At 45.7% G+C, this 129,171-nt stretch overlaps 2 protein-coding genes across 2 annotated transcripts in view; one reads left to right on the top strand and one right to left on the bottom strand.

Annotated features, from left to right (window-relative positions):
• The window catches only part of LOC148505874 (extracellular calcium-sensing receptor-like), a 49,414-nt gene extending 45,834 nt beyond the window's left edge, over positions 1-3,580 (bottom strand). Inside the window, exon 1 of the mRNA XM_088447595.1 lies at positions 3,335-3,580. Coding sequence (XP_088303721.1) covers positions 3,335-3,553 — 219 coding nt within the window. The 5' untranslated portion in view covers positions 3,554-3,580. The remainder of the gene's footprint in view (positions 1-3,334) is intronic.
• A 36,634-nt stretch (positions 3,581-40,214) lies between these two features.
• Positions 40,215-128,651, top strand: LOC148505873 (uncharacterized). Its single transcript, XM_088447628.1, has 4 exons — positions 40,215-40,339; positions 72,148-72,963; positions 98,375-98,383; positions 128,011-128,651. Exons 2-4 carry the CDS (start codon positions 72,327-72,329, stop codon positions 128,649-128,651), a joined length of 1,287 nt encoding a protein of 428 aa, XP_088303754.1. The 5' UTR covers positions 40,215-40,339; positions 72,148-72,326.
• Positions 128,652-129,171: the final 520 nt, after the last annotated feature.

The raw sequence follows: 129,171 nt of genomic DNA, 5'->3' as shown, positions 1-129,171 counted from the left end.
GTTAAGTTGTTAAGAGGATACCAAAAAATATTTAGATTTTTGTTCATCCTGCTGCTGTCTTTAATGAATGAAACTGAAGCTCGTTTTGCATGCCCCTTGCCCATCCCTCTCACCACCCTTCTCCAAATTTCAGCATCTTGTTCACAGTGACAATTTGAAGCTTTTAAGAGGGGGCTGCTTGCTTTCCTTTCAGATACTCTATATCCAATGCACCACCTAAACTGGATGGTTTGAGCATTTGGTCTATAGCAGTGATTCCCAACCACGGTCCTCAAGGCACACTAACAGTCCTGGTTTTAGTGATATCCATGTTTCAACACAGGTGGTTAAATCAAAATAATTGAAGTACTAATTGAGTCACCTGTGCTCAAGTGTGGCTATCCTTAATACATGGAATGTTAGTGTGCCTTGAGGACTGTTGCTGGGAACCCCTGGTCTATAGGTAGAGGGCCTAATTCAAAGTTGGACACTATACCAATGTTTTGCAGTTGAGTTATTATCAGCGTCTGCCCGTGAATCTGTGTCGTATGGCGCATGCTTCAGGGTGCATTATCGTAGTCGCTCGCAGTGTCTATTTACTTGCAGTGTGATTGACAATAAGGGTAAATTCACTAAGATCCATGTTTGTCCCGATTTGCATTTTCGGGTGATAATATCACTTTTTTGCAAATCGGGAGTTTACTATCACTAAAGTCAGATGATTTCTTCATTTTTTCAGGTTGAAATGGGGTGGTTTAATGCCGCAAATTCGTCCGTTTTGAACAATAGAAATTATATCACCATCGGCCCAAATCGGAAGTACTTTTCACTTTTTTAATAAAAATCAGCAATTTACCATTATTCATTTTGCTAAAGTCGCCCGTTTTACACTCAAATCAGGGACTCAATAGAAGTTTTAAATGCACCACTTCCTGAGCTGCGAGTTGTCATTCAACATACACAAATCACTGTGATTCGTGTATGTTTGTGAATGGCAGGTGTGTTCTAAGGGTTAATTAAAGAAAAAAATTATGTGACCCCCCAAAAAAGGCTAACCAGCCCAAGACTTGACAGACTGTCCTGGTACCTAAAGTTATGGGGAACAAAACGTGTATGGTTCCACCATAAATTAGGTACCAGTACCAGGCTGCAGGGGCAGTCCTGGTTTTAATTATAGGTGGAAAACAATTGCGTAGGTGTCCCTCTATAATTAAAACCAGCACTGGAACCCTTTCTAGTGGGGGGCTGATGCCACAGCCAAGAGAGCCCTTTCACTGGGCCCCCAGCCACAGCAGCAGTCCTGAAAGCTAGTCAGCCCAGGCCAGGGATCCCTGGGTAGTTGGGGACTTCCCAATGAAGGGGTTCCCCTCTCCAGGGCACCCCTGGTCTAGGCTGATAGCCCGGGGCTATCCCCACCACTCTAGGGTGGTGGGTGATGGGTTGATAGTGTATGTAGTGTGTTAACAACATTGTCTTTACAGTGGAACTACAGGTACCAGCAAGCCTCCCCCACATGCTGTTACTTGGAGAACCACAAGTACTAGCATGTGGGGCACTAAGGGCCTGCTGGTACCTGTATTTCACCTGTAAAGAAATGTGTAATAAAAACACACAACACACACACCATGAAAGTACAGGTTTATTTCATACATACTGTGATAGAAGCACTGGAGAAGTCTGGGATGGTATATATGTGTGTCCCAGATTCCTATCATATGTGTTTTAAAAACCCCAAGAAAAGTCTGTTATGCCAAACAGACCAGAAGTGTCGGCTTTTGGTAAAAGCTGGATAATGGGTCCTAGGGGTGTGGATGTGAGAAGAGAAGGGAGGGCTCCATCCACAGGCCATTCCAGGTGTTGGGCCTTTCAGTCTGAGAGCAGGCTGATTAGTAGTTGCAAAAACAAAAACAAAATAAAAAAAAAATGGCAGCTGCTCAATCAATCTGGTAGTACTTTTTTCAGGTGCATGAAAGGGAGGGGTCATACCAAGTAGAAAAGGGAGGGGGGTTTAACCCCCTATTGTTCCTCAGCACACTGAATTATACTAGCAACAATATATGAAAACTTAATGGTAATAGAATTTCAGAGATATTGGTTGCATGCATTTGCAAATACATGGGAAGCTGCTTGGCCTCGTCATGGCTTCTCTGTCACTAGCAGTCCCTAACACTAAAAGGTTCACGTCTGGGGCACAGAGCACCCCAAAACTACATCCAGCCCAGACCCCCCCCAGGGCATCACACGAAAAATGGAAAAAGAGTGGCAGGGCAGTGTAAAGTATAGATGTGTGCAAGTAATTATTAAGTGCTGAAAGAGTTAAAATATATGTGAAAAATTACATGAATAATAAACAAACATAAAAGGTGATGTGAAAAGTAACTATGTGTATTAAGTGGTGATGCCTTGAGGAGGCCCTGCCAGAACAGCCTCAGGGGCCCTACGCCCAAACGCTCACCCCAAATGTAATGTATGCCAATTAAAGCCTCATAATAAAGGCACATATATATTTTGCCAAATGTAAGGCCTCATGATAAAGGCACATACATAAATGCATCTGAATTGAGAGCCAGCTTACCGGGGAGTCACCCCTGGGAACTCCAACTAGCACTACTAGAACCAACATTCCCTGCTAATGCTGGCTCATTCATGCATCTCATAACCACAAACAAAAAAATGGCAGCTGGAGTGGAGTGTTGCATGTAAGTAATTATTGGACGCTACAAGCAAACTAATATTTAATATAGAAGGTTTGTTTTCCAATATTTAATTCAACCACTATTGCTGACATCTATGGACAACTTAAAAGTGCTTTCTAATTACTTACAGTATCATTCTGTTACAATACACTTTATACACTTTATGTGGAGGCTGGTGACGCGATTCACGCTGAAGCGTGTCATTTTGGCCCGCCCACTGCTTCACAATGCTGGTAATATCGCCATTGTGTAGCGGGGGCGGGGCCAACATGTCTTGCCCCACCCACAAATGCTGGATAAGCTTTCCTGGCCATGCCCCCCTGCTAAAAGTGTAGTTGTCGCTCATATCAATCAATCATATTCTACTAATTATCATCTAGAAAGTGCTAGATAAATGATAAGTAGAATCTGATTGGTTGCTATAGGCAACATCTCCACTTCTAAAAAACCGCACTAGTAACTATAGCCCCTGGTGTCTCTGCTAAAGTTCTCCTGGATTACAGGTACATGCCATAGACATTCATGAGTAACCAAAGCCAAACGCTCCCTTCCCCCTTTCTAGTATTTCTCATTACTTGTTATAGCGTTATTTGGCATTTATTTATAATAGTTGGGAGCATTTATTTGTTATTAAGTACATGTTGTTCAAAACTTCTTACCTGTGGGAATCTAAAACCCCCCAAAACATGAGCCAAGATTATTGAGTTTGCTGAAAGGATGGATCCAATAACTGCAGTGAAAGTTTGTCTAGAATTACAATCATTGTTGTAGGTGATTGGAGTGAACTCATTTAGGAATTGTAGTGCTCCTTGCAATTCATAATGTGGTACGTTACACGTGTCAAACATCTGGAACCCTAGTGTTAAATTTGAGAGCATACTGGCATCCCTGTTGATCTCTTCAATGCTGAACATTATGATGTGAATAAATTGATAGTAGTCCAAACTGAACCTTTAGGATTGATAAAAGATGATATGAAATACTGTACATTTTGCTTTGTGTTTTAATTTAATATATATCACATTAAACTGTTTGAAACAATACTTTTGCTTACAGAAATAAACATAGTGCTCAAAGATAATATAACTTTTGGGGTATACAGTAAACTGTGGCTATTCAACTGCTCAACCTGTGTGTGGGATCTCCTCCAGCTGGTGTGTGGGAACTCCGCCAGCAGGTGTGTGGAAACACCTCCAGTAGATGTTTGCGAGCTCCTCCAGCAGCTGTGTGGGAGCTTCTCCAGCAGGTGTGTAGGAGCTCCTCCAGCAAGTGTGTGGGAGCTCCTCCAGCAGGTGTGTAGGAGCTCCTCCAGCAGGTGTGTGTGAGCTTCTCCAGCAGGTGTGTGGGAGCAACTCCAGCAGGTGTGTGGGAGCTTCTCCAGCAGGTGTGTAGGAGCTCCTCCAGCAGGTGTGTGGGAGCTACTCCAGCAGGTGTGTGGGAGCACCTCCAGCAGGTGCGTGGGAGCTCCTTCAGCAGGTGTGTGGAAGCAACAATAAGTGTCTCACCTGAAAGTCCAACCTAACTTTCAACGAAAACCTCCCAATTAATTAAAGTGGCAAATTATTGGCAGTCATTTATTATCATTCAGTACTCAATGGCAGCCCTAACTAAAGTTTTTTTTCTGCTATAAGGAAATGTCTTAAGAGTGATAGAGCCCCTTATGCACCCCTCAAACAATAGGAATAGCTAATGCAGCCTATTGTACTTGAGCAGTTCATGGAAATGGTTATTTGGATGATGCATGACTTTTAAAACAAGAGGATATATCTAACCCTCTAGACCAGGCATGTCAAACTCAAAATCCTGGGCCGAATATTAGGGTCTAACAGTGTGTGGGCTGCAAGAAAAGAAAAAGTAATATAATAATGCTCCTGATCCCCCTCAATAGTATGCTCCAGACCCCATCCATACATGACATAATATAATAATATGCTCCAGACACCACCCTCAATAATATGCTCCAGACCCCATCCCAACATGACATAATATAATAATATGCTGCAGACACCCCCTCAATAATATACTCCAGTCCAGAACCCATCTCCACATGACATAATATAATAATATACTCCAGTCCAGAACCCATCTCCACATGACATAATATAATAATATGCTCCAGTCCAGAACCCATCTCCACATGACATAATATAATAAAATGCTCCAGTCCAGAACCCATCTCCACATGACATAATATAATAATATGCTCCAGTCCAGAACCCATCTCCACATGCCATAATATAATAATATGCTCCAGATACCCCCCGCAATAATATGCTCCAGACCCCATCCTCACATTACATATTAATATAATATACTTCAGACCCCCCCTTGTAATAATACGCTCCACAAACACCAGCCCCACTCCCCCAGTAATGATATGCTCCAGAACCCCTCTCCACAAAATTATATACATGCTCACCTCCCCACACACATGTGCACTGAACAAGTCTGTGCCCCCCCCATGTCTAGGCCTCACCATTCCCCAGCCCCTGACTACCAGCCTCAATATTCCTTAGACCATCTCTAAGCTTCACCATTCCCCAGATTCACCTGCCATGTCGGCAGCACCAACCCCCCCCCCTGCCTTTACACTAGTCAGGCAGAGAGATTTATTAAAGTGTAAATTTACTTACTGTAACACTACTGTAATACAGTCAGAATTGGTGGTATGGCGCTGGCTCCAGTTCTTGACTTCTATCTGTGTAGGGCTGCAGGCTGCTACTGTGTGTGCAGGGAAGGCTGCAGACAGGCTGGAGAAAGGCCCCCGGATGAGATGGAGGCGGAACCATCAGTGGTGACTGATGGCTCCGCAAAGGCTTATGGGAGGAGCTTCTGCGGGTGGGCATGCGCAGCAGCTCCCCTGTCAGCCATGTTTATTTTAACTAGTAACACTAGGCCAGCTGAGCAGAGTAAATAAGTGGGTGGGGAACCAGGCTGGGCCATTTAACAATTGTAGTTGGGCTCACACTGTTGGGCCACACAAAGTGTTTATTTGGGCCACATGCATGAATTATAAAAGCAACAGCAAATCGGCTGTCAGAAAAGAAAACTTCAAGATCACATTGTCACAGAAGGGGTCACTGGCGCAACTACCATAGGTGCAGGGGGTGCGGCTGCTATGGTGCCAAGCTGCCTCTGGTGCCACGCCCTTCCCCTGAACATGTGGTAATGGATAGTTCCCCTTCACTTCCATAAATATACCCCTCTGTCATCATCAGGAGTAAGCCGATCATGTGATCAGACCATGTGACTATCTCGCATTACAGCCAAACTCCCTGACTCCTGCTGTAGCTGCAAGTAGCATGGTATATTGTTTCTGGGCTAAGGGCCTGATTCAGAGATGTACGTGAACCCGATGGTTAGTGCACATCTCTGATGGTGGGAGGACTGCGCATGTGCAGGAGGTTTCCGGGAGGGACGTGGCCAGAGTCTGCAGACTTCCTGGACTTTCAAGCTGCCAGTACCTGGCCAGGCTTCGGGAAGCTTTAGCTGGCCTATAGATCATCACGAACAATCGCAACCCCCCATGATCACAATTGTTCCGATAGTGACCCCAGTGCAGCCTCCTGGTAGGTAACCCACAGCTTTAGCAACCGACCAGGATGATGGTCACGATGGTCAAGACCATCGCGACCATCGGGGCTTGAGACGAGACCCTAAGGTTGGGTCTCGGCAACTGCAAGCCCCAGGGAGCTTCCTCCTCTGATCGAGCAGGAAGCTCCCCACTGACATCACTGCTGATGTCAGTGTGGCCGCCCACAAAACGGCAGGCATTCCTTAAGGACTGCCTCCATTTGTGAAACCACCCCCCCGCCCCGCCTACAAAACAGGGCGAGATGTCGATCAACATCGACAGCCGGCCCTTTTGTAGTGAGCTCCAGAGCGAGAGAAATTCTCTCTCGCTCCAGGGCTTGCGCACGCGCAGTGCGGCCGCTGTGCGTGTGCAGGGCATAAACATCGACCCGGTTGCGAGCGCTCAGCGCTTGTGACCGGGTCTGAATGAGGACCAATGTTCCTAATGAATGTATCAATACATGGTTGTATTATTTCAACCTCATTAAGAAAATATGCCGTTTATTGGATTTGCTAGAGATGTATTAAATATCAAATAGACAGTGTAGCACAACTGTCGTTATAAACAAGGAAATGAAGATTGATCTTTTACCTCCTACTTCCCACGGAGGGGACGACCGGAATGGAGAATTGTGAGCGTCTCTTGTTCCTAAATAGCTGTCTGTCAATATACACATTATTCTTGTATCCAGTTAAGGGGATGAGCAACAGATATGTTAGAGATGTTTAGAGGGCTCTGAGATAATTGTGTATAGATATATAGATTCTCAGATACATGCTAGTCCTTACCATTTTCGTATCTAGTTTAGTTATAGTAATTTTATATTTAGTTAGCTATAATAATTATATACCATAGTATTGTCATTTGTAGTTAGTATCAATTTTTATATGTTTGGTTTTGTCTTGTCTAAATAAGCCATCCTTCTTAGAAAAATATTATTAAAAATTCTCATAAATATTAAATATTATTTTTTAGTTATACCTATTAGATATTTTTTCTATATGCATATGTATCAATGCACCTATCAAATATGTCTAGAACTGCGATAGAATTAGATCTATTGAATTTTCACCGTATCTGATCGGGTGATTATTATTTATTTATAAACAGTTCTTTTTTGTGACATGCTAATTGCTATCTGTGCATGCTATTTATTTATTAAAATCGTAACAGTTATTTAAAACCTTTTTATATTTGTATATGTGCCTACATTTAAATTGTATATGTCTGCTCCGTGGTACACCCTAAACTCAGTGCTGCTATCTGATTCAAAGCCACACAGGTGTTTTACATTGCAATCATCTGTCTACGTATTTAAGGAGGATTTACCTCCAGCTGCCACATCCCTCTGAAAAAATACCAAATACGGAGGTTGAGCGTCCCGTTACCCGCACCTGTCAGCACACTCCCCGCCATCAGACGGAGACTGGGAGCGGAGACTTTGGCTACTTTCCAGCTAAACATTCTCCTGCAGGAGACAGCTATTTAGGAACAAGAGACGCTCACAGTTCTCCATTCTGGTCGTCCCCTCCATGGGAAGTAGGAGGTAAAAGATCAATCCTCTTTTCCTTGTTTATACCGACAGCTGTGCTACACTGTCTATTTGATATTTAATACATCTTTGGCAAATCCAATGAACGGCATATTTCCTTAATGAGGTTGAAATAATACAACCATGTATTGATACATTCATTTGGAACATTGGCCCTCATTCAGAGCCGTTCGCTATTTGCGGTCGTTCGTTTAAAAACAAGGGGTGGCTATTCAAATGATCCGTACGCACATTGCAGTCTGTTCACACCTCTAAGTCTGAACGAACGAGCAAAACATACGCTCGTTTATTTGTTAAAAATGCCTCCTGGCCGCACGCATCCTACGTCATGTCCGCTATTTATTAGATTAATCGAGTACATCGACCAGCGTATGAACTGCTCGCTATTCTTGTGGTTGGTGTTTGCTACCACAAATTTGCGAGCAGTTCTGGCTCTAAAATAACCCAGTGACGTGGTCAATGACGCTGCTGTTTTAAATATACACACCCATAAAACGCCCGTTTTGACCTTTAAGCACGCCTGCGTTCGGATCTCCACTCCCCATTTTCAAGCACCTTCCCCTGTTACCACCCACATACGCCTCATTCTGTCACTCAAAATAGCAGGCACTCGCTATATAGCGTACAAACGATTTTCGGCCGCACTGACTGGTTCGCGCATGCGTACTAAAAAGCGTACGCATGCGCAGATGTGCAAACATCGCTCGGAACGAGCGTACTGCCGCTAACGAGCGGCTCTGAATGAGGGCCATTGTGTCTAAAACGGAGCTACCTACATTTTTAATATCAACAAATGTTTTTTATTTTTTCACACTGTGGATCTATATATTCATATTAACATTTTTAGATTAAAGATCCCAATGCAACTTGTGCAAAGGAACTTTCAGAAATTAAAGGATTTCTCTTATTAATTCCCTTCTGTTGTGGAAACTCAATTTACATTATATGTTTTATAAATATTTTATATATTATCTGTGTATAATATGTTTTTGATGATTATGTTTATTTTTATTTATGGTGTATGTCTATATGCTTTTTAGGACCACAAGGGTCAGGACAACATGTTAAATAAATATTGTTTATTTATCTTCAAATGTTTGGGGCACATTTCAAATTATTTATACATATACGCTTCTACTACGCTGTCTATATATCTTTTAATTTAATGCATCCTCGGTAGCAGTGCTGGGATCACTGAAATGCAGCACGGAGGTGTGTGACACCTCCTTCGGCATTTGCTTTTTAAATGGATGGAGTTGCACAGTGTGCGACTCTGCATTTCCGTCCATCTCTGAATCAGGTCCTTAGTGTTCAGGTTGCTTGTGCTTGATGGATACACAACCCCCGTAGAGTAAGGTAAGAAACTGTGTGTCATGTGGCAAAGCAGGCTTCTGACAGAGGAGCAGATCATGGAGATGCCAGGGCAGTGGAAGCAGACTGCTTGTGGAGGCAAATCAGGGAAATGATGGTGGGCAATTGGGCACACCGAGGGAGCATGTGGGCAAATAGGCTACTTGGGTGGGCAGTGGTAAGAAAAATATATATATATATGAGTTCAGCGCATACTTTGTATCTATATTGTTAATAATAATGAATGATTCAAATTGTATATATGTATATATGTCAATTTATTCACAATATAAATAATTTCAATCTATAAAAACAACTTTGTAGAATTTAAAACCCCATGCAACCTAATACTGGTATTATAACAATACAACACGAACATATATAAGTGAATTTTATTCCAGTCCAAATCCAAAATAGATCAGAGCATCGGTGGAACACGTTATACGTTTTACTTCCCCTTTCTCTATATGGATTGGTGTCTCTTAATTTAAATGTCCAACATATATATAAATGACAAAGGTAAAATGCCGTATGCAGCCTTGAATAAGGTGATCTTCTGTTGTAAAAGTGCAACGTGCAGTGGGAGGTTATCAGTCTCTGTTCTAACTGAACAACTGGTCCCCCTAGTCCATTTTCTCTCCCGTTCAGGGCTGGTATATATGTGCGGTGCAAAAGTGCAATGTGCTGGAATTGCACTAACCTGTGTGATGCAAGTCCCTCGTGACTGCCGCGGATGGTTAGCCGGTTCTCTCTCGTCAGCTTGGGGTTCCGAATGGCTATGTGTCTGCCGGCAGACTGTTCTGTATGGCCGTGATGGTATAGCACAATCTCCAATGGGATTCCAATCGGTGGAATCTGTAATCTACGCATTTCGCCTGGCGTGGCTTCCTCAGGATAAACAGATGGTTGATTGGCTAGCCTGGTTCCCTTCTTACAGTGCTGTGGAGTTTCTCACAATTGCCCTCTTGATGCCAAAATGGTGTATTTATTTCCGCCCTTAGTTAGTCTTTAGAGAGGTTTTGTATTTTCTATTTAGGAGTTCACCAATAGTCCACTAGTATTACACATATGCACAATACATAAAACAAGTAAAATATAATAAAACTAGTTTAAAAAAAGTATATTAATCATTTCTTACCTTATTTCAAATTAAAATTATTTTAAAAGGAACAGGGGGGATATATTACTGAATACCTAAGGTTTAGGAATACATACTGTATAATTGAAACAAAGATAAAAGCATATGATTTAAAGCATATGTATCGGAAATATTTTTTGAATAAAAAGAAGAGAGATATTGGAAAGTGTTATATGTTTCTACTTATTACCAGACATAGTTCTTAGGGGATGGGAAAAAGGGGTATTCAAAATTAATCTTAAAAACGGAGCAAGTTCTAGGTCTATATTTAATCCTTTGGGATTAAGAGTACCTAATTCAAAAATATTTTTTGTTTCCTCTTTAGTGAGGATATCTTCATATTCCCACCTCTCCATGGTACCTTTATTTTCTTTAATCCTATGAAACATAATTTATTTGGATCACTATCATGTTTTTCCATAAAATGTGCTCATTGACTTCCCTCAGAATTATGCTTCTATTTGCCTGTGGAAATTGGGTAACCAGACAGGGTTTTAGACAGAAAATACATGATGAACATCACCTTCGAGCATTACTGATGCTCAAATCCAATGGTTGGTAAATACTGGACTTTTTGACAGTAATATGATGGCAATGTCTACCGGAATACAATAGACAGCAAAATTGATTCTTAGGAATTATCCCAAGGTCTCAATTACAGTTAGGTAAAACGAACAGCAAAGGTTATAAATCCGCCTTTGGCTAGACAATGTCTCAATGCTAGTGGTGCACATGCTGCAATGGTGTTTTTGCAGGGCTGGCTCTTGGGTTGTTCGACCAGTGCTGTTGAACAGGGGCGCACCCCTGCCCAACATCCCAATTTCAGCAGGACAGCACTGTCCCACTGTTCCACCCATTGGCCAAAGAGTCCTGCCGGTGGTCTGCTCAGGAGGTTGGGAACCCCCATTAGTTGCAGGGGTGCCGGTCCCCGTAGCAGCTGAATGGATGCAGCATGCATGTGTGCGGCATCCATTCAGTGCTGGGAGAATCCTAGCTAGTGATGAAGTGCTGGGCATGCCCCCAGTCTGACGTTACAAGGGAGGCGTGCCATGTGGCCACACACCCAAATAACGTCACATAATGGGCATGGTCTATGGTAATTAGGCCATGCCCCATCTTCATTCGCGTGCGGCTTTGCCACGTGCGACTTCAGAGTGCAAGGCATCTTTCTGTCACAGGGCACGTCTACCCCTGGAGCCGGCCCTGTGTTTTTGGATGCAGCACAAATGCTCTCTGCCATTACTGTACAACAGAACTCAATTACTTAACTACAATTTAGAGTTGAACTAGGATGCACCCCATGCCCATAATGCCTGCAAGTTTTTCTATTTGCCCTTCAGCAGCATAACATGATTTTGCCTATAGCTTTCTAAAGGGATTTACTCTTAGCTATAACTTAGGTTCTATAATTACATCAGTAATATTTACTTACATTGTACACAAGGTCTTTGGTGGTCTCACATTAAATGCAAGTTTTTGGTAAATTTTGTCAGCATGAAGGCCTAATAATACTCCGATCATGATATCTCCAGGCTGTTTTATGCCCTGTAGTACTGTCAGAGGGGGAAGTCCACATCTCTGATCCATGGAAGAGACTAAAATGATGCAAAAGATGAAATTCAGACCCACAGTGTAAGTACGGTCCATGATGTATGAATCAGTCTGTATATCATCTGTAAGCAGAAAATACAAATCGTTATTATTATTATTATTATTATTATTATTATTATTATTATCATCTTTTATATATTAAGTGCCATAAAATTCCACAAAGCTGTATACAGCACAAAGTACCAGGGACTACAAACAATGTTGTTCTGAGAGGTGTATCTGGTCAGAAAGAGGGAGGCCAAGAGGATGATCAGATGTGCAGAGGCACAGGCTGAAGAGAAAATGGCCCAGTCAGTAAGTAAAGGGGCCAAAACTTTTTTAAGTATGTAAATTAAAGAAGAAAATCAAATTATGGAATAATAAGAAAGAAGACAGACAGTGCAAGTCTTTTGGAGGGAGACAAGACCATAGCAGATCATTTTAATGGTTATTTTTGCTCGGTATTCACTACAGAAGGAGAGGGAAAAGGGCTACAGTTAAGTTGCAAGGATGAACATGAGGTAGATAAAGGTATACTTACAGAGGAAAAGGTCCTAACAGAACTGACAAAACTGAAAGTGGATAAATCAATGGGGCCAGATGGGATACACCCAATGATACCAAAAGAGCTTAAAGGGGTCCTGATAACAACCAGTCTCTAGCTATAGGAGTAATTCCAGAGGACTGGAAAAACAAACTTTGTCCTTCTGCACAAAAATGGAAGCATGGAAAAGGCAATTAACTACCAACCAGTGAGCCTTACATCAGTAGTAGGGAAAGCAATGGAATCACTATCAAAAGAAAGACTTGTAGAACATCTCAAATACAACAATTTACAGGATCCCAAAATGCATCAGTTTACTAGGGAGAGATTATGTCAAACCTATCTTATTGATTTTTTTGACTGAGTGACTAAAGTAATAGACTGGGGGGGATAGATATAGCTTATCTAGACTTTAGTAAGGCTTTTGTCACTGTACCACATCACAGACTGATGAATAAACTTGAAAACTTGGGACTGGATTCGAAGATAGTTAAATGGATAAGAACTTGGTTGCAGAATAGAGAAAAGAGAGTTGTAGTAAATTGAGTGAAGTCTCCGGAGGGAATTGTGACAAGTGGAGTACCTCAGGGATCTGTACTTGGACCAGTGCTTTTTAATATCTTTGTTGGTGACATTGCAAATGGAATAAAAGGGAATCTATGTCTTTTTGCAAATGACACAACAATAGGCAACAGGGAAAATATACCTGGAAAGATAAAACAAATTATACAGGATCTAGTTAGACTAGAGGAATGGTCAAGAATGTGGCAACTACAGTTTAATGCTAAAAATGCTAAATTATGCAGTTGGTCTTCAAGAACCCAAAAGCTAAATATAGTATTGACGGTACTCTAATGGAAACTACAGAGGATGAAGGGATCTGGTAGTCACTTTTTCCGGTGAGCTAAAGGCAGGTAAGCAGTGTAACAAAGCAATGAGAAAGGCAAGTCAGATGCTTGGTTGCATAAGGAAGTTAATCAGTAGCAGAAAGAAAGAAGTGATAATACCACTGTATAGGTCCTTGGTATGTCCTCATATAGAATACTGTGCTCAGTTCTGGAGGCCATATCTCCAGAAGGATATAAATACATTAGAGACTGTACAAAAAAGGGCAAATAAAATGGTGCAAGGTCTACACCACAAAACGTACCAGGATAGACTAAGAAATCTCAATATGTATAATCTGGAACAGATAAAGTAAAGGGGAGACATGATAGAAACTTTCATATATATCATGGGCTTTAACAAAGAGCAGAAGGGAGACATTCTTCAAAAGAAGAAAAGTACTAAAACACGAGGATCTGTACTGACACTGGAGGGAGGTAGGTTCAAAGGAAATTTCAGGAAAAATTTCTTCACAGAAAGTGTAGTAGATATGTGGAATAGTCTCTCATTAGAGGTAATAGAGGCTAAGACAGTAGAAAAATATAAACATGCTTGGGATAGGCATAAGAATATCCTTACAAAGAACTGAGGATTACATGGGTTGAGGTTACCTAAAGGTAAAACAGGGCCGACGAGATGGGCCAAGTGGTTCTTGTCTGCCGTCAAATTCTATATTTCAAATATTAATTAGGAGTCAAACTATTTCTCTCAGATATTTCCTGTTATTTGGTGCAGTAGCCAACCCAGTAATGGAGAGGGTGTAGGAGTGAGGTGTTGTGAAAGTGATGAGTATAGATGAGGGTGTATGATGGATGTATAGTGACAGTGATGTGTATAGATGAGGGTGTATGATGGATGTATAGTGACAGTGATGTGTATAGACGAGGGTGTATGATGGAGGTGTAGTGACAGTGATGTGTATAGATGTTGTGTATGATGGAGATGTAGTGACAGTGATGTGTATAGATGAGGGTGTATGATGGAGGTGTAGTGACAGTGATGTGTATAGATGAGGATGTATGATGGAGGTGTAGTGACAGTGATGTGTATAGATGAGGATGTATGATGGAGGTGTAGTGACAGTGATGTGTATAGATGAGGGTGTATGATGGAGGTGTAGTGACACTGATGTGTATAGATGAAGGTGTATGATGGAGGTGTAGTGACAGTGATGTGTATAGATGAGGGTGTAGGATGGAGGTGTAGTGACAGTGATGTGTATAGATGAGGGTGTAGGATGGAGGTGTAGTGACAATGATGTGTATAGATGAGGGTGTAGGATGGAGGTGTAGTGACAGTGATGTGTATAGATGAGGGTGTAGGAAGGAGGTGTAGTGACAGTGATGTGTATAGATGAGGGTGTATGATGGAGGTGTAGTGATAGTAATGGGTATAGATGAGGTGTATGATCCAGGTGTAGTGACAGTGATATGTATAGATGAGGGTGTATGATGGAGGTGTAGTGACAGTGATGTGTATAGATGAGGGTGTATGATGGAGGTGTGGTGACAGTGATGTGTATAGATGAGGGTGTATGATGGAGGTGTAGTGACAGTGATGTGTATAGATGAGGTGTATGATGGAGGTATAGTGACAGTGATGTGTATAGATGAGGGTGTATGATGGAGGTGTAGTGACAGTGATGTGTATAGATGAGGTGTATGATGGAGGTGTATTGACAGTGATGTGTATAGATGAGGGTGTATGATGGAGGTGTAGTGACAGTGATGTGTATAGATGAGGGTTTATGATGGAGGTGTAGTGACAGTGATGTGTATAGATGAGGTTGTATGATAGAGGTGTAGTGACAGTGATGTGTATAGATGAGGGTGTATGATGGAGATGTAGTGACAGTGATGTGTATAGATGAGGTGTATGATGGAGATGTAGTGACAGTAATGTGTATAGATGTGGGTGTATGATGGAGGTGTAGTGACAGTGATGTGTATAGATGAGGGTATATGATGGAGGTGTAGTGACAGTGATATGTATAGATGAGGGTGTATGATGTAGGTGTAGTGACAGTGATGTGTATAAATGAGGGTGTATGATGGAGGTGTAGTGACAGTGATGTGTATAGATGAGGGTGTATGATGGAGATGTAGTGACAGTTATGTGTATAGATGAGGGTGTATGATGGAGGTGTAGTGACAGTGATATGTATAGATGAGGGTGTATGATGGAGGTATAGTGACAGTGATGTGTATAGATGAGTGTGTATGATGGAGGTGTAGTGACAGTGATGTGTATAGATGAGGGTGTATGATGGAGATGTATAGACAGTAGGTGAAGGTGTATGATGGAGGTGTAGTGACAGTAGATAATGTGTGTACTGTATGTGAGACTGTGTGATGAAGGTACATTGATCACTGTTATGACATTACTATATGTAAGTTAGTTATAATAATATTATAATAGATTACTTATACTTACATTGGACAAGTCTCTCTATTTCTCCCTCACTGCTATCACCCAGCTTTATAGAGATAACTATAATTATATGTAATGACCTGAATTAATACGTAAATGGCTGTGTTCATTCTATTTATAGTAATATTCCCTTTTCGCAATGAGTTATGTTTATTTCATTCTCAAAGGCCAATTTGCAGATGTGATCTGTGGTCATTATAGTTCAGGGAAAAAAAATTCACACATAATTACGCAGATGTGATTTCCATGTGGTGGGTAGTGAGAATACGTATCCTGATAAACACGGCTCTGTAACTGACTTATTACAATTATAACTATCAGAAATTCTAAAAAAAAAAATATTATATAACAATAAGTGAAAAGTAAGAAAGTACCTTATCAGCAGAAGGAAATTAATTATTATTAATGTTACGATGAGTCATGTAATGTTTCACAGTATAAAAGTGGGAAAGCTGGAATCTCTGTACCTGTATGGGAAGTGGGACCCCCGCAGCCTCTCCTGCTCCTGGCTGACTCAGCATTTCCTCTTCACTGTGGCCGCTGCTACTGACCCCTCCCCCACTGCTGCTACTTCTCCCTCTCCCTTGGCTGTTTTCTTCTTGGCCCAGCCTCTCCCCGCCGGCTTGTGGTTGCCGGACTGGCTGCTGCTCACAGTGTCACCCAGAGAGAGGGGCCCAGGTTCTCGGAGGCAGCTGTATTTTGAATTTGGTGCCAGCCGCGAGTTATTCGGAGATCGCAGACCGACAGCCAATCAGGAGCCGCCGCTGTGTCCTCTCCTGATAGGCTGCTGGTCTGAGAGCTACCATTGGCTCGCAGTCAGCACCACTTTCGAAACTCCCCCAGTGCTTAACCAGTGTCCACTTCACTGTCAGATGGGCCCCCTTTCTGTCAGGGCCAGGGATTCTAGTCCCGGAAGTCCCCCCCTGATGGCGGCCCTGTCTGTATGATTTCTCGACATTCATAAAAGTGGAGGAAATCTCCAATGCTGACTTTCTCTATTTCAAATTAATCATCTCAACCTACAATACTTCCCTCTCCCACTCTAAACAGTCATATATCCCAACTATTACCTCCTCCTAGTCATTCAACCCCTGTCATCTCTTCCCTCCTCTGCCTCCCTCCTCCTCACTTTCTGCCCTTGACTTTGCCATTCACATCACATCTAATATTGAATACATGTCACAGACTTGAGGGTAAGATCTGAGTTAGGACCCATGGACTGGCCTGATAAGAATAGGAAATCAGGTGAGCATATCAAATGATTACTCATAGATCGGGGATGGATACCAACATGGAAAATACCCCATGGTCATCAGGGAGGTTGGTGACTACCGGAACCCCCTCTCAGCTAGTACCTGTAACTATTTTAGAGGAACCCAACCAAAGCTATGACACTCAGGACTGTTCAGGTAGAACTAATAGTTTAGAACTCAGGAACTAGGCAGGAGCCAACTCTTATAGCCATTGGCCCACCTGGAATCCACTGACAGTGGTAAAACTCGACTACCAGTGCTGGGTGCCTGGAGCCTAAACTCTCAGAGAGGGATGCATATCCAGTACTCAACCTCCAGAACCCAGAGTCAGCCACACCACTGGAAACACAGCACAAACCACGACTAACCTCTCAGTGAGAGGACCGTGAGGACATCAACCATCATCGATGGTCACACCAATGATTTGATGAGCAGAGAGTCACAGAGGCAATCTTGGAGCAGTCAAGACCAGAATAGAACTGGAGATGAAGTGGAACTCTCAAAGCTGCAACACAGGCTGAAGTATCTAATACAGGATCAGTTGACTTGAACCCACAAAAGAGCAGGCGAGTTGTTAACAAAAAATTAGCTTGAAATCACAAATGGAAACACACTGAAGACTTGGAACTTGGAAGCACTATTATAGTCAATGTTAGTAAATGGATAGTTCAGACTACTCCAGGAATATGTTTCAATAAATGTAAAATTAAGGCACAATAGCCAAGACCAATTGCACTAATCAGCTGAGAGTAAAAACAAGCAGCTCCCATACGATAATCTGGATCATTATCCATTCAAAACTACTAATTAGTAAATATATTGTGCCAGGACTGGGGACTCTGGACTTCTCTGGAGAGATCTATATACCTGTTCTCTGATAGCTCGGAAGGTTTAGAGTACAGAGGGATGTATGTAACACTTCCTCATAGATGTAAAAGGTAATGGATGTTAAGCGGCATAACAGAACTGGAAGGAAAGGCGCACTGGGATAAGACACTGGGACTTGTACTGGATCGTATAAACTGGGAATGGACTGTAACTGGAATGTAACACACACTGGAACCAGAGTGGGACTGGACTACAGCACAACTGGAGCCATAATGGGACCGGACTATAGCATAACTGGAACCGGAGTGTAATCAGACTTTAGCACAACTGGAGCTGGAGTGGATTGGACGCACAACTGTAGCTGGAGTGGAATAACCACTGGAGTAGTCCAGTGAACCATAGACAACTAGCCTGAGAGCTGGAGCCTTGGATGTCTAACAGCGATGAAGCTCAGGCACTGAATGCTGCCAGTGAAAGGTATTTATACCCTGCTTCTCAACATAGCGGTGCCCAGTGTCCAGAGCAGATGGGAACGCCGCCAGTGCTTTGGGCTCCTGAGACCACCACCACACTGGAAGCCTATCAACAGCACACTCTGAGAGCATCCAGGCCTTGACCACAACCAGGACAGAGCAGCACGACCCCAAGAGTAAGGGCGATTCCTGACATATTGTTTTTAATACAAAAATGTAACACTTAAAAGTACTGTATCAAGCAAAAAATTATTTCATTACATATCATTGCAATTAATAATGTACACAAGCATTAATAAAAACACAAACATTCATACAAAATATTATGCTGCTCAGGTATATTACCTTAAGGCCACAATTAAGTGATAATAAAATCGTCCCACATATAGCAATGTTACTAGTATGACCAGCATAAGATAAGATTCATCCTATGATTTCCCTTGAACTCCCCGAAGCTCCATTGCCCTGCCATACGTTTCAGTGCATAGTTCACACACATTTTACATACGATCTGTTGTACAATACTCTTCCCTATATGACGGATCGTGCCTCAAATAAAAACATGCGATCATGCGATTGGGTGGCCTTAAATTTAAATAGAGGGATGGGCTTCACTGGGGGTATAAATAGCAGCAGCCATTTTAGCTCTGCACACTTCTGTTTGCTCTGTGATTAATGAGGTTTGGTTTTTACCCTGCTGAACTCTCTACATTGCTAGCTACTGTGCATTGCTTTGTACTGCCTAGCTTTACAAAGTGCTTTTTTCCTGCTCTATTTCCTGTGGTCTATCCTGCTTTTTTGTGGTGATGGAACCCAGCCGTTATAGAGCTCTGCTGTCCCATGCTGTGGTCAAGCTGTTGCAGCCAGTTCCAGTGCAGGAAAGTAATGATGTACTCAAAAAAGGTGCAGATGTACAGATGAATCAGTATAATCCTTGCATCTACATGCCATAAGGCACGAGACGCTCTATGTATCAAAGACGCTTCGACAAGAGTAGCGTACCCTAGTTTTTTTTTAAATTTTGCTTCGTAAATGCATTGCAGAATCAAAAAAAAAATACTCAGTGTACCAGAGATGCTATGATGCTAATTGAACAACGCAATAATTAGTTTTACACGTATAAAGTCACCGATTAAGCGCCACTCAACTTGGCATGAGGAAAGCTGCAGCTTTTTCTATTGGAACCACTTTTGCACAGATTCAGACACAGATGTACCAATGCGGCAAATCACAGTGGGCTGCGTACACTATCAATGCATTTTTGTAGCTTCCAGTAGTTTTATTTATGTGAATAAGATGCACATTTTAAGCGAAAAGCCACTCGGCACGCCCAAATCCCTGGTGGGGCTATTTGGTGCAAATGAAGTCACAGCATAAAGAGAACACATCAGTACATCACATAGGAGATATCTATCAACATAAAACTTATCATCCAATCCTAAAGGCTGTAAACCTGAGAGAATTGTGATGAACAGGCATCAATCTTCTCCACCTATGGCCTTTGACTAAATACAGGCAACTGGTAAGAAACCCTACATAATACTCAAGGCAGCATTAACAGAAATCTAATCTGGGTACTATCCAATACTTCCTTAAATTGTAGGAACTTCCTTTATACAGAAGACATGAATAAAAGGTACAAAATACTTATCATCTCTTGAAGGCCAGGATAACACATTTGTTGGTAAATTGGGATATGCAATGTTGATTTAACCTTTGCGTTTTTAATTCTGTTCCAAAATCTTGAATTTTTGCTGTAATTCGAAACGTAATGCAGATAAAGTAATTTGGTTTTTATTTTTGGATTAGGGAGAGAAAGTTACCTTAGGGGTCCAAATTTTGTGGTGATCCTTTAATAAAGACCCATGATCCTTCAAATAAACTGAATAAAAAAGCTGTGATTAGTAAATAGTTTAATTAATTGAAAAATCAATATTTTGGAAACTAACAGACAGTCGAGATATTTGGCAGAACTAGTTTTTTTAACATCCTCTCGTTATTTTTATTTTTTTTAAATCTGAGATTGGTGGTGTACATTTTTTTTTTTGGGGTGATCTGATATGGAATGACCCCAGGTTATATCTGCAGGCATGTACTTGTTATTTTGTCATCTAGGTCTAGTGTGGTCAATAAAAGATTATCGTGTTACATTTTAATGTTTTTTTGTTTTATTGTACTATTTCTCTTTATTGACACCTTATTGAGCTCTTATAATAAAAACAGGTTAACGAAGTGCCATATTGTTTAATATTTTTCATATAAGTTTTCACTGTGAGGACAGGGAAGAGCTGAGAACTGATCCAAGTATGGCCATCCTATTTGGAAAAAAGAATTACCGATTGGTGTACCTGTCTATTACAACAGGATTATGAATGACATAAATCAGCATCCAATCTCTCCACAATGCACATTTGCTGTCATTTCATATGTGCAAAGATAATGGGAGTTGTGTGATGGGGTGGGCGAGTACGGCTGAAGACAACACTTAGCTGTCCCTGGAGTCGACAAGGGACATCCTGTCATATGTGGGCCAGGACGCTGGCGCTCGTCAGGCAGTGAGGTTGCGGGATTTTACAGCATGGTGGAAGTTGAATCTGGTGAGTGATAGTGAAGTGTAAAGTATAGATATGTAAAGATAAATCAATAAGTGTTAATTTAAAGAGAGAGTTAAAATTACATAAATAATAGACAAACAAATATAAAAGTGATGAAAAAATATCTATGTGAATTAAGTGGTGATGCCCTGAAAAAGGCCCAGCCAGAGCAACTCCGGGGGCCCCACGCCCAAACGCTCACCCCAAAATAATTGTTGCTACCTAATAGTAGCACCCACTCTGGGTCATGTAATTACAAATTAATGTACTGCATGATAACAGCGCATGTATAAGCCGAGAGCTGACTCACCTAGGAGGTACCCCAGAAACCTTCAAATGGCACTAAACGAACCAGCACATCCTCCCAATGTTGGCTTCCTTCATGCCTCACCGAACTGCAAACAAAAAGTATGGTGGTCGCTCACATCAGCTTAATGACTTTGCACTGGTGCTTGTAAAGGGCGGGGATTACACTGAACTACAGAAAAAAAGGGATTTGCCCTCCAGCACACTGCAGCAATATCAGCAAAAATACTTGAATCCTGCATAATAATAGAAATTCAGAGGTATTAGTTACATAAATTTGCAAATATATGAATAAGCGCCAGGCCAATAATTTTCATGCGAATCCTTTTTTTTTCTGCTGATTGCTTGAGGGTCCGAAGACTAGTTTAACTTTAGCTCCTCCCCTCTACAACCCATGGTCCTCAGTACAACTTCAAAAGTAGCCCTAAACCAAGGGTGAATCACGTAGTAAAACTTACATATCAACCGTAACACAATCACGAACAAAGAACTGAGCGTAAGGGTGGGAACGCTGTGTCCCCCAGATGGATGGAAAAAAGGATTTAATGGTAAGTACAAAACTCCAATTTTCTCCTTCATCCGATCTGGGGGACACTGGACCATGGGGACATTCAAAATCCGCCACTAGGGAAGGGTACGCTCAGAAAAAGCTGAACGTAAGACTTTCCGACCAAAATTAGCATTCTTTAGATGCGAGCTCCGGAAAGCAAGAAAAAACATGGTGAACCTGCTAAGGAACATTCAACCTAACCGTCACTAGGCAAATGTCTTCTATTAAAAGGCCACAGCTCGCATAGAGGGAGCCTTACAGAATTGGAAAAAAAAAATCAGAATCCAGGCAGCATAATCTTGAATGATGGAAATCCTGATACATGCAGAAAACTATTCTAACTCTTCCCCTAGCCCTCCTTTACCGCAGCCTAACCCTCCCCTCTTGAATCCTGTTCCCCCCACAGCCTAACCCTTAACGTTCCGCAGCCTAACAGTAACCGTCTCCCCCCTAAGCCTAACCCTCCCCTCCTGCATCCTATTTCACCTAGCAGCCTAACCCTAACTGTTCCACAGCACAATTCCAACCCTCCTCTCTTACAGCCTAACCCTCCCCTCTTGTATCCTGTCCCCCCCACAGCCTAACCCTTAACATTACGCAGCCTAACACTATCCATCTCCCCCCGCAGCCTAACGCTCCCCTCCTGCAGCCTAACCCACCTCCTAGTGCCTAACCCTAAAGCTCAACGTTGGGATCACAGCCTTTGGGTTTTTTGGAGCTGGAATTCTGACCGCCGGCATTATGTGCACCAGGTTGCTGACTACATCCCAATTTTTCCCTACTTTTTACTTTATTTTCACTTTGGTTTCCAATCTACCTACTGTTAGATTCCACTCTCTATTAGGTAATAGCGCTCACAGCCATATTGCCTCTCCTCTTTTTAATATTTTGGAATGGAAATGATTCATATATCAGAGCCACGCACTATTGAAGCAGTTGCTACCACATGTTTTGACGCAGTACAACCACCTCTTTATGCTAATGCAAGGGCTGATGTCATTCATACAGTAAATGCCCACCAGCTGTGGTGCTAATCCGCCACTGTGTGTGTAGCAAAAAATCAGATTTTGCATCCATGGGCATAACTGCACATGATTGCATCAGCAAATCCATAACTTTCCCTTGTAAATGTCAATATATATGTGTCTCTCTGTAGGAAGATGTATCTGTATAATGTCATGCTAAAGTCTAATGTGAGGTGTCAAAACCCTTAGTTTTTAGTTCTTTGAAGCTGGGATGATTGTTAGAATGGCTTTCCTTCCTATAGCATCATAAACCTTGGTCAACTGCTAATATCTGTGGTTGTGGGTATTGAACACAAAGTACAGGGTCTGTTCATAGGGGGACCAGATCTATAGACTGTAGTCAGGATGTGCAGCTGGGCATCAAAAGAAACTTACTTTGACCTGTATAAGTGGTATCAGTTTGCTGTCCCACAACTTCAAACAAATTGGGTGAGCCAATCATTCACTCTCTGTGGGGAGGGTTAGTATCCCCCCAAAGGGGGATGAGGGGGAAATAGCTGGGCACATAGGGATAATATACAGGCTCACTGGTCAGAAGAGGTGATTCTCTGCTTGAGGCTGTTGACAAGACACAGGCCACCTGAATTCGTCATTGGAAAGGCTTCATCCCAAAGTGTTCAATCCGTTGCGATCTGAATGGTCTGTTTTCTCCCATTTTATTATTTTCTTTGGTGTACTCGAAATTATGATTAACTGTGTTTGTGACTTTATGTAACATCCTTATATCCTTTGTAATTTGTATACATAAGCTTTGAAGATATTTCTTGAATTAAACTAAACTAATTTTAGTTCTTGGAAACTATGTTTTTATGACCCAAACGCCTCATGTTTGGCATGTTACCTATGTTTAAATATTGATAATTTGTGTGTACAGGGGAGAGCAGAAGCTTGCCTTACGCTTAGCATTAAATTGGTCTCCTGCTGGTGGCAGATACCGGAGCTAATAACTACACGCGCTGAGGTACGGATGGAAGATCATGGCGGCGACTATCAGATTGTCGTATATGGGAAGAGAATTCACGGTGGTCCGCGACAGTGTGTATTAAGATGCACCAACACTCGCACCATCAAACATTGCACCAGCCCCATGGAGGTGCTGTTTAGCCATCTGAATATGGCCACCTAGTGCTGCTGCTGACCATGACACGCCCAAGTCTTTTTACCCCGTTACCTCACACAAATGCCTAATAAATCCCCAGCTCTTGTATCCAAATTCATTCTGTGGCTCCCAGCGGTAACCATTGGTATGTATGCACAGATGGATCACATCAGCCACTTGCGTGCGGCATAGACATTACCTCATACTCAGACCCATTACATGCATGGAAATGTATACAGTGATTACCCATATTTGGAGCTGTACAGTGTGCCCACCCCTCATCCATACACTCATGTTGATACCATCATCAATTTCTGTGCTGACTTTCACCAGTCTATACTTGGAACAAACTTTACATCTGCAGGCATATTTACTCATGTCCAAATCTCCATAGCCCACCTTTGTGTTGGCATACTGGCAATGAACTTTACTTCCAGTTGCCTGTAGAGATGCAACTGAAATTTGTATGACTCTGCTTCGCCCATACTTACTTATACTTTGTTCAAGAGCAAGAACGGGAACTCTCAATTAGGGGGGGTTACGCATGCAGTTCCGCTGTGAAAATATGTTGATGATTGCAATGCTGTCGCAGCCCAGCTTAAGGACGCCCACTTCTCCATATACACATCTGTAAGTCTGCAAAACTATCGGTAACATAGGCCCCACAAGCACAATTACAACAGGTCTGACCTTACTCAGAACTAAGCCTGTCACACGCTGTGAGTACTCACACTGTGTATGCCATGGCAGTGGGTAATTTATGTACGCCGCTGTAAAGGCATTCAAATGCACTGACATGCCTTCATTTCACCGACCATCCCCCCATCAACACCCCCCAAATGCTCACTTCCTATCAATTACTCAGCGATGGGTTTGCATGGTCACTGTGACCGCAATGATGCCTTCATGCATGCACACTGCGATGCATACACATGCGCATAATGCAACAATCGCAGTTGCGATACACAATTGAAAGATACATATTAATTCCTAAAAGTTATATGTGTTAATTAATCATTTAATTATTTGCTGATCCCCATATTCCCTTCTTTTAATTGACACTTGACCCTATACTTGTAATAAGATCGCAATGAACCATCAATTGTACCTACTTTACCATACACAGCTATCTTAAGGACCGCATGTAGATAGATTCAAAGATCATTCAATATCACCTAAGCCATTACTATCTTATATCAAGTTTATCCTAAGTCCTCCAATAAAACTTTGACTTTGTGTGTTACCCATTTACTTTCTGAAATGCTTGTTTGGAAACCAACTCATGTCTACAATAAATGCAACTATTGTTTGCAGTTATTGGGTTTTTCTTCCTATATCTGGAACACCAGGCTACTACTGCATGCAAGGGTATTTCTTCCACAATCATCAACGCTGCTGTCACAGGTTTTTTCTTGCATTTTTCAAATAAGCAACTAATTATTCTATACATGGCGAACAGAGCAATTCCTGCCAAAAGTACCTCACCTACAAGTTCTTTTATTCCCATGAACCAACCTCCTATTCCTTTAAACCAATTAGCCAAGAGAACCATTACGTATTGAACCATAGTTGCTGTGTATTCCTTAGCAAACTGCTGTTCTATCGCTTCCTCAATTTCATATGTCTGATTTATTTAATTACAGCAGGCCTCTTTTACTATCATGCACATCCCTCCTTCTTGGGCTGTCAGATAGTCTAACACTAATCTATGTGCCAGTATTTCCTTGCTAATCTTTTGAAGTTCCCTAAGCATCAGTCTCAAATTTGCAATGTATAAATTGGTGATATTATCGATAAGATTAGCCATATCCATTATATAATGCCTTCTTTATACAAAACCTATTGACCCATGGCAATGTAATTAAATCTTGATTGCCCTTACTTACGGGCTGAACTTCTCTTCTTATGATGGGATGTTCCTTGAAGTCCCATTGTTTCAAGTGTGTGGAGTGTAATTGTTCTATGTAATAGGTAGAAGGCAATAAGTAGCACAATGTACAATTTCCAAATCCTCCATACAGTATCCATTTATATGCATTCCTTCTGCACAGATAATATATGTTGTCAGGAAGAATAGAAGGGAATCCTACCATGGTTTGAGTCAGGAAGTAGAGAAAGGGTGTTACCATTGTTATATTTGAAGTTATTCTGGTGTGACTTCCTTCACAAGTGGATCTATTCAAATAATCAGGTAGCTCACCTTGCACCCATGCTCCTATCAATGGAATACATCCATTGACACAGCTATGTAATGCCAGGAGAGATCTGGAGGTATCAGGTGAATCAAAATAAGTTGGGTACTTTAATCTATCAGCTAGGTCCCTAAGTCTGAATATAGCCTCTTTACATTGAACCTGGCCAAGAGACCTTCTTACCGGCTTCACTACAGAACCATCCCCTAATTTCATCTCATTCTTTTACCTATGCATTTCTTGCAGGTACGGGATAAGGGGTACTGAAAAACAAAAACTCATATTCTTCCCTAACAGACTAGCCAATAGGGGTACAGGTTTAGTTACATATTTTGCTCTTTTGACTGACTTTAAGGAGAATAAATTGACAGTTATAACTTCCTCTAGTGTCAGGGTACTGCCACCCAGTTCATGGTCTTTAAGCGGTGAATGTGTGCATATCCAACAGTTAGTTATATTGAATTGCTGTGCTGCTGTGTACTACATCTGGATAGATAAATTGGACCACGGTTCATTCAGTGTTTTATGGTATTCCCTAACATCTCTGTTGAGACTACACATGGTTTGGAACCATGTATTTATCATTATCACAATCATAAGCTCTAACAGCCATATAAAAGGATTCATTTTGCTGGTTCGAGTTTGACTGTGAGTTTCTTGCAATGAGATGCATGTATCCACATAGCCCATCCTCTAAGTTTCACTGAAGTTGGTGTGGTCAACAGAGCCTGAAATGGGCCTTCGAACCTTGGTTCCAAAGGTTTTCTTACATGCCTCTTCATATATACCCAATCTCCTGGTATAAGAGAGTGTGAACCTGGAATTGTCTGGGTCTGGAAGAGAGAAGAAAACTAGAGAATGGGTGTTAGCTACTTGTTTACATAAAGTGGCGACATATTTGGTTAAGTCTGCATGATTATGCTATATGCTAAAGCTGCTGTGGAAAGTAACACCCTGTCCTGGGTGTACTGTGAAACAATATTTCATATGGTATCAGTTTACGTTTCTTACTGGGTGTTGTCCTAACTTAATACAATGCCACTGGTAGACAGTCAACCCCTGTTTTGCCTGTTTCAACCATCATTTTCTGAATTTTTAGGTTTAGGGTGTCATTAAGTCTCTCAACATGCCCATTCGCCTGTGGTCTGTAGGGGGTAAAGAGGCAAAGCAGGAAGCGATATAGTGGCACGTTAAGGGACGTGTGATCCTCTATCTGATTCAATGGTTTCTGGTATCCCATACCTACAGATCACTTACCTGATTAATTTATCTGCTGTCATTGTGGTGGTAGCCTTGGCAACAGGGAAAACCTCCGCCCAATTACTGAATAGGTCAGTACAAACGAGGGCTTACTCCTATGTCCCTACCCTGGGTAACTGTATGTAGTCAATCTGCAGTCTCTGAATTGGGTACAATGGCCTGGGTGTATGTTTCTGTGGTGTCTTAACTGTCTGTCCTGGATTGTGTTTTCCACACACCAAGCAGGCAGCCACAAAAGTGGTAGCTGCAGCATTAAAGCCTGGTGCTAACCAATGCTGGGAGACTGTGTTTGCCATAGCCTTCTTCGAGTTATGCACTGGTCCATGTGCCAAGTGAGTCATAAGGGGATATAAGACCCTGGGGAGGCACCACCTGTCTCCTTTCCTAAATATATTTTCCTCACAGGTGGCTCCCTGTTTTTTCCAGCCCTTTCTTTCACCTGCTAGTGCTTGCTCCTGAAACTGTATCAGGGTCTGTATACTGTATGTGTTTGTTCTTTTTTTGTACTGTCTGCTTGTTAAGGATAAAGGTACCTCAATTACACAGTCCAGCAACAGCCTTGACGGCTGGACAACTTGGCTTGCTGCGGCCGTGTAGTAGCCTTGAGGGCTGGTTTTTCTTGGCTGGTAGTGGCCTGTGGGCCGTAGAGTAGGATGCGGCCTTTGGGCCATGAAGCAACCTTGAGGGCTGGTAACTCTTTGCTAGAAGCAGCCTATGGGCCGTAGAGCAAAATGCGGCCTTTGGGCCCTCAAGTAGCCTTGAGGACTGGTAACTCTTGGCTAGAAGCGGCCTATGATCCGTAGAGCAAGATGTGGCCTTTCGGCCGTGAAGCAGCCCTGAGGGATGGTAATCGTTGGGATGTGACTTATGCTGCCAAGTTGACACAAGTGGTGGTACACAGGATTGCATACTTAGGACGCTGGAGTGCGGCCGATGCCGCTGGGTTGACACAAGTGGCAGTACACAAGATTGCTTACTCTGGAATGCGGCCTGTGCCACCAGGTTGACACAAGTGGTGGTACAAAAGATTGCGTACCCTGGATGATGGAGTGCCACCTGTGCCGCCTGGTTGACATAAGTGATTGTACACAAGATTGCATACTCTGGACGCTGGAGTGCGGCCTGTATAGCTGGGTTGACACAAGGGGCAGTACACAGGATTGTGTACTCTGGACTGTGGCCTGTGCCGCCGGGTTGACATAAGCAGCTAGACACCAGGTAGCGCACTCTGGGCTCAGGAGCATGATACGTGCCATCTGGATAACACATAAACAGCAGGAGGTAGGTATGCGGACCGTGCCGCCTGGATAACACAAATGGAAGGATAATAAAAGAAACATAGAATTTGACAGCAGATAAGAACCACTTGGCCCATCTAGTCTGCCCCATTTTTAAACATATTGTTACCTCAACCCTTTTTGATCCTTACTTCTTCTGAAGGATATCCTTATGTCTATCCCATGAATGTTGAAATTGCTTTACTGTGTTAGCCTCTACCACCTCTGATGGGAGGCTATTCCACTTGTCCACTACCCCCTCTGTAAAGTAATTTTCTCCCACATTTCCCCTGAACCTACCACCCTCCAGTCTCAGAACATGTCCTCTTGTTCTAATACTTCTCTTTCTTTGAAGAATGTCTCCTTCCTGTACTTTGTTAAAACCCTTTATATATTTGAACCTTTCTATCATGTCCCCCATTTCTCTTCTCTGCAAAGCTGACAGAAGCACTAGGTACTTGACTGCATAAACAGGAGACTAAGCCAGAACCGGAACCACGAAACAACGCTATCACCGGCATCGGAGCAGACTTCGCACCCAAAGGAAATAGTCACAGGATCCCATCCGGATCAAACCTGGGATGATTGACAGCTGCTGGGGAGGAGTTCAGTGAATGATCGCCCGGCATTTGCTTCACCCTGCATTTGCAGTGCAGTGGCTTGTGACACTGCTGTGTCAGTTTTTATACCATATATGGCTGGTACTTCCGTAAGGGCCGCTTGCTTAGCTGCAGCATTAGCTTTGGTATTTCCCCTGGCTTCAGCCATTTTTTTTCCTGTATGAGCTTGTACCTTGATTATTGCCACTCTAGTGGGAAGCTGCAATGATTTAATGAGGCCAGCATGTTTGATGGGCTTGCCAGCGGACCCAATGGAATCCCAGATAGGTGCAAAATCGTGGCTTACTCCCTAGGCGTACCTGGAGTCAGTGTATATGTTTGCTATTTGATGTTCAGCCATTATACATGCCTCAGTGAGTGCCCTCAACTTTGCTTCCTGTGCGGAAAAAGGTGGGAGTGGTTTCTGAATCAGTACCTCTTCCAGAGTGGTGACAGCATACCCTGTCCTTGGGGACCCATTGTGGTAACACCTGGTGCCATCAACAAATAGCTTCCAATCTGGGTTTTTGCACAGGCACATCAGTAACATTATCATGCTCCTGCATTTCAGATTTCATTAATTCCAAACAGTTGCGTTAAGAAAAAATTTGTGTGAGTGTATCTTCATCCTGCTCTATATTACACTCATCTGAATCTGTCTCAAAATTATCATCAGATATGTTTGCACTCCCCCCTTTTGAAACATGCGCTGGAAGCAACGTAGCAGTATTTACAATGTACATATTTTTATGCTTATTTTGGCAGGGCTCAGAAGAACCACTTCATATTTAGTTAGTCTTGCTGCTGATAAGTGTTTAGTTCTGACCTTATTCAAAATGTCTGTAACAGAATGTGGAACCTGTACTATTAAATGGTGATCCAGAACTAAATCTGCAGCTTTATCTTTCAGAAGATTATGCTATCTAGCTGCAAGGAATAATATGCAAAGGGTCTATGTTTACCTCCATGTTCTTGCACTAATATTCCTTATGCATGTCCCTCGTTTTCATGGCAGAACAGCACAAAAAGTCTGTAATACCTTGGTAAACCCAAAGCCAGAGCTTAGGATATCACAGTTTTGATATTTTGGAAAGCCTGTTTCTGTTGTACAGTGAGGCTAACCTTATTGTATTTTGACTCTGTCAGAGCATCATATAATTGCTGCATTAGCCAAGATGCATTAGGTATCCATTCTCTGCAGTACCCCACTAATCCCAAAAATGCTCTTAGCTGTCAAGTAGGTGGGTGGGTTCTGGTACCTTTTGTATAGCATAGCAGATATCCTGTCTTCCTTAAGGTGTCTAGTACCTTCTGAGATGCAATGACCCAAAAAGGTTTTTGCAGCCTGTTACTTGTCCTTAGACACTCTGCAATTTTGCTCACATAGGAAATTCAGCAAAGACACTGTCTTTGCACATAGAAGCAAATAATCTACATACTGCAATAACTGAGTGGATAGTTGTTGAGGCCTTCACCCTTGCAGCACTAGAGACATTGCTTCTGAGAACTCTAAAGGAGACGTGGCCCCTCCTTGCAGAAGTCTGGTCCAACAATACTGTTTACCCATACCAGTAAATGCCAAGTATAACAGACATTCTGGTGTTCATGGTACTGAAAAGAAAGCATTAGCCAGGTCAATTGTGCCAGTGGGTGGTATTTGATTTATCAAGGTATGTGAATTAGGGACAATAGGAAAATCTACCACCAGTTTTTTATTTACCTCCCTCAGGTTCTGTACCATACAATATTCTTGGGTGCCACCAGGGGGCGCTATTTTATTTTTACCAGGGAACAATGGAGTGCCCAACGGGGGCCTGCATTCCCTTATTAACCCTGTGGGCAAATAAGCAGCTATCTGTTGCTGGATAGCCTGTTTTTTAGTGAGGGGATACTGATTTATCTTAACAGGGATCGTACCTGGTTTAAGATGCAATGTGGAAAGCTGCACATTTAGTAATCCCATATCTGTCTTTCTCTTTGACCATAATTTGGCTGGGATTACTGACAACCATTTGTGAACTGTATTTTGTAGCAAATTGCTGCTTCAATCTGGTTTTTCAAAGTTTGGCGTTTTACCTTTTAAAATAACATTACTGTCCCTATAATCGTGGCCTGTAAAACATTCAAAATATCTGCATCAAGCAGATTAACAGGACAAGATGTGGAGGCCAAAAATTCCACTGGGACCTTAATTTCTTCTGACCCTACTGTTACCTTCACTGGTTTGCTAATATATAAAGGTACACTATGGGCCTGATTCAGAGCGGACACTCTGACTAGAGCACTTGCTCTGAATCAGGGCCATCCTAGTTAAAATTGGAGCGGCCTCCTGGCCGCTCGCATAGCTGTGGGTGACCACCCACAGCTATGCGAGCGGCCAAAAAGATTGTCGCAATGGTCAAGACCATCGCGACCATCTGGCTTGCAACGAGACCCATGTTGTAGGGTCTCATGGCCGCAAGCCCGGAGTGATTTTGGCTCTATCAGAGCCAAAAACACTCCCACTGACATCACTAGTGATGTCAGTGGGGCCGGACCCAGACGGTAGGCGTTCCCATGGGAACGCCTCCGTCTGGGCAGCCACGCCACCGGCATGCCCACCAAAGGGGGCGTGCTGTCACTCACCATCGACACCACGTCCCCCTTGGTGCGAGACCCCGAGCGACGGCTTCCCCATTGCTCGCCGAGTCTCGCGCATGCGCACGATGGAGCAGCCTCCATCGTGCGCATGCGCATTTGGGTAACATCGACCCGCTTGCGAGCGTACAGTGCTCGCGAGCGGGTCTGAATGAGACCCTATGTCCGGTAAGTCCTGTACCTGGGATGGTTTGTTTTGTTAAATATCCTTTAGGGACTTCAGCGGCCCTCAAAACGGCTCTACTGGCGCCAGTGTTGACAATAATCAATTTGTTCTCCTTCTGGCAGAGTTAAAGTTACTACCTGGGGTATTTATAGTATTCAATGGAGGGCATGACACTGTATGGCCTGTTTCCTATGCAGTATACACCTGGGCATTGTCTGATTCTGCTGGCCTGTTATCAAGCCACTGTTTATACTTCTGACAATCCCTTTTCATGCGTCCTGCTTTCTGACAAAAGAAACACAAACCTTTGTTTTTTATGTCTTCTGTGCTAACTTTTTTTGTTTACCCTTGGCTGATTATTGGGTCTGTAACCCCTTCCTGTACTATGTGTACTGTAACCCTCTGTGGATGATTTTTAGCTTTACTTTTCCTTTCTTCATTGTGATCTTCAATTGCTCTTAAGCATCAAGCACTGCTGAAAATGCCATGGTACCCGCTTTAGGCCTTTTCTGATACAAATCTACTCTGAGATTTTTCTAACAATTCCCCTAAAAAGGAGGTCAACATCTATTGGTGCATTTCATTGTCGTCCTCAAGCCACCTGCCTAGGTGTGATTGGTGGGTTTGATCATAATACTCCTTAACTATTTGTCCTTCTCTTTGTCTTGTTTCTGGTACAGCAGTCATACATTATTGCTGCATCTGACACCATACTCTTACTCTGTTAACAAAAAGTTGTCCTGGATTTGTTTTATCTGCCTCCCGAGGGAGAGCTGCTTCTTCAGGTTCATGGACTGGTAAAGCTGTCATTTCACCCTAACTACCTGTACCTATAGTCATTCTACAGATTTCCACCAAGTCTACCCAAACCGCTCCCCATACACTTACTAATCTCTCCATAAATCTGTGGTAAGCCATGGGATTCTTTCTAGGGTCGGCAGCCTTAGTGACAATATCATCCAGTTCCCTAGAAGTCCAGGGCTTATTGGACCTGTGTTCTCAATACCCTTTGCTCATCTGCATTGTCAGGGTGTGGTTTAAGGACCCTCTGGACAGTGATTGGAAAAATCTCTGCTGATTCTGTGTGGTAGGGAATGGTTCTGTATCTTGTGCAAAATAAACTGCTGGTTCTCTAAAATATGAACAGTTACACGGTTCAGTGGCCCTCTTGCTTGCAACTTTTTTACATACCCTATGCCTATGTGATACCCTGATTTCCACAAAGGATATTAAAGGACTTGCCAAACTGTTCCAAGGGATTGACCCTATTCTTCTTGTAAGAATAGGGTCAGTAGTGTAATGGGTGTACTGTATGGAATTCTGGATGTCATTCGAGGGGGATCTAAATCACATGGTTCCCCTCCTTCTGGAACTTGATTGTGACAATTTGGGCAGATATTATAGGCAGGTGGTATTAAGAATTGACAAACTGAGCATTTCCTACCTGCCCTGGATGTTGCTTTCATTATTTTTAATATTGGATACAATGGTCTTTGTTGTGGAGCTGAGGATCTGATTCAGACCCGCTCGCAAGCGCTATGCGCTCGCAAGCGGGTTGATGGTGGGGCACTGCGCACACGTGCATGCGCAAGCCCCGTAGCGAAAGAAATTCACTTGTAATATTTAGGGAATGATTGCATTAAAACCTCTACTTGGAACTGGAATCTTTATCCTGGGACAAGCTATTGGTGCAGATTCTGAACAAACATTCCTAGGAATCTTCCCACAAATTATCTTCCAATCTTGGTCCAGAAGTGTCTGTAAGTTGCTCTTTTGATATGATTCTCAAAGGAATGTGCGGTAGTTATATGTTATGTCTAGTGGAACTGCTTATGGCAATGAGCCTTGAACATATAAATGAAATTTGTTATAATAATATTGCGCTATTAATTATATTTGAGGCAATACTGCCCCCTATTGTTAATATTTGTATTAATATTATGACCATATAAGGTATATAGTATCCAGTGTTTGTTAGGAGCCCTATAATTTGGTGTGAAATGCGCAAGTCTGGAGCCTTTAACTCCCGTCTCCCAGACTGACTGTAGAAAGGGCTGGGTCCGGTGGACCTATCCGGCCTATTGTGATAGGGCGAGGCTCCGAGTGTGATTTGTGCTGTATTGGACCATTGTCGGAATGAGAAAAGTAAGCTAAGTATCAATAAATCATTTTAATTAATTATTTAACTTAAACTGTGTGTGTATTGTGTCATTTATATCACTCTATTGCTGTCTTCCTGAACCTTCCGTTTCCACCGGAAACACAATCGCATAGCGTTCTTGAAGCATAGCAATGTCCAATCACAAGCATTTGAGAATCGTAATATAGTTCAAATAAGTTCACAATATTTTTGCAACTTATATTTTGTAAGTTTTGTTTTCCACATCTCGTAAAAACTTGTGGTGAGATATTTCTTCTGCTCAACTAATGGGCTTTGAACATCCATCTTGCGGTTTCCACACCTGTACATATGCTTGATAATAATCTCATTTTCTTGTAAAATGCGCTAGCAAGTAGCTTCAATTTAGTAACCTGTTTAGCTCGCTTTCCTGTCAGCTTGCGGTTTTAGTAACTCGTGTCTGAATATCACATATGAAATATTTTCATTTAAAGGAAAATACACAATTGAAAGATACATATTATTTCCAAAAAGTTATACGTGTTAATTAATAATTTGATTAGTTGCTGACCCCCATACTCCTCATAGTTTAGTAAAATTTTATAACACATCTGAATTAAATAACAGCAATAAAATGCTCATAAAATTTGTAGAGGTACTGGGAATCAAACAATTTGTTACTTCTTACTGAATGTGATATTTTATGGCTTTAATTTTGTGTTTTTTAAATTATATATATATTATTGACTGAACACCTGAGTCATCTATTATTAATTGACCATTTTTTGGGAAGAACTTGCTTAGCCAAGTTACCTTTGTTTAGTAATAGTGTGGGGTTATCTTGTGTCTTGCCTAACTCTGGTTCCACTGATCTGACGGCACCATATTCGTTCCGTGAATAAGACTGTTTAACTCACCATGTGATTACAGGTCCCACGGTTTTGCTATGAAGGAGCCTACCTGCCTAAAACAACTGGGGCATCACCCGAGTCACCAAGGACCCAGAGTAGCCACCGTAGGGACCTCCCCTCCCGCAGTTTGATTCATCTGTCAGCAGGCTAAACCTGGTCAAAAAAGAAAAAATATTGTGAGGCTACAAAGGTGCACTCCAGGGCCTTTGGGAAATAAATACCCTTTGATTGAGGATTTTAAAATATAACCTTTATTAAATGTTCAATTACGATCACATGCAATTGTTAAAATATAGATAACAAAGAAAGTGCTGAAAGAGTAGAAAGTGTGTATTAATATAAGGATTAAAAATCCATTCTTCTGAGACACAGTAGAATCAGGAATAGGAATGATTTCACAAAGAACAAAGTATTCAACTGGAATCATAGAAAACCTAGACAGGAGAAAATGGATTCTTTCAATTACACCACTTCAGAAATTGAATCATCTGAAGGAGAAAACAATAAACCAATAGGAAATAGACAGTGGAACAAGCATTTTTTAGGGTCATGTAACACTATAGTAGATGGACCCAGCAGAAAACAAGAAGGGGGTGTAAAAAAACCTAAGAAAAAGGGACAAAAGGGAATGGGAGGATCAAACAAAGAGGAAATACAAGACATACAGAAAATAATAGAAGAAAACAAATTACAAATAATGAATCTATCAGATAAAATTTTGAATGAGACCCAGACGGAGATCCTGTCAAAAGGGCTTATATTTTCCCCATCAAGGGAGATCAATAGATTTGAAGTCGAGAAAGACAATTATTTATAAGAAAACTTTTATTAAAACATTTTTTCTGCAATAAACACAAAGATGAAGAGGTTACCCTTGATCTTGACCTACAAAACCTGAGTGAACAAGAACTGGAAGCCTTACAAGCCCTCAAAGAAATAGAAGAAGAGTCCAATAACTCAGCCACTATGAATAGCAGAGTATCCAAAAAACTAAAGAATAAATCCAAATTCATGCCATCTCCTAACATATGCCCACAAATACAGGTTTACCAGAACCTGGTATCAAAAGATCTAGATAAGATCTTTATCAATAAGAAACATCACAAAAAAACTAAGAACATGAGTATAGAAGAATAAAAAGCTTTAAAAGAAATAGAAAGTTGGGAAGAAATTATAATGAAACCATCAGACAAAGGGGAAAATGTTGTCTTCTGGCCCAGAGAAGATTATCTAAAGAGGTTCAGAGACAACTTAAAGACAAAGAATGTTGTAAGTACCTCTTTTCAAAACCCACTTCGAATGATCAAGAACCTTTTCAAAAGATTATTAAGAAAGCTTTGGAAAGAAACATCATCAGTAAGCATGAATATGACTTCTTATGGGTGGAGAATCCAAAAATTCCCACTCTTTGTTAGTAATCAGTGAGTTAGGTAGCACCATTCCCATCATAGTGGTCCTAAAACAAATCATGGAATACATACCAAGCTTTAAATATAATATAATCAAAAGTATTACGAGTAAAGAAGACAATAATAAATCTGAAAATTCAAGGAAATCTGTGCGGGACTCCCACAAATCTTATAAATACAGCAGGCTAAACCTCTCCATACCCTAGCTCACCTTTATTGTCACTCAGTTATAGTCTGGCCTCTGCGGTGGACGACTTTCTGTTGCCCCATATAATAGTGTACATAGAGCAGCCAGGGACAAGATGAAAGCTGGGGCACTCCATAATACACAGATAGCTCTCCTAAATTGGCTCTAGATCTCAATCCTGTATTTAGGCCTTCATCCCGGCAGCAGCCGCTGAGGAATTGTGTGACTGGCTGCCATGTTGGCAATGCAGGTGCTGTCCCTACTCTGGGGTAAATGTAGTGCCCGAAGCATTCTCTCCTTTATATTCTGCATTACATCTCCCTTATTACAATGGCCATAGACATAGTGGTTTTTCTCAGTGGACCCTACAAACCTCCAATCTGACTGAAATAACCATTAAGATACTATGCTATTACAACTTTGTCTGCTACTAAGTATAGGGAAATGCACTTTTGGATATACTACAAGGGAGGCCGGTCTCCCTCTTTAGCGTTCCATGCAAGCCTCTTCCATACTTCACTATCGGCCTGATTCAGCAGTTCACTGCTGATCGCCGATTCCCACTTATAGGAAATCTGCGTGTGCGCAGGACTAGGGAGGCCAAACCCTGGCCTTTTTTTCAAACCCAGAATTCGTTATGGAAAAAGACTCAATCCCGGGATACCCTGGATTGGCCTGGTTTTAAAAATAAAATGTCACCTGCCCAGCCCCCACAGTGAGTTACCGGCAGGGTTTTCAGTTTGGGCGGGGCATTCAACAGCGGCATGGTCTGTGTCCTGTAGAGCGATGGGTAGGCGGTCCAGTCGGCGTCGGGCTGTGCATCGTGTCCTTTGTCCTCACGTCACGCTATGCAGTGCCTGCTGGGGTAAGGGGGAGCTAGGCAGCATCTGAGCACTCTGCAGGAGGTGCTCTGCGCTGCCGGCATAAAAAAAAAAAGATGCTGGGATCGGGATTGGAGGCTTCCAATCCCGGCCATTTTTAGGCCAACATCCTGCAATCCCATGATTGGCCTCCCTACGCAGGGCTCATTCTGCGAGTGTGCAGAATAGGTCCTATGTAGTCGCACGCAGACACATGAATGCCTCTGCTTGATTGACAGGCAGAGGCATTTAAGGGGCGGTTCCCCTGGACCTGTAGAAAACGTTGTGGTCACGTCCAGCACTGCTGCTGCTGTGTGTTGAGCAGCACGCTATGGGCTGCACTGCAGTAAGGAGGCCTCTTTCTCCTCTGACTGAGCAGAGTCGGCCGAGACTCCACCCCTCTGCCTCCATTAAGCCCCGCCCATTTCCCCTCACTCTACCCGGTGTTTAGCCTGGCCCTTCCCTAGTCTCCACCCACCACCCAGTCCTCTTCTCTCCCCCCCTAGTCCCCTGTCTGTGTAAGGGCAGCCTGTCTCTCCCCTCCTCCGGAGCTCTGCAGTGAGAGTCTGCTGAGAACAGGATCTGGCTTTTTTATTTGTTAGACATTACAGACTATGCGCAAAAATCTGCTTTATTCACACACATAAAAAGGCCAGGCTGTTATCGTTGCCCGAACTGCGTCACCTGTGGCTACCTGCAAACAGGGGATTATTTCAAATTTCCTCATACTGGGAAGAAATAGAACATACGGCAGGTTCTCAATTGTTCTTCCAGGGACGTAATATACAGCATCATATGCCCATGTGGCAAATATTATGTGGGAATGACATCGTGCAAATTTAAGGAACGCATGGCCCTACATAGGTCCGCAATTAGAATGACACTTGCCAGCAAGGAAATAGACCAACCAGTGGGCAGATAATGAATCATACCCTAATATCTCGTAAATATATGATCATAGATCAAATACTGCCAAGACCGCATGGAGGAGATGCCAGCAAAGATTTACTCACGTTGGAAGCTAACTGGATCATGCGATTGGACACTTTACAGCCAAAGGGACTTCATGAAAAAAATAATTGGGGTGCATTATGAAGCAATGATCAGAATAAGGGGACTGCTATGTCATTGCCAGTAGATATGCATTAGATCGCTTTTCTTTGTACATCTTCTTTTAAGTATGCATATTGTCATTTTGGGACAACAGGTGGATAGTTAGCTGTATTCTGCACAGCATCAACCCTTGTCTTGTTCTTTTTCCCTATTTGTTTAGTGTGACCCACATCCCAGCATTTCAGGACTGTTGATACATCAGTTCAGTCATTTACGATTGGATATTTCACTGGGTGTTGCTGTGTTTTATCTAGTGCAGTGTCGGAGCGGGAGGCAGCGTCTGACGTTGTCATGGCAACAATCGGGCGTCTGTAGCTGACGTCATCACTGGGCGCACTCAGGAAGACGGACGTGCGCCGCCGGGCTTCGTCGCTGACACGCTTAGCAAGAGGGGATAAAAGGTAAGCTTACTTGTACGTACACACTTACTGACATGTTATTATACTGAGGACAGGGCTCTGTGTAGCCCAGAAACGTCGATTTACATGATATAAGTTTTCTTACAAAATCCTGGAGTGCCTAGTAGGTTTGTACTTTAGTGAATTACCTTAATGGAATATATATTTATATATATATATATATAGATAATACATCTGCCTACCTCCCAACATTTAAAAATAGGTAGGAGGGACAGGGCGCATGCCTCCGGGCGTTGCTCGTGAAAACGGGGCAGAGCCCCGCGGCTTCTCCCGTTTTCGTCACTTTGGGGGTGTGATAAGCACTCTACGAGATGCTGGGCAGCCCCCAGGCAGTCCGTACCCAAGAGAACAGATGCCGTGCCCGATGGAATACAGCGGTACGTGCTCTCCCCAACTTCCCCTCACTGCGTGACACTGCGGCCCACGGGTGGGACAGCGGGACAGTCACAGAAAAACGGGATTGTCCCGCTGGAAACAGGACAGTTGGGAGGTATGCCTCTGTATTAGGGCCCCCCATGTCTGAAGTGCCCCAGGCCCCCCATAGCCTTAATCCGACTCTGGGCGGTGCAGCAGCAGCTCCCCATACGTGTCTATACGGCCCCTCCACACCCAGCCCCTATAGTGCCCAGCCCAGGATCATGCTGACTGCTAATGGGAGGAGGCCACGCTGCACAGTGTCCCCAGACCATGTAACAGGGGTGTAAGGGCCATTACAGAGCCGGACACCGGGATCCGCCGCCATTACAGCTGTGCAGTCACATGACCTGGTGACGTCAGTGGGAGGATGGGACCCGGGGCTGCGGCGGGAAATCCGTGCACCCGAGTGAAGAGGGAACAGCATCCACGTGCCTTGTCACCGTCCTCTACTCCATGTTCCCACCCAGTCTCCTCCTACCCCTCCTTATCTCCGCCCAGTTCCTTCTATACACCCCTCGTGTCTCCGCCCACACTCCCTCTGTCCTCTCAGTGACCCCGCCCCCTCTCTTGCATTTCTCTTCGTGTCCCCGCCCACTCTCTCATTCCTCTCTGTGTCCCCGCCCCCTCACCCTCATTCCACTCCGTGTCCCCGCCCCCTCTCTCTCATTCCTCTCCGTGTCCCCGCCCCCTCTCTCTCATTCCTCCCCGTGTCTCCGCCCTCTCTCTCTCTTTCCTCTCCGTGTCCCCGCCCACGTCTCCTCCTCTGGGTGATGACCCCTATGAATGACCCGGGCAGCAGTGCGCGGCAGGGACACAGCAGATGAGGGAGCAGCACAGGACGGTGTAGGAGCGGGAGAAGTAGGAGAGACGCGGTGACCTCAGGTGTCCGGCAGCAGCAGGGAGTGAGGTGAGTGAGGGTCTGGTAGGGAAGAATGTGTACTCGGCAGGGTCCAGGGAGTGAGGTGAGTCAGTGTCCACCAGTGGGGGAGGGGGTGAGTGTCCAGCTGAGAGTGTCTGGTAAGTGAGTTTCCGGCTGGGAGTGAGGTGAGTGAGTGTCTGGCAGGGAGTGAGGCGAGTGAGTGTCTGGCAGGGAGTGAGGTGGGTGAGTGTCTGGCAGGGAGTAAGGTGAGTGTCTGGCAGGGAGTGAGGTGAGTGGGTGTCTGGCAGGGAGTGAGGTGAGTGGGTGTCTGGCAGGGAGTGAGGTGGGTGAGTGTCTGGCAGGGAGTGAGGTGGGTGTCTGGCTGGGAGTAAGGTGGGTGAGTGTCTGGCAGGGAGTGAGGTGAGTGGGTGTCTGGCAGGGAGTGAGGTGAGTGGGTGTCTGGCAGGGAGTGAGGTGAGTGGGTGTCTGGCAGGGAGTGAGGTGAGTGTCTGGTTGGAAGTAAGGTGGGTGAGTGTCTGGCAGGGAGTGGGGTGAGGTGGGTGGGTGTCTGGCAGGGAGTGAGGTGGGTGTCTGGCAGGGAGTGAGGTGGGTGTCTGGCAGGGAGTGAGGGGAGTGAGTGTCTGGCGGGGAGTGAGATGGGTGTCTGGCGGGGAGTGGGGTGAGGGGAGTGTCTGGCAGGGAGTGAGGGGAGTGTCTGGCAGGGAGTGAGGTGGGTGTCTGGGGGTGGGGTGAGGTGGGTGTCTGGCAGGGGGTGGGGTGAGGTGGGTGTCTGGCAGGGGGTGGGGTGATGTGGGTGTCTGGCAGGGGGTGGGGTGAGGTGGGTGTCTGGCAGGGAGTGAGGTGGGTGTCTGGCAGGGAGTGAGGGGAGTGTCTGGCAGGGAGTAAGGGGAGGGGAGTGTCTGGCAGGGAGTGAGGTGGGTGTCTGGCAGGGAGTGAGGTGAGTGTCTGGTGGGGAGTGAGGTGGAGCAAGTGTCTGGCAGGGAGTGAGGTGAGTGTCTGACTGGGAGTGAGGTCAGTGGGTGTGTGGCAGGGAGTGAGAGGAGTGAGTATCCAGCTTGGGAGTAAGTGTCTGGTAGTGAGTGAGGTGAGTTGGAACTATCTCCAGGTAGCGTTATTACCACAAGGTTTCTTCCTGTATTTTTTTACAATACAGAATTAGTAAATCAGGGCAGAATGTGATCTACTTACTTAAAAGTAATAATTAGGGCTTGGAGGAGAATTTAGAAAATTCTCTTACAATTGCACGTTAAAAGAAAAACACCCATTTTTTTCACAATATTTTAGTAAAAATATGAATAAACATGCCCGCATATCCGTTATGTTACTGCCACCAGGATGCCTCTGCTACATGCATTAGAGACCATCACATCTATCACTGTTCCTGTCTAGCATACCTCTGTCCCCGTGTGACTGAGGAGGATGATGGTCTGACCGTTCCGCAGCAACAGAAGAGCCGCCGGAGATCTACGTTCTGAGGGCAGCCTGCGTGGATGCTGGACGGCTGACTGCCATACTCTGGATGCTGCATCATCGCACTAATTACACCGTCCATAATCTTCTGAGGTCTTAACCTGACCCTGGAAAGCTTGAAGCTGTAACTTGAACTCTGGGAGAATGTATGTCTCCACTAATTTGCCCCCCCCCTCTTGTCATTACTGTACCCTTACATCCTGTCATCAATAGCTTTCACTCCATGTCCTGTAGTCTCTCCTCTGCATCCCCCCATGTCCTGTAGTCTCTCCTCTGCATCCCCCCATGTCCTGTAGTCTCTCCTCTGCATCCCCCCATGTCCTGTAGTCTCTCCTCTGCATCCCCCCATGTCCTGTAGTCTCTCCTCTGCATCCCCCCATGTCCTGTAGTCTCTCCTCTGCATCCCCCCATGTCCTGTAGTCTCTCCTCTGCATCCCCCCAGGTCCTGTAGTCTCTCCTCTGCATCCCCCCAGGTCCTGTAGTCTCTCCTCTGCATCCCCCCAGGTCCTGTAGTCTCTCCTCTGCATCCCCCCATGTCCTGTAGTCTCTCCTCTGCATCCCCCCATGTCTTGTCATTGCTCCTCTGCACCTTCAACTTCTCACACATCACAATTATACACACTAGAACCCCTCACATCCCTTCCCCTGCACAAGGGGTTGGGAACCTTTATTCTGCTGAGGGACATATTTAGTGTTCCCTCTAGCTCCGGCGGCAGGCAGGGCGCCGGAGCCAGAGAGGGCAATGCAGTGCGTGCGCCGAAGGGGGGGCGTGGTCAAGAAAAGGGGCGTGTCTATAAGACGCATCCCCTTTTCGTCATACTTGAGGGCCTGCCCGGCGCTTACGGACATGCCGGGCAGCCCCCAAGCGCTGCAGAAAGGAAGAATAGATGCCGGGCGCATGCGCCCGGCGTCTATTCTCCGGCGGTGACCGGGTCACCGCATGTTTCTCCACCTGCAGGACACTGCATCCCGCGGGAGAGAACGGCTCCCGCAGGCTGTGAGGGCAGGGCGCTTTTTGCCCTCCTCCTGGAGGGCAGGGTGCTATTTGCCCTCCAGAAGGAGGGCAGGGCGCCGCGCCCCGCTAAAACAGCCTAGCGGGAAGGCTACATATTGCTATATAGAACATTATTTGCGGGCCTGGTGCAGGCTACGCCCGCTCAGCGTGAAGGGCAGCAGCGTGACCGTCTGAAGCGTCCTTAGGCCAATTTCACACATGTCAATTTTGGCCAGCCAGGCAAGAACTGGGCTGTAGCCGTCCGGCTTTTTTCAGGCACTCAGTGCCTTTCATAAGCAGCGGCTTTTTTATGTGAGGTTTTTTATTTTCCTTTTAGGCATGCGCAGTAGAAGCCTCGGCTGCACAAGCTCGGCCGGCAGAAGCCAGTGTGTGTGACGGTAAACATTGTTTCCATCATACTACTGGCGTGCAGGGAAGGCATGGCACCGACCTGCACAGTAGATATTTCCGGCTGATGGACGGTGACCGTGCCGTAGCCATGCTGTGTGAAAGGACCCGCTGATTCCCTGCATGTACTAGTTTTCACACCCGGCTAAAAACCGGCATGTGTGAAATTGGTCTAAGGATGCTCCAGGCATCACTGCTGCATAGATTCTGGCTGCAGGGTGCCGATCGAGGCACCCTGCTAGCTGGATGATGCTTGCCGAAAAAAAGCTGAGGGCCAGACCAAATGATTCTAAGGCCCCTGGGCAGGAGGTTCCCCATCCATCCCCTATACACACATCATACAGATCATCACTATTATACACACAGTGCCCCTCACTTCCCTTCACCTATATACACACATCATACAGATCGTCACTATTATACACACAGTGCCCCTCACTTCCCTTCCCCTATATACACACATCATACAGAACATCACTATTATACACACAGTGCCCCTCACTTCCCTTCACCTATACACACATCATACAGATCATCACTATTATACGCACAGTGCCCCTCACTTTCCGTATACACACACCATACAGAACATCACTATTATACACACAGTGCCCCTCACTTCCCTTCCCCTACACACACATCATACAGATCATCACTATTATACACACACTGCCCCTCACTTCCCTTCCCCTATATACACACACATCATACAGAACATCACTATTATACACACAGTGCCCCTCACTTCCCCTATACACACATCATACAGATCATCACTATTATACACACAGTGCCCCTCACTTCCCTTCCCCTATATACACACATCATACAGATCATCACTATTATACACACCGTGCCCCTCACTTCCCTTCCTCTATATACACACACATCATACAGAACATCACTATTATACACACAGTGCCCCTCACTTCCCCTATACACACATCATCACTATTATACACACAGTGCCCCACACTTCCCTTCCCCTATATACACACATCATACAGATCATCACTATTATACACACACTGCCCCTCACTTCCCTTCCCCTATATACACACATCATACAGAACATCACTATTATACTCACACTGCCCCTCACTTCCCTTCCCCTATATACACACATCATACAGATCATCACTATTATACACACAGTGCCCCTCACTTCCCTTCCCCTATATACACACATCATACAGATCACTATTATACACACAGTGCCCCTCACTTCCCTTCCCCTATATACACACATCATACAGAACATCACTGTTATACACACAGTGCCCCTCACTTCCCCTATACACACATTATACAGAACATCACTGTTATACACACACTGCCCCTCACTTCCCTTCCCCTATATACAGGTCATCACTATTATACACACACTGCCTCTCACTTCCCTTCCCCTATATACAGGTCATCACTATTGTACAGTGCCGCTTACTTCCCTTTCCCTACACACACATCATACAGATCATCACTATTATACACACAGTGCCCCTCACTTCCCTTCCCCTATACACACATCATACAGATCATCACTATTATACACACAGTGCCCCTAACTTCCCTTCCCCTATATACACATCATACAGATCATCACTATGATACACACAGTGCCCCTCACTTCCCTTCCCCTATATACACATCATACAGAACATCACTATTATACACACCATGCCCCTCACTTCCCTTCCCCTACACACACATCATTCAGATCATCACTATTATACACAGTGCCCCTCACTTCCCTTCCCCTATTTACACACATCATACAGAACATCACTATTATACACACTGTGCCCCTCACTTCCCTTCCCCTATATACACACATCATACAGAACATCACTATTATACACACAGTGCCCCTCACGTCCCTTCCCCTATATACACACATCATACAGAACATCACTATTATACACACAGTGCCCCTCACTTCCCTTCCTCTATATACACACACATCATACAGAACATCACTATTATACACTCAGTGCCCCTCACTTCCCCTATACACACATCATACAGATCATCACTATTATACACACAGTGCCCCTCACTTCCCTTCCCCTATATACACATCATACAGATCTTCACTATTATACACACAGTGCCCCTCACTTCCCTTCCCCTATATACACATCATACATATCATCACTATTATACACACAGTGCCCCTCACTTCCCTTTCCTCTACACACACATCATACAGAACATCACTATTATACACACAGTGCCCCTCACGTCCCTTCCCCTATATACACACATCATACAGAACATCACTATTATACACACAGTGCCCCTCACTTCCCTTCCTCTATATACACACACATCATACAGAACATCACTATTATACACTCAGTGCCCCTCACTTCCCCTATACACACATCATACAGATCATCACTATTATACACACAGTGCCCCTCACTTCCCTTCCCCTATATACACATCATACATATCATCACTATTATACACACAGTGCCCCTCACTTCCCTTTCCTCTACACACACATCATACAGATCATCACTATTATACACTCACTGCCCCTCACTTCCCTTCCCCTACACACACATCATACAGATCACTATTATACACACAGTGCCCCTCACTTCCCTTCCCCTATATACACACATCATACAGAACATCACTATTATACACACAGTGCCCCTCACTTCCCTTCCCCTATATACACATCACACAGATCATCACTATTATACACACCTTGCCCCTCACTTCCCTTCCCCTATATACACACATCATACAGAACATCACTATTGTATATTATCATCTTCAGATGTTATAAACTACTGTAATCCTATGGAGACTGCGAATGCAGGAGATCGCTCTCTCGCAGCCCTCATCCTGCTCCAGAAGCTGACACTGTGCACTTGCACAGCGTCGTCTACCCCCGGCGAAGGCTTTCACTACAATATGCCGGGCATATAACTCGCAGGGACAACGGATACCACATCCGCTGTCCCTATATGTTCATCTTTGTACATAGCAGGGATATTTTCATTAATATTCACAGCAATATGGATGGTTAATCATGGCTGTTTTGGTTTTATTAGTACATAGACCCCTATAAGCCCTTCCAAGTGAATATTAAAGGACAGTAATGTTTAGCCACCTATATACTTTTCTTAACATGTACATTTTAATTTTTTTTTAGTGTGAAAACCCAAACTTAAAAGTGCATATTATTATATGCAAGGGTGTTTGTAGTGCAACATGGCATTATTATTTTCTACTTCGGGGTCCACAAGGAGACCTTGGGGTGTAGTTATGGTAGTCATCCGTGCACCACGCGGTTACATTTTTTCCTCCCAGGATGCATCAGGTCCTCTCCTATACCCCGGGCCAGAGGCCGAGACACCGGCACAGATCTGGGGATCTCGGCGGGCCTCTGGGGTCTTAGCAGGGTCCCTGGACAGCGGCCGGCTGCTACGGGGACTCTGGTAAGCAGCGGTTCACCGCTGGATGCAGTCTTTTTTTTTTTTTTTTACCCCAGGGCTGGGGACTCCCTTGGGATGACAGCATTGGAGCCAGGCACGGAGTCCTGCGCTTCCACTAAACCGCCAGTGATGTAGGCTGACAATGTGAGGGGAGACACAGTAGGAGCCCAGCATCCTGGGGGTTAAATGCTGGCATGAGGAGGCAGCCTCTCCTGTTCATCAGCTGGCTCCTCCCCGCTGCACAGTGCGCCTTTCCACTGCGGTCAGGCTGGCAATGTCAGGTCTCCTCCTCCGGATCCGCCCCCACAGAGGTTTCTGGCAGTCATTTTATCTGGCAGAGTCTCAGATCACAACAGGCATTGTGTAGCCCGGGTCCCCTTACATACCTCTCCTCCAAGGGTCAGCGTATGTAGCACTGTATCCTCACAGACGCCCAGTCTATGTATGGCCATCACGGGACATTTGGCAGCAACCCCTGTGCCACAACAAGTGGTTTTGCCATCCCAGGTCTTACCTCAGCAAGTTACTCCCATTCCGGTGCCTGCGGAACCCCCATGGGTTAGTACCTTGTCTACTATGGTACAAAGCCTCCAAGCTATGCTAAAGGGGGATTCACCCCTTAGGCTAAAAGGCATTTACCATCATCTTAGTCAACTCCATATAATGATGATGATATGACGGAAGACGGGGAGATTCCAGAAATCTTGGACTCAGACCCCTTTTCTCGAGAGTTGGAGCCTAAGTCTAAGATATATATTCCTGGCCTGATACGAGAGGTCCGTTCGGCATTGGTAATTGAGGATGTATATTCCCCGCTCCTAAGTCTAGACATGCCTATTTCAAGGAGATAAAGATTACAGCTGCATTATTTCCTTTAGATGATCAATTGATTGACCATTTGGAGGTGGCCTGGAAAACACCTGGTAAGCATTACCACCCTCAAAGATGCCTGGCTTCTGCCTATCCATTTGCTGAGGATTACCTTTCCAAATGGGAAACCTCTCCTGTAGTGGATTCTCATGTGAAGCACTTGGTTAAATGTGCAACTCTACCTATGCCATCTATGTCTTCTTTAAAGGATGCTACGGATAGGAAGGTGGAGATTTGTTTAAAGCCCATGTATTCTTTTTCAGGGGCAGCTTCCAGAACAGCCACGGCTATATGCTGGGTGGCTAGAGCTATGGAATGCTGGGTGGACTTTTTGGAGGGGTCCTTATCGGCTGATGAGCAGGTTACCTTGGTGGGCTCTTGGAGAGCGGATGCAGACTCTAAGAAGGGTTTGGAGTGTACCCTATAATGGTCAAGTACTGCTTGGACCTGACTTGGACAAAATTGTTGATACCTTGGCAGCAGCTAAGTCTGTGTGGCTGCCTTCTGCACCTGCTCCCTCTGGGTCTCGTACCTCGTCCTTTTGGGCTTATCTTCCCCAAAGTAAGCCAAAAGGTCAGTCCTTTCCTAGGCCGTCAGCCGTTGAAAAGACTGCCAATCCCAAAAATCAGGCCTGGAGTACAAGACGTCTGACGACAATTCTGACAAAATCAGCCTGACTGGATGCCCACCCCCCAAAGGGTGGGATGCTGACTTCAATTCGCCCAGTGCTGGTGCCAGACCACCACGGACACTTGGGTAAGAAAAGTGGTCTCATGGGTACGCCCTCTCGTTTCGCAGAAGACCTCCCCATCATTTTTTCTGCACAGGCCCACTGGTTGACAAGGCCTTACAAATCCAGAAAGCAGTACAGGCCTTACTTCAACAAGGGGTCATTGTACCTGTCCCGTTGCTCCAGAGGGGGAACGGGTAATTATTCTAATCTTTCTGGTTCAAAAACCAAATGCTTAGGACTCGCCCTTGGTTCCTTCCTAAGGTGGTGTCTAGTTTCCACATTAATGAGGAAATTCTAGTACCGGCCTTTGACTCTCCACACCTTTCAGCAGGTGAGGCTTCATTGGATGTGGTACGTGTCCTCAGGGATTTAAGTAGACCGTACAAGTTCCCTTCGGAAATCGGACTCCTTGTTTGTCCTGTATGGATATCACAAGAAGGGATGGCCTGCCAATAAACTTTGGGCAGTGGATTCTCCTTTCTGCATAGGAGCGTCCCCACCCTTAAAGGGACTGCTTTGGGACATACCCAAGGTATCCTGTGGATACCCTATGGACCCTGAAGTAGAAAATAAGAGATGGTACGAACTTACCCTTGTTATCTATATTTCTACGAAGTCCATAGGGTTCCACAGGACTCCCTCCCTGTCGCACCTGTGCTTTTGGATGGGCTTTGTTCTGGTCACTGGTTTTCCATCTTCTTCTGTGTGAGAATGTGTTCCAGACTTTCTCTCTCGTTTTCTCCTCCGGCCTATGGCTTATTAAGTAACTGAATGTGCCTTGAGGTGGGGTATAGGAGAGGAGCCCCGTTGCATCCTGGGAGCTGAAATTTAACTGGTGCCCAATGACTACCGCTATTGCCTATAACCCAAGGTATCCTGTGGAACCCTATTGACAAAGAAATAGAGATAAGAAGGGTAAGTTCTTACCATATCTCATTTTATCCTTAGCTGTTCTGTGTCAAACACGAGAGTCTATAGACCAAGGCTGTGTCAGTAAATTCCTGTTTATCTGAAGATATTGTGCATGATGTACTTAATAAATAGATACAATTTTGGCCAACATTATTGGTCCCTTTAATTTTCTCTACTAGTAACATTGGATAAGACATTTTAAAATACTACCATTTTGGGAAACTTCTACTTCAGGGTCCATAGGCTCCAAAGGGAGACCTTGGGGGAATAGTTGATGATGGAGACATCCAGACACCACACAGCTAAATTTTCTCCAAGGATGCACTGGGTCTCCTTCCTATACCCCGCCCATGGGCCAGAGGCACCTCAGTTTCGTTGGGTGCCCATCCGGAATCTGGTCACTGATACGCGGTGGGGCTGTTCCAGCCCCGGAAGATATTTTTGTTTTAAAGAAGCTCTTCATTTTCTTCTGAGCGGACAGTCCAGAGGACGTCCGCACTGCCGAGATGGTACTGATCCAGGGATTGCAGCGGGAACACAGAGTTTGTACTAGCCATACCCCGTGGCACTACTAGGACTGCAGCCAGGCTCACTGGGAGGCAGGTAAGTTGAATTTTTTTTTTTTACTGCAGTCCTTTCCCCTCCAATCTCGGGACGGAGTGGGGGATGACTACATTGGAGCCAGGCCTGGAAACCTGCGCTTCCACTTGACTATTCTGCGGGCATTTGCTGGAAGCGCGGTACAATAAGACTGCACTTCCAGCGTCCTGAGGGTTAATCGTCCACCAGGTGAGAGTCTTCCCTGTTTACAGTGGGCTCCTCCCCACTGCACAGTGCACCTTTCCACTGTGGTCTGGCGGGGCTGAGGCAGCTCTCCTCCGGAACGCCCCCTCTGAGGTCTCTGGTGGCCATTTTATCTAGAAGTCACACATCTTCAAGGTGGTGCGGAGCTTGGGTCCCCCCTACATACCTCTTCCAACTGTGGTCAGCGTATGTAGCACTAGAGCCTACCAGACACTAAGGGCCTGATTAAGACCCGGTCGCAAGCGCAGAATGCTCACAACCGGGTCGATGGTGGCCCACAACGCATGCGCACGACGGAGCCGGCTCCGTCGTGCGCAATGCGCGAGACCCGGCTAGCGACGGGCACTCCGTCGCTCCGGATCTCGCACCAAAGGGAGCGAGCTGTCGATGTTGAGTGACAGCTCGCCCCCTTTGGTGGGTCGGGCCGGGGGTTGGCTGCCCAAACGGAGGCGTTCCCATGAGAACGCCTGCCATTTGGGGGCAGCCCCACTGACATAACAAGTGATGTCAGAGGAGAGCTTCCGGCTCTGTTAGAGCCGAAAGCTCTCTGGGGCTTGCGATGAATGAGACCCTACCACAAGGGTCTCGTCGCAAGCCCGATGGTCGCGATGGTCTTGACCATCGCGACCATCATCATGGCAGCTTGCTATAGCCATGGGTGGTCACTGATTCAGAGCGGGCGACACTGAATCAGGCCCTAAGTCAGGTGGGTTTTTTCTGCATTGTATGTGACTTTATGCTAGAGCTGTCTGTCTGAATTTCTTTTACATTTATGTCTGCCATATTCCTTTACCTGTGTTTTTTCTCACTGATCCCTTACAGACAAGTGTTGTCGGTCTGAATTCAACCTCAGTTTATTCTCTCTTGTGTGGTGGATCACCTACAGTGTGCATTCTATCCTATACATTATGGGGGTCATTCAGACCCGGTTGCAAGCGCTGAGCGCTCGCAACCGGGTCGATTTTCTTCCCCACTGGGCATGCACACGTCTGAGCCGACTCCGACGTGCGCATGAGCGAGACCCGGCTAGCAACGGGCGCTCCGTCGCTATGAGTCTCGCACCAAAGGGGGCGAGCTGTCGATGGTGAGTCACAGCTCGCCCCGTTTGGGAGGTGGGCAGGGGGCGTGGCAGGCCAAACGGAGGCGTTCCCGATGGAATGCTTGCTGTTTGGGGTCGGCCCCACTGACATCAGCAATGATATCAGTGGGGAGCTTCCTGCTCTATCAGAGCAGGAAGCTCCCTGGGGCTTGCGGTTGACGAGACCCAACCTTAGGGTCTCATCGCAAGCCCCGATGGTTGCGATGGTCTGGACCATCACCCTGGTTGATCGCAAGAGCTGTGGGTGGTAATCCACAGCCTAGCGATCGAACAGGAGATGACACTTAAAGTAAGCAGCCGCCCTCATTCAGAGCGATCGCTTGCAGCAAGCGATCGACTCTGAATGATGTCCTATGTCTGGTAGTGAGGATGATGTGCAAAACTTGGCTCCTGACCTGCTGTCATGCAAAAAATGTGCTGAAGGGTTAGGTGTGGGTGACACTGTACGTGAGGGTTTATGTGGTATGCTCCTGCAGGTCCCTCTGTCTCACCCACCTCACATGAGCCCTCTTGGGCTTGCTTGGCTCAAGCATTATTGGCCATTGCGGGACTATTGGCAGTACCCCCTGTGTTTCCCCTGATGGGGTTCCCACAGCAGCCGGTTGTGCCCTCTCAGGCCTACCTCAGCAGGCTGCATCCATACAGAATGCTCCTGAACCTTCATGGGTGGATACTTTCCCTACAAGGGTGCAGGACCTGAGGAATATGCTGCAAAGTGACACGTTCCGGAGACCGACTAAAAGACCATTGTTGCCATCTCAGTCTTCACAATATGATGACATGATGTCTGATGACTGGGAGCTTACAGATGAATCTGACTCCGAGCCCTCTGCACGAGAGGTGGAGCCCAAGTCAAAAATATATATTTGGGGTCTGATATAGGCAGTCTGTGCAGCCTTGGTCATAGAGGAGGATGAACCTCCAGCTCCCAAGTCAAAACATGTCTGTTTCAAGGACATAAAGGTGGCCGCTGCCATGTTTCCTTTATCTGATCAGCTGGTAGACCACCTGGAAGTGGCATGGAAATCACCTGGAAAGCATTATTAGCATCAAAAACTATTAGCTTATGCATATCCTTTTGCTGAGGACTATATTACCAAATGGGAAACTTCCCCAGCGGTGGATTCTCATGTGACGGGCTTGGTTAAAAGTACGACTCTACCTATGCCATCCATGTCGTCCTTAAAGGATACTACGGACAGGAAGGTGGAGTTTTGTTTGAAGTCCATATATTCTCTTTCAGTGGCAGCTTCTAGGCCGGCCAGGGCTATCTGCTATGGCCGGCCAGGGTAGCTAGGGCTATGGAGTTCTGGCCAAACTCTCTTGTCTTTGGATGCTACCAGTAAGCAAATTAATCTAGGGGGCAACCTCTGAGATTCAGCTACATATATTAACGAGGCTGCTTTGGATGTCATCCTCTTGACTTCCAGGATTTTGGCTGTTGCGATTGCAGCTCGCCGCTCCCTGTGGCTACGCTCTTGGAGAGCGGATGCAGACTCAAAGAAAGGTTTAGAGTGTGCCTTATAACTGTAAGGTTTTGTTTGGTCCTGACTTGTATAAGATTGTGGATATGTTGGCTACAACAGCTAAGACTGCGTGTCTGCCTTCTGCTCCTGCTCCCTCTGGATCTCGGACCTTGTCCTTTTTGGACCTATCTGGCCCAATGTAAGTCAAAAGGTCAGTCCTTTCCTTGGCCATCAGTCCCCAAGAAGACTGCCAAGCCCAAGAAGCAAGCTTGGAGTGTGAGACATCTGGCTGCTAAGCCTGACGACAAACCCTCAGCTTGACTGGACGGGCCTCCCCTTGGGGATCCAAGGGTGGGAGGCCACCTTCTTCAATTTTCCCAGTGCTGGTGTCAGACCACTACAGACACCTGGGTAAGAGAAATGGTCTGTAACGGATACACCCTCTCCTTCTGCAGAAGACCTCCCCATCAGTTATTCTGCATAGGCCTTCAGTCAAACAAGAACAAGGCCTTAGAAATACAGATGACAGTACAATCCTTTCTTCAAGCAGGGGTCATCATCCCGGTCCCATTACCCCATAGGGGAATGGGTTGTTATTCCAATCTTTCTGGTTCAAAAACCGAACGGATCCCATCGGCCTGTCCTCTTACTCAAGTCCCTGAACAAATTCCTCAGGGTACCTTGGTTCACAATGAAAACCCTATGCTCAATTATACGGGCTAGAACCTAGGGATTTTATGGTGTCACTGGATATTCATGATGCATATCTGCATTTCTACTTCAGGGTCCATAGGGGGTCCACAGGGTTGACCTTGGGGTATAGCTGGATATGGATCCACGGGCACCATGCAGTTAAAGCTTTGCTGCTCCCAGGATGCACTTGGGTCCGTCCTCTATACCCCGAGCCACAGGCAGCTGTTTTTAGTTGGTGCCCGGCCGGAGTCGGGTCACCCTGGTGCAGTGGGGCTGCATAAGCAGCCCCTAAGCTTTATTTTAATTTTTTTCAAAGAAGAAAAGAGCTTATTTATTTTTAGTTCTTCAGAGCGGCAGCATCAGACTGTTCATCTGGACGTCCACGCTGCCGCTCCAACAGCCCCGCTGGTGCTGCGACACCAGTACTGATCTGGGGATCGCAGCGGGACCCCAGAGTCGGTACTAGCGTGGCTCCGGGACCTCCCACAGACTGCTGCCGGACACATGGAGCCAGGTAAGCCGCGTGCGGCGCTTAGCGCTGCACGCGGGGGAAGTATATGCAGTCTTCAGCCTCCCTCCTCTGTGGCATACCCCGCTGGACCACCAGGGTGTAAAACCGGCGGGGAACCGGTGTCCCTGGGGTTTCATTACTAGCAGGGGAGGCAGCCTTCCCTGCTTGAGCGGCTCCTCCCCTCAGACCAGCGCGCCTTCTATCATGCGTGCTGGTGTCGCTGGGCTGTTCTCACTCAGCCACTCCTCCTCAGAGCTCTCCGGCGGCCATCTTCCCAGGCAGCAACGCAGAGCTCCCAGGCGGCTTCCAGTGGACCGGTCCCCCAGCGTACCTCTCCCCTATTCAGGACAGTGTTCGCAGCGCTATAGCCCTACCAGACACTGAATCTGGGAGGTTGATTGTAGCTGAAGGTGCGGTGATTATATCTTCCTGCATGGTATGTGACTATTGCTAGTGCTGCTGTCTGTGCTTATTTCTACTTACTGTCAGCTTTTTACCTATCCCTTTCCTTCTACGGCCCGCAGGTGCGTGGGGGAGGGGTGTTCTTTCTGTGTACCTCACTTATATAGATCTACGTATTTGTGAGGTCCGTCACATACTGCGGTGTGCTACTCAGTACCATATTGTGTTCTGTTTGTGTTGCATACTTGGGAGTGCGCAGGTGTTATACGCCTTGCCTCATTTCGGTGATACATTTTTATTGCAAAAAGTTTTGTGTCATGTCTGATGAGGAGAATGAGCGCTCCGAGGCTCCTGTGTTTTCCTGCCGACGCTGTTCGGCAGGGGTTGACGGGGCGGATTTGTCTCAGGACGGTCTGTGCAGGCGATGCCAGCTGGTACCTGGTCCCTCTAAACCCCCGGTGGCACAGGATCCTCCGTGGGCGATGTTTACGCAAGTGCTGGCGTCGATCGCGGACCAGCTTGCGGTCCCTTCTAGGGCGTTGCCCCAGCCTACCATCCCCCATTCCCCGGGTGTGACGCGTCTGGTGCAGTCTCCTCCCGGGTCTCAGACTGTGGGTCCTTATGCGGGATTGCCTGTATTCGTGCAATCTCCCACGATGCCGCAGCAGTCGATGGTACCTTTTCAGGGGTATCCTCAAATGGTACCCCCTCCCTGGGTGGATGTCCTCTCCAGCTCTGTTCAGAGCCTGGCGGCTTCATCGGCCTTTCAATCTATGTTGCACAGTGATTTGCCCCCAAGGGCGTCCAAGCGACCCATTCCGGCTTCATTGGCGGCACAGTTCACGGACACAGACGTGTCTTCGGATGACGGGGAGATCCATGAAGACTCTGACTCGGATGCCGGGGCCCAGGGGGTGGAGGCTAAGTTCTCCATTAATGTGCCGGCATTGGGTAGGGCGGTGCGGGCCATCCTTCATATAGAGGAGGATGCGCCGGCTCCCAGGTCGAAGTACCCTAATTTTAAAAAGGCCAAAGTAGCTTCGACGGTTTTTCCCCTGTCCGACCAGTTAACAGATCATATGGCAGGGGCCTGGCAGTTGCCCAGCAAGAGATTCCAACCGCAGAAACGGTTGGCTTCAAACTATCCTTTTCCTGAGGCTCATTGCAGGAAGTGGGAAACTCCGCCTGCGGTGGATTCCCACGCTACCCGCTTAATTAAAAGCGCTACGCTGCCTTTGCCGTCGATCTCCTCCCTGAAAGATCCCACGGACAGGAAAGTGGAGACTTGTTTAAAGTCTATCTACTCTCTCTCGGGGGTGGTGGCCCGTCCGTCCATGGCCATCTCTTGGGTGGCTAAGGCCATCGAGAGCTGGACCAACGCTTTGGAGGATACCTTTCCGGAGGATGCTTCAGAGATCCAGAGAGTGTTGATAGGACAAATGAGGGATGCGGCTTCCTACATTGGGGAAGCATAGTTGGATGCAAGCCTGCTGACCTCTCGGGTGTCGGCTGCAGCTGTGTCGGTGCATCGGTCCTTGTGGCTGAGGTCTTGGAGAGCAGACGCAGACTCCAAAAAGGGCCTACTGGCCTTACCTTTTAATGGAGAGTTGCTTTTTGGTCCAGACTTGGATAAAATAGTGGATACTCTGGCTAAGTCTAAATCAGCCTTCCTCCCTTCGGCTTCTGCACCTACCAAGCTACGGAGCTCTGCCTTTCGGGTTCAGGGGAAGGCCAAAGGTCAGTCCTTCCCGAGGCAGTCGGCGATCAAGGCCGCTTCTAAGCCCAAGAAGCGGGCCTGGTGTGCCAGGCGCCCTTCTTCCAAGCAGGAAGGTAAACCTTCTGCCTGATGGGACGGGCCTCCCTCTGGGGGACCCCAGAGTGGGAGGCCGACTTCAATTTGCCCAGTGCTGGCACAATGCCACCACGGATGCCTGGGTTCGAGAAGTGGTCTCCCAGGGGTATGCCCTGTCTTTTCGGCACAGAACGCCCCACCAGTTTTTCTGCACGAGTCCTTTTCAGGACAATACCAAGACTTTACAGATTCAGGAAGCTATAGAGTCTGCTGAAAGCAGGGGTCATTGTCCCCGTTCCTCAATTACAACGAGCGATGGGGTACTATTCTTCTCTGTTTCTGGAGCAGAAACCCAATGGTTCTCATCGCCCTATCCTCAACTTGAAGTCTCTGAACAAATTCCTCAGGGTTCCCAAGTTCAGGATGGAAACGTTGCTTTCCATCATTCTGGGGATTACATGGTGTCCCTGGATATCCAGGACGCCTACCTCCATGTTCCGATAGCACCTTCATACCAGCGGTATCTGAGGTATGCTATCCTTCAACATCATTTTCAGTTCCGGATGCTACCCTTTGGCATCTCCACGGCACAGAGGGTATTCACGAAGATTATGGCGGTCATGGCCGTACATCTTAGGAACCAGAATGTACGGCTGCTGCTGTATCTGGATGACCTCCTGTTGCTGGCGAGCTCCCCGGAGGTACTGCTTCAGCATCTCCACCTGACGATCGCTTGCCTGCAAGCGCACGGGTGGCTGATAAATTGGAAAAAGTCCTCCCTGATTCCATCACAGCGGATGGTTCATTTGGGAGCCCTGCTGGATTCTCGTCAGCAACAGATCTTCCTGACTCCGGAGAAGGTCTCCCTACAGCTGCGGATACACAGTTGCCTGAGCAGTTGCCGCCTGTCGGTCCATTCGGCTATGAGAGTTCTGGGGTCCATGGTGTCGACATTTGACATGGTGGAATTTGCCCAGTTCCATTCCTGGCCCCTGCAGCGGCTGATTCTATCGGAATGGAACGGGTTACCTCACCGGATCCGCTCTCAGATGCTGGTGTTGTCCCCGGAGGTTCGGCAGTCTTTGGCTTGGTGGCTTCAGACAGTTCATCTGGTCGAGGGATGCCCCTTTTGGATCCCGGACTGGGTCCTGCTCATGACGGATGCCAGTCTCCGGGGTTGGGGGGCAGTGACCGGCTCATTATCGCTTCAGGGTCGTTGGTCCGCGGAAGAAGCACTACTCCCCATCAACATCCTGGAACTGCGGGCAGTATACAGGGCCCTGCAGTCGTCCGGCCCCGTTCTTCACGGAAGGGCAGTTCAGGTGCAGTCCGACAATGCTGCCATGGTGGCGTAGATCAACCACCAAGGAGGAACTCGCAGTCGGGCAGCGATGTCGGAGGTGTCTCGCATTCTTGCTTGGGCGGAGTGTCACATTCCAGTGATCTCGGCAGTCTTCATTCCCGGAGTCCTCAATTGGGAGGCGGACTTCCTCAGCCATCACGACGTGCATCCCGGGGAATGGTCGCTTCACCCAGAGGTGTTTCAGCTACTCGTGGACAGGTGGGGGCTGCCGGAGCTGGACTTGATGGCCTCCCGTCACAATCACAAGTTTCCCATTTGCGGGTCAAGGACAAGAGACGCAGGCGCCTGTCTGGTAAATGCGCTGTCGGTGAAATGGATGTTTCACCTGGCATATCTGTTTTCTCCAATATCCCTACTTCCTCGGGTTCCACTGAAATTCAAGCAGGACAGCGGCACGCTGGTAGCTCCGGCGTGGCCCAGACATCCTTGGTACTCCGATCTGAGGAGCCTCTCCATCGACGCTCAATACCTTCTTCCTCAGCATTGGGACCTGTTGTCTCAAGAGCCCTGCCTTTTCCCGGATCTGGGTCAGCTGTCTTTGACGGTGTGGCTCTTGAGACAGCCGTCTTGAGGTCTCGGGGTTTCTCCAGTTCGGTCATTGGTACCATGCTTAGGGCACGCAAGCCTGCTTCCGCACGGACTTACCACAGGGTGTGGCACACTTTCAGTGGTGTGAATCCAGAAGCTATGATCCTCAGGTGTTCCAGGTTTCCAGAATCTTGGAGTTCCTTCAATCAGGTTTGGACCTCTGCTTACGCCTGGCCTCTCTGAAGGTTCATGTGTCTGCTTTGTCCGTGTGGTTTCAACGACGGATTGCTACACTGCCAGATGTTCACACCTTTTTCCTGGGTGTTCTCAGGATCCAGCCTCCCTTCGTGCCTCCGGTGGCTCCTTGGGACTTGGCGGTGGTGCTACGGGTCTTGCAGGGTCCTCCTTTTGAGCCTCTTGAGTCGATGGACCTCATGTGGCTGACGTTTAAGACCGTTTTTCTCCTGGCAATTGCTTCTGCCAGGAAGGTGTCAGAATTGGGGGCGCTTTCCTGTCGCCCTCCGTTTCTGATTTTTCACCAGGACAGCGGTGCTCCGCACTCGTCCTAAGTTTTTGCCCAAAGTGGTCTCAAAGTTACACATTAATCAGGAACTTGTTGTGCCAGCTTTTCTGTCACCTGATCTTTCAGCTGGTGAGGCTTCCTTAGATGTAGTACGGGCACTTAGAATCTATGTGGACCGGACTGATTCGGTTAGGAAGTCTGATTCATTGTCCTCTTCGGTTTTCACAACAGGGGTTGGCCTGCCAACAAACAAACGTTAGCCCGTTGGCTTCGTTCCATTATTTGTGAGGCTTATGCACAGGAGGGTTTACCTGTGCAAGCCTCTGTTAAGGCTCATTCCACTCGTTCTGTGGTTCCCTCTTTGGCTGCTAGACGTGGCGCCTCTGCTGTTCAGCTGTGTAAGATGGCCACTTGGTCTTCAATTCAAACATTTTTGAGGTTCTATGCGTTTGACACCTTCGCCTCTCAGGATGCATCCTTCGGGCGCAGGGTGCTCCTTTCAGCACAGGTGCGTCCCCGCCCTTAGTTGAACTGCTATGGGACATCACCAAGGTCAACCCTGTGGACCCCCTATGGACCCTGAAGTAGAAAACAAGAGATATGGTAAGAACTTACCTTTGTTATCTGTTTCTACGAAGTCCATAGGGTCCACAGGGCACCTGCCCTGATGCACCTGGCTTCTTATGGGCTGTGTGGCTGGTCACCGGTTTTCCGTCTCCCATTTTTGTGAGTATGGTTTCTTGTGTGTTCAAGTCTTCCTTTCTGTTTAGTCTCCTCCTCCGGCCTTGGCTGCTTACCAACTGAGGTGCCTGTGGCTCGGGGGCGGGGTATAGAGGAGGACGGACCCAAGTGCATCCTGGGAGCAGCAAAGCTTTAACTGCGTGGTGCCCGTGGATCCAGATCTAGCTATACCCCAAGGTCAACCCTGTGTGGACCCTATGGACTTCGTATAAACAGAGATAACAAAGGTAAGTTCTTACCATATCTCTTGTTGTTCCCATTACTTCAGCTCACCAGCGTTTTCTCAGGTTTGCTGTACTGCAACAACATTTCCAGTTTTGGGTCTGCCATTTGGCCTCTCTACTGCACCTCAGGTGTTTACCAAAATTATGGCGGTAATGGCAGCTAGTCTGTGGCTGCATGGAGTCCGCCTGTTACCCTACCTGGACGACCTTTTTACTGTTGGCATGGTCTCCAGAGGTACTTCACCACCTACAGCTGACAATATGTGTGCTTCAGGCACACTGGTGGTTGATCATTTGGAAGAAGTCCTCCCTGATTCCATCTCAAAGGATGCTCCATCTGGGAGCTCTGTTGGATTCACAACAGCAGCGGATCTTTCTGACTGCGGGAAAGATCTCCACTTTGCAGACGTGAGTATGCAGATGCCTCCATGGTCGCTGAGTGTCCATCCACTCAGTGATGCAGTTACTGGGATCCATGGTTTCGACTTTCGACCTGGTGGAATACGCCCAGTTTCATTCTCGGTCTCTACAGAAATTGATCCCCTCCAGGTGGGACTGATTACCCCATCGGATAAAGTCACAAATGATGGTGCTCTCTTCGGAGGTGCGTCTGTCTCTCTTGCTTGGTGGCTGCAGATGGGCCACCTCACCAGGGGGCGCCTCTTTTGGATTCCAGACTGGGTCCACTTGACAATGGACGCCAGTCTCCACGGTTGGGGCGCATTGACAGGTCCACACATTTCAGGGATGGTGGACAGCAGAGAAGTATGCCCTGCCAATCAACATATTGAAACTTTGGGCGGTCTTCAGGACCCTGCAACATGCCAGAATCCTACTTCATGGAAAGCCCATGCAAGTTCAGTAAGACAACGCCATGACCATGGCTTATATCAGTCACCAAGGAGGAACTCTAAGACAGGTGGAAATGAGAGGTGTCATGCATTCTGACAAGGGCGGAAGGTCATCTCCCAGCCATATTGGCAGTGTTCATTCCAGGAGTCCTCAATTGGGAAGCAGACTTCCTCAGCCATCACATCATGCATCCCAGGGAATGGTCTCTTCACCAAGAAGTGTTTCAGCTCCTAGAGGACAAGTGTTCACCCCACGCTCTGTTTCGGGTGCAGCGCCCGACAAGAAATCTCTGCCGCCCGGTACTTAGCATTCCCCCCCCCCCTCGGCCACAATGCGCAATGTCTCCTGACCTCTGCCGCCCGGCACTTGGCATTTCACCCCCCCCCCTCGGCCACAATGCGCAAAGTCTCCTGACCTCTGCCACCCGGCACTTGGCATTCCCCCTGGCCACAATGCGCAACGTCTCCTCGTTAACCTTAATGTGTCCCTGTTGCCAAGGACATGCTGGACTCCGAGGTGCCGGGCAGGGAACACTGACTGTATTGGGATGGGGGGAGATGCCAGTCGGGATGCTGCTATGGTAGATGCCGGGCAGCGGATGCTGCATTGGGACGGGGGAAGTGCCGGACAAGGGGTGTGGCTATGCGACGGGGGAGGTGTTGGGTGGATGACTGCTGGGCAGGGATGCTGCAGGGGAGGTATCAGACTGCAGTCTAAAAGATCCCTCCCCCTGTATAAAATCACAGGGGCACTGTTCAGTCAGGAACAGTTGCCTTAACTGATTAAAGAGAATAGACCTGTGTCAACTCTCTCTGTGTTGGAGCTCAAAATAATCTGTGTTGACAGTATTTAGGATCCTTACGTGGCCAGTATCTGAGGGCTGTATATTCTGTGGTACCAGCAAGTCAGTGGGGACAGTATTTGTGGAGCTGCAGCTGTATAAAAAACTTTCTGTATAGCCTGCATTAGGGGCCAGTATCTAAGGGCTGTATAAAAAATAAATTAATTTGTGCCAGCAAGTCGCCTGTATTTGAGGGTGGTATAAAAAGAAATTAATTTGTGCCAGCAAGTTAGGCCAGTATCTGAGGGCAGTATAAAAATAAATTTCTTTGGTGCCAGCAAGTGAGGACAGTACCTGGGAGCTGTTAAAAAAATATATATATATACATCTGTGTTCAGCCACTTGTTACCCATAATGAGTAAGAATTTAAATCCGAAAACAACAATTTTAAGTTTCTTTAAGAAAAATGAAAATACTAACAATCTCAGAGCCAGAGATTTCCAACAAGGACACTTCAGATGAGGCCGGACCATCTTCTGAATCAGTCTGTTTCAGGTGATAATTGTTTCTCTAAACCTCGCACATCAGAAGTAAACTATGACTGGTTTAAAACATTTCAGTGGTCGTTGGTAAAAGAAAGTGGAATTATATGTTCCACTTGTATAAAATAAGGAAAGAGACCGGCTGCAAATAAGGAAGTAACTTGGGTGACTATTCCATGCAAAAGACTCCTTAAAGAAAGCTTACTTGACCATGAGCAAAGTAAATGACATACCGATTCGTGTTCAAATATACTTCTTGAAGAAAGCTTTTGTGGGAGCTTTAAGAAGTATGTATTGGTTGGCAAAAAACGAACTACCACATACTACACTGAAAGGCTATGGGTTATACACATTTACGCCATCTTGATATTGGAAAGAATGCAAGTTACACTTCCGAAAGAATGATGCAAGAACTGCTTGACATCTTGGCTTCACAGATATGATGTGTAATACTTAAACAATTTAATTCAGCAGAATATTTCAGTGTGCTATGTGATGAAACAACAGACATCAACAATATAGGGTTGAAAAAATCTAACTTGGTGGACCTAGTGCATTGATGGAGCTGCTGTCATGATTGGGAAGCACAAAGGGGTAGCAAAACTATTTAATGATGAAACAGGTGGAATCATGGTCAACTGTCATTGTATAAATCATCGTCTGGCTCTTGCTAGTGCCCAAGCAGCTGCTGAAGTGCCTTATTTAGTTAAATGTAACGGCCTCTTAAGACAATTGTTCTTTTTTTTTAGAAATTCCCCAATTAGAATGGCAGGTTTAACTGAAATCCAAAATATACTGAACAGTCCTCAGATTAAACTTTAAAATGGCAAGTGACACTAGGTGACTGTCGACTTTGCTGTACAGTCTTTAAGAGAATCCTTGGTGAGTGTCATTGCTGCACTGGAGAGAGAGGCCACTAAGAGAAATGACATCACAGCTGAAGGTTTAAGCAAACATGAGAACACACAATTTCATAGCTTCACTTATGATGCTTTCAGATGTGCTGCCTCATTTGTCTAAGTTGTCTAAAGTTTGGCAAAGGCAAGATGCTAATTTAACAGAAATAGACCCTTGTCACGAACCCAGGCTGACTCACAGAAACAACAATCTGGATCAGCTGGTTGTGACGCTGGTGCACCGCGGTCACTTACCAAGATACACGGTTCTTCTGCCACCACACAGACGGTTCACCGGAGGTCTGCGATCTCCCACCAGATTAATAATCACATTAAAATGACACACATATATAGCATGGGCCTATCCAGGCAAGTTCAACAAGAATCACGGAGAATATGCTAGATTAAATGTGTTTTGTCAAAAAAATATTTTCAAGGCTTAGTTACAAAAATATTAATAAAATGACAGATTATAATGCAAATATTTTCAAAAAATTAAAGAGAAAACTCAGAGTCCCTAAGATTCACAATAAAGTTTTTAGCACTGCTGATGGGGTGGGGGATTTCACCCACAAGAATCCTGGTGCACTCCCAGAATTCCAATGAGTGAACATTGAATGCTCGATGGTGATCCTTTTTTATACATCCCTTAATTCTTTGTTCAGACTGAACAGGGTCTCCCAATCAGGTCAGCTGGGTTTGAGATTAATAGATTTCCAAAACAGGGCTACCTGGCCAAACTAACAGGGTCCCTGCTCTAAAGATAAGTGATGATATAACTCGCTCTTCAACTTCCCCATTCCAGACCTATAGTAAATAATGGAATCCTTATCTCTGCATCTATAGCATAACATGAATCTTTAGAAGTAGGTCACTGTAGTAAAATAAGAGGTCTGGTTCTGGGATTATGATCTATGACACTAACTTCAGGAGTCATAAAAGGGAGAGGGCTTGTTCACACATGACCTCATACTGTGAAGGATATTCATTCTTTTGTTTTCTGCAAGCCATCCATTTATACAGACTGTAAGAATAAAGGACACACGGTTATAAATCACTCCTCAAATCACAGGACATAGATCATTATCAACCCCTCTTCCTTGAATGCCTAACTTCAAAAGAGGTGGGGATAACCTCAGCCCTTCTAGACACACACAGGTCAATTAAAAGAGTTCATAGTTCACAATTTATGGTGATTCTTGCGATTAATCGTCACAACCCTTTTCTTGAAAGCTACAAAAATATGCATTATGGAACAGAAAGACACACCTGCTACTCGTTTTAAAAATCTCCATCTACATCTTGCTGGTGAATGGTCAGAACTAAAAGTAAATTGTTCTGATGCCAATGCTACGGCTATTTTGAAAAATATCTATGGAAAATACATAGACACACTTATAAACCACCTCGAAGCAAGATGTCCAGATATGCCAATAATATCCTGTTTTTTACGAGTTTTCAATACAGAGAACCATGATCAAAATGAGGCTTGTGAGATTTTTTTTGAACATTATTCTAAAAATGGAAGTCCCGCAATCTTAAACTATGCCAATAGTAAGCTAGAATGGGCTGTTTCATAAAAATTATTTGAACTAGAATCCTACAAAAATGTACATTCAAAGCAAATAATACATACATTTTCAATGACAACTGAGCTCAAAGAATCTTTTCCAAATTTAACTAAACTAGTTTCTATTGGACTGACCATACCTGTAGGCACAGCTGAATGTGAAACAGGATTTTCTACGCTAAATCTAATTAAAACCTGCTTAAGGAATCGCATGAAGCAGAGCACACTAAATAACCTGATGCTGTTTTCACAAGAGGGACCATATCCTACAGAAGTTGATTATGAAAAAGCTGCAGACGACTGGGCCACTAAGAAGAAGAGGAGAATTAATATATAAAGTGTTATTTCAAGTTTAAATCATTATAAGGTGATCTTATAATGATTTAAACTTGAAATAACACATTTTATTATTGCGAAGGCACCCACCCGGCTACTTCTTGATGCCACCCGGCTAAAAAAAAATTCTGGGGAGAACACTGGGGCAAGTGGGGCCTTCCGGACGTGGACATCCTAGCCTCCTGACACAATCACAAACTGCCAGTTTACAGGTCCAGGACAAGAGACACCAAGGCTCTCTTGGTAGACGCTCTGTCAATCAAGTGGACCTTCCAGTTTGCGTACCTGTTTCCTCCAATCTCCCTTAAGTACTTTGGAAATTCAAACGAAGGTGGCTCCAGTGTGGCCAAGACATCACTGGTACTCTGATCTTCAGAGTTTCTCCATCGACACTCCATTGCTGTTGCCTCAATGTCCAGACCTGTTGTCACAGGGTCTTTGCCTTTACCCAGACCTGGTTCATCTGTCTTTGACGGCGTGGCTCTTGAGACATCCCTCCTAAGGTCCAAGGGGTTTTCAGGCACTGATGCTCAGAGCACGTAAATCAGACTCTGCCAGGGTGTGGCACACCTTTCAATGGTGTCCCAAAGGTTACGATCCCCAGGATTTTTAGATATCCAGAGTTTTGGCTTTCCTGCAGGTGCGTTTGGATCTTTGTCTCCGCCTTGCCTCGCTGAAGGTGCATGTATCTGCTCTTTTAGTGTGGTTCCAGTGAAGGATTGCTCCTCTTCCTGATATCTGCACTTTCCTACAAGTTGTCCTTCGCATTTAGCCTGTGGCTCCCTGGGATTTCCTTTAGGGCCCTCCATTTGAACCCCTGAACTCAGTGGATCTCAAATGGATTACAGCCAAGAATGTTTTTCTTCTGGCTATTGCTTCCGCCAGAAGAGTGCCAGACTTGGGGGCTTTCTTACCATTCCCCATTTCTAGTTTTTCACAAGGATAGGGCAGTGCTTCGAACTCACCCTGGGTTCCTTCCGAAGGTGGTTTACAGTTTCCACATTGAGGAGATTTATTGTACCGGCCTTTAATTTTCCAGACCTCTCGGCAGGTGAGGCCTCATTGGATGTGGTGCATGCCCTCAGGATTTATGTGGACTGTACCAGTTCCCTTCGGAAGTCAGACTCCTTGTTTGTCCTCTACAGATTTTGCAAGAATGGATGGCCAGCCAATAAACAAACTTTTGCTAGATGGATTTGCTTGACAATCTCTGAGGCTTACACTCATGAGGGCCTTCCAGTGCCGCCCTCTGTTACTGCTCATTCTACTTGGTCTGTGGGTCCTTCGTGGGCAGCTCGCCATGGAGCCTATGGACCTTGAAGAGGAAAATGAGAAATGGTAAGAACTTGCCTTTTGTTATCTCTATTTCCTCAATTCATAAGGTCCACAGGGCACCCACCCTGATGCACATGTGCTTCAGTTGGGCTTCACTCTGTCACAGTTTCCTGTGTGAGAATGTGATTCTTGAGTGTTCCAGACACCTCCAGCCTTTTCCTTGCTATGATACGGAGGTGCCTCTGGGCCAGGGGTGGGGTATAGGAGGGAGTCTTAGTGCATCCTGGGAGAGAAATTTTAACTGTATGGTGCCTGAATGACTCCACCTATACCCCAAGGTCTCCCTGTGGACCCTATAGATTTAGTAGAAAGAGAGATGACAAAGGTAAGTTCTTACCATATCTCATTTTTTTTCATCCTTTTTTTTTCTACTATAAATAGGGAGATTATGTTTAGTAATTAGTACATGTGATCACATCCGCATTATCTTCCCTCATTGTATTTTTTATAAATGATGGTCAGCTATAGTGTGATGATGAAATACTAGTAACCTAAATTACACCATAACAGTGTTGCAACATTTTCTTGTAACATTATATTCAATTCTAATCTTGGTTGTCCTCCTTTGGAAGTGAGCGCACTCTTTACTCTTCTGTAGTGTATAAATGGATATCTACAGTAGATGACATCTTCACAGTATCTTACATATTACTCTGCATCAGATTAGTATATATAAAGGGGGATCTAGGTAGAAGCTACTTCATAGTAACTATTCAGATAACTAGGAAGTCAACACAAAAGTAAAGTTTAAATACTTTTTTATTCAATAAGGGAATTGCATCACATCAGCAAGTGAGGCATCTGCTTTGGCCACCAGAGTTTCTATTATGAAACCTCCTGACTTTATGATCTTATAATAGCTACATTTCATTATGCATTAGGCAAAACATGCCAACATTTAATATATTTATATTATCTAGACATCCAATCTGTTAAAGTGAAATACTGTAAAGGTGCCCATCCACTAGAAGACAGGCAAAATACTACACAATTACAACATTGTAATTGTGCAGTCGTTTGTCAGTCTATAATGAGCCTGCACTGAACGAGCAGTCGTTCAGTGTAGGCACAATCATCTGCAAACATGCTGAACCTGACGTTTATAGTCTGGTTGACCAGCATGTTTGTGCGATGATAGATGTCTAAAAGATCATTTTTTTTAAACAATCTGCAAACTATTTTCAAATGATTATCGATTATCGTTCAATCGCTCATTTTAATCGTCTAGCGGATAGGCAACTTAATTCTTACTGCTAGTATGTAAATGTCCAAGGATGTCTTTTAAGAATAATTGGTCAAAAGTCCATATCACTCCACCCATAATCAAAGAGGTTGGTTTCTAATATAAAGCTAGGTAAACCACTAATGGTTATATTGCCCATTCCATTGGACAGGCGGTATATGTATAGTGCATCTCTGGATGTGTATAGTAGATATATCTGTGAACAATGTCATTAAGACATCCGATCTACTATGCTGTGTGACGCGCTGATCCCCTGTACACATACTGTGGAGACATGGTGGTGATTAACATCTCAACTGGGCGGGAGATTTAAATGTCTACCCACTTGAGCTGCCAAGCCCAGCACCTTGGGCAGATGATTGGTACTTGCGTATACACTTACCAATTCTCAGTTCGACCGACCTGAGCACCTAGTGTGTACCCAGCTTAAACTTTGCCAATTTTTCCTAGATGATATCAGAAACCACGATCACTTGGTGACAGCTTGTAATCTTTTTGCCCAGATCCTTGGATATCAGGTGGTACATTTTTATGTAACTATCTTTAGTCTGTAATCTCTAAATCTCAGATGGCCAGCTCTTGGGTACATGGCATAGGGGTCAATGTACTAAGCAGTGATGAGAGACAGAGTGAAAAGTGATAAGGTGCCAGCCAATCAGCTCCCAACTGCCATCTCACAGGCTGTGTTTGAAAAATGACAGTTGGGAGCTGACTGGCTGGTACTTATCACTCCATTATCAATCTGCCTCTTATCACTGCTTAGTACATAGACCCCATAGTCTTCCAACCTCAGGAGAAATGGATTCCTGTAGATTAACTTATTAGCCGTTTTGTTTCTGTAACACATTCTTATCTTAAATCTGTTCCTCAACGGCTATTTTAAATATAAAAATACATTTATTTTCTAATTAGAGCATTGTCTATAATTTATCTTTTATGAAGTGTAAACTTTACTATTACTTATCAATATTTTATAACTCTTAATGTAATGTTGAGAAATGTTTAATAGAAAAATAACCCATACGCTGAAGAGTTAAACTTTTCAGATTCGATGCAGTTTTTCTGAGGGAGTCGCTCAAAAGAAAATATATAAGCAGAGTCTGAAAGTTGCAAGTAAATCAATTCAAAACAGTTACAATTAGAATGTTTAGAAAACACCTTAAATATATATATATATTTTCCATAGACCATAAACCTTACGGTTTTACATATCCCATTACGGCTTCTTAGACGTTATATGAAATTTCTGCCACTCAAACTTCAAATGAAATTACGATCATTAAGGCTGACTCCTTAATGGACGTGTTCCTTGGGTAATACAGATATGATATGCCATGACACCAAGTGGTTAACTGCAGATTCAGCACTCACAGAGTGAGATTGCTGTCACTCACAAAATGGTGGAGTTGCTAATTAACAGAATTGTGTGCTCATTTAAATACACACATGCAGTCTATAACAGGTCTGAGCAGTTATGTTTGGCACACATCTCATTCAGTGCCCACAATCTTCCCAATTAGTCACAGCAATAATCCTACTGGGTTCCAACATCCTTCTCAATACAGCAATCTCATTCATTATACACATTCAGCTCCCTAATTGCTAAAACTATCATACTCTGTCTATACATGTACACTAACTTCACCTCCATGCTGCTATAACTTCCCCAATCCCTAAAGCTGTGTGTACTCCCAACTGTTCTAGTCTGCATGCCCTCGTCCACACCAATATGTCTTTCCCCATGTGTGCGCCGCCGTCTTACTGCATCTGTGCCACTGTGTTCTTCCATCTGCCCCAGCTACGTCACTGTCTTCCCCTCATCTCTGCCACTTTCTTCCTCCATCTTCACCATTCTGCCACCCCCCCCCACAATCTGTCTTCCCCAATCCCAACTGTTGTGTGTTCTCCCGTTATGCTAGTCTGTATTTCTTATCCACACCAATCTGTCATTACTCATCTGTGCTGTACCTCCCATCCATGTTTCTTTGTTCCCCCAAACCATGCCACTTTGTCTCCAACCCATGTGCACCACTGTTTTCAACCCATCTGCATCACTTTGGCTTGCCCCCATCTGTGCTGCTTAATCTTCCCCTCTCCACGCCTTTGCACCACCCTTACCGCTCTGTCTTCTCCACTCATCCACCATACTCTTATCCCATTTGAGCATCTCTATATTCTGCTCAGACCTCAGTTGCATAGACTGCATGTGTGTATTCTAATGAGCGCACAATTGTGTGAATTGAGCAGCGCCACCATTTTGCGAGTGACAGCAATCTCACTCTGTGAGAGTGCTGAATCAGCAGTTAACCACAGGGTGTGATGCAATACCATATCTGTATTGCGCAAGGAACACATCCATTAAGGTGTCTGCATTAATTATGGTAATTTCATTGCTTTTTTAAGTTTGGCCGAAATTCAATAGGTTTTGTGAAAATTCAGGTAATGTCTTAATTGGACATGTGAAACCGTAAGGTTTTAGGTCTATGGAATATACATATATGAATATACATATGACATTGTGGAAGGGGAGGGGGGACACATGAGTCTGTCGGACTCTTCCATCTTCCCGGACTTGCCTTGACCATAATTCTTGTCTTTCTAAAGCTGTATAGACACGTAAATGATTTCTGTCCAACCATCCAACTAGTTGATTGGTTGGAATGAAAATCTGGTAAGGTATGAAAGCAAATGACAATCAGCAATTTGCTCCCAAGTGCCGGAAAAAGGCCCAAAACTTTTTGAACAAATTGTTTAGATCAAACATTTAACAAACTTGTCTGAACGATCATTTTCATCTGTATTCTGGCATTTAGGAGCAAATTGCTGATCATCAGTTACTCCCATACGTTACCAGATTTTCATTCCAACCAATCAACTAGTTGGATGGTTGGACAGAAAATCTTTATGTGTGTATGCAGCTTTACACCTGGAGATCAGTTTCTGACTGAGCTCGGGTTGCACCACTGCCGGGATATCCAGGCATTTCCCCTGCCCGCTGTTGCCCTCTGCCAGGAGACCTGATCCGGACAGGTCTCATCATTTTTCTGACCCAGTGTGTCCTTGGACGCTGCCATCTTCCTGGACCTGCCCTGACCGAAGTATTTACTTCCCACAGAGCTGTCAGTCACAGCTGGCACCCACAGCCAACCTTTGTTTCATACCTGAGGGCTCAGTCAGCTGGGGGATTCATCTCATAGGCTTTCTGTAATTATCTATGTAGAGTCCCATGTTTCCCCAGGCTGCTCTGTATGGGGCTGCATGGTCTCCAGGAGGTATGGGAGGGCTCTCTGGCTGGTGTACTGTATGATGCACAAGGGTGTCCAGCTGTTTGAAATAAATGTGCACTCACTGCCACTCACACACAACTAGCCAGGAACATGCTCCCCGTGGGCAGACAGGTGGCTCAGCACAGTGGCATCAGTCTGGGACATTGTCATCACACTCCGAGACAGCGGGAGTTTTGGTGTGAAGGACAGAAGTTGTAAGATGTACAGCTGCCTCTTCTTGCTGACGCCTTATTGCCCACTTTCTTCTATCCCAACAGTAGACATTCCCTATATCTATAATGGGACATTTCTGGGCTAATGTTTTAAAAATGATCTACATTACAAGAACCCCAAAAGCACCTACCCTGGAACAAGAGCTTCCTAGTAAAGCTAACTCCAAGTCTAAATCCGCCCCCTACCACGAGTTATGCTTTCCCAAAAATCCCCCATAGACTACTGCAGAAAGTTGTCCTAATAAAGGGTGTCAGAAAAAACTGACAGTTGGAAATTTTGATTACTCCCAAATCCTCTTTTATTTTTATTATTTTTTTGAAATGAAATTTGGCATCCATCTAATAGCTTTTGAGGTGTAGCCCCTTAAACACCATGCCCCCCACCCCCCTCCGAATTTCTTTATGGGAGAATTTTTTTTTTTTTCGATTCAGCCTTAATATAAGGACATGACCGTGCCCTTATAAAATGTTTTTTACCGTTAATATTTCTTATTAAACATTCTATCTAATTGTAACTGTTTTGAGTAAATGCACTTGCTACATTCAGACTCTGCGGTTGTTATTTTTTGTTTTTCTGTTGACAAATGTTTAACCCGCACATATTGAGGGTGGAATGTGAGAATTCTACAATTTTTCATAAAAACTTTAATAAACTGCGCACTATAGAAGTATTGTTATTTGCTGAAGGAGGGGTAGGGAGTCCCAACAATTTGGCAACATACACAAATATAAAATCAGTTCTTAGTGACAGCGATATTTGCTATTGCAGTGGTTCTCACATTTGGTCCTCAGACCCCACACAGTTCATATTTTCCAGGTCACCCAGCAGGTGCACAGGTGTATTCAATACTCACCCACACATTTTAAAGGTTCCACTGGTAGAGCTAATTCTATCTCTTGTGATTCTGTGAGGAGACCTGGAAAACATGCACCGTTTGGGGTTTTGTGCACAGAGTTTGAGAACCTGTGTGCTATTTCATATAAATATACATCATGTTCAGTGGCATAAACAGGATTCTTAGAAGGTTTCCAAATGCTAGATTTAAGAGCAAGTGTGGCCAGTCCATGAAGAGGGCATAATTAGCACTTAACCATTTTTAATGTGCATCATACAAACTATTGTGTGTCCTAATTCCAACATATACAACTCCAGTGATTACAGTAAGCCATTAGATGCTGCAGTAGGACCATCCTGTCTCAGCTGAATGTTTTTGTTTCAGATGTGGGCCCCATTCTAGAGTCTGGGGGAACAGCAGAAGAACCTAGCATTGCCCAGGACATATTGGTCTGTTTATGAACTGTATAGTGTAATATACAGTATTAAAAATTAACCCTATTGATGGTCTATACCAGTGCACCCCTAACTGTACAAAGAAAAGGGTGTGTGGCCATGACAAAATGTGGGGTGTCTTTAAGACCTGCCCCCTTTTCATAACTCGCATGACCGCTGGACCTCTATTTCCCCACCTGCAGGACACTGTGGCCCGTGGGTAGGGATGGCACCCACAGGCTATTTTAGTGTGAATGCTACTAACTGCATGTTTTCCAAATCTCTTGTTGCATAGGTGTATGACTTGCTGACACATGTTCAAAGATCCACAGGTGGTGCTAATTATTTTATGTCTGATACTGAGAAGTACATGCAGCTCTAGTATAATTCTATTATATTACTAATTCTATTGTGGTCATGGTGTGGCCTGGGGAGGGAGTTTCCAGGCAACCAGAACCCCCCCCCCTGCATTTTCTTATGATTTGCCTTATACAATATAACATCTCTACTTAAAACTTTCTTACAGGACAACTGAGCAAGATCCCCACTGAGAATATTAGAAGTCGGTGTGGGAAGGACATTGCTCTCTGACCAAGGAAATATAAAGACATAATTTCTTACACCTCTGGAGGATTCACTAAATCTATTCTCATTTTCTGGAAAGAAGAAACATTAACAGCTAATTTGTTTCTCATCAAATACACGATGAGTCTCACAGGAGAGAAACCGCATCTGTGCTCTGAGTGTGACAAACACTTTACGCGTAAATCACAGCTTCTTGTACATCAGAGGACTCACACAGGAGAGAGACCATTTCCATGTTCTGAGTGCAGCAAGTGTTTTACTAAAAAGCAATGTCTTGTAACACATCAGAGGAGTCACACAGGGGAGAAACCATTTACATGTTCTGAGTGCAGCAAGTGTTTTTCCTATTTGTCACATCTTCTTTATCATAAGAAGAGTCACACAGGAGAGAAACCATTTACTTGTTCTGACTGTAGCAAGTGTTTTACCATCAAGAAAAGTCTTGTAATACATCAGGGGATTCACACAGGAGAGAAACAATTTCAATGTTCTGAATGTAGCAAGTGTTTCTCCCAAAAGTCACAGCTTGTTTATCATCATAGGACTCACACAGGAGAGAAACCATTTACATGTTCTGAATGCAGCAAATGTTTTTCCTATTTGCCATATCTTCTTTATCATAAGAAGAGTCACACAGGAGAGAAACCATTGACATGTTCTGAATGTAGCAAGTGTTTTTCCAGTACATCAAAGCTTGTTAAACATCAGAGGATACACACAGAAGAGAAGACTTATGAATGTTCTGAATGCAGCCAGTGTTTTTTTCCATAAGTCACACCTGGTCAGTCATCAGAGGATTCACACAAGAGAGAAACCATAAAAATGCTGTTTTACTAGAAAGATCATGCTTATTAATCACACGAGGAGTCACGCTGAGCTCCTAAAATGTAGTATGTGCTTTTCATAAGTAATTTATCTTGTACTGCAACTAGAGATGAGCGGTTTGTTTCTACTCTGTTCTTTTCTCCAAGTTAGCACAAGTTCGAATTTATCTTTTTGGCTTTCCAGAACATGGGAGAGCAGAATAGCCAATAAGATTTTGTTTTCAAATCAGAATATGACTGAGCCAAAACCAAACCGCTCCTCTAATCACCACAGTCAAGGGAGACCATTTTTATTTCCTGAATGTGGCAAGTGTTTTATATGAATCAGTCTTGCTGTAGATAAGAGAGGACTGGGGGATACATTTTCCCCTGTGATGGTAGGAACTAGAGCTGCAGTATAACAGACAATAGTGATGGTGCTGCCATTACTGAACTTTCTGTCCATTAGAGAGTTCCAGCAGCTCCTCTGTCCTAGGATTCCTTCTATGGCAGGAAGAGCTATGATTGCTCCAGATTTTTTATATATATATATATATATATATATATATATATATAGCACAGATTTTTAAACTCTGTCCTATGGACCCCAAACACTGCATGTTTTCAAGGTCCCCTCACATAATCACAAGTGAAATAATTAGCTCTACCTGTGGTTCTTTTAAAATAGGTCAGCCAGTAATGAATACACATGTGCAGCTGCTAGGCAACCTGGAAACTGAACTGTTTGGGGTCCTGTTTGAGACCCACTGAAATAGTATATAGTTTGACGCAGCCGTCGGCGGCTAATGTATGCAAAAGGTCTGATCGCATGGCAAGACATTAGCACGCCCACTATGTCTTAGTGTGTGCTGGCAATGCAATCGCAAGCCACTCTAATGACACCCACTTTCCCTTCGCTGCACTCGTCATCTCCAGGAACTATATAACAATCGGTAACATCGAGAACCATCGGAGGCATACGAAGTGCTTGTGGTTGACCCTACCCTACCACAAGCACTGCGAGTGCTGCAGGGGTTTAAACAGGCCGGTGATGTGTACAATGACGCTGCCTCTTAATTATGCACGCCTTAGAAATGGCGTTTAACCGTCAGACACGGCTGCGTTCACACCACCACTCCCCCATTTTCAAGGCCCTTCCCCTGTCACCACCTACAAACGGTACATTCTGTCACTCAAACTAGCGGGCTGTCTGCGTGTTCTGGGCGAGCACTTCCCAATCACTATGACTGGCACGCGCACTGTGATGCATGCGCAGGAAGTGAAAATCGACCAGCGTGCGACCACAGCCTAGCGAACGGGTCTGAATCGGGCCCTCAGATCTTTCCTGCTTGTAGTCTGAGGGATCCTGTACAATGAAGATCTGTAATAACCATTTATGTTACTAGCAGAGGCATTGTCTTATATGTCTATATTCCAATCGGATTTGTATGGTCTCCTTTTTTTTTTGTCAATAAAGAGTTTGTATAAAAAAAAAAACTTTGTATAAATGTGATTCAGTTTTTGGTTGTAGAATTAAATTTCTTTTAATAAGTATTTCTGTACAGTCTTCTAGAATCTTCTTTTAGAAAATAGAACAAGGAGAGATACTTAGGTGATCATGTAGTGATGACAATCTGGCAAAAATAATATAAACTCAAAATGATCACAAATCATTACAGGTTGAGTCTCCCATATCCAAAATGCTTGGGACCAGGGGTATTTTAGATATCGGAATATTCCGTATTTTGGAATATATACATACCATAATGAAATGTCTTAGGAATAGGGCCCAAATCTAAACACAGGATGCATTTATGTATTATATACACCTTATACACGCAGCCTGAAGGTAATTTTATAATTTATCTAATAATTTTGTGCCTTAAAAAAAGTTTGTGTACATTGAACCATCAAAAAGCAAAGATTTCACTATCTCAGTCATGCTAAAAATATTCCGTATTTTGGAATATATGGATATGGGAGACTCAACCTATACTACCACTTTGCAAATGTGTTTTCTGTCCTTATACAGCTGGTGCTGAAATGTATACACAGGTATTGCTCTGTAGATGGAAAGATACATGGGGTAAATTTACTAAGACTCAAGATGGTCCCGATTTTCAAGGAGATTAATCTTGCTGGAACTCGCCAAAATTCGGGTGATTTAATCCCATTTTATTTAAAAATTTACCAACAGGCGATTTGAGGCTAAACGACTTGGCTGATGGTGAAGCAGAATGAGATATATCTCCCGAGTGTATCGTTTTGCAGGAGATTACTCACCTGAGATTGCAGTGTTTTCTCTCTGCAAATTTCTCCAGAGCTAGCAGCATGCACATATCGGTGAGATGTGTTGGCTGCTTGTGTGTTAAGACTTGTAAAAAAGGGTTAAATGTTATTTTAAAAAAAAGACATGAGGTCCCCCCCCAAAAGACTAACCAGCTCCGGGCTTGCCAGCCAGTCCTGGTTCATAAAATTACAGGGAACAAAATTGGTAGGGTTCCACTGTAAATTTAAGAACCAGCACCAGGCAGCAGGGACAGAGCTGGTTTTAAATACACGTAGAAAAAAAATTGACATGAGGTTCCATGTATATTTAAAACCAGCCCTGGACCCTTTCTAGTGGGGAGCTGATGCCACAGCCAGGGGTTCCCTTTCACCGGGCCCCCCAGCCGCAGCATCAGTCCTGACCGCTAGTCAGCCCAGGCCATGGATCCCTGGGGAGTTGAGTACCCCTCCAATAAAGGGGTACCCCTCTCCAGGGCACCCCTGGCCTAGGCTGATAGCCCGGGGATATCCCTGCCATCCCTGGGCAGTGGGTGGTGGGTTGATTGTGTTAGTGTAGTGTAAAAATAGAAATAACAACATTGTCTTTACAGTGAAACTACAGGTCCCGGCATGCCTCCCCTGCATGCTGGTACTTGGAGAACCACAAGTATCAGCATGTGGGGCATTAAGGGCCCACTGTTATGTGTAGTTCACCTGTTAAGAAATGTGTAAAAAACAACACACCATGAGAATAAAGTTTTATTACATACATACACACACATACCTGCTGCCAGATGTTCACGTCCCCTTCTCAATGTAAAGTATCCATTCAAAATACCTGAAAAAAAGCCAATATTCACCCTTTTGACCCTCTATGTTCTCCGCAGAAATCCAATTAGGTGGCCGGACACTCTGTAACAACATGTCTCAGCTGTCCGGGCCGCCAGCCAATCAGCGCGGCTTCCACTAGCGGCTGCTCATTGGCTGGGACCCACATGTTCTTAGTCAAAGAGCATCTCCTCTACATAAGATGAGATATATCTCTCTCTAACTAACCTAACTTTTGCCTTTAGTTAATTTTCAAGCAGGACAAAAATGAATAAATCACCCAAGATGGTCATCTCGACCCATCTCGATTCTTAGTAAATTTACCCCATAGTGTTCACTGCCAGCTTATGTCCTTGCTCCTATTAAAATGTCTCACTGGCAGCTGAGTGTATTACTGCCGCCCTTGTGGACAGCACAAGTGGTGTGGAAGAGAGATCAATGGATTTCTTTGCTACCACCTTTCTCTGAATTAGTTTAAAGTTGCATAAATGACAACTCAGTGGTTCTCAAACTGTGTGCCGTGGCCGCATCAGGGCACTTGCAGGAGTGACTTGGGTTGGTGGTCCAGTACCAAATAAAAATACATTTAGTCAGTGATAGGCAAAACCAAGCTGCCAATCAAAGAATATTTGGGCAAAAAGAAACGCACCTCTGTCAACCACCACATAACTGAACCTAATGGTGACATAGAAGCACAATTCACTTTTACATTTTATTTTTTTTCTGAATTCATCATAAGAAACTTTTGGCTCAGGGGTGCCGTGGAAAAAATGCTGATACTCTAGGGCGCTGTGATTCAAAAATGTTTGGGAACCACTGACTTAACTGATGAAATATTCTCCCAAAAACTTCTCCGAAATTTTTTTTGTTAATGCAAATAATGTTTATAGCTATTTAAACTTAATTCAATATATATTTTTTAACAAAAAATGTAACATCACGTTTAATTAGCTATTACATATTGTGATAATAATAATAAAAAAAAAAAATTATATACGCACACACTAGTTAGCCCGGCACTCCAAAGGGCAATGATTCTGCTTGCTGCGTTGCCTTCCTCGGATATGATTATACCCATATACATAGAATTGCAGATAGGTGGCACTCGTCAAACTCCACAACGATTAAGGATAACAGTCCTTTAATCCAACGGCACTTTGGGGTAACCCCCCCTGTCTTCATCTTATATAATACACATACATCATTAAACATTGTCATACCTGTGCATTGCCGCCGACTAAAGCCATGTTCTGGAGAAAGTGTCTGTCGCGGGCGTGTTGACATCATCAGTGGCGCGACACAGGATGAGAAGGCTTCGTCATCGTCTCCTAGCAACACAAACGCTATGGAGAAAAATCATACATTTAGACATATAAAATACATTATGCATGTGTCACACACTATAATGAATAATTGGTGATGGAAATAACCTATATTTATATTAAATCTTGAAATTAAACATGCCAATAAAGATGGTTAGACTTGTATCACGGCATATCATACTGATAACTTATAGATAATGAATGAGCATGTGACTACTGCCATTGATTACAAAAAGCACTGAAGCCCAAGTGACTCATTGAGCCCTTTGGGTGCCATAGTGCCCAAAGTATATATCCAACGGCATTCCCTAATGTAGAAAAATGTTGGCTGTTACCCCCCCCACGTTTATTACTTGGTACATGGTCTGTGGTAATTGCCCTCATACTGGCTACATTATGCTTTAAACGGACACAATGTCTTGCTACAGGTTGCTCACTGCTACCAGATTCTATGGCTTGGCGTATGGCACTACAGTGTAGGGCCATCCATTCTCGGAATTGACGCTGCATCTTACATATGTTAGGCCACGCGGGCATATAAGCAAATAAACAACGTATGAGGTAGTGCATGTGACTGCATATTTAATACTAATCATCTTGCCTGTATGTGGGTGGCTGAATGTTGGGCCCACCAATAGTTACTGACATGTGAGACACCCCAAACATCTGTAGCATCCTGTGCTTGGACTAAGAAAGTGTGTTTATGTTTTACTATCTATACCAGTTATGTGCAATTTGGCTACTTGGTCTCTAATGCTTTTACCTCTAGTGCAGTGTTGGCTAACCTTGACACTCCAGCTGTTATGGAACTACATAACCCAGCATGCACTGCTACAGTTTTGCTATTAGGGCATGCTAAAACTGTGGCAGGGCATGCTGGGATATATAGTTCCACAACAGCTGGAGTGTCAAGGTTAGCGCATGCGTAACCTTGACTGGTTGGCGCATGCGTAATGCGCATGCGCCAACCAGTCATTGTGGTCAGAAATCGTGCGCTCGTAAAACAGCGAGGGCCTGCTAATTTGAGTGACAGAATGAGGCATTTGTGGGTGGTAACAGGGGAAGGTGCTTGAAAACGGGAAGTGGAGATCAGAACGCAGGCGTGCCAAATGGTCAAAATGGGCGTTTAATGGGTATGCATAATTAACAAAGCAGCGTCATCGACAACGTCACTTGGTTGTCTTTTAGCCTGAACTGCTCGCAGTGATAGCGGTAGGAAAATCCTACCACGAGAATTGCGAGCAGTTCAGATGCCTTTCGATGTACTCGATTAATCTAATAAATAGCGGAGATGACGTATGATGCGAGCGGCCAAGGGGTGTCTTTGCAAAATAGCGAGCGCATGTTTCGGACGCTCGCTCAGACATAGAGGCGTCAACAGACCGCAAAGAGCGAGCGCTCAATTTAAATATCCGGCCCCTTTTTCTGAACGAGCGTCCGCAAATAGCGTCCGGCTCTGAATGAGGTCCTTAGATCGAGGTATTATTTTCTTCAATTGAAGGGGTATATCAGAGATACCAGATTGTTGTGAAATGGAGTTTTATCAAAATGTTCTCTAATATGTAGAGATTGATTGAGCTTATAAGTGTCCACTTTCCATTGCAAAGGATCTAGGCGGGTGGTGGGCACAAAGGATAAACCTTTCGATAAAACTTTAGATTCTGAGGATGTCAAGGGTTTAGATGATAGATTAAATACCAGGTCCTGTATTGGCTTGGTGGTTTTCTGGCATTGACTCTTGTTTTGCCCCACCCACCTCATCTTATTGGTGGCGTACAGGTGGTGGATCTGGTTTGCAGACCTAATGGGAGTGCCTGTTCCGCTTAGGTGGAAGGTTGTGATTCGGCCTCACTCATGGAGGTACTAGACCCCTCCATATCACGAAATTTAGGTAGCTGTTTACGATATTTAGGGTATTGTGGGGTCTGTCCGTGGGTTAGAATTATTCACCCAGGTGTGTATCCGTCTCTGTTCATAATCCATTTGGACTTTATGCATGTTTAATTTCAAGGAGATTTAATATAAATATAAATTCTTTCCATCACCAATTTAATATTCATTATAGTGTGTGACACAGCGGTTTTATTAAGTATGTATTTTATATGTCTAAATGTAACTGTTCTTTCTCCATAAACTTAGATGGAGTTCATCCAAGTTGATCTGGTTCTTGAGAGCTGTGGTCTTGGCTTTCAATAGGTCTGTTAACTTATAACCCCTGTTTAGGAATCTGGTCATCTTGATGCGGTTCATTTCATCTTCCGCAGTACTGGCGTCACTAGTAATCCTTTTGATGCTGAGAAATTGGGAGTATGGTAAGCTCTTTTTTTAAGGATATAGCATGATGGTTTTCAGCATGCAATCAGTGGGTTTTGGTGTACTAACATTTACACCAAACCCACTGATTGCAGCCAGGCAAAAGGGAAGGACATGCACATTACATCACGAACATAGTTCTAATTCCATAGACAAAAAACCTTACGGTTTCATATGTCCCATTAAGGCTGCTTAGACATGATCTGAAAATTCACAAAACCTATTGATTTTCTGCCACTCAAAAAGCAACGAAATTACGATCATTAGGCTGACGCATTAATGAACGTGTTCCTTGCACAATACAGATATGGTATGCCAAATACAGGGGGGCATTATGCATTTTTCCCCCTGTATTTCCAGAATCAGGACCGGCTCAGAAACATTTGCTGGTTGCGCTAAATACGGGGGACCCCTACGTCATTTGTCCTTTGTATTTTGGCAACCAGGACAGGTTCTGAAAAGCCTGGTGCTGGTTGTGCTTAGTATGGGGGACCCCTATGTAGTTTGTCCCCTGTATTTAGCACAACCAGTACTGGGGCTCCAAAATCCATGCAGGTTGTTTTTTGGTAGGTAAGGCCATTTTTTTTTTTTTTATTTAAACACAGGCAGCCAGTCCTGGTTGTGCTTAAATGCAGGGGACAAATGACATAGGGGTCCCCCGTATTTAAGCCCAACCAGCAACGGGCTTGTCAGAACCAGCCCTGGTTGCCAAAATACGGGGGACAAATGACATAGGGTCCCCCATATTTAGCGCAACCAGCACAGGGCTCTGAGCCGGTCCTGGTTCTGTAAATACAAGGGGAAAAGCATAAGGCCCCCCTGTATTTCCCAGAACTAGCACTGGACTCCTTCTAGCGGGGGAGTGATGCCACAGCCAGGGGAGCCCTTTCACCGGGCCCCCCAGCCGCAGCATCACCCCAGACAGCTAGTCAGCCCAGGCCAGGGATCCCTGAGGAGCTGGGGACCCCCCAATAAAGGGGTCCCCCTCTTCAGGGCACCCCAGGTCTAGGCTGATAGCCCGGGGCTATCCCCAGCACCCCTGAGCGGTGGGTGCCAGGTTGATTATGTGATGTGGTGCATTTTAAATAATATTTGCTTTTGCAGGTGAACTATAGGTCCCAGCATGCCTCCCTGCTTGCTGATACTTGGAAAACCACAAGTACCAGCATGCTGGGCATTAGTAGTCCACCTGAAAAAAAAAATATTAAAATAACACAACACACTATAATATTGTAATATTTTATTTTACAGGTCTTCACCTGGGAGAAGGTGGCTTTTAAGCTCTTTTGCATGGCCGCCACCACCCCAGGGCTTAGGCCTCTTCGGCTGGCAGGCACCAACCGACCAGGGATTCGGCGACTTTGCCTGGTGGACGCCAACCCGCCAGGGCTTCGGCGTCTTCACCTAGCGGGCGCAAACCCGCCAGGTCTTCAACGTCTTCACCTAGTGGGCGACAGCCTGTGTCAGCTCTTTTACTTGGCTGCTGCCCACTAGGACTTCTGCGCCTTGCGTGCGCCAACCCGCCAGGGCTTTGGCGTCTTCGTCTGGTGGGTGGCAGCCTGTAAGCTCTTTTTCATGGCTGTCGCCTACTAGGACTTATGGCATGTTTGCCTGGTGGGTGCAAACCCGCCAGGGCTTAGGCGTCTACGCCAGGCAGGCGCACACCCACCAGGGCTTTGGCATCTTCGCCTGGCGGGCGCCGCCCACCAGGGCTTCTGGCATCTTCACCTGGGGGTTGGCTGCCACCTCCCCAGAGCTTCTGTGGTCCTCTTCAGGTGCTGCCGCCTCCAGTGATGTCAAGAATCATGATTGGCCGTGAGCCAATCACGGCTCGCGATGTCATTGCCGGCGGCACCCAGCAGCTGCTAGACCGGTGTCTGTTCTGGTGTCGGCGGCGGGCATAGATCCGACAGGATCCAGTTCCCACCAGCCATCCTGCCGAGTACGGCAGCGGCGCCCATTTCAAAAACGGCGTTAAGGCGCCATTTTTTAAATGGGCACTGCTGCCTTATTTGACAGAATGGATGGCGGAGACTGGATCCTCTCGAATCCAGGCCTGTTGCCAACGCCCTCACCACTGCTGGACCCTCCACCGGCACCCGTGACCTGCTGCCGCTCCCCCTGCCAACACCCACGACCTGCCGCCGCTGATGTCCCTGCCGCTGCATCAGCATCAGCGCCATTGCTACCATTGCCTGCTATCGCCCGCAAATAGATGGCCATCTTTGTGCACCCAAGTGAAGCCACATTGAATATACAGTACCTGCTAGAGGCTCCTACTGCGGCTGCACAACAAGTTGAAAAGTCCAATCTTTATAATGGCGCGTTCTTGAGGTAATAGTTTACAAACTGTAGCTTTCTAATTTACCTGAACCCCAAAAGCACATACCCTGGCACAATAGCTACTTAATAAAACAAAGCCCAAGTCTAAGGCCCTCATTCAGAGCCGTACACTCTGAGCAGAGCGCACGCTCTGAATGAGGGCCGGGCTCCATTTTCATTGAGCGTCCTCCTGGATGCTCGTATAGCTGTGGGTAACCACCCACAGGCTATATGAGCGTGCATTGTGATGGTCGCGATGGTCGAGACCATCGCGACCATCGAATTTGCGAGCCGGAGCCTGCGGTTGAGGTTTTCAACCGCAAGCTCCGGAGTGATTTTGGCTCTATCAGAGCCAAAATCACTCCCACTGACATCACTAGTGATGTCAGTGGGCCGGCTTTTGACGGGAGGCGTTCCCGTGGGAATGCCCCCGTCAGGGAGGCACGCCCCCGGCACGCCCACCAAAGGGGGCGTGCTGTCAATCAACATTGACAGCACGCCCCCTTTGATCGGACACAACGAGCGAAGGACTTTCCTTCGCTCGTCGCGTCTGGCGCATGCGCACGACGGAGCTCCCTCCATCGTGCGCATGCTCAGTCCATAACATCGACCCACTTGCGAGCAGACAGCCGCTCGCGAGTGGGTCTGAATCAGGCCCTAAATTCCACCCCTACCCTGAGTTTTGCCTTCCCAAAAATCCCCCGTAGGCTACAGCAGAAAAAGGTTCCTAATTGAGATTGTCAGAAAAAAGTGACAGTTGGAGGTTTAAATTACTCCCAAATCCTAATTTTTTATGTTTTTGCCCTGAAATTTGGCATGCAGCACCAAGCGACAGTTCTACCCGGCCATGCCAAATTTCAGATCCGTACCTCCTATAGCTTTTGATGTGTAGCCCCTTGAACACCCTGCCCCCCCTTCAGAATTCTCTATGGAGAAATCCGTTTTTTTAGATGCGGCCTTAATATAAGGGCATGACTGTGCCATTATAATAAAGGTATGTACACTTGATCATTTCCATGTTCTTGATAAAAGCCTTCACCGAATGAAACATCGAACTAGTTACACTGCTGTGTTACGAGTCTTTTATTTTATTGAGAGTCCCGTGAGTGCCGCTGTTTCTCTTCCAATGAACCAGAGACCATGAAGGGTCAAACTTTCAAAATATTAACCCCTTGTATCTTGGGGCGGGTAAAGCCTAGAACCTCAGAAACTCCTCAAAACCAACTAAATTAGTTAATAAACACTATCACAGGGTTTGGGTTTAAGCTGGTCATGGCCCTTTGTTCAGATACCCGGCACCAGTGGGAAAATGGAAGAACACTATCACAGGGAAAGCACAGGAGAAAGATATTGGAGATTTTGTACAGAATTGGTGTATTGAGTACAGACTTTGTAGCTCCAGACGCAAGGCTGGCACAAGAGATAGCACTAGGAGATAGTACTTGGATGACATACTAAGTACACACTCGATGGCTTCAAACGCTGAGCTGGCCCTGGAAAATTATATAGTTGGTCCTAAGATGCCGTACAAAGTACACACACTGTGGTATCAGATGTAGAACTGGCACAGGAGAATGGTATAGTAAACTGGTACTTAGATGATGTACTAAATACGCACACTGCGGCTTCAGATGCAGAACTGGCACAGGAGAATGGTATTGTGAGCTGGTACTTGGATGATGTACTAAATATGCACACTGTGGTTTCAGATACAGAATAAGCATAGAAGATGACTCTAGGAGATTGTAAACCCAAAGTACACACACCGTGGATGAAACTAGGAACAAGTCACTAGAAGGAATGGAGCTTGGTACCTGGAATGCTGCAACAGCAAGTTTACACTGGAGGTAACAACGTTGTACAGGCAACTTCCTGTTGTCCAGAGCCCTGTTATATACCCTAAGGTAGCAGTCCACTGGAGGATGCTGTCAGCTGACAGCAACCAATGCTACCTTTGGGTAAAGGGTTAGTAAGGTGATATAGACTGTCATGTCTGTGTCCATGATGGTAATGATGAAACCATATCACAGAGTGAGCACATGGATGATCTAGCAGACCCCGTGTATAATCCTCAGCACATCACTCACCGCCGCACCTGGTGTCTGACCGCTCTAGAGATCAGGGGAAGCCTAGGCCGCAACCTGACATGGACCTGTTGTCAGGTTAGGTGCTATTCTACAGTGGTGCCCCCTTAGACAAGTGTCAGGTTGGGGGTGGCTGCCTTAAACACACCATAGTGACACAAAGGAGTGCCCCAGAGATTCGATGGAAGTCTCATAATGAATATGAGAACAGAGGCTACAACTTTTATAATGGGCCCTAAACTCTCTGTTGTGCCCTGAATAATCCAGAACTAATTACTAGGTACATATAAACCTGACCAGTGTTGCTCCACAGTACTTATAAGCTTCCAAGTATTCTGTGGCCCAAGGAGGTAACTTTATTAATCTCGGACACTTCCCCCCAAGTTAGCAAGGGTCCCATAAAAAGTGTCCCCAAACTGCAGTGGGTGAGCAGAAAATTCTGAGAGGGGGTTCCACTCTTCCATCCCCCAAGTTTGGTGCACTTGGGCCCATCCTTTAAAGTACTGTGGCATCTCATAGTTCTATACTCTTCCACCAAAGGGGGCACACCTCAAATGTCTGGGGTCCCTGGCTTTGAGAATGGAATGTCATGGAGAGTTGACATCAAACTGTAGCTAGGAAACATGGCTAGTCAGCGACTGGACCCCAACATTTCTGGTGCTACTGAACATGTGGGTGGTGCCCTGAATTGTTCAAAACAGATTTCTGGGTACTTCTGAAGTAGAAAGGTTAAAGGAGCAAAATTACCCGCATAGAGATGTATAAAACTAATTAATCATTAATACTTCATAATTATATTTCTGTCTATAATACAAGAGTAAATCACTCAAAGGAGGTGCACCCTGCAAATAAACCAACAATATGAGCACTAAGAAGAAGAAAGAGATTCCTTATTGGGGAACTCGCGGATTACTCTGCGATGGGTTTGCATGGTCACTGTGATCGCAATGATGCCATCGTGCATGCACACTGCAATGCATACACATGTGCATAATGCAACAATCAGCAGTTTGCGTGAGTAATCACGGTTGCGATCAGAAATGCATCAGGCACATAGGGCCTAATTCAGACCTGGTCGCAAGTGCTGTGCGCTCACAACCGGGTCGATGGTGGGCCAGAAGCGCTCGCTCTGGGACTCACTACAAAAGGGGCGGCTGTCGATGTTGATCGACAGCTCGACACTTTTTGTAGGCGTGGCTGGGGGTGGCTTCACAAATAGAGGCATTCCCAAGCGAACGCCTGCCATTTGTGGGCGGCCTCACTGACATCACCAGCGATGTCAGTGAGAGAGCTTCCGGCTCTGTTAGAGGCGAAAGCTCTCTGGGGCTTGTGACCACGAGACCCTACCACAAGAGTCTCATCGCAAGCCCGATGGTCGCGATGGTCTTGACCATCGCGACCATCATCATGGCCGCTCGCTATAGCTGTGGGTGGTCGCTCCAAAAAAACCCAGCGCCCGCCCTGATTCAGAGTGAGCGCTCGCTTTTTGCGAGCGCTTCTGAATCAGGCCCATAGTCCTTAAAGATAAGTCCATACTAATATAAAGGCTGTACAGATGAATACAAATCAAGCATCCATTATTGTGTTCTTCTGTTGTATGATGACATATGAAGAATCTTCCTTCAAATGCACAATGCCTCTAACAAATAAACAGGGAATGAGTCCTGTGAGGGTACCACCACACAGTACCTACGGATGTGCCCAGCTAGTTTGTTGAAAAACAGAGAGAGAAAGAGAAAAACGGAGAGAGAGAGGAAAATAAAAGAGAGAAAGAGAGAGAGAGAAAAATAGGGAGAGAGGGAGAGAGAAAGAAAGGGAGAAAGAGAAAAAGAGAGAGAGAAAGAGAGAGATACAGTACTGTAGAAAAAAATGTGGTTTAGTGAACTTACGCGGCCAGGTGAGGCTACTAGGGCCATGGGTGGGGCCTTCGATTGGTGATACTGTTGAAAAAAAATAATGTTACTGTTAGACAAGTACTGTACAGAAAAGAGAGACACTGTGAAAAGGAAAAAAAGGGGAGCGAAACAGTAAAAGAAAATGTACAGTATAGTAGTGTACGGTACAGTACTTACTGTACAAAGGGCTGGGGAGGACTGAAAACAGAGGGAGACAGGGAGGGAGAGAGAGAAACAGAGAGATAGAGAGAGAGAGAAAAAGAGAGAGAAAAACAGAGGGAAAGAGATAAAAACAGGGAGAGAGGGAAAGAGAGAGGGAGAAAAAGAGAGAGAGAAAGAGAGAGAGAAAAACAGGGAGAGAGAGAAAGAAAGAGAGAAAAACAAAGGGAAAGAGAGAGAGAGAGAAAAAGAGAAAGAAAGAGAGAAAGAGAAAAACAGAGAGAGAGAGAAAGAGAGATAAATGAAAGAGAGAGAAAGAAAAACAGGGAAAGAGGGAGAGAGAAAGAAAGAGAGAAAGAGAAAAACAGAGAGAGAAAGAGAAAAACGGATTGAGGGAGAGAGAAAGAAAGGGAGAGAGAGAGAAAGAGAAATACAGAGAGAGAGAAAGAGAAAAACAGAGAGAGAAAGAGAAAAACAGAGAGAGAGAGAGAAAGAGAGGAAAATGAAAGAGAGAGAAAGAGAAAAACAGAGGGATAGAGGGAGAGAGAGAGAAAGAGAGAGAGAGAAAAAAAGAGAGAAAGAGAGAGAAAGAGAAAAACAGAGAGAGAGAGATACAGTACTATAGAAAAAATGTGGTGTAGTGTACTTATGTGGCCAGGTGGGGTCACTGGGGCCATGGGTGGGCCCTTCGGTTGGTGATACTGTTGAAAAAAAATAATGTTACTGTTAGACAAGTACAGAAAAGAGAGACACTGAAAAGGAAAAAAAGGGGAGCAAAACAGTAGAAGAAAATGTACAGTATAGTAGTGTACGGTATACAGTACTTACTGTACAAAGGGCTGGGGAGGACTGAAAACAGAGGGAGACAGGGAGAGAGAGAGAGAGAGAGAGAGAGAGAGAGAGAACAGAGAGAGAGAAAAAGAGAGCGAGAAAAACAGGGAGAGAGGGAAAGAGAGAGAGAGAGAAAGAGATTGAGAAAAAAATAGGGAGAGAGAGAAAAAGAGAGAGAGAGGAAAATGAAAGAGAGAGAGATAAAGAGAGAGAAAGACAGAGATAGAAAAAGAGAGAGACTGACAAGGGAAAAAATGGAGAGAGATACACTACTGTAGAAAAAAATGTGGTGTAGTGTACTTACGCGGCCTGGTGAGGCCACTGGAGCCATGGGTGGGCCCTTGAGTTGGTGATACTGTTGAAAAAAAATAATGTTACTGTTAGACAAGTACAGAAAAGAGAGACACTGTGAAAAGGAAAAAAAGGGGAGCGAAACAGTAGAAGAAAATGTGCAGTATAGTACTGTAGTGTACGGTACATTACTTACAAAGTGCTGGGGAGGGCTGAGGCCCTTCAATGTCTTCAACTAAAAGACACAAGGACAGAAACAATTATTGTGTAAGGAGAAGACGTTGGAGATGTGTTGAGAGAGAAGGAGAGAAAGAGAAAAACAGTGGGAGAGAGAGAAAGAGAGAGAGAGAGAAAGAGAGAGAGAGAAATAGAGAGGGACAGAGAAAGAGGGAGAAAGAGAAAAAGAGAGAGAGATAAAGAGAGAGAGAGAGATAAAGAGAGAGAGAGAGAAAGGGATATAGAGAAAGAGAGAGTAAAAGAGAGAGGTCGAGAGAGATTGACAAGGGAAGAAAAGGAGAGATATACAGTACTGTAGGAAAAATGTGGTGTACTGTACTTATGTGGCATGCGGCTTCTATACTCCTCATCAATGACCAGTCTCTCTGTGTGTACAGTATAAGAAAAAAATATTATACAAAAAATAAAAAAGGCAGTAGCATGACACTAGTGTGTCCATACTGTAACTGTTTTAATCATTACCACTGTCATTTGGGGACGCTGATGAAGGTGGTGGAGGTAGGACTGTTGAAAAAGAACACTGTACCGTCAGTTTCCCTCAAAACCATTTTTAAACAAATAAACTGTACAAATCTTGACCAGATGCTCCATAACACCAAAAACAAACACACAAATGAGAGAGAGAGAGAGAGAGAGAGAGGTAACAATGTACAGTAGTGTGTACTGTACTTACTCCGACAATTCAGCCCACTGGATGGCAATGGCAGTGGTGGTGGTGGCAGTGGTGGTGGTGGTGATGGCACTGGTGGTGCTGCTGCAGGGGAAGGGGGTTGGCTTCTCGCCCTGTGGGGAAAAATACATGTCGTCATTAAGGAGAATTTGAAAACAAGAGTTCAGACCTCTATTCCAAATTGGAGAAGGATTACGGTACAGTACTGTAGATGGCCTTAGGCAATTAGCTATTGTCCATGATAAAAATACAAACCAATACAGTATACAGTAGTACAAAAACTACTGTAGTCTGTGAAGCTGGCATTTGGCCCAACATAAAACAGTATGGTACTGTACTGTACATAAAAAAAATATACAGTACAGTTAAGTACTATATGACAAAGTGGTGCAACATCACACAAAGGCTCTGTGGGCGGCATTGTCGCCACCGTAGGAGCTGTACTTTTGCCTTGCAGGGTGCCAGGATCGGCACCCTGCAGCCAGAATTTATGGCCTTTGCATACTGTACTTTGGATGCTACTGCTAAGCAGTGCTAGGAGACAGAGTGAGAAGTGATAAGATACCAGCCAATCAGCTCCCAAATTTCATTTTTCAAACACAGCCTGTGAGATGACAGTTGGGAGCTGATTGGAGACCCCTGAATCTGTCCGTGACGTACAGTAATAATGTCAGACTTAAAGGGGGCAGGCCCAGCACAGATATATAGTGTGTACAGTAGGCTAACATAGATTTGGTTGACAGGCAATAGTATGGTGGATCAACTTGCCTTTTGTTACTGTAGGTCTATTATACAAACAAGCCATGTCGACCAATAGTGTGTCACCCTTTAGTCCATGTAAAGTACTGCAGATTTAATCACCCTGTCAATCAAATGTCTGCCAGTCATGTCAGTGTGTGGTAACAACTGTCAGTCATCGTCAGATACTGTAGTATCCAACACCCTACAGTGTACAGTACTGTAGAGTATGTCAGAGTCGTGCATTGTACTGTACAGTATTTGTTATTGTACAGTATACTGTAATTCATGTGATTATACAGCAATACTGTACTGTATTTACTTCACCGGATACGCCTCCTAATCCTCTCTAGATGAGGCCTGTCCCTCCTGAGCAGGTCTGACCACCTGCGCTGCAGGGACCTTACGTCGTGGCGCAGGCCGTACCGCCTGTAAATTTCTCCGATGGCATTTCTGTATGCTCTTTGTCTTGGTTAGTGGCAAAGGGTTGGTCCCGCCACTTCATCAAGAAAAATAGCTCGTCAGACGTGAACCTCCTCGCCCTTATCGCAGCCATTTTCAATAGCCAGTGATGCACGACGCATAACGCACGCTAATTTACTCGTTACGGCAGGCGTCTGTGGTGCACTGTAGTGTAGTCATAACCGTAGTGGCAAAGTACTGTAGTGTGGGCATCACGGGATTGAAAAGTTTCTGAAGTCATGAAATCACTATTGTGTAACATTCATAGCGGCACACTACAGTAGTTGTCCTAGCAGATGGTGGATGGTGTCCTTGGCAATAGTCACTATTCGGGGTTGGTGTCCTTGGCAATGGTCACTATTCATAGCCTTTTTCAGAACACAAGGGCAGACCTGACTGCTTACAGTAAATGGATTAACAAAGCGTCTTTTATATTGGTAATGAGAAGCTCTTGCTTGCTTCGGGGGAAGGGGCCTGATGCACTGTTTATGACTCCCGACCCACTGGACATGCGCCAGAAATCCCATCGCAACCCTCCTACTGGGCATGTGCCAGAGATGCCATTTCTAACCCCTCAGAGATGGCTGACAGCCACCACAATGCCGTGCTGGCATTGACGCAAGTTTGCGATTTAAACGCACAGTCAGTTTGCAATACACAGACCTCTCTCCCATACAGAGCTCACTACCAGTTTCTGAAGTCATGAAATCATTATTGTGTCCAAGTCTGGGACAGCGTAGAGAGTGATGCAAGAGTGAAATTCAATGGCACCGTAAGTTATTAATACTGTATACAGTACAGACACATTCATAGCGGCACCCTAGTTGTCCTAGCAGATAGGGGATGGTGTCCTTGGCAATAGTCACTTTTCGTAGCCTTTTTCAGAACACAAGGGCAGAGCTGCCTGCTTACAGTAAATGGATTAACAAAGCGTCTTTTATTATGGTAATGAGAGGCTCTTCCTTGCTTTGGGGGAAGGGGCCTGATGCACTGTGTATGACTCCCAACCCACTGGGCATGCGCCAGAAATCCCATCACAACCCTCCTACTGGGCATGCACCAGAGATGCCATTTCTAACCCCTCGGAGATGGCTGACAGCCACCACAACTTTGGGGGAAAGGGCCTAATGCACTGTGTATGACTCCCAACCCACTGGACATGCGCCAGAAATCCCATTGCAATGCTCCTACTAATTTATAACCCCTCGGAGATGGCTGACAGCCACCACAATGCCGTGCTGGTATTGACGCAAGTTTGTGATTTAAACGCACAGTCAGTTTGCAATACACGGACCTCTCTCTCATACAGAGCTCACTATCAGTTTCTGAACTCATGAAATCACTATAGTGTCCAAGTGTAGGGCAGCATTAAAATAGACGCTATTTTGTGCAGTTTTCCTAGCCTTTTTCAGAACACAAGGACAGAAACACCGTAAGTTATTAATATACAGTATGGCATAGCAGTACATGGTGTATGGCTTGGTGCCATAGATCCCATTGTAACCCCTCCACTGGGCATGCAAGAAATCCCATTGCAACCTCTCCGAGCTGACAGCCACCACAGCGCAGACATTGACGCAAGTTTGCACTCACAATCAGTTTGTAATGACTTACTTTTAAGCAGCCTTTTAAACAACAACACTACAGTATTACAGTACAACACTACTACAGTAGTTTCACTATAGTGTCCAGAGCCAACAGTAGCAAAAAAATATTCTTTTCCAGGGCTCAAACCCGGGACCTTCGTTGTTGCAATGCGATCACCTAATCACTAGCCCACACTCCAGCTGTATGTTGAAAACTGCACAGAGCGGACTCATCCTTGTGCATTCCACCCACCCGCTGCTGTTTTTAATAATTTTAACAGTATGGCATTCAGTACAAATTACAACAGTGGAGCACTCACCACCCAGCGGTTAAGCGCTGTACTACATGCCGTAGCGTATCACGCCACAAGTCCAGCCATCACGTAACATTCCATGTCACGACTCAGAGGTCTGAATGCCACGCCATGAACAACAAACTAGCTGGGCACATTTGTGCCTTTCCTACACGTTCAATTATTCCCATGAACCAACCTCCTATTCATTTAAACTAGGGGTGTGCACCGGCCACTTTTCATGTTTTGTGTTTTGGATCTGGATCTTTCTTCATGTTTTGGATCTGGATTGGTTTTGCCAAAACCACCCTTCCATGTTTTGGGTTCTGGGTTTTGTGTTTTGGATCTGTATTTTTTGGGAGAAAAGCATAAAAACAGCTAAAATGAGAGAATTTGTGATTTTTTCTGCTCCTATGCTATTATTAACCTCAATAACATTAATTTCCACTCATTTCCAGTCTATGCTGAACACCTCACAATATTGTTTTTATGCCAAAATTTTGCACCGAGGTAGCTGGATGACTATGCTAAGCGTCACGAGTGGGCGGCACAAACACGTGGCCTATCTAGGAGTGACACTGCAGTGGCAGACAGGATGGCAGTTTGAAAAACTAGGCCCCAAATAGTACATAATGCAAAGAAAAAAAGAGGTGTAAGATGGAATTGTCCTTGGGCCCTCCTACCCACCCTTATGTTGTATAAACAGGACATGCACACTTTAACAAACCAATCATTTCAGCGCCAAGGTCTGCCACCTGTCTGTGGCTAAAATTATTGGTTCATTTGGGCCCCCACAAATCAAGCTGGCAATTAATCTGTTGCTGCACAAACTGGCTCTACGGAGGCAAGATGTTGTCCTCATCCTCCTCATCCACTGATTCCTCACACTCTTCAGTGTTGTGTACATCCACATCTTCACAGAGTATTAATTTGTCCCCACTGGAATCCACCATCACAGGTCCCTCTCTACGTTCTGGAGGTTGGTCTCCCTGGAAGAATTGATAATTAATTTTGATGAACATCATATTCTCCACAGTTTGTGGAAGCAACCTCCTACACCTTTCGCTGACAAGGTTCAGAGCTGCACTAAACACTCTTTCGGAGTACACACTGGAGGGGGGCAACTTAGGTCAAATAGAGCCAGTTTGTACAGGGGCCTCCAAATTGCCTCTTTTTCCTGCCAGTACAGGTACGGACTGTCTGACATGCCTACTTGGATGCTGTCATCGATGTAATCCTCCACCATTCTGTCAATGGTGACAGTATCATATGCAGTGACAGTAGACATGACAGAAATTGTTGCCAAATACTTCAGTCTGGACCAGATGTCCAAACTTGGTCCTGCCTGCCCTGCATCACCACCTGCGGGTTGCTTAGGATAACAACGTTTTTTCCTGGCAGCCCCAGTTGTGGGAGAAAATGAAGAAGGAGCTGTTGACGTGTCACATTCTGCTTCAGCTGACAGTGGGCCTGATTCAGAGCCGGACGCTATTTGCGCTCGCTCGTTCAGAAAAAGCGGCTGGCTATTTAAATTGAGCGCTCGCTCTTTGCGGTCTGTTGACGCCTCTATGTCTGAGCGAGCGAACGAAACATGCGCTCACTATTTTGTAAAGACGCCCCCTGGCCGCTCGCATCTTACGTCATCTCCGCTATTTATTTGATTAATCGAGTACATCGAAAGGCGTCTGAACTGCTCGCAGTGCTTGTGGTAGGATTTTCCTACCGCAATCATGCGAACAGTTCAGGCTAAGAAACAACCAACTGACGTGATCGATGACGCTGCTTTGTTAATTATGCACACCCTTAAAATGCCCATTTTGACCGTTTGGAATGCCTGCGTTCAGATCTTCACTCCCTGTTTTCAAGCACCTTCCCTTGTTACCACCCACAAATGCCTCATCCTGTCACTGAAATTAACAGGCACTCGCTATTTTGCGAGTGCTCGATTTCCGACCACACTGACTGGTTGGCGCATGCGCATTACGACCCATACGCGTGCGCAGCGAACGAGCGGCCGCTTACGAGCGGCTCTGAATCAGGCCCAGTGTTTTCACCAGCAGGTCTTTGCACCTCTGCAGGCTTGAGTCGGCCAGAAAGAGAGACACCGCATAGGCTTTAAACCTAGGATCGAGCATGGTGGCCAAAATGTAGTGGTCTGATTTCAACAGATTGACCACCCTCGAATCCTGGCAAAGCAAATGAAGGGCTTCATCCACAAGTCCCAAATGCCAAGCAGAATCACACTGTCTTAGCTCCTTCTTCACTTTCTCCAGCTGCTTCTGCAAAAGCCTGATGAGGGGAATGACCTGACTCAAGCTGGCAGTGTCTGAACTGACTTCACGTGTGGCAAGTTCCAAGGGCTGGGGAACCTTGCACAACACGGAAATCATTTTCCACTGCACTACAGTCAGTTGCATACCCCCTCCTTTGCCTATGTCATAGGTGGATGTATAGGCTTGAATGGCCTTTTGCTGCTCCCCCATTCTCTGAAGCATATAGAGGGTTGAGTTCCGCCGCATCACTACCTCTTGCTTCAGGTGATGGCATGGCATGTTTAAAGACTGTTTGCTCATGCTCCAGTCTTCAGCAGCAAGTCGCTGAATAAAGAGAGTGGCCAGAAATTTTTCGGGCAACCCAAACGTCTCCTGCACGTCCTTGTTGTGTTTCAGAAAATTCTGCACCACCAATTTTATTGTGTGAGCAAAACATGGGACATCCTGGAATTTGCCCAGTTTCTCTAAGAGGTTGTCGGCAGTGTGCCTCTTACTGAAACTGGTGATACACAGCGTAGCCTGCCTTGGAACGAGCTGGCATTTCTGAGCTGCTGCTACTGGTGACGCTGCTGTTGTTGCTGTGTAAGGCAACACATCTACCAAGTGGGCTGTCAGTCATATAGTCCTTAGTCTGCCCTGTTCCACTTGTCCACATGTCCGTGGTTAAATGAACATTGGGTACAACCGCATTTTTTAGGACACTGAGGACACTTTTTCTGACATCTTTGTACATTCTCGGTATCGCCTGCCTAGTGAAGTGGAATCTAGACAGGATTTGGTTTCTAGACTGGGGACAGGATTCTAGACCGGGGACACACTACCTCCATCAATTGTTTAATTCCCACTGCACCAATGGCACATACCAGATGCATGTCTAGCACCAACATAGCAGTCAAGGCCTCAGTTATAAGCTTTCCTTCAGGGTGACTGCTGTCCTACTTCATCCTCCTCGCTAAGGACTGTTGGAGGGTCAATTGCTTAGTAAAAGAAGTAGTGGTGTTCCTACTTCCTCTCTGGGATGATGACCAACTCCCAGCAGCAGCGGCAGCAGTAGGCATAGCAATGCAGGATACTCTGGAGGAATCCCGGAAGGGGAGAAGAGTCAGTCATGCCAGTGACATGGCCTGCAGGACTACTTCTGATCCTGACTGAAAAGTAAATTGACAAGGAGTGACTTAATGGTGTGGTTTGCAGGCACTTGGATACAACAGGACAAAGAGATTTAGGTGTCCCTGGACTGCTTACAGTCTTAGCCAAAGTTTCTGAACTTTACAGTAACTTTTTATGAACGCACTACAGGTGACGTATAAGGGAGGATGTTCGTAGGTGGTTAACGATCCTACCCCTACTTATTCCACCTTTACATATGGTATATATGGCAAGACAGTTGTCCAGGTTTGGATAGAAATATTGCCAGACCAAAGAGGTGGAATGTTTGGTCACCTGCCCAGGCATGACCGTGATGGCTTTTTCATCCCATGGACAACAACTGTCTTCCCTGGTGCCTGATTTAAACAAACCACATCACAGAATCCTCCCCATCTACTTCCTCCTCAGCGCCAGCTACACCAATATCCTCATCCAGTTGTACTTCAACAGTTGCATCTTCAATTTGAATATCAGCAACTGGACTGTGGGTGCTCCTTCCAGAACTTGCAGAGGGCGTGGAAATGGTGGAAAGAGCCACCTCTTACTGTGCAGTGTTGGGAAGGTCAGGCATCGCAACCGCCGCCACACTTGGACTCTCCTTAGGGATTTGTGATATCTTCTTAGAATGCACAATTATTTGCTGTGCTTTTGCCAGCTTAACTCGTTTGATTTTTGTAGCAGGAGGAGGGCTTCCATCGTCATGTGAAGCTGAGCCACTAGTCATGAACATAAGGAAAGACCTTAGCTGTTCCTTGCCACTCCGTGTCATAAAAGAAATATTGGCAAGTTTACGTTTCTCCTCTGATGATTTAAATTGTTTTTTTAAGGTCATTTTCCTGACGTTTGCCACTTGGGATTTTATATGCCCTCTACTATGACATTAGGCATCTGCCTTTGCAGATGAGTTGATGGCATTTTATTGTCTATGTCATGACTAGTGGCAGCAGCTTCAGCACTAGGAGGAAGTGGTTTTTGATCTTTCCCTATTTTATTTTTATCGGACAAATTTTTGTCCTCATTAATGTGATATTGATATATACGTGCAGCTAAGGTGCACAAAAACAGAAAAATATTTTTTTATTTTTTTAGGATGGAGCGCACCTTGGGGGTTACACCCCCATTTAACAAGTTGGCCCTTGATTTATGACACAGGCGCACGCTTGGCGCTGCTACTTTGTTGATGCACGTGCGGCTACAGCGCACACAATTCACAAACACAGAATTTTTTTTTTTTTTTTTGGAGTGCACTTTGGGGGTTACAGCACTTTTTAACAGATGAGCCAGCCAGTCCTTGATTTATGACACAGGTGCACGCTTGGTGCTACTTTGTTGATGCACATGCGGCTACAGCGCACACAATTCACAAGCACAGAAAAAAATAATTGTTTTTTTGCACTTGGGGGGAGCACCCCTGATGGACAGATCACCCCCAGGACAACACTGCAACACCCTTTTAGGACTACAGCCTTTATGGGACACTGCACAACACAGTCCAGCCAGCCCCTTTAGACTTTGGAGTGGACACAGCCTCTATGGACAACTGACTGCACAACATAGCCCAGCCAGCCCCTATGGACAACAGCAGCACAACACAGCCAGCCCCTATGGACTTTAGAGTGGACACAACCCCTATGGACAACAGCAGCACAACATAGCCCAGCCAGCCCTTTCTCCCACCCTCCCTCTTCACTGTCCACAGCCGGAGTGAAAAATGGCGCCTACGCGGGGAACTTTATAGAATCCAAAACCAGAGAGATCCGACAGCAGGATGATGTCATTTTGCCTCGATTTCAGATCCAAGTCAGGTGGGAAAACTCAAGCCTGACTCGGATCCGACTCGGATTGGGGGGGCTTTGGGGGGTTCAGATTCCATAAATCCGAACCCTCTCATCCCTAGTTTACACCAATTAGCTGGGTTTAGCCAAGAGAACCATTATGTATTGAACCATGGTTGCTTAGTGTGATCCTTAGCAAACTGCTGTTCAAACGCTTCCTCAATTTCATATGTCTGATTTATATAATTACAGCAGGCCTCTTTTACTATCATGCACATCCCTCTTTCTCGGGCTGTCAGATAGTCTAATACTAATCTATGTGCCAGTATTTCCTTGCTAATCATTTGAAGTTCCCTAAGCATCAGTCTGAAATTTTCATTGTATAAATTGGTGATATTATCGATAAGATTAGCCATACCCATTATATAATGCCTTCTTTATACACAATCTATTGACCCATGGCAATGTAATTAAATTTTGATTGTCCTTACTGGCTGGCTGAACTTCTCTTCTTATGATGGAATGTTCCTTGAAATCCCATTGTTTCAAGTGTGTGGAGTGTAATTGTTCTACGTAATAGGTAGGAGGCAATAAGTAGCACAAAGTACAATTTCCAAGTCCTCCATACATTATCCATTTATATGCTAAACTTCTGCACAGATAATATATGTTGCCAGGAAGAATAGTAGGGAATCCTACCATGGTTTGAGTCAGGCAGTAGAAAAAGGGTTTTACCATTGTTATAATTGGAGTTATTCTAGTGTGACTTCCTTCACAAGTGGATCTATTCAAATAATCAGGTATCTCACTTTGCACCCATGCTCCTTTCATTGGAATACATCTATTGACACAACTATGTATTGCTAGGAGAGATCTGGAGGTATCAGGTGAATCAAAATAAGTTGGGTGCTTAAATCTATCAGCTAGGTCCTTAAATCTGAATATACAGTAGCCTCTTCACATTGAACCTGGCTGAGAGACTTTCTTACCGGCTTGTCATGACCAGGGCTGTTAGGGGTCGAGGTCAGCAGCACTTGCCTGTCCGGACGCTCTAGCAGGGTCCTTCTAGCGGGGGTGCAGGCACATGGAGGTCCGCTCTGCACATTACAGGGGTCTGGAGGCACAGTGTCCTGGCTGCAGCTGTGAGTAATACACAACTTGGCAGTGCTGCAGTACTACATGGGTGTCATCATCTTGGATGGGGTCAGGTGACTCCTTTTGGCCAATCCATGCAGAGCATTCCAGGAGTCCTAGCAACCAATCCTGCACTTCCTCTGGGTATTTAAGGGCTGATCTGCAGTTCTTTCATTGCCAGTGCAATGTTATTCCCAGCCTAGCTGGGTGCTAGTTCTCTAAGCTCCTTGCCTTACCTTGCTCCTGCTCAGTCTCACATATATGCTATTGCTTCAGGTTCCAGCCTCCTATACACTCTGCATACCAGCGTTGCTACTCTCTACTACCACCCCTAGAGGGAGCTCTGCTTAAAAGCAATTCTGACAGTCTGTGCTCCTCCTGGACTTTCCAGTGACCTGTTGTGTATATCCACAGTCCATTCTGGGTGTATCTCTCCATCAGCATCACTTCTCTGTCAGTGGGCCATCCATGAGCAACACACATCTCAGACCTGCGTCCTTTCAATATCAGCCTTCTGCCCTTACAACCTCTCCTGGATCCACCCCGGTTTCATCCGCACAAGTACTTAATCCTCCTGTGACATTTTGCACTGGCCTGATGGATTTGGCTTGTGGTCAGGATCCGAGGACAGACCTTCTCCAAGGCATTGCCAACCGCCTGGAGGGATTGGAAGCATTGCAGCAGCAATTAGCCCAGTTTCTATAGAAGATGTCTCTTCACCAGGATAACCTTTAGGCTTCTCTGGTTATGGTGAATTTGCAGAATGTTCCTAATCCGCAGGCCATACCAGTCATCCCCGTTCCAACCGCTCCATCTAATCTACATCTGCTGCCACCCAATAAGTTTGACGGAAACCCTAAGTCATGCCAGGGTTTTCTCAACCAGTGTTACATACATTTCACACTTCGGCCAGTGAACTTCCCTTCCCCCAAGGCTAAAGCGGCTTACAATATGTCCCTTCTTTCAGGATCCGCCCTGGATTGGGTATCACCACTGTGGGAAAGGTCCAATCCTTTGCTGGACAATTTTTCTGAATTTCTGACCTCCTTTAGGACAATCTTTGATGAGCCAGGAAGAATGACGTCTGCTGCGGCAGAGATTCTGCGACTACTACAAGGCAACCGCCCCATGAGTCAGTATGTAGTCCAGTTCCAGACGCTGGCTTCAGAGCTAAAGTGGAACGAGGAAGCCTTGATCATGGCATTCTGGAGTGGTCTTTTGGACCGAGTAAAGGATGATCTCGCCACTAGGGATTTTTCCCCTTCTCTGAATGAGGTCATTTCACTCTGCAACAAAGTGGACCTTAGACACTGGGAACGCCAAGTCGAGAAGTCCAAGGGAGATCGTTATTGGTTCTGCCCGGTCATTCTTCCTAATGCTCCAGTACCTGAGTGATCCAATGAAGAGCCTATGCAGATCAATAGAGCTCACTTATCCATTGAAGAGCATCAAAGACGTCACCGTGACAATCTTTGCCTTTATTGCGGAGGGACTGGTCACCTGGTGGCATCCTGCCCTATTCATCCGGCAAACTCCTGCTCCTATCTGGCATCAGGGACACCAGGTTAGGAATTATGTTTCTGTCTCCCTCTAAAAAAGAATCTACCTTGCCTCTCTCTCTGTAATTTGAACAATATTCTAAATTAGTGCTTTCATTCCTTGATTCAAGAGCAGCGGAGAGCTTTATCACCACCGAACTTGTCCGGGAGTTCTCAATACCCATCACAACACTTGACCACAACATCATACCTTAGTAGCACCAATATCCATTCTGACTCGGAAAGGAGCGGTCCCATCACGATGGTCCCCTTAAGCTGAGTCAGCATTTCAGTTTCTTAAACAAGCATTTATCTCTGCCCCCATCCTGAGACAACCTGACATTGAGAAACCAATCCTCTTAGAGGTGGACGCATCTTCTAAGGCAGTCAGAGCTTTACTTTCCCAGAGATTCGAGGACAACCGAATCCATCCTTGTGGATACTTCTCCAAAATGTTCCTACTGGCAGAAAGAAATTACCCCATTGCAGAACAAGAACTGCTAGCTGTCAAACTCGCTCTTGAGGAGTGGCAATATTTACTAGAGGGTGCTAAACATCCCATCACAGTTTTCAAAGACCATCAAAACCTACTCTTCTTAAAGAACATCCACTGCATCAGTCATCGATTGACTCGGTGGCCAATCTTTTTCTCCTGGTTCAAATTCTCTCTAACATTCCACCCGGGATCACAAAACCTGAAGGCCGATGCCCTATCACAATATTTTTCCTCCGAGAACCTATAGAAGATTCAACAAGATTCAACAGTGTCTCCAGTCCTAGAACCCAAAGTATTTGCTACCATCAACGTCCAACCCCATCTGGGGAAAGTCTTTGTGGTTCCTGAACTCAGGAAGCAGCTGTTAACATGGGCCCATAAATCTCACTTTTCTGGTCACACAGGGGTTCGCAAAACTCTAGAATTTCTTCAAAGGTCCTATTGGTGGCCTGTCCTGAAGGCTGAAATATCAGAATTTATTTCCTCTAGCACCCAATGCGCACAACACAAGACCTCCCGGCAAGCTCCTGCCGGAGAACTTCAACTGCTACCCATACTGACCCATCCCTGGACTCATCTATCCATGGATATCATAACTGATCTCCCGATTTCTAATTGATACACTACCATCTGGGTAGTGATTGACCATTTTTCCAAGATGGTGCACTATATACCACTCAAGAAACTACCTTCCGCTCCTGATCTGGCTCAGCTATTCATTTCTCACATATTCCGTCTGCATGGGTTACTGACTGAAATTGTTTCAGACCGAGGGGTTCAGTTTGTGGCCAGATTCTGGAGAGCCTTGTGTTCAGTGCTACAGGTCAAGCTAAAGTTTTCCATGGCCTTTCACCCCCAAACCAATGGGTGCACAGAGAGAGTCAACCAAGACCTAGAGACATTCCTAAGAATGTATATGTCCTCTTCCCAGGATAATTGGGCAGATTCTTTTCCCTGGGTGGAGTTCACTCATAACAGTCCATATCATTCCTCCACTGGACAAACTCCATTTCTTGTTGTCTACAGCCATCATCCCAGAGTTCCTGGATTCCAGAGTCTTCCAGTCTTTGATGTCCCAGCAGTCGATTCTTTGCTACAGCAATTCTCCCAAATCTGGTCCCAACTCCACTCCTCTTTAATAAAGACATCCAGCTGCTACAAGTTAGGGGCAGACAGGAAAAGAAGGTTCATTCTCAGCATGAAAATAGGAGATCAAGTTTCGCTCTCTACTCGTAACCTATGACTCCGAGTACCCTCAATGAAATTTGCCCCATGCTTTATTGGTCCTTTTGCTATTATGGAGATCATCAATTTATAGTAGCCTATAAATTGAAGCTACCCACTTATCTCAAGATCCCAAACTCCTTCCATGTCTCCTTACTCAAACCCTTGATCCTTAACTGATTCCTTCAAGTTCGACTATCACCTCTTAAGGTCCATACCGAAAGAGGGGAGGAATTCGAGATAAAACAAATTCTGGATTCTTGAGTCCGCTATGGTCAACTCCAATATCTCCTAGTCTGGAAGAGAGATGCTGGGTGAAAAGTGAGGATGTCAATGCATCCTGTCTAATGGATAAGTTTCACTCTGAAAATCCAGAAAGACCCAAAAAGTGCCCAGAGGTCACTCATAAAGGAGGGGGTACTGTCATGACCAGTGCTGTGAGGGGTCGAGGTCAGCGGCACTTACCTGTCTGGACACTCAGGTGGGGTCCTTCTGGTGGGGGTGCAGGCACATGAAGGTCCATGCTGCATGCTACAGGGGTCAGGATGCATAGAGCCCTGGCTGCATGCCCCTGTCATTATTGGCGCTGCTATCTACAAGATAGCAGTGCCAATACCCTGGGCCATGTATGAATGCTCAGATCGCCTAACTGTTCCGCCTGCTGTAGCTGTCACTAATGACAGCTACAACCTGGCGATGCTCTATCCCCACAGTAGGGACAGCAGCGTCGGCTCCAGGGCTGCACACGGGAATCTCGCAATACTTGCGAGATTCTGCCCATGCTCAGTGGAGCCGGCTGGGACTGAGACACAGTGCATCAGCACTAGGCTAATTCACTGTGGTCCCTAGGGGGGTTCGCCGGAAGGGGGAGGGAGTTAACGCCCCCCTCTCCGGCCGATGAGATGTTCATACATCTCATCGTTAGTGCTTCCTGCTTCACCTCGGTAAAGAGGCGAAGCAGTAAGCGATATAGTGGCACGTTAAGTGAAGTGTGATCCTCTATCTGATTTAATGGTTTCTGGTATCCCATACCTACAGATCACTTACCTGATTAATTTCTTTGCTGTCATTGTGGTGGCGGCATTGGCAACAGGGAAAGCATCCACCCAATTACTGAATAGGTCAGGTAAAATGAGGGCTTACTCCTCTGTCCCTACCCTAGGTAATTGTATGTAGTCAATCTGCAGTCTCTGAAATGGGTACAATGGCCTGGGTGTATGTTTATGTGGTGTCTTAACTGTCTGTCCGGTATTGTGTTTTCCACACACCAAGCAGGCAGCCATATAAGTGGTAGCTGCTGCATTAAAGCCTGGTGCTATCCAATGCTGGGAGACTGTGCTTGCCATAGCCTTCTTCGAGTTATGCACTGGACCATGTGCCAACTGAGTCATAAGGTGATATAAGACCCTGGGGAGGCACCACCTGTCTCCTTTCCTCCATATATTTTCCTCACAGGTGGCTCCGTTTTTTCCAGCCCTTTCTTTCACCCGCTAGTGCTTGCTCCTAAAACTGTATCAGGGTCTGTATACTGTATGTTTGTTCTCTATTTGTACTGTCTGCTTGTTAAGGATAGAGGTACCTCAATTACACAGTCCAGCAACAGCCTTGAGGGCTGGACAAGTACTCATAATCGAATTAAATCTGTTGATGCTAAAAAAAAATTCCAATGCTATGCATATAAATTAATCAGAGTCGCACCCAGATCGCAGCAATAAGAGGTGTCTACAACCTACAAACAAGGACAATAAATAAACTACATTGAATTGCGCTATACTGAGTGGTGATAATGATCAATAATGAAGTCTGGTTCATAAGCAGATTTTAATATAACATGTAAAAAAACACAATATAGAACAATAAGACAGCTCCTTTCATTAGACAAACATACAAGTAAATACCCTTGACAATAATAAACCCAGCATGGTAGATTTTAAGAAATGAGCCTGTTTGTAAAACAGGAAACACAGTGCAGAGACTTGAGCTGGGCTGCGGGGGGCGGTGCCGTCAACGACTCACTGAGTCACACAGCTACAGCCAGGGCTCGGGGAGTTCACTGATTCAGGAGAGTCAGTGAGAACCCTGAGCTGTAGTGCTGGGCTGCAGGGGGGGGGGGAGGGGCGGAGCTATCACCGACTCACTCTGAGTCACTGGCTCCAGCGCTTGCTCTATCTAAAGAGCCATGTCTCGAGACACTTCTCTGAGTTGAGCCATGAGGCTCAACTCAGTGCAGTGAATCGATCTGCCCATCCCTAATCAGCTCTGCTTGCCCGGGTTTTTTTTTTTCTTTGTTTCTGCACCCCTCTCCTAACCCCGCCCCTTTACTATTCATGAATAGTTTTCACCATTAAATGCTTTTGATGCGATGTTTAGTTACCATCGCATCGAAAGATTCAATGGAGGAAGCACTGCCACCATATGATGTTGGCTTCTGATTTCCATCCCTAGGTGGATGGATCTGCGGTAGCAGCTGCAACATAGTCGCAGCCACTACAGCGTCTTGATGCTAAGGCCACGTGGCCGGCAGGTATTGAGACACCCACCGGCCGCAAAACTAATCCGACAAACCACCAATCGAATCCAACTTTCGACGCAGCACTGACACACACCAACACGCCCATCGCCATTTAAGTCCCTGCCCAGGAACACCTATTGATATTGCATAACTCTCCGTGCAACTCCAATATGCGTCCCGCGGCGGTAACCATGGCTGTGCCCACCTTTGAATCAGGCTCACTATGTTGGGTGAGGGGTAAAGTTACAGAATACATATGTAATATATATATACTAGGGGTGAGCGAGTTCGGATTTCTGAAATCCGAACCCCCCCGAGCCCCCCCGATCCGAGTCCGATCCGAGTCAGGCTCGACTTTTCCCGCCTGACTCGGATCTGAAATCGAGGCAAAACATCATCATCCCGCCTTCCGAGTCTCGCGGGTTTTGGATCCTATATAAGGTACCCGCGTCGGCGCCATTTTCTCACTCAGCTGTGGACAGTGAAGAGGGAGGGTGGGAGTTAGGGCTGTGTAGTGTAGTGTAGTGTAGTGTAGTGCTGCTGTTGTCCACTACTTCAAAGTCCATAGGGGCTGGCTGTGTTGTGCTGTGCTGCTGTTGTTAATAGGGGCTGTGTCCACTACTTCAAAGTCCATAGGGGCTGGCTGGACTGTGTTGTGCAGTCAGATCTCCATAGGGGCTGTGTCCACTCCAAAGTCCTGTGCAGTGTCCCAGTCCTAAAGGGGTGCTGTAGTGTTGTCCAGGGGGTGCTCTGTCCATCAGGGGTGCTCCCCCCAAGTGCTAAAAAAATAATATATTTTCTGTGTTTGTGAATTGTGTGCGCAGTAGCCGCACGTGCATCAACAAAGTAGTGCCAAGCGTGCGCCTGTGTCATAAGTAAAGGGCCGGCTGGCTTGACCGTTAAAGGGTGCTGTAACCCCCAAAGTACACTCCAGTCCAAACCAAAAAAAAAATGATTTTCTGTGTTTGTGAATTGTGTGCGCAGTAGTCGCACGTGAATCAACAAAGTAGTGCCAAGCGTGCGCCTGTGTCATAAGTAAAGGGCCGGCTGGCTTGACCATTAAAGGGTGCTCTAACCCCCAAAGTACACTCCAGTCCAAACCAAAAAAAAAATTATTTTCTGTGTTTGTGAATTGTGTGCGCAGTAGCCGCACGTGCATCAACAAAGTAGTGCCAAGCGTGCGCCTGTGTCATAAGTAAAGGGCCGGCTGGCTTGACCATTAAAGGGTGCTGTAACCCCCAAAGTACACTCCAGTCCAAACCAAAAAAAAAATGATTTTCTGTGTTTGTGAATTGTGTGCGCAGTAGCCGCACGTGCATCAACAAAGTAGATCCAAGCGTGCGCCTGTGTCATAAGTAAAGGGCCGGCTGGCTTGACCGTTAAAGGGTGCTGTAACCCCCAAAGTACACTCCAGTCCAAACCAAAAAAAAATTATTTTCTGTGTTTGTGAATTGTGTGCGCAGTAGCCTCACGTGCATCAACAAAGTAGTGCCAAGCGTGCGCCTGTGTCATAAGTAAAGGGCCGGCTGGCTTGACCGTTAAAGGGTGCTGTAACCACCAAAGTACACTCCAGTCCAAACCCAAAAAAAAATTATTTTCTGTGTTTGTGAATTGTGTGCGCAGTAGCCGCACGTGCATCAACAAAGAAGTGCCAAGCGTGCGCCTGTGTAATAAGTAAAGGGCCGGCTGGCTTGACCGTTAAAGGGTGCTGTAAACCCCGAAAGTACACTCCAGTCCAAACCAAAAAAAAAATTATTTTCTGTGTTTGTGAATTGTGTGCGCAGTAGCCGCACGTGCATCAACAAAGTAGTGCCAAGCGTGCGCCTGTGTCATAAGTAAAGGGCCGGCTGGCTTGACCGTTAAAGGTTGCTGTAACCCCCAAAGTACACTCCAGTCCAAACCAAAAAAAAAATTATTTTCTGTGTTTAGCCGCACGTATATATCAAATCGATATAACATAAATGGAGGACTAAACTTTCTCCGATAAAAATAAAATAGAGAAAGATCAAGAACCACTTCCTCCTAGTGCTGAAGCTGCTGCCCCTAGTCATGACATAGACGATAACCTGCCATCAACGTCGTCTGCCAAGGCCGATGCCCAATGTCATAGTAGAGGGCACATACAATCCCAAATGGCAAAGTTCAGGAAAATGACCTTGAAAAAGACATTTAAATCAGCTGAAGAGAAATGTAAACTTGCCAATATGCCATTTACGACACGGAGTGGCAAGGAACGGCTAAGGTCGATCCCTAGTATGTTCATGACTAGTGGTTTAGCTTCACATGACGATGGAAGCCCTCCTCCCACTAAAAAAATCAAAAGAGTTAAGCTGGAAAAAGCACAGCGAAGAACTGTGCTTTCTAAGAAGATATCACAAATCCCCAAGGAGAGTCCAAGTGTGGTGGTGGTTGCGATGCCTGACCTTCCCAGCACTGGACGGGAAGAGGTGGCTCTTTCCACCATTTGCACGCCCCCTGCAAGTGCTGAAAGGAGCACCCACAGTCCACTTGCTGATATGCAAATTGAAGATGTCACTGTTGAAGTACAACAGGATGAGGATACTGGTGTAGCTGGCGCTGAGGAGGAAGTTGGTGAGGAGGATTCTGATGGTGATGTGGTTTGTTTAAATCAGGCTCCGGGGGAGACAGTTGTTGTCCATGGGATGAAAAAGCCCATCACGGTCATGCCTGTGCAGAAGACCAAACATTCCACCTCTTTGGTCTGGCAATATTTCTATCCAAATCCGGACAACAACTGTCTTGCCATATGTACCATATGTAAAGCTGAAATAAGTAGGGGTAGGGACGTCAACCACCTAGGAACATCCTCCCTTATACGGCACCTGCAGCGCGTTCTAAAAAGTTACTGTCAAGTTCAGAAACTTTGGCTAAGACCGTAAGCAGTAAAGGGACACCTAAATCCCATTGTCCTGTTGTATCCAAGTGCCTGCAAACCACACCGTCAACTCCCTCCTCGTCAATTTCCTCCTTAGTCAGGATCGGAAGTAGTCCTGCAGGCCATGTCACTGGCATGACTGACTCTCCTATCCGGGATTCCTCCGGAGGATCCTGCATTGCTACGCCTACTGCTGCCGCTGCTGCTGTTGCTGCTGCTGGGAGTCGTTCATCATCCCAGAGAGGAAGTAGGAACACCACTACTTTTACTAAACAATTGACCCTCCAACAGTCCTTATGGAGGAGGATGAAGTACGACAGCAGTCATCCTGAAGCAAAACATATAACTGAGGCCTTGACTGCTATGTTGGTGTTAGACGTGCGTAGTATCCGCCATTAGTGCAGTGGGATTTAGACAATTGATGGAGGTAGTGTGTCCCCGGTTCCAAATCCCGTCTAGATTCCACTTCACTAGGCAGGCGATACCGAGACTGTACAGAAACGTCAGAAAAAGTGTCCTCAGTGTCCTGAAAAATGCCGTTGTACACAATGTCCACTTAACCACCGACATGTGGACAAGTGGAACAGGGCAGACTAAGGACTATATGACTGTGACAGCCCACTGGGTAGATGTATCACCTTACGCAGCAACAGCAGCAGCGTCACCAGTAGCAGCATCTCAGAAACGCCAGCTCGTTACAAGGCAGGCTACGCTGTGTATCACCGGTTTCAGTAAGAGGCACACCGCCGACAACCTCTTAGAGAAACTGAGGGAAATCATCGCCCAGTGGCTTACCCCACTTAGACTCTACTGGGGATTTGTGATATCTGACAACGCCACCAATATTGTGCGGGCATTACATCTGGGCAAATTCCAGCACATCCCATGTTTTGCTCACACATTAAACTTGGTGGTGCAGAATTTTCTGAAAAGCGACAGGGGCGTGCAGGAGACGCTTTGGGTGGCCCGAAAAATTTCTGGCCATTTTCGTCATTCAGCGACTGCGTGCCGAAGACTGGAGCGCCAGCAAACACTCTTGAACCTGCCCCGCCATCACCTGAAGCAAGAGGTTGTGACGCGGTGGACCTCAACCCTCTATATGCTTCAGAGGATGGAGGAGCAGCAAAAGGCCATACAAGCCTATACATCCACCTATGACATAGGCAAAGGAGGGGGTATGCACCTGACTCAAGCGCAGTGGAGAATGATTTCCGTGTTGTGCAAGGTTCTCCAGCCCTTCGAACTTGCCACACGTGAAGTCAGTTCAGACACTGCCAGCTTGAGTCAGGTCATTCCCTTCATCAGGCTTTTGCAGAAGCAGCTGGAGAAAGTGAAGGAGGAGCTAAGACGGAGCGATTCCACTCGGCATGTGGGACTTGTGGATGAAGCCCTTCATTCGCTTTGCCAGGATTCCAGGGTGGTCAATCTGTTGAAATCAGACCACTACATTTTGGCCACCGTGCTCGATCCTAGGTTTAAAGCCTATGTGGTGTCTCTCTTTCCGGCCGACACAAGCCTGCAGAGGTGCAAAGACCTGCTGGTGAACACACTGTCAGCTGAAGCGGAACGTGACACGTCAACGGCTCCTTCTTCATTTTCTCCCGCAACTGGGGCTGCCAGGAAAAAACTTAGGTATCCTAAGCAACCCGCTGGTGGTGATGCAGGGCAGGCAGGACCAAGTTTGGTCATCTGGTCCGGACTGAAGGACCTGGCAACAATTTCTGACATGTCTACTGTCACTGCATATGATACTGTCACCATTGACAGAATGGTGGAGGATTACATCGGTGACAGCATCCAAGTAGGCATGTCAGACAGTCCATACCTGTACTGGCAGGAAAAAGAGGCAATTTGGAGGCCCCTGTACAAACTGGCTCTATTTTACCTGAGTTGCCCCCACTCCAGTGTGTACTCCGAAAGAGTGTTTAGTGCAGCCGGGAACCTTGTCAGCGAAAGGCGTAGGAGGTTGCTTCCACAGAATGTGGAGAAGATGGTGTTCATCAAAATGAATTATCAGCTCTTCCAGGGAGACCAGCCTCCTAAAGCTACAGAGGGACCTGTGGTGGTGGATTCAAGTGGGGACGAGTTAATACTTTGTGAGGATGAGGATGTACACACTGAAGAGGGTGAGGAATCGGTGGATGAGGAGGATGAGGATGACATCTTGCCTCCGTAGAGCCAGTTTGTGCAGGGACACATTAATTGCCAGCTTGTTTTGTGGGGGCCCAAACGAACCAATCATTTCAGCAACAGTCGTGTGGCAGACCCTGGCGCTGAAATTATTGGTTTGTTAAAGTGTGCATGTCCTGTTTATACAACATAAGGGTGGATGGGAGGGCCCAAGGACAATTCCATCTTGCACCTCTTTTTTTTCTTTGCATTATGTACAGTTTGGGGCCTAGTTTTTCAAACTGCCATCCTGTCTGCCACTGCAGTTTCATGCCTAGATGGGTCACGTGTTTGTGCCGCCCACTCGTGTCGCTTAGCATAGTCATCCAGCTACCTCGGTGCATCCTTTTGGACATAAAAACACTATTGTGAGGTGTGAGGTGTTCAGAATAGACTGGAAATGAGTGGAAATTAAGGTTATTGAGGTTAATAATAGCATAGGAGCAGAAAAACCTACAAATTCTGTGATTTTAGCTGTTTTTATGCTTTTTTTCAAAAAAATACAGATCCAAAACACAAAACCCAGAACCCAAAACACGGAAGGGTGGTTTTGGCAAAACCAATCCAGATCCAAAACACGAAGAAAGATCCAGATCCAAAACCAAAACACGAAAAGTGGCCGGTGCACACCCCTAATATATACATACTACATCTGCCTACCTCTATATTAGGGCCCCCCTGTCTAAAGTGCCCCAGGCCCCCATAGCCTTAAGCCGACTCTGGGTGGTACAGCAGCAGCTCCCCATACGTGTCTATACAGCCCCTCCACACCCAGCCCAGGATCATACTGACTGCTAATGGGAGGAGGCCACGCTGCACAGTGTCCCCAGGCCATGTAACAGGGGTGTAAGGGCCACTACAGAGCCGGACACTGACTACTGTGCCTGGACACCGGAATCCGCCGCCATTACTGCTGTGCAGTCACATGACCTGGTGACGTAAGTCGGAGGATGGGACCCGGGGTTGCGGCGGGAAATCCGTGCGCCCGAGTGATGATAGCACAGATCACCCATGTGTCTTGTCACCTCCCTCTCCTCCATGTTCCTGCCCAGTCCCCTCCCACCCATCCTTATCTCCACCCAGTTCCTTCTATACACCCCTTGTGTCTCCGCCCACCCTCCGCCTGTCCTCTCCGTGTCCCCGCCCCCTCTCTCTCATTCCTCTCTGTGTCCCCGCCCCCTCTCTCATTCCTCTCCGTGTCCCCGCCCCCTCTCCCTCTTTCCTCTCCGTGTCCCCACCCACGTCTCCTCCTCTGGGTGATGACCCCTATAAATGACCCGGGCAGCAGCGCGCGGCAGGGACACAGCAGATGAGGGAGCAGCACAGGACGGTGTAGGAGCGGGAGAAGTAGGAGAGACGCGGTGACCTCAGGTGTCCGGCAGCAGCAGGGAGTGAGGTGGGTGAGGGGCTGGTAGGGAAGAGTGTGTACTCGGCAGGGTGCAGGGAGCGTGGTGAGTGGGTGTCTGGCAGGGAGCGTGGTGAGTGGGTGTCTGGCAAGGAGCGTGGTGAGTGGGTGTCTGGCAGGGAGCGTGGTGAGTGGGTGTCTGGCAGGGAGCATGGTGAGTGGGTGTCCGGCAGGGAGCGTGGGGAGTGGGTGTCCGGCAGGGAGCGTGGTGAGTGGGTGTCCGGCAGGGAGCGTGGTGAGTGGGTGTCCGGCAGGGAGCGTGGTGAGTGGGTGTCCGGCAGGGAGCGAGGTGAGTGGGTGTCCGGCAGGGAGCGAGGTGAGTGGGTGTCCGGCAGGGAGTGGGGTGAGTGGGTGTCCAGCTGGGAGTAAGTGTCTGGTAGTGAGTGAGGTGAGTTGGAACTATCTCCAGGTAGCGTTATTACCACAAGGCTTCTTCTGGTGTTTTTTTACAATACAGTGTTAGTAAATCGGAGCAGAATGTGATCTACTTACTTAAAAGGAGAATTGGAGGAGAATTTTGAAAACTCTCTTACAATTGCACGTTAAAAGAAAAACACCCATTTTCACAATTTTCTAGTAAAAATATGAATAAACATGCCCGCATATCCGTTATGTTACTGCCACCAGGATGACTCTGCTACATGCATTAGAGACCATCACATCTATCACTGTTCCTGTCTAGCATACCTCTGTCCCCGTATGACTGAGGAGGATGATTGGCTGACCGTTCTGCAGCTACAGAAGAGCCGCCGAAGATCTACGTTCAGAGGGCAGCCTGCGTGGATGCTGGACGGCTGACTGCCATCTTCTGGATGCTGCATCATCGCACTGATTACACCGTCCATAATCTTCTGAGGTCTTAACCTGACCCTGGAAATCTTGGAGCTGTAACTTGAACTCTGGTAGAAGGTATGTCTCCACAAATTTACCCCCCCCTCCCTCTTGTCATAACTGTACCCTTACATCCTGTCATCAATAGCTTTCACTCCATGTCCTGTAGTCTCTCCTCTGCATCTCCCCATGTCCTGTAGTCTCTCCTCTGCATCCCCCCATGTCCTGTAGTCTCTCCTCTGCATCCCCCCATGTCGTGTAGTCTCTCCTCTGCATCCCCCCATGTCGTGTAGTCTCTCCTCTGCATCCCCCCATGTCTTGTAGTCTCTCCTCTGCATCCCCCCATGTCGTGTAGTCTCTCCTCTGCATCCCCCCATGTCGTGTAGTCTCTCCTCTGCATCCCCCCATGTCGTGTAGTCTCTCCTCTGCATCCCCCCATGTCGTGTAGTCTCTCCTCTGCATCCCCCCATGTCGTGTAGTCTCTCCTCTGCATCCCCCCATGTCTTGTCGTTGCTCCTCTGCACCTTCAACTTCTCACATATCACACTTATACACACTAGTACCCCTCACGTCCCTTCCCCTGCACAAGGGGTTGGGAACCTTTTTTCTGCTGAGGGCCATTTTGCTATATAGAACATTATTCGCAGGCCTGGTTCAGGCTACGCCCCCTCAGCATGATGTCACACGAGGGTGGGGCCACAAAAGCCAGTGATTACAGCAATCCCCAGAGCATCCTGAGGTGCTGTAAGGGCAGCGGTGTGACCTTCTGAAGCGTCCTGGCAGCACTGCTGGATAACCCTGCTAGCTAGATGTGGCTAGCAGAAAAAAAGCACAGATGGCAAAAACAAATGATTCTAAGGGCCTTATGTGCCCCCCCGGGCAGGAGGTTCCCCATCCCTCACCTATACACTCATCATACAGAACATCACTATTATACACACAGTGCCCCTCACTTCCCTTCCCCTATATACACACATCATACAGATCACTATTATACACACAGTGCCCCTCACTTCCCTTCCCCTTTATACACATCATACAGAACATCACTATTATTCACACAGTGCCCCTCACTTCCCTTCCCCTTTATACACATCATACAGAACATCACTATTATACACACAGTGCCCCTCACTTCTCTTCCCCTTTATACACATCATACAGATCATCACTATTATACGCAGTGCCCCTCACTTCCCTTCCTCTATATACACATCATAGAGAACATCACTATTATACACACAGTGCCCCCCACTTCCCTTCCCCTATACACATATACAGAACATCACTATTATACACACAGTGCCCCTCACTTCCCTTCCCCCATTACACACATCATACAGATCACTATTATACACAGTGCCCCTCACTTCCCTTCCCCTACACACATTATACAGATCACTATTATACACACAGTGCCCCTCACTTCTCTTCCTCTATATACACATCATAGAGAACATCACTATTATACACACAGTGCCCCTCACTTCCCTTCCTCTATATACATCATACAGAACATCACTATAATACACAGTGCCCCTCACTTCCCTTCCCCTATATACACACCATACAGAACATCACTATTATAGACACAGTGCCCCTCACTTCCCTTCCCCTATATACACACATCATACAGAACATCACTATTATACACAGTGCCCACTCACTTCCCTTCCACTATATACACACATCATACAGAACATCACTATTAAACACAGTGCCCCTCACTTCCCTTCCCCTATACACACATCATACAGAACATCACTATTATACACAGTGCCCCTCACTTCCCTTCCCCTATATACACATCATACAGAACATCACTATCATACACACAGTGCCCCTCACTTCCCCTATACACACATTATACAGAACATCACTATTATACACACAGTGCCCCTCACTTCCCTTCCCCTATATACACACATCATACAGAACATCACTATTATACACACAGTGCCCCTCACTTCCCTTCCCCATTACACACATCATACAGAACATCACTATTATACACAGTACCCCTCACTTCCCTTCCCCTATATACACACATCATACAGAACATCACTATTAAACACACACTGCTCTCACTTCTCTTTCTCTATATACATCATACAGATCATCACTATTATACACACAGTGCCCCTCACTTCCCTTCCTCTGTATAATAGTGATGATCTGTATGATGTATATAGAGGAAGGGAAGTGAGGGGCAGTGTGTGTATAATAGTGATGATCTGTATGATGTATATACAGTGCCCCTCACTTCCCTTGCCCTATATACACATCATACAGAACATCACTATTATACACACAGTGCCCCTCACTTCCCTTCCCCATTACACATCATACAGAACATCACTATTATACACACAGTGACCCTCACATCCCTTCCCCTATACACACATCATTCAGAACATCACTATTATACACACAGTGCCCTTCACTTCCCTTCCCCGTTACACACATCATATAGAACATCACTATTATACACACAGTGGGCCTGATTCAGACCCGGCCGCAAGCGCTGAGTGCTCGTAACTTTGTCGATGGTGGCCCACAGCGAATGTGCACGACGGAGCCGGCTCCATCATGCGTGTCACCTGGCTAGCGACATGCAATCCGTCGCTCCGGGTCTCGCATCAAAGGGGGCGAGCTATCGATGGTGAGTGACAGCTCACCCCGTTTGGTGGTGGGGGGGTGGCTGCCCAAACGGAGGCGTTCCCGAGGGAACGCTTGCCGTTTGGGGGCGGCCCCACTGACTTCAGTGGAGAGCTTCTGGCTCTGTTAGAGCCGAAAGCTCTCTGGGGCTTGCGCTGAACGAGACCCTACCACAACGGTCTCGTCGCAAACACGATGGTGGCGATGGTCTTGACCATCGCGACCATCATCATGGCCGCTCGTTATAGCTGTGGGTGGTCACTCACAGCTATGCGAGCAGCCAGGAGGCCGCTCCAAAAGTAAAAAAAACGCCCTGATTCAGAGCGAGCGCTCTTTCAGAGCGTCCTGCTCTGAATCAGGTCCAATGCCCCTTACTTCCCTTCCCCTATATACACATCATACACAACATCACTATTATACACACACTGCTCTCACTTCTCTTCCTCTATATAATCGTACAGATCACTATTATACACACAGTGCCCCTCACTTCCCTTCCCCTATACACACATTATACAGAACATCACTATTATACACACACTGCCCCTCACTTCCCTTCCCCTATATACACACATCATACAGATCATCACTATTATACACACCTTGCCCCTCACTTCCCTTCCCCCACACACATCATACAGAACATCACTATTATACACACACTGCCCCTCACTTCCCTTCCCCTACACACATCATACAGAACATCACTATTATACGCACAGTGCCCCTCACTTCCCTTCCCCCACACACATCATACAGAACATCACTATTATACACACAGTGCCCCTCACTTCCCTTCCCCTATATACACACATCATACAGAACATCACTATTATACACACAGTGCCCCTCACTTCCCCTATACACATCATACAGAACATCACTATTATACACACAGTGCCCCTCACTTCCCTTCCCCTATATACACACATCATACAGAACATCACTATTATACACACAGTGCCCCTCACTTCCCCTACACACACATCATACAGATCATCACTATTATACACACAGTGCCCCTCACTTCCCTTCCCCTATATACACACATCATACAGAACATCACTATTATACACACAGTGCCCCTCACTTCCCTTCCCCTACACACACATCATACAGAACATCACTATTATACGCACAGTGGGCCTGATTCTGATAGAGCCGGAAGCTCTCACTGGTGATGTCAGTGGGGCCGCCCACAAACTGTAGGTGTTCGCATGGGAACGCCTCCATTTGCCCAGCCACCCCCACTCCTCGCCTTCCAAATGGGACGAGCTGTTGATTAACTTCGACAGCCGCCCCTTTTGGATGCGAGTGCCGGAGCGAGTGGTTTTCGCGCTCGCTCCGGGGCACGCGCAGTGCGCACTGGCACACCATCTACCCGCTTGCAAGTGGGTCTGAATCAGGCCCACTTTTCGCATGCGCAATGTCTACCCCCCGCCGAAGTTTTTCGCTTCTGTGAAAGACTTCCGCAATATGCCGGGGACATAACTCACAGCAATATGGATGGATAATCATGGCTGTTTTGGGTTTATTAGTACAAAGACCCCCTATAAGCCATTCCAATTGAATATTAAAAGACACTAATGCTTAGCTACCTATACTTTTCTTAACATGTCCATTTTTTTATTTTTTTTGTGTGAAAACCTAAGCTTAACAGTGCAAATTATTATATGCAAGGTTGTTTGTATTGGTATTATTTTCTACTTCAGGGTCCATAGGGGTCCACAGGGAGACCTTGGGATGTAGGTATGGTAGTCTTCCGGGCACCACGCAGTTAAATTTTTCCTCCCAAGATGCATCAGGTCCCCGGGCCAGAGGCACCTCAGTTCGTTGGGTGCCTGGCTGGGGTCAGGTCACTGCGCGCAGCGGGGGAATCTGTCAAGCTGCTCCTGAAGATTTTTAGTTTTTACAGATTACTTTGAAGTGCGGACAGTCCAGAGGACGTCTGCACTGCCGTGCTTTCCCCCCTGCCGATGCCGAGATGCCAGTACAGATCCGGGGATCTCGGCGGGCCTCCAGAGTTTAAGCAGGGTCCCTTGACTATGGCCTGGCGCTACGGGGACTCGGGTAAGCAGTGGTTCACTGCGGTAGTGACCAGCTGGACGCAGTCTTTTTGTATTTTTTTTTTTTTCCCAGTGCTGGGAACTCCCTGGGGATGACAGCATTGGAGCCTGGCAGGAAGTCCTGTGCTTCCACTAAACTGTCAGTGATGTAGCCTGGCAATGTGAGGGGAGACACAGTAAGAGCCCAGTGTCCTGGGAGTTAATTGCTGGCCAGGGGAGGCAGCCTTCCCTGTTAATCAGCCGGCTCCTCCCTGCTGCACAGCGCGCCTTTCCACTGCAGTCTGGCTGGCAGTGTCAGCTCTCCTCCTCCGGATCTACCCGCTCAGAGGTTTCTGGCGGTCACTTTATCTGGCTGAGTCGCAGATCACAACAGGCAGTGTGTAGCCCGGCTCCCCTTACATACCTCTACTCCAATGATCAGCGTATGTAGCACTGTATCCTTACAGACGCCCAGTCTGTGTAGTTGATTGTTCGTGCCATTGTGCAAGTATTTCTGTATTGTATTTGACTATATGCTAGTGCTGTCCGTCTGTATTCTGATCTGTTAGCCATATTGCTATTCACTTTTTTTTCTCGTTTAACCCTTTCAGTACAAGTATTGTTAGGGTGGGGGTTTCCCTCATGTTTACTATATATCTGGGGGGTTTCTGGTGACATACAGGGCTCTATTACATCACATCAGGCAGCGATGATGATACAGTGCACTATACTGTCCCTACCCTGCTGTCATGCAAATCTTGTAAGGCAGGGATAGGTGAGGGTGACATTGTTACGGAGGGATTATGTTCCAGATGTTTTACTACTCCCGGTCCCTCTACTGTCTCTGCTACCTCGCAGGAGCCTCCGTGGGCATGCTTTGCTCAAGCATTGACGGCCATCTGTGGACGTTTAGCAGCACCCCCTGTACCACCCCAGATGGGTTCCCACAACAAGTGGTTTTGCCATCCCAGGTCCTACCTCAGCAAGTTACTCCCATTCAGGCGCCTGCGGAACCCCCATGGGTTGGTACCTTGTCTACTATGGTACAAAGCCTCAAGGCTATGCTACAGGGGGATTCACCCCTTAGACCAGCTAAAAGGCATTTACCATCATCTCAGTCAACTCCATATGATGACTATATTACGTCGGATGAAGGGGAGATTCCAGAAATCTCAGACTTAGACCCCTCTTCTCGAGAGGTGGAGCCTAAGTCGAAGATATATATTCCTGGCCTGATACGGGCAGTCCGTTCGGCCTTGGTAATTGAGGATGACAATGTCCCCGCTTTTAAGTCTAGACATGCCTATTTCAAGGAGATTCTATCTGTCTTCTTTAAAGGATGCTATGGATAGGAAGGTGGAAATTTGTTTAAAGCCCATGTATTGCTTTCCAGGGGCAGCTTCCAGAACGGCCATGGCTATATGCTGGTTGGCTAGAGCTATGGAATGCTGGGCGGACTCTTTGGAGGAGTCCCTATCTGCTGATGCTATGGCTGAGCAGCTTACCTTGGTGGGCAACCTTAGGGATTCAACTACCTATATTAACGAGGCTGCGTTGGATACCGGCCTCTTAACCTCTAGGATTTCGGTGGCTGCTGCTTCAGCTTGCCATTCTCTGTGGCTATGCTCTTGGAGAGTGGATGCAGACTCTTAAGAAGGGTTTGGAGTGTCTACCCTATAATGGTCAAGTTCTGTTTTTGACCTGACGGACAAAATTGTGGATACCTTGGCAGCAGCTAAGTCTGCCTTCTTCACCTGCTCCCTCTGGGTCTCGGAACTCGTCCTTTCGGGCCTAACGGCCTCAAGGTAAGCCAAAAGGTCAGTCCTTTCCTAGGCCGTCAGCCGATAAAGACTACCAAGCCCAAAAATCAGGCCTGGAGTACAAGACATCCGGCTGCCAAGTCTGACGACAAATCCTCAGCCTGATGGGACGGGCCTCCCCCCAAGGGTGGGAGGCTGACTTCTTCATTTTGCCCAGTGCTGGTGCCAGATCACCACGGACACTTGGGTAAGAGAAGTGGTCCCTCATGGGTACGCCCTCTCGTTTCGCAGAAGACCTCCCCATCAGTTTTTCTGCATAGGCCGGCTGGCTGACAAGAACTTACAAATCCAGAAAGCAGTACAGTCCTTGGTTCCGCAAGGGGTCATCGTACCTGTCTCGTTGCCCCAGAGGGGAACGGGTTATTCTAATCTTTCGGGTTGAAAAACAAAACTGATCCCATCGGCCCATCCTCAATCTGAAGTCCCTGAACAAGTTCCTCAGGGTACCTCGGTTCAGGATGGAAACCCTAGGCTCAATTATCCTGGCTATGGAAACCGGGGATTTTATGGTGTCTCTGGATATTCAGGATGCATACTTGCATATTTCGATTGCTTCCTTTCACCATCTGTTTCTCAGATTTGCTGTGAAGCAACATTTCCAGTTTCAGGCACTACCATTTGGCCTCTCTACTGCGCCTTGGGTGTTTACCAAAGTAATGGCAGTAATGGCAGCCCATCTGCGGCTGCAGGGTGTCCGCCTGTTACCGTACCTGGTCGACCTGCTACTGTTGGCAGGGTCTTCACCACCATCTCCAACTCACAGCTGTGCTTCAAGCTCACGGGTGGTTAATCAATTGGAAGAAGTCCTCATTGACTCCATCCCAGAGGATGCTCCATCTGGGAGCACTGTTGGATTCACAGCACTAAAGGATCTTTCTGACAACAGAAAAGATCTGTTTTGCAGACGTGAGTACGCAGATGCCTCCACAGTCGCCGAGTGTCCACTCACTCTACAATGCGACTACTGGGATCTATGCTGTTGACATTCGACGTGGAATATACCCAGTTTCATTCCCGACCTCTGCAAAAGTTGATCCTCTCCAGGTGGGACAGATTACCCCATCGGATAAAGGCACAAATGATGGTACTCTCTCCGGAGGTGCGTCTGTCTCTGCCCTGGTGGCTGCAGATGGGTCCACTCACCTGGGCACGCCCTTTTTGGGTTCCGGACTAGGTCCTCTGACAACAGATGTCTGTCCCTGGGGTTGGGGCGCTGTGACAGGTCCACACGTTTCAGGGATGGTGGACAGCACAGGAGTGTGCCTGCAAATCAACATATTGGAACTTCAGGCAGTCTTCAGGGCCTTGCAACAAGCAAAACTCCTACTTCACGGATGACCCGTGCGAGTACAGTCAGACAACGCCACGACTGTGGCATACATCAATCAAGGAGGAACTCAGTCAGGCAGCCATGACAGAGGTGTCACGCATTCTGACGTGGGCGGAAGGCAATTTCCCAGCCATATCGACAGTGTTCATTCCGGGAGTACTCAACTGGAAAGCGGACTTCCTCAGCCATCACGACTTGCATCCTGGGGAATGGTCTCTTCACCAAGAGGTGTTTCAACTCCTAGTGGACAAGTGGGGCCTTCCAGAAGTAGACCTCATGTCCTCTCGACACAATCACAAACTGCCAGTGTCTGTGTCCAGGACAAGAGACGCCAAGGCTCTTCTTGGTAGACTCTCAGTCAAGTGGACCTTCCAATTTGTGTACCTGTTTCCTCCAATCTCCCTTCTTCTGCAAGTGCTTCGGATGTTCAAACAAGGAGGCACTGTCCTGCTGGTGGATCCATCATGGCCCAGACGTCACTGGCACTCAGATCTTCACTCTTTCTATAGACACTCCATTGCTGTTGCCTCAACGTCTGGACCTATTGTCTCAGGGTACTTGCCTTTACCCGGACTTGGGTCATCTTTGTCATGGCTCTTGAAACTTCCCTCCTAAGGTCCAAGAGTTTTTATGGCTCTGTGGTTAACACCATGCTCAGAGTGCATAAACCAGCCTCAGCTAAGATTTACCACAGGGTGTGGCACACATATATTCAAAGTAGGGGTGTGCACCGGCCACTTTTCATGTTTTGGATCTGGATCTTTCTTCGTGTTTTGGATCTGGATTGGTTTTGCCAAAACCACCCTTCCGTGTTTTGGGTTCTGGGTTTTGTGTTTTGGATCTGTATTTTTTTGAAAAAAAGCATAAAAACAGCTAAAATCACAGAATTTGTGGGTTTTTCTGCTCCTATGCTATTATTAACCTCAATAACCTTAATTTCCACTCATTTCCAGTCTATTCTGAAAACCTCAAACCTCACAATAGTGTTTTTATGTCCAAAAGGTTGCATCGAGGTAGCTGGATGACTATGCTAAGAGATACGAGTGGGCGGCACAAACACGTGGCCCATCTAGGAGTGGCACTGCAGTGGCAGACAGGATGGCAGTTTGAAAAACTAGGCCCCAAACTATACATAATGCAAAGAAAAAAAAGAGGTGCAAGATGGAATTGTCCTTGGGCCCTCCCACCCACCCTTATGTTGTATAAACAGGACATGCACACTTTAACAAACCAAACATTTCAGCGCCAGGGTCTGCCACACGACTGTGGCTGAAATTATTGGTTCGTTTGGGCCCCCACAAAACAAGCTGGCAATTAATCTGTCCCTGCACAAACTGGCTCTACGGAGGCAAGATGTCATCCTCATCCTCCTCATCCACCGATTCCTCACCCTCTTCAGTGTTGTGAACATCCTCATCCTCACAGAGTATTAATTCGTCCCCGCTGGAATCCACAACCACAGGTCCCTCTGTACGTTCTGGAGGCTGGTCTCCCTGGAAGAGTTGATAATTCATTTTATGAACATCATCTTCTCCACATTTTGTGGAAGCAACCTCCTACGCCTTTCGCTGACAAGGTTCCCGGCTGCACTAAACACTCTTTCGGAGTACACACTGGAGGGGGGGCAACTCAGGTATAATAGAGCCAGTTTGTACAGGGACCTCCAAATTGCTTCTTTTTCCTGCAAGTACAGGTACGGACTGTCTGACATGCCTACTTGGATGCTGTCACCGATGTAATCCTTTAACAGACAGACGCACGCTTGTCGCTGCTGCTTTGAGGATGCAAGTGCGGCTACAGCCCACACAATTCACAAAGACAGAAAAAAGAAGAACAATATTTTTATTGTTTGTGTAGCACACTTTGAGGGTGTCACCACCCTTTAACAGACAGACGCACGCTTGTCGCTGCTGCTTTGAGGATGCAGGTGGAATCTAGACGGGATTTGGAACCGGGGACACACTACCTCCATCAATTGTCTAAATCCCACTGCACTAATGGCGGATACCGGACGCACGTCTAACACCAACATAGCAGTCAAGGCCTCAGTTATACGTTTTGCTTCAGGATGACTGCTGTCGTACTTCATCCTCATCGCTAGGGACTGTTGGAGGGTCAATTGTTTAGTAAAAGTAGTGATGTTCCTACTTCCTCTCTGGGATGATGAACAACTCCCAGCAGCAGCAACAGCACTAGGAGGAAGTGGTTCTTGATCTTTCCCTATTTTATTTTATGTTATATTGATATATACGTGCGGCTAAAGCGCACACAAACACAGAAAATATTTTTTTATTTTTGCTGGAGAGTAGTGCACTTTGTGGGTTACACCACCCTTTAAGAAATGAGCCTGCCGTCTCTTTACTTATGGGACACAGGCGCACGCTTGGCGCTGCTCCTTTGTTGATGCACGTGCAGCCACAGTGCACACAATTCACAAACACAGAAAATAAAATTTTTTTGGTTTGGACTGGAGTGTACTTTGGGGGTTACAGCACTCTTTAATGGTCAAGCCAGCCGGCCCTTTACTTATGACACAGGCGCACGCTTGGCACTACTTTGTTGATGCACGTGCGGCTACTGCGCACACAATTCACAAACACAGAAAATAATTTTTTTTTTGGTTTGGACTGGAGTGTACTTTGGGGATTACAGCACCCTTTAACGGTCAAGCCAGCCGGCCCTTTACTTATGACACAGGCGCACGCTTTGCACTACTTTGTTGATGCACGTGCGGCTACTGCGCACACAATTCACAAACACACAAAAAATATTATTTTTTTAGCACTTGGGGGGAGCACCCCTGATGGACAGAGCACCCCCTGGACAACACTACAGCACCCCTTTAGGACTGGGACACTGCACAGGTCTTTGGAGTGGACACAGCCCCTATGGAGAACTGACTGCACAACACAGTCCAGCCAGCCCCTATGGACTTTGAAGTAGTGGACACTGCCTCTATTAACAACATCAGCACAGCACAACACAGCCAGCCCCTATGGACATTGAAGTAGTGGACAACAGCAGCACAGTGCAGCACAGCACAGCACAACACTACTCTGCACTACACTACACTACACTACACAGCCCAGCCAGCCCTAACTCCCACCCTCCCTCTTCACTGTCCACAGCCGAGTGAGAAAATGGCGCCGACGCAGGTACCTTATATAGGATCCAAAACCCGCGAGACTCGGAAGGCGGGATGATGACGTTTTGCCTCGATTTCAGATCCAAGTCAGGCGGGAAAAGTCGAGCCTGACTCGGATCGGCCTCGGATCGGGAGGGCTCGGGGGGGTTCGGATTTCAGAAATCCGAACCCGCTCACCCCTAATTCAAAGGTGTTTTTTTTTTCTTTTTTCCCCAAATTAAGACCTCCAGGTATTTCGTATATCCAGAGTTTTGGCCTTCCTGCTGGCGTGTTTGGATCTTTGTCTCCGCCTTGCCTCCCTGAAGATGCATGTATCTGCTCTTTCAGTGTGGTTCCAGCCAAGGATTGATCCTCTTCCTGGTATTCGCACATTCCTACAGAGTGTCCATCGCATTCAGCCTCACTTTGTCACTCCTGTGGCGTCTTGGGATTTGGCTGTTGTACATAGGGCCCTCCAATGTCCTCCATTTGAACCTCTGGGCTTAGTGGATCTCAAATGGCTTACAGTTAACACTGTTTCTTCTTGCTATAGCTTCAGCTAGAAGAGTGTCAGATTTGGGGGCTCTCTTGTCGTTCCCCATTTCAGGAGTTTCACCAGAACAGGGAGGTGCTTAGGACTAGCCCTGAGTTCCTTCCTAAGGTGGTGTCTAGTTTCCACATTAATGAGGAAATTATAGTACCGGCCTTTGACTCTCCTGTCCTTTCAGCAGGTGAGGCCTCATTGGATGTGGAACATGTCCTCAGGGTTTATGTGGACTGTACCAGTTCCCTTCAGAAATTGGGCTACTTGTTTGTCCTGTGCAGATTTCACAAGAAGGTATGGCCTGCCAATAAACGTTGGGTAGGTGGATTCGTATAACAATCTCGGAGGCTTACACTCATGAGGGCCTTCTAGTGCTGCCCTCTGTTACTGCTCATGCAACTCTGTGTGTGGGTCCTTTGTGGGCAGCTCGCTGTGGTGCCTCAGCTGTTCAGCTTTTTAAGGCGGCCACATGGTTCATACCTTTTTGTGAGGTATTATGCCTTTGATACCTTTGCCTCTCAGGATGCTTCCTTCGGGCGGCAGATTCTCCTTTCTGCACAGGAGCATCCCCACCCTTAAAGGGACTGCTTTGGGACATCCCCAAGGTATCCTGTGGATACCCTATGGACCCTGAAGTAGAAAATAAGAGATGGTAAGAACTTACCCTTGTTATATCTCTTTCTACGAAGTCCGTAGGATTCCACGGAACTCCCACCCTGTCACACCTTTGCTTCGGATGGGCTTTGTTCTGGTCACTGGTTTTCCATCTCCTTCAGTGTGAGAATGTCAATAAGACATCCGATTTGTGCAGCACAGCAGATGGCCAATATATCGGCCTTCTGCTGGTGTGTGTGTGTGTGTGTGACACGCTGATCCCCTGTACGTATGCTGTGGGGACATGGCGGTGATTAACATCTCAACTGGGTGGGAGAATTAAATGTCTGCCCACTTGAGCTGTCAAGCCCAGCACCTCTGGCAGATGATTGATACTTGCGTATACACTTACCAATTGTCAGTTAGGCCGACCAGAGGACCTAGTGTGTACCCAGCTTAAACCTTGCTACTTTTTCCTAGATTTCCATTATATCAGAAACCACGATCACTTGGTGACGGCTTGTAATCTTTTTGCGCATTTCCTTGGATATCAGGTGGTCAATTTTTATGTAACAATATCTTTAGTGTGTAATCTCTAAATTTCAGATGGCCAGCTCTTGGGTACATGGCATAGGGGTCAATGTACTAAGCAGTGATAAGAGACAGAGTGAAAAGTGATAAGGTGCCAGCCAATCAGCTCCCAACTGCCATCTCACAGGCTGTGTTTGAAAAATGACAGTTGGGAGCTGACTGGCTGGCACTTATCACTCAGTTATCACTCTGGCTCTTATCACTGCTTAGTACATAGACCCCATAGTCTTCCAACCTCAGGAGAAATGGATTCCTGTAGATTAAACTCAGCATGTCTTATCCGCATGATATACTTGTTAGTCGTTTTGTTCTTATCTTAAATCTGTTCCTCAATGGCTATTTTAAATATAAAAATACATTTATTTTCTAATTAGAGCATTTCCTATGATTAATCTTTTATGAAGTGTAAACTTTACTATTAACAATATTTTATAACTCTTAATGTAAAGTTGAGAAATGTTTAACAGAAAAATAACCCGGGCGCTGAAAAGTTTTGTGTGTATATATGTGTGTGTATATGAGTGTATATATATATGTGTGTGTGTGTGTATGTGTGTGTATGTATGTATGTATGTATGTATATATATATATATATATATATATAAATATATATATATATATATATATATATAAATTTTCCATTGAGCAAAAAACTTACGGTTTCACATGTCCCATTAAGGCTTCTTAGACATGACGTGAAATTTAACAAAACCTATTGAATTTCTGCCAACCTTCAAAAACCAATGAATTTACAATAATTAAGGCTGACGCCTTAATGGACGTGTTCCTTTTGCAATACAAATATGGTATGCCAACACACCCTGTGGTTAACTGCAGATTCAGCAGTCACATTGAGATTGTTGTCACTCACATAATGGTGGAGCTGCTAATTCACAGAATTGTGCGCTCATTGGAATACACACATGCAGTCTATGCAACTGAGGTCTGAGCAGTTATGTGGCACACACACCTCATTCAATGTCAACAATCTTCCCAATATGTCACCGCAATAATCCCACTGGGTTCCAACATCCATCTTATTCATTATACACATTCAGCTCCCTAATTGCTAAAACTATCATACTCTGTCTATGCATGTACACTATCTTTGCCTCCATGCTGCTATAACTTCCCCAATCCCTACAGCTGTGCTAGTCTGCATGACCTCATCCACACCAATGTCTTTCCCCTTGTGCACCGTCCTGTCCGCCTTCATCTGTGCCACTGTATACTTCCATCTGCACCACTGCTTTGCCCCCAGCCACGTCACTCTTCCCCTCATCTCTGCCACTTACTTCCTCCATCTTCACCACTGCCCCCCCCCCAAATCAGTCTTCCCCAATCCCTACTGTTGTGTCTTCTCCCATTATGTTAGTCTGTATTCCTCATCCAAATCTGTCTTTACTCATCTGCAATACTCTATCTTCCCGCATCCATGCCACTCTGGACCTCCCATCCATGTTGCTTTGTTCCCCCAAACCGTGCCACACCGTCAAACCCATGTGCACTGTTTTCAACACATCTGCATAACTTTGGCTCACCCCCATCTGTTCTGCGTAATCTTCCCTTTTCTACGACTTTCTGTCTGCCCCACCCACACTGCTGTCTTCTGCCCCCATCCACCATACTCTTTTCTCATCTGCGTAGCTCTGTTCTGCTCAGACCTCCGTTGCATAGACTGCATGTGTGTATTCCAATGAGCACACAATTCTGTGAATTAGCCGCTCCACCATTTTGTGAGTGACAGCAATCTCACTCTGTGAGAGTTCTGAATCAGTAGTTAACCAGAGGGTGTGATGGCATACTATATTTGTATTGCTCAAGGAACACGTCCATCAAGGTGTCAGCCTTAATGAATGTAAATCATTTTTTATAGTTTGGCTGAAATTCAATAGGTTTTGTGAAGCCTTAATGGGACATGTGAAACCGTATGGTTTTATGGCTATGGAATATACATATGACATTGTGGAAGAAGAGGGGGACACATGAGTTTGTCGGACTCTGCCATTTTCGTACCCGCCTTGACCATAATTCCGGTCTTTCTAACACCTGGAGATCAGTCTCTTTCTGAGCTTGGGCGGCACCGCTGCTGCCGGGATATCCAGGCACTTCCCCCTGCCCTCTGCCAGGAGACATGATCTGGACAGGTGGTCTCATTTTTGTGGCCCAGTGTGTCCTCAGATGCTGCCATCTTCCTGCACCTGCCCTGACCAAAGTATTTACTTCCCACAGAGAGCTGTCAGTCACAGCACCCACAGCCAACCTGTGTTTCATACCTGAGGGCTCAGACAGCAGGGGGCATCATCTCACAGGCTGAAATTATCTACGTAGAGCGTCATGTTTCCGCTCCTGGTTCCCCAGGCTGCTCTCTACTGGGCTGCATGGTCTCCAGGAGGTGTGGGAGGGCTCCCGGGCTGGTGTACTGTACGATATACAAGGGGGTCCATCTGTTTGAAATGTGCACTCGACACTCACACACAACTGGCTGGGAACATGCACCCTCGTGGGCAGACACATGTGGCTCAGCACAGTGGCATCACTCCGGGACATTGTCATCACACACAGAGACAGCAGGAGTTTTGGTGTGAAGGACAGAAGTTGTAAGATGTACAGCCGCCTCTTCTTGCGGACGCCTTATTGCCCACTTTCTGCTATCCCATGCAGTTGACATTCCTTTTCTCTATAATGAGGCATTTCTGAGCTAATTGTTTTAAAAGCTAACTAAATTACAAGAAGCCCAAAAGCACCTACCCTAGAACAAGAGCTACCTAGTAAAAAGCCCCGAGTTATGCTTTCCCAAATATCCCCCATAGACTACTGCAGAAAAGTGGTCCTTACTCAGGGTGTCAGAAAGAACTGGCAGTTGGCAATTTAGATTACTCCCAAATCCTTTTTTTTTTTTTTTATATATATATATATATGTTTTTTGCCCTAAAATTTGGCATCCAGTGACAATTCTACCCATCCATACCAAATTTCAGCTCTGTACCTCTAATAGCTTCAAAACAAGGGCACGTATGTATGTATGTATGGATGTATGTATGTATGGAGAGGGAGTTTTTTACTGTTAATATTTCTTATTAAACATTCCAATTGTAACTGTTTTCAGTAAATTTACTTGCAACTTTTAGACTCGTTTTCTGTTGAGAAATATTTATCCTGCACATGCTGAGGACTGAGTGTGGGAATTATACAATTTTTCATAAAAACATTATTAAACTGCGCACTATAGAAGTATTGGTGTTTGCTGCAGAAGGGGTAGGGAGTCCCAACAATTTGGCAACCTACATAAATATAAAATCAGTTCTTAGTGACAGCGATATTTGCTATTGCAGTGGTTCTCAAATTTGGTCCTCAGGACCCCACACGGTTCAGATTTTCCAGGTCACCCAGCAGGTGCACAGGTGTATTCATTACTCACACATTTTAAAGGTTCTGCTGGTGGAGCTAATTATATCTCTTGTAATTCTGTGAGGAGATCTGGAAAACATACCATTTGGGGTCCTGAGGACAGAGTTTGAGAACCTGTGCGCTATTGTAGATAAATATACATAATGTTCACTGTCAAAAGAGGGAGGTTTCCAAATGTTAGATTTAAGAGCAGGTGTGGCCAGTCCATGAAGAGGGCATAATTGGCACTTAACCATGTTTAATGTGCGTCATACAAACTGTTGTGTGTCCGAATTCCAACATATACAAGGCCAGTGATTACAGTAAACCATTAGATGCTGCAGTAGGCCCATCCTGTCTCAGCTGAATGTTTTTGTTTCAGATGTGGGCCCCATTCCAGAGCATTGGAGCAAGTCTGGGGAAACAGCAGAAGAACCTAGCATTGCCCTGGACATATATGTACATATTTGTCTCTATTCACTGTATAGTGCAATTATTATACAGTATTAAAAATTAACCCTATTGATGATCTATAGCAGTGCACCCCTAACTATACAAAGAAAATGTGGGGTGTCTTTAAGACATGCCCTCTTTTTAGAACTCTTTGGTATATCAGCACTTACGGCCATGCTGGGTTACCCACAAGAGCTCCTGAAACTGTGAATAGATACCGGGAACAACCATTCACTGGTGACCGCTAAACCTCTAGTTTCCCCACCTGCAGGACCCTGTGACCTGCTGGTAGGGATGGCACCCACAGGCTGTTTTAGCGGGAACGCTACTAACTATATGTTTTCCAAATCTCTTGGTTCTTAGGTGTATGACTTGCTGACACATGTTCAAACAGCCACAGGTGGTGCTAATTATTTTATGTCTGATACTTAGAAGTACATGCAGCTCTAGTATAATTCTATTATAATACTATTTCCATTGTGGTTATGTTGTGGCCTGGGGAGGGAGTTTCCAGGTAATCATAAACAAATGCAGGTGGGGAGCTTCTGATGTTCCTTATACAATATAACATCTGTACCTAAAACTTTCTTACAGGACAACTGAGCAAGATCCCCACTAAGAATATTAGTAGTCGGTGTGGGAAGGGACATTGCTCTCTGACCAAGCTAAATAAATACGTAATTTCTTCTTGCACCTCTGGAGGCTTAACTAAACCTCTTCTCATTTTCTGGATTGAAGAAACATTCAACAGCTAATTTGTTTCTCATCAAATACATGATGAGTCTCGCAGGAGAGAAACCTCATCTGTGCTCTGAGTGTGACAAATGCTTTACATGTAAATCAAAGCTTCTCGTACATCAGAGAAGTCACACAGGAGAGAGACCATTTCCATGTTCTGAATGTAGCAAGTGTTTTACCAAGAAGTCACAGCTTATAATACATCAGAGGAGTCACACAGGAGAGAAACCATTTAAATGTTCTGAATGTAGCAAGTGTTTTACTACCAAGCAATATCTTGTAATACATCAAAGGATTCACACAGGAGAGAAACCATTTCCATGTTCTGAGTGCAGCAAATGTTTTATCACTCATGTACAACTTGTTACACATCAGAGGAGTCACACAGGAGAGAGACCATTTAAATGCTCTGAATGCAGCAAATGTTTTTCCTATTTGCCAAATCTTCTTTATCATCAGAAGAGTCACACAGGAGAGAAACCATTTACTTGTTCTGACTGTAGCAAGTGTTTTACTACCATGCAAAATCTTGTTACACATCAGGGGATTCACACAGGAGAGAAACCATTTAAATGCTCTGAATGTAGCCAGTGGTTTTTCCATAAGTCACACCTGGTCAGTCATCAGAGGATTCACACAAGAGCGAAACCATAAAAATGCTGTTTAACTAGAAAGATCATGCTTATTAATCACACGAGGAGTCACGTTGAGCTCCTAAATGTAGTATGTGTTTTTCATAGTAATTTATCTTGTATCCCAACTAGAGATGAGCGGTTCGTTTCTACTCTGTTCATTTCTCCAAGTTAGCGCAAGTTTGAATTTATCTTATTGGCTTTCCAAAACACAGAGAACGGAATAGCCAATCAGATTCTGTTTTCAAATCTGAACAAGACTGAGCCAAAACCAAACCGCTCCTCTAATCACCACAGTCAAGGGAGACCTTTTTTATTTCCTGAATGTGGCAAGTGTTTTATATGAATCAGTCTTGCTGTGGATAAAGAGAGGTATGGCAAGTGGACTGGGGGATACTTTCCCCCTGTGATGGTAGGAACGAGAGCTGCAGTATAACATGCAATAGTGATGGTGCTGCCATTACTGAACTTCCTGTCCATTAGAGAGTTCCATTAGCTAATCTGGCCTGGGATTCCTTCTATGGCAGGAAGAGCTATGATTG

This window comes from Taudactylus pleione, unplaced genomic scaffold (genome assembly GCF_031769625.1).
Source record: "Taudactylus pleione unplaced genomic scaffold, aTauple2 ptg000435l, whole genome shotgun sequence".
Lineage (NCBI taxonomy): Eukaryota > Metazoa > Chordata > Amphibia > Anura > Myobatrachidae > Taudactylus > Taudactylus pleione.
Note: the sequence above shows the minus strand (reverse complement) of the source record. Positions and strands in the feature narration are given on the sequence as shown.

What these genes read in the sequence shown, in the direction of transcription:
- LOC148505873 (XM_088447628.1), top strand. Translation starts at nt 72,327, where the DNA reads ATGAGTCTCACAGGAGAGAAACCGCATCTGTGCTCTGAGTGTGACAAA.